The following is a 144,179-nucleotide window of genomic DNA, read 5'->3' as shown; positions in this document are numbered from 1 at the left end:
ACGAGATTTATTAAGTGAAAAAACAATGAAAAACTCATGGAAGCCTTTTTATGAATAGTCTCATTTTAGTGGTTGTAGAGGTTTTTGAAACCACGAAAAAACTCACGTTCTCTAAAACCACGAATGACATGGAATTTATGAAAAGATCCGAATATAAAAAATACAAATGAAAAAAACTCTTAACAATACTCTAAAAAATATGAATACCTTGAAAACATTTAAAAGTTTTTGGACAATTACTAGTAAAAAAGCATCAGAAAACCTCTAAAAGTCCAAATTGACTAAAAATGGTGTAATAGGATCAGTGCAGCTCCCTTTGACTTCTATAGAACCTCAACAACTTTTATCTGGCAAATTTTTTAAAGTTTTAAAGAAATATAGAAAAACCACACATTTTTAGAGATTTGTGGTAAAGAAAAAAATCTGAAAGTTAGTAAATAGGCTCCTAATACAAAACTTTATCATGTGAAAGCAGTCGAGGTCTTATAAAAGTTGATGGGAGCTGCACTGATCCTAATGGACCTTCCTTTAGACTTTAGATTTTTTTTGCTAGTAATTGTATGAAAAACTCAAATTTTTAGAGATAGTCTGATTTTTTAACGAACCATTCAACTTTTTTTTCATTCATACTTTTTATATTTGGATCTTTTAATGAATTACATGGCATTCGTGATTTTGAAAACAAATTGTTTATTTGTGTTTTCAAAAGCCTCTAAAACCACTAAAATAAGAATGTTGATAAATGGGCCTCTTAGTTTTAGATGCTATAGTAGCATGGAGCATGTGAATAGCAAAAACCCATGTTTGTAAAGACATGCTAATGAGCACCATAGAAATAACATTTTTAGTGCCACTTTTTCCCCTGCCATATGTCATGTAAAAACTTGTGTAGTTATAAAGCTGGGAAGTAATTGTGACACCATGAATTTAATACTAGTAACAGAAATAGTTCAAGTGCATAAGAAACTTATGACTTTAATGTACTACAAGCATAATTTTTATGTATAAAAAAAACAAGCCATAGTGTGTGTGTATCACATTTTAGCATTTTTTGGTGTAAAATTAGAATTTGTATAATATGCCAAGACTTGTCTTAACTGATTCCAGCTTCATAACCATTGTACATTCTTGCAGAACCTACTGAAAAGTTAAAGTGTTAATTGTAATTCTGACACTTGATTTGAACATGGAATAACTTGTTTTTCTTCTGTTTTATTAAAATGTGGCTAGCAGTGATCTTAAGCTCCATCAGACAGAGATAGACCTACAGACATATATGCACGGAAAAGGTTTGAACAGAAGAAACAAGAAACCATTATTTAGTAAATGTATCCTAGATTCTCTTTGCCGTGCTGCAGAGCTGTTATCAGTGTAAGCAAGTCTATTTCCAAGCCATGATAGGTTTGGGCTCCCTGGGAAGATTTTGATCTCATGGTGCCAGACAGTTATAAATGATCTGTCCTGCCCCTGACAGCTTGCTGGCTAAGTAACTGATGGGCCAGTGCTCCAAAGAGCTGAGCCCATGTATTTAGCAAATGGCAAAACAGAAAAAGTGAATGTATACATGTGGACAGAAGGAAAACAAATATCTTTTTTCTTTCTTTCATTAACTTTGATGGATACATCCTGCTGAATGGCAGCTACATTCAAAGAAATTCTTCTGGGACAGATGAAGTTCAGCAGTCTATGTTTAGCCATAAATTATCGTAAGCCTACTTTGAATGAACACACTAATCATTCCAACAAACACAGCCATTTACCAACCATGTTTCTCCCAAAGCACATAACGGACAGCGACAGGTCAACAGCAGTTAAAATAATAGGCAGTATATTCCCTGGGTTAGTTCTTGGGCCTGAATGGGATGGCCAGTTCCTAAACAGTTGGTTTTCCAAGAATCCATAAAAAAGGACCCAATCACAAAATCTTGAGCAGCTCTGTGTGTGTAGCTCTGTTGTATATATCAGTACACAAAATGACATGTACTTTCCAACTAATGGCAGTCAAATGAGTCCTACATGGGTGTGACAAAAGGCTGACTCCTATATGACATTGTCTATATTTAAAATAGGCTCTACAGGGCTTTACAAAGTAGATAAAAAAAATAATAAATCATGCACCCTGCAGCTACACCTTCTGTATTGTAATAAAATTAGATGCACGGTGATGTGTTTATTCAGAAAGTAAGCACAGCAGGGATCATCCCAATTTGCTACACTGAATAAATTCCAAAGTCTACTCTGTTGTGCCAGTGTATATGTCAGGTGCTGCAGTATTCCACCAGTTACAGGGGATCTGAAGATCATATTGTGCTGAGCCAGGGTTACCATCAACTTGTCCTAGTTTAGGTCTGAGTCTTAAATGGTTTAAGTTCAAGTCATGACTGGCAAGCTTGTTTATGGATATTAGAATGGTGAGTTAAACTTCAGATGATCAAACTGCAATGACAGAGAGAAGGACAGAAGCACTGGTATAGTAAATGAGCTGTGGAGGGAAATATATACAGTAGTAGTAACAACCTTCCCAGTAATGGTACTTCTACTATGATGCTTTCAAGGCCTAGCCCCTCAGAAGTCATGTCCCAATATCTTGCACCGATCAGACTTAATGTCAAAAGAGGCTTTCAGCAAGTTTGGCTATATGGCTCTGATTTATTAGGCTTTATCTGTGCTATTAAACCATCAGTGCTGGATGCATAGTTGGCCACAGGGACATAAAGAAGTCATTTACATGTCTCCACCCATGATTCCTTGAGTGAAAGCTAAAACCTCTCATTTTTGGTTTTAAGGTGCGCCATGTGTGTTGCATGAGGCATGTGATTACCATCTGAAGGCTTTACAATGCATGTCTTGCAAGGAGGTTTTTTATCCCTTTTAGCGATTCTCACTTTAACCAGAATTGTTTCTCTGTTTCCCAGTGTAGGGACCCATATGGGTTAAAACGCCCCTATGCCTTTAAATCCATACCCTTCCTCCTTTCTCCCTAGTTACTAGGCAAAACCTATGTATCTAGTTAGTTATTTACATAAACAGTGTTATTGTAAATGGCCACTTCCTACCACACTTCAATATAGTGTGTGAAAAGGGGTGGATCTTCCTCTTTGGCTGCTGGTGTCCTTACCTACTGGTTGTGCTCATTGAGCCTGGGTACACCAAGGCCCAGTAAAGCCACCGCCATAAAGGGACCTGTACCTTTAGTGATCAAGTTGGGGACCAGGGAATCCCATGAACGAGGTTTAGCTAGAATGGGATAGTTCTGTTATAGACTCTCTAGGATAGTAAGATAGAGAGCTTAACTAGCACGAGCAGCTGTGTGCTCCATCGAGGATCTGTAGCAGGGAGTAGCTTCCCAAAGCTTCTTGATTGCCTTAAGTGAAGGGACCACAATGGATAGGGTGTCAGGCTTAGACTCCTTCTCCCTGAGCACTCCGCTGGGTGGGATCCGGACCACTTTGAGGTATATCTGCCTGAAGGAATTGATGTACTGCTTGACTACAATGCCTTATGGGAGTAACATCCTTCATGCTGTATCATCCACCTGTTCTATCATATGTGATGTACATCTGCTAATACCTCCACCTATGTAAGTAAACCTGGGGTCATTGTTCTTGTAACAATAAACTACCACTCTTTTGTTTCCCCATAAGAACCTTCTGGCGTCCAATCACTCCTATTTTTGCTATACTGTAGCCTGAGAGTTGTAGTTCTACTACACCTTTATGGGAATCTTCCACTTAGTGAAGGCCCTGATCCTGATGTGTGAGTCGCAATGTAACCAATGCTCATATCACTAGCTGGACATTTAACTACTTGTGGTCTGGATAGCCCAGATTAGTGTTACACCAGCCTTTCCAGAAACCAAATGGGGCAACATAAATCAAAGACCAACCCAGGTAGGAATAAGTCTCTGCGCTATTGTCACGTATGGTTTTCCAAACCCAGAACAGACGCCAAGGTTTAGGTCACGGCTCCCACTTTTGCCTATAACAGCCTCCTTTCACTTTGGGAGGAGCCCTCCGCTACTCGGATGCTGCACAAGTCTTAAAGGAGGGGAACCAGGCCAAGAATTCCGAGTAGGCAGGGGAACCATTATATGCAACAGGAGGAACAGGGTTAGGAAAAATCGTAGTCGTAGAACAGGAGGGATAAAAACCAATCAGATGGTATAGTATAGATTTAGGAACCAGTAGTTAAGGACACAGGCCAGGGTCAACCAATCAGTAAACACAATACAAAATCAGGATCCTGAGGAATAGTCAAATACAGGCAAAGGTCAGTTCAGGCAGCAATACAGGGGTGGTCAAGAACAGGCATAGGTCAAGGAACAGAGAAAAAGACTAGAAGGGCATAAAGGAACTATGTACAATAAACTGACTCTGGGCAACAGGAAGTAGGCGTGGTGCCTTAAATTATATATATATATATATATATATATATATATATATATATATATATATATATATATATATATATATATATATATATATATATATATATATATATATAGCTATATAGGGTGGAACGCCATAAGCTCTTTTAATGGCAATTGGGAACATAACTGGTTTTAGACCATTTAAATTTTAAAGATTAGTTTGGGTCCCCTAAGGCTTTAAGAAACACTAGTCTACTGTATTACAAAGCTGCATCCTTACTCATCACTAGAGGTCAGACATAAGCTTTACAGTGGATCCTGCTCTAGTCACACAGAAAAATTATTGCCTGCTAAATTGATCTGACTTGTAATAGTGCTATTTCACACATCGACCAAAAACATGCTACAAATATCAAGGATCAATATGAGTGTGGGTGCCATGGTCCTGGGAACACTGACCTTATCCTTTACCACTGAAGAGCCCTATTAGTTTTAGAACAGTAAACTATTTCCACACAAGAACAAACATACCACTACATGGCTCTAAAAAAAACATAGTACTAGCACCATTGATTTTAAGTTTGCGGTTTCCTCTGTGATCTATGCCATGCTGCGTGTTCACTAGCAACCTGCGTCACAGCAAGATCAAAGAGTGTCGGCAATCAAAGGGTTAGAACAGGGGTCCCCAACCTTTTTCACCCGTGAGCAACATTCAGATGTAAAAAGTGTTGGGGAGCAACACAAGCATGAAAAATATTCCTGGGTGCTGCCAAATAAGGGCTGTGATTGGCTATTGGTAGCCCCTATGTGGACTGGCAGCCTACATGAGGTTCTGGTTGGCAGTACATCTGGTTTTCATGCAACCAAAACTTGCTTCCAAGCCAGGAATTAAAAAAACAAGCACCTGCTTTGAGGCCACTGAGAGCAACATCCAAGGGGTTGGGGAGCAACATGTTGCTCGCGAGCTACTGGTTGGGGATCACTGGGTTAGAACATGTTGGACAAGCGCCCATTTAAACATTAAAGGTCATGTTGCTGTATATCAAGCTTTTGAAAATGAAAATAAAGCATGGCCTTTTGTCATATGAAGAAATGTCAAACTTTATGTTTTATGCTTACGGTGTCACTGAATACGAGTTTATTTTCCCAAAAGCAACTCTGTAAGTCAACTGAAGTCCTGTCTTCACTATGCGTTCTGTTACTGTCTGGTTTTGTCACAATGCTGTGTTTATGGGGTGTCTGCTTTTTGGGGTTTGGGGGTTTTGGGGTGTACTGAATATTTAGCCCGTACAAGTCACATGAGTATGAATTTAGTGTATAGGTATGAGTTCAGTGTGCTTTACATGCATAACATTTATCATGTAAAGTATAGATATCAATTGTGCAGCATTTTAGTGAACACATGAATTAATCTTACTCTGTTAGAGAGTTGCGATTGCAATGGTCTGTGTAATACATTTTGATTTTCCTTTTTTACATTTTGTTGTCTAATGCTATTTTTCATTCTTCCTCTAGTTCTATTATTTATGCTGCACACATGAAGAATAAATCAGAGCAGAAGGGGTTTTTTTTATTAAGAATTCCATTCTCAGAGGCACTACTGTATATCCAGTATGGATCAATGTAGCCAGAAGGGAAGGGAAGAAATGTAATTACTTTAGATCCCACTTGAATGTAAAATACAAATAATGTGTCTAAAAGAGGCCAAGGGTCATTTAAATGCCAATGTAATTCTGAACGCAGCTACTCAGAGTTTGAAAATGAGAACATTTTGAATGAAAAGACAAATAAATAGCACAATATTGTGAAACAAACCTTTCAATGATTATAGATTGCGGATATTTTTCGCATACAAATTGTTTAAATACTGCTCAGTGTGTAGGTGAGTGAGCTAGAAAATCATCTGATTGCCTTATGCCTCAACCTGGAAGCAGACTTTTCTGCTCACTGTTCTGAATTCTAGAATTCTGCTATTCAGAAAGCATCAAAATAAGGAAAGACCATCTCTTTTATAATAACTACTTTTTAAGTTAACTTTTGGTATGTTATAGCAGCTTTGTTTTTTAATTTTTTGGTATGTTATAGCAGCTCTCTTTAATTTCTTTTAATTTGTATTCGTAATTTTCATTTTTTTATGAATTGCTTTCTTTATCTGACTCTTTCCAGCTTTCAAAAGGGGGTCACTGACCTCAGCAGCCAAAATCTATTGCTCTGTGAGGCTACAATTTTATTGTTATTGCTACTTTTTACTACTTATCTTTCTAATCAGATCCTCTCCTATTTTCCAGTCTTTCCTTCAGGCCACTGCATGTTTTCTAGGGTAATTTCCACCCTAGCAACCAAATACCTGCAGAACAAAAAGTTAATTCAAAAACCACAGAAAAATTTTAAATTAAAGACCAACTACAAATGGTCTCAGAATATCACTAACTACATCATACTGAAAGTTCATTTTAAGGTGAACAACCCCTTTAAAGGTGATGAACATCTAAGTGCAAATACACAAAGAGAAAACCCTTGCATAGAAACTAAAACCTTTATTTAAAACACTGCAGAAAAGAGGAGTGCCACAGTTAAATCACAAGGTGTGCATTCCTACTGCCAGGGATTCTGGGGATGCAATATGAAAAAGACAGTGGAACTTCACATCATATAAATCAGGATATATTTGTGCAAAAGTTACACAGACAGGTAGTATTTTTAAACAAGTCCTATACATAAAAGGCAAATACACAGAGGTATATTTATCAAAGAGTGAAGTTAATAGTGAAGTTCCGCCACTAGAGTGAAATTCCGCCACTCTCCATTCATTTCTATGGGATTTTTATAGGCGTATTTATCAAAGGGTGAACTTTCACTTTCACCCATTGATAAATCTGCCTTTCAAAATTCCATAGAAATGAATTGAGAGCTGCGGAACTTCACTCTTTGATAAATTTACCCCATAGAAGGTAAGGGGCTAGTCAGACCTTTCCTATAGTGCTCAGAGAATGGCAATCAGTAAACATGTACCATCGAGTCTGTCAGTGTAACGTTCACAACGGGGAACCGCTGTAACCGAGGATAGCCACTCCAAGGGGAGTGGATATGGTGGGAGCCCAGGGGTGTAGCCATAGGTGATTGTAGGCAAAGACATGATGATGATGAAAGTAATAGTAGGTTTATTGGCAGTCGGAACACAGAAACACAAAAGGCAGGAACAGGCAAAAAGGCTAATCGAGGTATCCAGATGGTGAGGGAAAATTGGGGAACACAGGAACAAAGGTACTCACTCAGGAAACAAGGTTTTCAGGAACTAGGCATACAAGGTTTTCAAGGTTCAGGTTCAGATTGGCAGGTCAGGAACAAACAGAATACATTCAATGACTCAGCCCTGAGCAAAGCTCAGGGCGGGGTTTATAAAGGGAAGGTGATTAGGAATGGGAAACACATGAGGGTAAACGAGGTGGGTGGAAAACAGACTGTGAATAGGCAGATAACAGAAACAATAGACACAAGAGTTCAGGACCAGTCCCGAGAGCCCCCAGTGGCTCATGAGGTAAGTGCTGCAAATTGCTAGAACAGCACCACCAGAGTTCAAGTCCTGTGCTGATCCTGACATTACCCCCTCCCTTGAGGATCGACCTTTGGGCAATCCCAGGATCAAATGGTCCCTCATCCTTTTTAGTCCAAACACGGGAAATGGACAGAAGCCTCGCCAGAAACGAGAACAGGAGCTTCTTGAGGATCGACCTCTGGGCGATCCCAAGATCAAATGGTCCCCCAACCTTTTTAGTCCAAACACTGGGGAAATGGACAGAAGTCTCGCTAGAAACAGAAGCGTGAACAGGAGCTTCACCAGGATGGGAAAACAAAACAAAGAAGTCGCTGGGGTCAGGAGCCAGATCAGGAACATTGGCAGAATTAGGAGCCAAGATATCACAGCCAGAGTCGGAAGCCAGGACATAAAGACAGACAAGACCAATACAGGCACCCATTACAGGTGGCGGACCAGGAGCTTGGACACCCATCACGGGTGGCGGACCAGGAGTACAGGCACCCACCACGGGTGGCGGACCAGGAGCACGGGCACCCATCATGGGTGGCGGACCAGGAGCATGGGCACCCATCACGGGTGGCGGACCAGGAGCACCGGACCAAGAGCACGGGCACCCATCACAGGTGGCGGACCAGGAGCACGGGCACCCATCACAGGTGGCGGACCAGGAGCACAGGCACCCGTTAGAAACAGGAAGAGGCAAGCCAGGACAACAATACCACCACTTACAGCAATAGACCTGATAGAGACAGGATTAACCACCCTACCAGGTCCAGTAGCAGGGAAAGTGGAACTATCCAGGGCAGGCAGGTCCTCAGGCCCGGAGGCCAGGGCAGGCAGGTCCTCAGGCCCGGAGGCCAGGGCAGGCAGGTCCTCAGGCCCGGAGGCCAGGGCAGGCAGGTCCTCAGGCCCGGAGGCCAGGGCAGGCAGGTCCTCAGGCCCGGAGGCCAGGGCAGGCAGGTCCTCAGGCCCGGAGGCCAGGGCAGGCGGGTCCTCAGGCCCGGAGGCCAGGGCAGGCAGGTCCTCAGGCCCGGAGGCCAGGGCAGGCAGGTCCTCAGGCCCGGAGGCCAGGGCAGGCAGGTCCTCAGGCCAGGGCAGGCAGGTCCTCAGGCCCGGAGGCCAGGGCAAACAGGTCCTCAGGCCCGGAGGCCAGGGCAAACAGGTCCTCAGGCCCGGAGGCCAGGGCAAACAGGTCCTCAGGCCCGGAGGCCAGGGCAAACAGGTCCTCAGGCCCGGAGGCCAGGGCAAACAGTACAGAAACTGGCTCAGGAAGAAGCAGTCGTCTGGGAGCTGGCACGGGAACGGAGTCTGGCTGAGCTGCAGGCACGGAGACTGGAACCGGCTGGGCTGCAGGCACGGAGACTGGAACCGGCTGGGCTGCAGGCACGGAGACTGGAACCGGCTGGGCTGCAGGCACGGAGACTGGAACCGGCTGGGCTGCAGGCACGGAGACTGGAACCGGCTGGGCTGCAGGCACGGAGACTGGAACCGGCTGCCTTGGCATGGTAACGGGCACAGGCAGCTTTCGGGGAGCCGGCACAGGCAGCTTTCGGGGAGCCGGCACAGGAGCAAGGACTGGCTGGGAAGCCGGCACAGGAGCAAGGACTGGCTGGGAAGCCGGCACAGGAGCAAGGACTGGCTGGGAAGCCGGCACAGGAGCAAGGACTGGCTGGGAAGCCGGCACAGGAGCAAGGACTGGCTGGGAAGCCGGCACAGGAGCAAGGACTGGCTGGGAAGCCGGCACAGGAGCAAGGACTGGCTGGGAAGCCGGCACAGGAGCAAGGACTGGCTGGGAAGCCGGCACAGGAGCAAAGACTGGCTGGGAAGCCGGCACCGGAGCAAAGACTGGCTGGGAAGCCGGCACCAAAGCCGGAGACTGGAGAGCCGGCACCAAAGCTGGAGACTGGAGAGCCGGCACCAAAGCTGGAGACTGGAGAGCCGGCACCAAAGCTGGAGACTGGAGAGCACAGGAGCAGGTGACTGAAGAGCCGGCACAGGAGCAGGTGACTGAAGAGCCGGCACAGGAGCAGGTGACTGAAGAGCCGGCACAGGAGCAGGTGACTGAAGAGGATGCTGGGAAACCGTAGAAAAACTAATAAACTGGGGTTCAGGTCTGAGAGGAAAAGAGGGTGACCTGGGTTTGGCAGCTGCCACAGAAGCAGAAGGTTGTGGAGGAGACAAGGGCATAAAAACTGGAAGTGGCCGATCTGACACAGGCCAGATAGCAGTTTGTAATTCATCCTCATCCGAGTCTAGATCCTCCCAGTCCTCATCGAAGACTGAATCCTCCCAGTCATCATCAGAGACAAAATCCTGCCAGACATCATCAGTGAAATGGATGGCGTCTTCTGCCTTATCCTCTCCATCCCAAGGGAGTTGCAGTTTAACAACGGAGTCAGAAGGCATGGAGGGCTTTCCCAAAGGCTTCCTGCAGTTAGGCTGAGTCATTCTGTAACGTTCACAACGGGGAACCGCTGTAACCGAGGATAGCCACTCCAAGGGGAGTGGATATGGTGGGAGCCCAGGGGTGTAGCCATAGGTGATTGTAGGCAAAGACATGATGATGATGAAAGTAATAGTAGGTTTATTGGCAGTCGGAACACAGAAACACAAAAGGCAGGAACAGGCAAAAAGGCTAATCGAGGTATCCAGATGGTGAGGGAAAAATGGGGAACACAGGAACAAAGGTACTCACTCAGGAAACAAGGTAACAAGGTTTTCAGGAACTAGGCATACAAGGTTTTCAAGGTTCAGATTCAGATTCAGATTCAGATTCAGATTCAGATTCAGATTCAGATTGGCAGGTCAGGAAGAAACAGAATACATTCAATGACTCAGCCCTGAGCAAAGCTCAGGGCGGGGTTTATAAAGAGAAGGTGATTAGGAATGGGAAACACATGAGGGTAAATGAGGTGGGTGGAAAACAGACTGTGAATAGGCAGATAACAGAAACAATAGACACAAGAGTTCAGGACCAGTCCCGAGAGCCCCCAGTGGCTCATGAGGTAAGTGCTGCAAATTGCCAGAACAGCACCACCAGAGTTCAAGTCCCGGGCTGATCCTGACAGTCAGTCCTAATGCATAGTCCAAATTTAATATACTGTCAGGAACTAAACCTTGGATTGTGTGATGAACATTATCCTCCTGAACCACTGTGGCTCTCAAAGTTAGAATTGGTCTGTCTTCCAGATGTACTCTCGTTATTTCTCCCTGCTACTCTCTTCACTCCACCAACCTTGTTTACAACATGTGCTAATGATCAAGTAATTAAAGACCAATAGAATGCTGTCCTGTGCTATTCACAGTTGCTTGATCATCAAAGTTCCCAAGCCTGATTTGCCTGTGGTTTCTGTGACTCTGGTTCCTGTGCCCTTCTGGCTGTGTTCCCTACCTTGTTCCTGTAAGAATCTGTTGCCCAATTCCTATTTGTTGTGGATTCCCCTGGTTCTGACCTCAGCTTGCCTTGCTTGTCTGCTGCCTGCCATTGACCTTGGCCTGCCTTATGGACCTTGCCTGCCTTCTGCCAGCCCTGACCATTCTACTTGTTCCCAGACCTTGCTTTTAGCCTCACCAAAGGCCTATATTTGGACTCAAATTGTACTTCAATCTGTTTTGCTTGCTTTCTTTATTTCCATTAAGTAAATATTTTTGTTCTACTTACCATGGCTTCCTCTCATTGTCCAGCCATTAATGGGTGTTTTGTGGGTTCCTCCTCACATAGACTCCTACCTGCTGGTAACTCATCGGTGGTCAGACCTGACATATACTGTGTCACTCCCTTAATGATACATTTAACATATGCATGCTTACAGTAAAGTAAATGTGTTTATTGAGCTACAAAGTATCTTAACTTGGTATTGAGTATCTTAAACTGCGGTCACTCACTTACTGGACCTAGGTTTTCTATGAATTTGAGCATCAGAATGCCATTAAATTGGTGCCTTTAATAAAGCATAACATAGTTAAAATAAAGCAGCTTCAATATTGTACCAGGCACTGTGGTATCAAAATACACCTTATCATCTTTTGTCTGTATTTTTGTAATTTTTTTTATATAAGTATATCATTAAGACAGGTCACAATGGATGATCCATTGAATTCAGGCATGCAAAGAACTGGTAAATGAAAATTCACACATGCCATTCTGAGAAGCTTTTCCATTCTGCGTGTTCTAAATTTCCCTCTAAAGATGGCATCAACTTTTACCATTCCTTTTTGGTATTAACATCTCTCCACAAATCAGTAATACCCTTTAATCTATATGGATGCTGCTGAAACTTTAGAGTTTACCTGCATTAAATGCAAATTAGCTAAAGAATTCTTCAGTGAATGATGGTAGATACTCACATAGCATAAGAGACTGCTTCAATTTGTTTTTTTGTACAGGTCATTAAGCAAATGTGTCCTCTCTGTATATTATAATATGTAGGAGTTTTTTTGACTGTGATACTAATAGGCCAGCGAGGACTGAAGAAAAACAACCACTGAATTGACTAATCAATTAATGCAAAAATCCAACAGTAGCTGAGTTGTCCAAATGACTCCCTTTATACTCCATCCAAGTATAACAATACAAATGAGGGAAACTCAGCAGCAAAAAACAGAATGAAAACATGCTGAGTAAGTGCAGTTAGCAGGCTTGTGGTATAAATGCAAACTTCAGTTAATCTTCTGGGTTCTAAGTCTCCCAGAATTTAAGAAACATTTATAATGTTTGAGTTGCCCCTCCATAATCATATTATATCCTTTAAAAAGAAAAAATATATATATACTGTATATCTCTATATATATATATGTGTCAGGACCGCTCTGCGGGCTCTTCCTTCGGAGCCTCCACTGGCACATCCAAGATGGCGGCGCCCATTGAAGCCATGTGGGTAGGTGACGTAACGCGCTTGGCTTGAAATTCAAAGTTAAAACCCTTCCGGGTCATGGGTTCAATGCCCGAGTATAGCGTTTGTTTTGAACATTCCTGGGTGTGCTATAATTCCCGTTAAACTGATCTCTGGACTTTGACCCTGCCTGATTAACTACTTTGCTGTTTATCTGCCTGCCTTTTGACCTCTTGCCTGGACTTGGATACAATTTTGCCTGAACCCTTTTCGTACTTCGATTTTGGACTTAAATCCTATAGCTTCCTCCTTGGTCCTGACTACTCCCTGTGGGGAGCCGATAGGCCCCCTGACAATATGCAAACTGGGGTACAGTTATAAAATAATGAAAAAATATATGTTTAAGTGCTAGGGCATACAAAATTGAGATGAGGTTCCAATCCACATTTCTGAAGAGCTTACAATCTGTTAGGAAGAGGAGACAGACAGAGACGGGAAGGAACAATTGAACAGGTCCAAGGTTTATTGCTGCAGAGAAAGACTATCGAAGTGTATTCTCAAAGCTCCTTTAAAATCACTTTGTAGAGGAATTAAATGTGTTAGAGTGCTGCAAGGTGATAGAGCATTCTAACAGAGAAGAATTCTGTAATAATAATGACTGCTTGTTTAAAAACTTGTCAAAGTCAGCCTTTTAGAAATTTGCTACATTGCTCCACACAGGGGTGCCTTGTTATCGTTTGTGATTATTATTGCAATTGTTAAAGAATAGAATATCACCCAAAATTGTAATAGATCAAGGAGAACCTGAGCTATGTTTATAATGTAATTCGGTCCTTTCAGCATTGATTATGAAATAATTATTGGGGTTATTTATAAACACTGGGCAAATTTGCACTTGGCCAGTAACCTTAAGCAACCAATCAGATCTTAACTTTAATTCATCTACTTGCAGCTGGCCGAAAAGAGCTGATTGGTTCCTATGGCTTACTGCCCTGGTGCAAGTTTGCCCAGTTTTTATAATTGAACCCCATTTTATGTCTTATTGAAGTGTACTCACATATGTTTCATGTAGTTGAATTACATATATAATGTTTCCTATGTTTTTACTAAAACTGAAAGTGGGGACAGTGACACTTGGCTTATCATTATCAACATTATAACTGCACTTTGTACATTGGTTTGGCAAAGTCATCAATGAGTGGACTTCTTCCTGATTTGTCCACCTGCACTTTGGAAAAAAAACTTGCATTTTTTCGAGATTTATTATACCCCATGTCACGAACGGTACCCTAAATCCAGAACCCAAGCTAAGCTCCCTGGTCTCGGCTCTCACTTCTGCCTATAACCGCGGCCTTTCACCTCGGGTCTTATTTGAGAGAGGAGCAAAGCTAACGGTTCTGGACGAGCAAAGGGGCACGATCGTCTCACCAGGATACTGGAAGGAAGAACACCACTTGGAAACAGGCAGACCGGGCCAGCACAAGCAGAGAATAGTCAGACAGGCCGGAATCAGGATTGGAGAGTGTAGAATAGTCAGCGGACAGGCAAATGGTCAGGATTGGAGAGGTCAGAATTATCACAGGCAAGCAAGGGTCAGGATAGGCGAGATCAGAGTAGTCAGAGGCAGGCAAGGGTCAATATACGTAATAATATATAATATATGATGACGTCATCACGCCGACACATACACCCGGAAGCGCGCGGCCCCGTGCACCATAAGGAAACCGGCACTAGGAGAAGACAGCAGCATGCAGCAGGCGTCCCCATCGGAGACGCAGCAAGGTACCCCGCCGCCCACTAGACCGCCAGGGTGAGTCCTTATACCCCAATGCTGCAAAAAGTCTGAATCCAGAAACCCGGCATCTCAAACCTGTCGAGGTCATGTATAAGTTAATGGCAGATGTCCCTATCCCTGTCCCAATCTGAAAAATTCCGGTTGTCAATAACCTCAAAAAAACTAACGATTTGGGAGTCAAATCTTTAAAAAATCCAATGATTCAAGTTTTCCCTCAATTTTATTGTTTTTTCTCGACCTGACTTTTTCTAATTATTTTATTGATAAATAAGATAAAATCTGGATGGGGGTTTGGTCGAGCTTTGTTTAATAAAAATATGAGATAAATTTGAGTTTTACGAAATAACCCTCTTAATGTTTAACTACCAGAAAATAGTCAGGTTTTTGCCGAAACTTTCAAGTCCCCTTTGGTTTTGTTGTTCCATACAGACAGCTTCTGATTGAAGTGCTCCAGGAAGTGTAGCTTTGAATTCCAGTTGACCTTTATCTGGAAGATGGACTAGTTCAGACAGTCTTATCAAGGGCACTGTTTATGTATGACAACTGCTGTAAAATATCAGTGTTAAAGGAAAGTGTATAGCTTAATTTTATTTACCTATAAAAACCACCAAAAAATGTACAAGAAATCGTTTCACACCAAGGTATCACATTTTATTTTGTCAAGCAATCTAAAAATCACAAAGCAGTGTCATTTGTAGCATTTACAATGCCAACAATGTGGTTGCTAGGGTCCGTTTGACCTTTTTGTAACCTTACAGAGCATTTGTTTTTTGGATGGTCCCCTAATTGCTGGAAAGAGTCAGAAGGAAAATAATTAAAAAACTATATAAAATAAATAATGAAGACCAATTGAAAAGATGCTTGGAATTAGACATTCAATAACATACTAAAAGTTAACTTAAAGGTAAACCACCCCTAAGTAGCTTGTTTGTCTATGCAAAACTATAGAGTTCCTTAATTTCCATGCCACAATTTAAGGAGGATTATATAACGCTCAAGCTATCAGTGCTTGCCAGCATATTTGAAGTGCGGTGACAGCTGTCTACCACCACTCCATCCACAATGGCAGCAGCTATGTAAGTAAGTTTCCAGCAGATCCATTCAGAGCCCACAGCTCATGATTTACTGGGAAATCACCTGTCATTTCTAACTGCTAGCGATTTCCCAGACCAGAATACACAATGAAGCTGCACAATATGTTCCAATTCATCAGGTAAAATAGTTATAGCATTGTATAGCCTCTATAATTGAGCTAAAATTAGTGCATACTGTACCCCCTTTATGCTCCCTGTTATCCTTTGCCAATTCAGATTGTGACCCAGCTTCTCTTCACTTAGTTCACCTTGGAAAATACTTTCATCCTGCGTGTTATTCCTATTTTGTATTCTCTTGAATCTGCCTGTCATATGTGAATTGTTCTATAAATCCAAGGGCACCTCTTGCATTCACAGCAATGACCAGGGTGATTGATAGAACAAGACATGCAAAATTCACTTTTCTCAGCATGAAACCTGACATTCAATTTTATCCCAGTGCAGGTGTTGCTAGAATGACTATTGCGAGGGTAATTCTGCTACAGTGATGAAAAAAAGTTTAAGCCCTCTACACATTTTGCCATTGGTAGCTCTATCTGATCACAAAATGATCTAAAGGATTTATCATTTGGCTAGTTTCCATGCCATCCGCAGGCTTTATCGTATACATCGAAGGGTCTACAAGAACATTACGGTTTTAACTGGTATAATGATATAATTTCAAGCTAAAATTTTCACTGTTCTTTTATGTACTCCACACAATACTGGTATTAGCTGTACATTCACTTTCCCTGCTGGTAGGTTCTTTCAGAGCTGACATAACTATGCTTTTTCCTAGTTGCAGTAATTGCTGCTTTCTGTCATTTCCAATTAAATAATACCTTTCGTGTAACTGATCTTCATTTAACAGAAACACACTTCCTTCTATGCCAATCACCCTTACATCTCATGGAACTATACAAGTACCCTAACAAACTGCTGCTGATATATGTGTTATATTACAAAAAAAAAGCAGCCATGCACTGTATGGTTCCCCCATGTCTGTGAATATTACTTGCACGCCAATTAAAAATATTCCCTGCAGTAATGAGAGTAAAATGGCTGCAGACATTATTTGCTTGGGTAAAAAAAGGAACTTTCATAGTGAGCACAGATACTAGGAATAATTTAAAAAAAAAAAAAAACATGACAGGCTCTGACAGCTTTAGAAAGCATAATAAATAGGCCCCTAAATTCCCTCTTGATGTTATCCTTCGCATCTACCTGCCCTTTCCCATAGGCTTTGGGTGATCGTGAATGCTTTCATTTACCTCTGGTCCCTCTTACCTCTAATTTAAAATATGACAAACCCCTTTGCATGACTGCTAGCCAATATTGCACAGAGCTTGCCGTATTGATAAGGTTATAGGTACACACACAGTATTTTCTATATGGATTTAGGTAGCACGTAGCACTTTGAAAGAAACACAGTTTCCAATAGCACATTGAGATTTATGTGAAATATAACACATGCACCCCTGCCTCCAAACACAGTACATGTTGCTATGGCAACAGAGTACTGCTAGTTATTTAATGCGAACGGTATTTATATGAATTCTGTTGCCTCCACTTCTTTATATGATCTGCACTTGATTATGGAGTATCTCTTTTTGTTTTACTTTTCATTTTGCACATAGAAAACCGACACACGTTTTGGTGCCTTTTTGTACATATTAGATGGGGTAAAGGATTCTCAGTGTTTACTTGTCGATACACTGGTTGTTGAGAAACGTGATAGTGATTGAAACGTTGAATTTATTCATTTAAGTCAATAAATATGTTTATTTGTTGTTCAAGATCCTCAGGGTAAGGTCACACTGGGCGTTTCGGAGAGATTTAGTGTCCTGGCGGCTAATCGCCTCGTCTTTGCGGCGACCAATCTCCCAGAACGCCTTCTCTCACTCTGGCTAAAATATAAAATCGACGGCGCTAAGAACACGCAGCGTTTCGTTTTCCGAAGTTGCCCGAAGTTGCCTCACAAGGAAACTTCAGGCGACTTCGGAAAACGAATTGGCACGTGTGCTTAGCGCCGGCGATTTTTCATTTTAGCCAGCGCAAGAGTGAGGTAAGGCGTTCAGGGAGATTGGTTGCCGCAAAGACGAGGCGATTAGTCCAGATCTTACCCTCAGAGTGGAGAACCTTTTTTCTTACATCATAGACAGATGCCACATTTAGAAGACTAATTTATAATATTATATAGAATGAGTGTGTCAGGTTAAATGATCAGTTGTAAAAGCTTGCTGTAACTGCTTTTGACATAACAACTAACTACATGAGCTTTGTGTGCTACGGGCCAGAAAGAGAAAGATGTCAGAAAAGAAAATTGCTTCTTGGAAATCACATTGCAGCTGCAACTTCTGTGATGGCACCCCCCTCCCTTAACTCTGTCTGAAGAGCGGCAGTAGAGAAATGAAGGAAAACTGGACCTTCACACAGTTTCCTTATTCAACACTTACCTTATCTAGCTTATTCCTGATGGTGATCCCTATTTCTTTTCTGTCCTGTGATTTCCACTTTTTCCCAAATCTACTGCTGTTTGATAAATATTTTCAGAAGGTGTCTGTGACAGGCAAGATTCTAAGGAGTCAAGGAGATAAAGGGGGGAATATAATTAAAGTCACAAAGAGAAAAACAATTCGCACCAATAAGAATAAAAATTCACCATCTCGCAATGTAATATTGTTCCTTGAAACTATTATTTTATTGTTAATTGTAATTGCGCATTGCAAATTTTAATTGTGCACTCTTAAGAAGAGCTTGAAGGGGTCGTAATCTTTTGGAGCAAACATAACGACTTTTTCAGTAAAAAGTTTTATTACATTTACTGCGCATTTGCGCAAACTATAAAACTCGCAAACGGTCTTTCACTGGCAGAAGTGGTCCCTATATAGTTTCCGGGTTCGCAAAAGCTATATTAAATTCTCACAAAGCAGAGGCAATATTTTTAGCAATGTGAATAGTTTTTTCGTTAGCGACTTTTATTACATTCCCCCGATTTAGTATCATATAGAAACCACCCTGTGGCTTGCAGTTTCGCAGTGTAGTGGCAAATATATTTTAGCACATGAAAACATACATATTCAAGCAGTGAACTATAGGTTCCCTAGTGAATCATCTTGAGCACTTGGAATCTGGCAGTTTCTCCTATGCTTTGTCTTGATTAGCACTTGTCTAACCCCAATAAGTGCAAATGTAAAGGTGGCCATAGACACAAAGATCTGCTCGTTTGGAGACATTGCCAAACGAGCGGATCTTTCCCCGATATGCCATTAATGAGCATGGCTATATCGGGGGTAATCTGAACGTACAGCCGTATGGCCGAACGATATGATTACAATGTGCAATGGGTCCGGCGGGATCGGTCGGGTCAAGATCAAACCTTTCCGATCTACCAAACGACTGATCTCCGCCAGACGAAAGATGTCGGCACTCTCCACACACAATCTGAAAATCTTACAAATCCTCGATTCGTATGATAGGATCTGTGGGTCTATGGCCAGCTTTAGATATATACAGTATATGGTTGTAAGATCAGTCAATCTGAATATAGAACAATAAGTTATTAACAGTATGGCAAATGTGATTATTCTAAGGAAAGAGCGGTAAACAGACTGGATTAGTATTAGTGTATTAGTATCGAATGAAAATAACTGTGCAGAAAACTGTCCAAATTAAAGGTATATGTATGAGATCCATTATCTGAAAACCCAAACTACGGAAAGGCCGTCTCCAATAGACTTCTTTTTATCCAATTTTTTTTTAATAATTTCCTTTTTCTCTGTAACATTAAAACATATACTGTACTTGATTCAAATGAAGATATAATTAATCCTTATTGGAACAAAATCAGCCTATTGGGTTTATTTCATGTTTTTATGATTTTCTAATAGACTTAAATGGGTTGTTATTTAACTTTTTATTCAACAGCTCTCCAGTTTGCAATTTCAGCAATCTGGTTGCTAGGATTACACTAGCAACCATGCATTGATTTTAATAAGAGACAGGAATATGAATAAGAGAGGCCAGAAAGAGGAGTAATACAGAAATAACAATACATTTCTAGCCTTGCAGAGCATTTGTTTTTAGATGGGGCCAGTGACCTCCATTTCAAAGTTGAAAAGAGTCAGAAGAAGAAGGCAAATCATTTAAAAATTATAAAAAATAAATAATAATGTCCAATTGAGAAGTTGCTTAGAATTAGCCATTCTATAACATACTTAAAGTTAACTTAAAAGTGAACCACCCCTTTAAGGTATAAGGATCAAAATTATGGAAAGATCCCTTATTCAGAAACCCCAAGTTCCAAGCATTCTGGATAAGATCCCATACCTGTATCTCTGATTTTGTAAACAAGTAAATATATATTTAGGAATCCCTTTAAGGTATAAGGTATAAGGATCCAAATTATGGAAAGATCCCTTATCCAGAAAACCCCAAGTTCCAAGCATTCTGGATAAGATACCATACCTGTATCTCTGCTTTTGAAAACAAGTAAATATATATTTAGGAAGCACAAAATCTTGCCAGATTAGGTTTTTAAATACACATGAACTATTGATCAGCACACATTTCCAATTGCAGACTTTAATTGCTGTTGGATAAGGGTTCCAACCCCTGAGTATGATTTATAATAAAGTTATGCCTCCATGCACTGTCTACAGGCAGATTAATAAAGTTATGCCTCCATGCAATGTCTAAAGGCAGATTTTACAGCAATGTTTTGCAATCCACTTTCAGCAAGTGTTTGATAAAAGTCCAAAAACTGACACATTATAGAAAAGATATTTCATTCATTTCAACATTTTGTGACATTTAAAGGAAGGAATCTACATTTGGTTGCTTTTATATGCAAATGAGAAAAAATGGGTCAGATGGTTTTCCCAAAGCACATTAAGAAGCAATGAATTGTTAAGCCATCATGATGAGCTTCCTAATAGGTTAGTGCCTTTTCAAGAGTTTTATTGCCCTTTCAAAGGGTATTTTATAGGCAGATAATAGAAAAATCAAGAAAACCCAAATTAACGATGATATGAGATGAAATGAAACTTCTAAATATAAAGAGTAATCACTCTCATGTATCATTTCCAAAGAAGAGCAAGTGTTTTACTGCTTTTTCATCTGCCATATAATCAGGGGAGATTTAAAATGAAATAAAAGACAAACAGATTTGCCCTTTGCCCTTAAATGTCCCCAAAAACTGTACCTTGACATAACTGTACGTGTGAAGGGTTCTCCAGGCTCATTACTATTTCCCTCTCCTCTGTATATATCATACCGTCACGGAGTAGAAATTTGTGACAAAATCATTCTTTTACTTTCATTTTTATTAGAGACAGCTGCATTGCTACATCTCTGAGTCTGTTAGTACACATGCGGCACCTGAAACATTAATAATGTAGGTCCTGGAAACAATTGATAAACAAAGGAAAACCTTTGTATAGCAACTGGAGGGAAGTTACAATGATAAAATGTGTTCTGTAGTCATCAGAACAACACCATCACTGTCCATTCCTGTCTAAGTGGCAACATATTGTCTTTTACTGCTAGTGATAGTGTTGATGCAAATAGTCAAAGAACTTCAAATACATTATCATATTTCTTATAAGCACACTAAAACAGTTGGCACGGTATGAGGCCAGGGGTCAACCTGTCAAATTTGAAAAGGTCTGGGGTCCCTGGTTAGAAACCTGCTTCAGTAGTTACAATGTGTGTGTGTGTGTGTGTGTTAAATGGTGTTGTTCAAGTACATACCAGTATCAACTATAATTTCTTCCTGTTTGTAGAAAACAGACTGCATGTCTTTGGATATCAGTGAAAAATATATAGCAGCTAACACGGTTATCAGTGCCTCTATGTGGGATGTTCTGCAATTAGTGTTTGCCATTGCAGCTGCTGACCATTGTTTGCTACAGCCAAGTTTATTACTTACAAGGGCTCCAAGGTCATTCTCCATTATGAATTTGCCTAGTGCAGTCCCATTAAGGGTATTGGTAGCTTTCATATTTTTACATCCCAGGTGCATGACCTTACATTTATCAACATTGAATCTCATCTGCCACTTAGATCCTATAGCTAGTTTCCTATCCATGTACTGACAAACCATAGTTTAGACAACAGTCATTTATGTGGTACTGTATGAAACACTTGGGCAAAATCCAAATAGATCACATCTACCCTACTGTTTCCAACCCCGCTCTCTAATTTCATACTAACCTCATCATAAAATTCAATCAGATTTGTCTGACATTCCTGATCCTTCATAAAACTATGCTGATTACTGCCCATAATATCATTTTGTTTGTGATCCCTTAACAAGTCTTAAAATAACTTTCCCACCCCAGATGACATACTTACAGGCCTATAATTGCCAGGCTGAAAATCACTTTTTAAATATTGGAATTACATCAGTTTTCCTCCAATGCATAGGTACTATACCAGAAGAAATTAAGTCTGAAAAAATGACACCTAGCTATGACTGAACTAAGCTCTAAGTACCCAAAGATTTATTCCCTCTGGTCTTCTTGTACTGACATCATGGCACAGAGGAATATGGCAAATAAGATGCCGTATCACCTCTAGTAACATGTTTTTCTAAAGATGTTTATGTAATATCCTACAAAGAACTTTTATATTCAGTAGTGAGGACAACAAGCAGCCCAACAAATATATGTCTTCATGTCCTAATAAATTTTTCTACTTTTTACATTTGCTTCTTTATTTTTGGAGATCCTCACATCCTTTTGGATACAGTGTTTTTGCCCAACAAATATATACTCGAATAGATACTCAGAGCTTATGTCACTGTGTGCAGACTGAAAGCTTAGGGAATTGCTTTATTTGTTTTGCATTTGTAAATGTTTCACTTGAAAACATTCTTGAGCCATCATCCATCATTTTAAAACATTGCATGAGCCCTGGCTAGAAAAAAATTCCCCTAAACATTTTGATTTAAGTGTTAAACCTGTGTAAACTCTGCACGCTTGTCAAACTTTGCAACACTCCAGTAAAACCAAAGTATGATGGATTCAGTTTCTCTTTGTGCCATGCATTGAATCTTTTTATAATTAGCTGTGGAGCAAAAAATGTGCCAGTGGAAGGCATCTAGTGTCACAAGCAGCCATTTATCTCTCTAGACATGAGACTTTACTGCTTGCAAAACACAAATAATTTTAGTCTGGGCCAGGTGGTTTGAATAAAAAATATAAAGCAGCAGTTTGGTCAGTATTTTAATAGCTTTCTTGATTTTAGTTGTGTGGTAATTAAACAGATAGATTTTACAAAGCTCAAATCTAAAAAAAAAAAAAAAAGGATTTTCAATTTATAAATCTATATATTCTATACACATACATTGGATGATTTCATACCAACACACATTGTCAAAATTGCCAATGTTCTTATGTTTTCTTTTTAAATAAAGCCAGCTGTCGGTGTCACTTAATACACAAGTGATAACATCAAGAGTAGTAAAAGGATAAATACAACTTTGTCCTTCTACAAATATAATATTACATAAGAGACACAGAAATTATCCCAAAGTGCAACTAGAGACACGGGTTACCACATTGTGCATCAGTATATTGCATTTTCAAACCTGCCTAATCAACAAAACAACCAATACCAAAAGTACATACAGATATATATATCTGTCTGGATTATTGCTGCTCTATAAAGAATGGAAAATTGCACAATGATTTCATTGGTACATGCATGGCCAGCTTTAGTGTCTTCATAGGGTCAGTTTAGAACTGAAAATGATCTTTATTCTTTGTGCTCACATATTTTGCAGATACAATTTTTGCTAATTGCTATAACATTTTTCTATACAATAAAATATGGAGCAAATTATGTATTGTACTAAACCAGACAACATCCACGGCAAACTTTCTTGTGCTAGGAGTGATAGTAATCTCAGCTTTAAGGGTTATTAAATGTGGCTGTGGTTTAAAAGAGGTTGTATTGTAAGATCCCCATCCAAACAGCAAAAGTAAGGCTTAAGTAGGCAAACAAGGTGCAACAATTTAGTATGTTGGTCCCCAAGTCTCAGTGTGGTGGGTAGAAGTGAGTTAAGAGTCTTCAGCTCAGCAACGCGACAGACTAGAGTGGGCTAGTGCACTAAATTATATCAGTTCTTTCATACTGTGCAAAGGACAAAGTACTAAGCTGATTTTGTTGTAGCATAAACACAAACAAAAAGATTAATGAAAGTGTTAAGCAATGCCCTTAATTCCCCTAAAAAATGAGGCTCCCTTTTTAATAAAAAATAATGATAAGCTGTAAAAGTGTGAAGTATACTCTACAGTGGCTCTACACTTCTCATAAAGCAGATGTTCTGTCATGCTTAATGTATGAGACTCTAGGGGGCCGATTCATCAAGAGTCGAATATCGAGGGTTAATTAACCCTCGATATTCGACTGGGAACTAAAATCGTTCGACTTCGAATATCGAAGTCGAACGATTTTGCGCAAATCCTGCGATCGATCGATTCGAAGGATTTTAATCCAACGATCGAAGGAAAATCCTTTGATCAAAAAATCACAGGCAAGCCTATGGGGACCTTCCCCATAGGCTAACATTGACTTCGGTAGGTTTTATCTACCGAAGTAGGTGGTCGAAGTATTTTTTAAAGAGACAGTACTTCGATTATCGAATGGTCGAATAGTCGAACGATTTTTACTTCGAATCGTTCGAATTCGATCGAATTCGATCGAATTTAACCAATTCGATGGTCGAAGTACCCAAAAATACTTCGAAATTCGAAGTTTTTTTAATTCGAATCCTTCACTCGAGCTTCATGAATCGGCCCCTAGCTGTCTTTAGAAAAGATGGCTAGATATTTTCTCTGAGATTAAAAAAATCAGTAACATTATCAAGGCTTGTTATATTTTTCTTCAGAAGCATACACATTTTTATGGAAACCCTGCACATAGATTCCATGTGCACACTAGAGTGTGAAGGCCTTGTTCAGACTCATCACGATTTTGTGAGTTTTTTTGAGTTAATTAAATCATACTACCAGTTGGCTACCTTCAAAACAAATTTAAACAAGTCATTTACAGACACACTAGAGGTAGATTTGGTTCAATGACATAAGCCCTGTGAGCCCTAGAAGTCACCTCAAAGTTCCATGACCGTGGCCTTTGGCCTCGTGTTTTTAAGCGACATGGAACTCCTCGTTAACTTATAATATACTTATATTTTACTAGAGGGGTACTTTATTCACTATTTTAACCATACCAAAAGTAAAATCACAGCTCATTTGACTGATAAAATGCTAATCAGCCAAGCATTTAGTAGCACCAAGTATTTCTCACATACTGAAAATGACTAGCTTTCACTAGTACTAGTTACCTTTGTAATCTTAATGGTATTATCTGGACCATGCCATGTTATAGAAAACATGTACCTCAAGGGTGGTGCCCTGAATTACAATAAATAAATACATACAATAATACATTTAGCATAAAGTCAGATGTTGGTATTTTCCACTTAATAGCAGCAAGGTCAAGTATAAGATACTGCCCAACAAACCCATAATGATTGGAGCTTAGTCAGTGTAAAGGCCGCCATAGACGCAAAGATTTTTCTTCGATGAACAACCAATTTTAGTGCAATCCAACCAATCCGTCAAATTATCGTGAGGTTAGTGGGAGTCGAATGATCGTGCATCTAACGATTTTTCGGCAAGGTTAGAAAATTTTCATTAGTCACAGTGAAATCTATCTATTGTCCAATTGTTTTCAGAGCCAAGCAGGCAGCTACCCTCAGTTTTCCTGGCTTCAACAAGACAACATCGCTTGAAATGGTCTTTTTAGTTGATGGACTAATCGTACATTTAAACGATTGTTTCAAGATAAGCTTGGTCTAACGATAACGAAAAGATCTTTTAAAATCCTTACATCTATGGCCAGCTTAAGTTAGCTTTGTTAAAAAGGGTGGAACACTTATACTGTAGCAGAGCAGCAATTTTTTTTAGTTAGCAAGGTAAAAGCATTAAAATAGTCCACTAGTGTGTGTAAGAAAAAAGAGTAAAATACAGCTGTCTTAGATAAATGGCTTCACATCCTTTCTAGAAGCCAATGATGTGAATCATTATGTTCCACATCTTTTCTTTACATTTCATAAATTGCATCTAAAACTTCCAAATATTGCCAATATTGACCTCATCAGTGGAATGCCACTTCATGCAAGAAAGTGACCTATTCATTCACATTCTATTACAAGAAACCAGACAGTTGAATTTTTGTATTTTTTTCTATTATTCGCTGACAGTTCTGGTTTTATTTTGTTAGCGCCTGGTACCTACACAAGGGAATTTCACCTAATTAGAGCCACCATTAAATCATTGGCATCATGATTTTAAAACTTATGCGTAAACTTCCAGTTGCCACAATTTCTTTTAAAGATAGAAAAAAGAAAATGTGACAAATCTGCTTGTTGTGCTACAGAGGCACATTGAAATAATTACTTTTTAATATGAATATTCGATTATAACAGAAGCCCCAAACTGTACTTTAGGGAAATTTCTTGGAATGGAGCCAGGGGGTAGCTTTGAAGGAACAGAATGTGTTTACTTAGTGGCTTAATGAGAACCAAAAACCAAAGGTAAGAACTACAAAGGATATTCCACAAACAGCAAGCCTCACATTACTTATATGTACACTAATGATGGTTTGTTATATAACAAAACACAAACTCATTATTCCATCTGGACACAACTCATGCATATTCATGCACTGCTTCTTTATGAATATTAAACGATGCTTTCTTAATCAAATACAATTTCGCCTCTATAGAATGTATCATCCAAAAGTTTGTACAGTGCTCACTTAGGCTGCTGGATCTCATACTCATCTTTAACAAGTCACTGTGGGATCACACCTAAATTATGATTTTCTTGATTTTTTGTCTGTAGGATTGAGTTTTCCATTCAAAGCTCAGTTGGATATTCAAGTTTGCATATGTTTTGCATGTGTTTTATGAAAATATATTTTGTTAAATGGTTTTAAAGTTTACAGACCCTCCATGATATGATAATATACAATAGCTTTCATGGTAATCCTAAATGCAACAACTAAACAAAACCTGCGTTCCTTTGCTTGAATAAGGCTGGGAGCTGCCAGAGTGAATGAATGAAAACCCACTCAATAAAATGGGCGACCCATCCTATCAAGCCCTAGAAAATAAATACAAAATCACAACGTATTATATAGCAGATATGGTGCTAATAATAATATTCTACAATCTATAAATTGAAAACCAAAGTAGTTGTGGTAATAATGAACAGTAACTGTTCTCACACCTTACTATCCATAGCATTTCACATACTCTAAGCAGTCACATGGGTAGAAATTTCATAAAAAGTCAAAATAAAATGGTCAAAAACGTTCTCTAAAATACAACTGTTTTTTGATTTTTTGCGGTAGTTTTGATGTTGAATTTCATCTGCCCCAAAAACAATGCTTTGCTTAATGGAATGTATATGATTTTTTGCCATCATATTTCCTGAGCTATTGTTGTATAGTATCAATTTTAATCATGACTTTCCTTTAGTGAGCCTATTTGACACCAAAGAGAAAATGTGTTACTAGGTAATTTAACATTCAAGTACCTGGGGAATACACAAATGGTTATGCGGAATATTTAAGGGCACTTGTCATGTATAATTTTCAGACAATAGTGTGTGTATATATATATATATATATATATATATATATATATATATATATATATATATATATATAGATATATATATATATATACTGTATATGGTGATATGGGATCAACAATTGAAAAAAACACATCAATTCTGTATATATGTCAGATAGAAATCAATTACCTTTGAAAGGCATATAGAAGTCAACATGAAGGGCAAGGTGAACAGTGCTTAAAATGTAATATACATACACAAGTGTTAACGAGGCAGACAGAACAGTGATTTTGACTCCATTAGCCAATATTTTCTAATCAGGGTAGCCATGTTATTGATTTGAATATAAAACAAGATATGCTGCTGCTATGTAAATCTGATGCTGAATACAGTGCTTGAAGGAGAATTAAGGAATTAAAACAGCATATTATAGATGTTAATTGACATTCTTTACTGATACTGCAGCATGAAAATTACACTGGAATCCTCTAAGCTGCTGTGCTTACTATTGCTTGCAAGTGTGTCAGTATATGGGCTGTGTTCAAACCTTAACCCATGGAATACAAATTGGAAACAACATAGTGGCATACTAATATCTTGCCTTTAGTCAGTATGAAATGGTGGTAGTGGTAACTCTTGTATGCTCAGATTTGTATGTGCAGCTGATATTCGTTTTCTCTGCATACTTCTTTTTTTCATATAATCTGCAATATGATAGGAAAAAATAATGTATTGTCGACTATAGCACTGAATATATGTTAGTGTAAAATATTTTATCATAATATTTAATGACACTGCTAGAAAGACTGTATGGAGATGATTTATCAAAATCCCCCTTGTAGGGATAATTCACTGCACATCACTAGGCTTTGCCGTATAAGTGTTGAACTCTACGGGGGATTTTGCCACGATCCGACGTGCTGTGCAAAAACGCAGGTGTCAAGTCGGATGTGATGGAAATAAGGTAAGAGATGGAAATGTTGGATGAAGTCGCAGTGTTCATCCAATGCGACACGACTGACAGATGCAGACGCAACGTGCAGCGTCTGCATCAGACAGTCGTGTCGGACAAACAATGCGACACCATCCGACGTTCCTGTTGCTTACCTTATTCCCGTTGCATCCGACTTGACTCCTGCGTTTTTGCACAGCATGTCGGATCGTGTCGAAATCACCAGTGGAGTTCAACCCTAAAAAACTGTTTTTTTTTGAGTGACTTCCACCAGAAGCAATGTAAAATAACGGCAGCGAATCTGGCGCTCGCATGGCGTAACATATTTGTTTTACACAGCATAATAAAGATGCCCATAGGAGTGCAGGAGATCAATGTGAATATCTTTAAAGTGGTATGAAATTTATAATTAACGCTAATTAGAATTTTTTTTTCATAATAAACAGTTTGCTTTACATTTGACCTCTCATTATCTGTGAGGAAACTGTTGCTTCAGTTGTAAGTAAAAGCATGCAAATGTAACTCCAGACATGCTGCTGTTGAGGGACAATCTTGCGCTTCTCTCAGCTGGGTGCCAGGCCTCCATCAGAAACTTTGGGGCCCCCCAGGAACACAAAAATTCCGTAGTCACGCCCCTTCTGTATGATAAACAAATATTTTAGAAATGTATCAGTGTTACTATATGCTGTATTCAATACTCAACAAATCTGGTTGAGTATAAAACAAGCTGGATGTTTCAGTTCTCTTCAAGTGGAACAATAGATGTCACTTTTTAGCATCTTGTGTTAAATCCCCTGTGCCTTGTAAAAAAATGCTTTGAATTGAAGACTAATCTTGGATCAGGAGAAGGAAGGGCTGGGCAGTTACAATGTTCCCTTAGTTTAATAGCCTGAAAAAGAGAAGAAATTGTAAGTAGTCAGTAAGTGTATCATATCAAACTACAGAATGCAAGCAATTTGATAAAAAAGTGTTAACGAGTTGCTTGGCACCCCACTGTCAGGAACATCTACTCCCTTCACTAAGCACATATAACTTTAATTCAGATCACAAATTACATGACCAACCACATGTCAGAGTCACAAACAAAAGGCCCTGCATCCAGAGCCAACAGAAACAGAAAGCCATCATAATACTAAAAATTCTATAATACTTGGTGGACTTACACAATGCAGTCCATGCAGTGCAAGTATGTAAAACGTATTTTTTTCTATGAAGTGCAGATTTATCTGTTATCTGTAATCTGTTCCTTTTAAAATTATATAGTGAAGTTCCAAAGTAATACAGTATTTTGGTTCAATAGAAGTGTTGGTGTTGAGATGGGTAAGAAAAGACGTGCTTTTAAGGCTTTCAAGTTAGCTGGGACAGCAAAATCATTTATAAGGTACAAGGAGGCCAATAAATCATGCAAATAAGCTATAAGGCAAGCTAAAATTGATATAGAAAAGGATATTGCAGCAAGCAGTAAAAATAATCCAAAATTATTTTTTAAATATGTTAATAGTAAAAAAATAAAGCAGGAAGGGGTGGGACCTTTAGTTTCAGAGGGGGGTCAGCTGGTTGATGAAAACAAAATAAAAGCGCAGATTCTAGTAATACAACTAATGATGCATGGTATACACATGAGGAAATTCAAAAGAGACTAGAACATGTTAAAATAAACAATGGTCCGGGGCCAGATGGTATTCATCCCAGGGTACTTAGCGAGCTTAGCTCTGTGATTGCCAAAACTCTTTACTCAATTTTTCAGGATTCATTGAGATCTGGCATAGTGCCGAGAGACTGGCGAATTGCTAAAGTGGTGCCTTTATTCAAAAAAGGATCCCGTTCTCAGCCTCAAAATTATAAGCCAGTCTGACGCCAGTAGTTGGAATGCTTTTTGAAGGGTTATTAAAGTATAAGATACTGGACTTTATAGCAAATCCTAATACTATGAGTGTATGCCAGCATGGTTTTATGCGTAATAGATCTTGCCAGACTAACTTAATTTCTTTTTATGAGAAGGTAAGCAGGGACCTCGATTCTGGGATGGCAGTGGATGTGATTTACTTAGACTTTGCTAAAGCATTTTATACAGTGTCACACAAAAGGTTACTGGTTAAATTAAGGAATGTTGGCCTGGAACATAGTATTTGTACCTGGATAGAGAACTGGCTAAAAGATAGACTACAAAGATTGGTGGTAAATGGAACATTTTCTAATTGGTGTTGTACTAGGTCCCTTGCTTTTCAACTTGTTTATTAATGGAGGTGGGCATTGAAAGTGCAGAACTATAGGTTCCATGCAGGATGCTGCCACTTTGCAGAGTGATTTGTCTAAGTTGGAGAACTGGGCAGCAAACTGGAAAATGAGGTTCAATGTTGATAAATGCAAGGTTATGCACTTTGACAAAAATAATATAAATGCAAGTTATACACTAAATGGCAGTGTGTTGGGAGTTTCCTTAAATGAGAAGGATCTAGGGTTTTTTGCAAATAATTTGTCTGGGCAGTGTCATTCTGTGGCTACTAAAGCCACAGCAAGTTCTGTCTTGCATAAAAAAGGGCATTAACTCAAGGGAAGAAAACATAATTATGCCTCTTTATAGGTCCCTGGTGAGGCCTCATCTGGAGTATGCAGTGCAGTTTTGGACTGCAGTCCTTAAGAGGGATATAAATGAGCTGGAGAAAGTGCAGAGACGTGCAACTAAACTGGTTAGATTATGAGGGTAGACTGTCAAGGTTGGGGTTGTTTTCTCAGGAAAAAAGGCGCTTGCGAGGGGACATGATTACACTTTACAAGTACATTAGAGGACATTATAGACAAATAGCAGGGGACCATTTTACCCATAAAGAGGATCACCGTACCAGAGGCCACCCTTCAGACTAGAAGAAAAGAACTTTCATTTGAAGCAACGTAGGGGGTTCTTTACAGTCAGGACAGTGAGGTTGTGGAATGCACTGCGGGTGATGTTCTGATGGCTGATTCAGTTAATGCCTTTAAGAATGGCTTGGATGATTTTTTGGACAGACAGAATATTTTTTTCAACCCGATTTAACTATGTAACTAACTATGTAAGTATGTGTATTCTACAAACATCTTTTTGGTTGCTATGGGTCACTGCAGATGGGCAAATTGTGCCTTTTTTATATACAGGGGTTCACCGGGAGTGCCCTCCTAGTGCGAGTGTTGTAGTGCTGGCTGGGTGCAATTTTTTTTTTAAAAAAAAATTGTTAACCCCAACCGGAGTGCGGGCTCTATTAGCCTGCACCTTTTTTATAGGGAAAATATTTTTGCCCAACAAGTGCCCTTTAGCTATAACCTATTAGCACATCTTTTATTACAACACTATTTCGGCATAAATGTCTGCACTCATTAAAATGTGATTTTTATACTAAGAAATCGCCATACAGTACAAGGAGAAAAAAAGCATGTAAGCTTGGTATGCTGGTTGGGACAGAAGCTAGTGCATTTGCCCAAAAAAGTTATGCAAGGTTTCCCATAGTTTTGTCTTTTAGATTTAGTAATCCAATTTTACAACTTGTGCGTTCCTGTGGATGTGCTTTCAGGTCTATTTACATTCACAGCAGAAACTCTATTAACATCCAAGCACAGTAGTTAAAATAGAGCCAAAGGCTGTAGTTTGTATCTGTCACTTGCATTCTTGGCTGTGAGTTTACCAGTCACTGCAAGTAGAAAGCCAAGTTGCAGGTTAGTACTGCAATGTACAGTACGCATAGAAGCCATTTAACATAATGAGCAAGACTCCTGTTTACTAAGAAAAAGGACCATATGTCTAAAAGAGCATAGCCATTACAATAAAAGAAAACTAGAAGGCCAAATAAATGCAATGTCAATGCAATATAAAATATAATGTGCAGTCCTCTTTAAAGGAATACTTTACCCCCAAAATAAACACTTAAGCAACAGATAATATGATATAAACTGGCATATGATATAAAAGTGGCATATTAAGAATCTTACCAAACTGGAATATACATATCCGTAAATATTGCCCTTTTACATCTCTTACTTTGGGCCACCATTTTGTGATGGTCTGTGTGCTGCCTCAGAGATAATCTGACCAGAAATAATGCAGATCTAACTGTAACAAAAAGAAGTATGAAAGCAGAAGACAGAACTTTGTCCATTAATTGGCTAACCTAACATGTTTTTGTGTGCACTGTGAATCGTAGGATCCCAGGTGGCGGCCCATAGTTCTTAAAATGGTAATTTTCTATTATGGATTACCCAATGGCACATACTATTAAAAAAAAGTATATTATGAAAATGGTTTCTTTAGATGAAGCAGGATTTTACATATGAACTGTTTTATGCAATATCTTTTTATTGAGACCTAAGTTGCTTGGGATATAATTTTCTATTAAACGTTAAACCTGAAAAATAAGTGCTGAAAATGTTGGAAACAGTTCCCTAAGGCTGTTAAAAGTATTGTACAGTGCAAAAGTATTGGACCAATTTCCTAGATGTTTAATATATATACCCATTTATAGTACACCACTGTGGAATATGTTTGCATTTTATAAATACTAAAATGAATTTTACATGATACCAACCTATTCAAAAAAAAATCTTTTAAGCAAAATAAAAATCAGATAAAGGTATGGGATCTGTTATCCAGAAACCCATTATCCAGAAACCTCCAACTAATTCAAAATTTTAAAACGTATTTCCCCTTTCTCTGTACTAATAAAACATTACATTCTATTTTAACCAAATATATAATGAATCCTTATTGGAAACAAAACAATCCAAATTGGATTTATTTAATCTACAATGTCCCCATAGGCTAACATTCAATTCGGTAGCTTTTATTTGGCGAAGTATTGAGTCGAAGGATTTTTTAAAGAGACAGTACTTCGATTATCGAAAATGGTCGAACCATTTTTACTTCGAATCGTTCGAATCATTAGGTTCAATCGAATTTGACCAATTCGTTGGTCGAAGTACCCAAAAAATTACTTCGAAATTCGAATATTTTTGGATTCAAACTATTCACTCGAGCCTATTTCTGCCCCTTAATATTCTGAAACAGATTAATTTACAGTATATCCTAGTATTTTGGACCATTCATTCTTTCACTGTAAAGCACAATGAAAATGAAAGCTACAGAAAGCTGTAGACCAGTGCTGTCTAGCTGAGCAGTGGAGTTTCAACAAACACCTAAGATTTTATTGGTGGGCTGGTTTAGTTTGACCTGACAAACAACCTTGTGAGTTGTGTGCCTAACATTTAGCAGAGATATTTTTTGTAGCTATTAGTACAGTGATGGGACATAGGAGTGCATAATGGGATTCAAAGATGGCAGAGGTATAACAATATATGGGGTGGGTTGGGCTCAAGGAAGAAGGATTTTTATATCTATATAAGAAAAGATATACTGTATATACATTAGTTCTTGGTTTGTGCTAGCTTTACTTTATGAGGAATAAAAACTTTGGTAAAATCAGTGCTTAAATGAAATACTGTCTGGATGTGAGCTCAGGTCTGGTTATGCAGACTGCTAGATGCTTCTCTAATGTAATTTACAATTTAACAGCGTAAAAAGTATGTCTGCTATTATAGAATTACTATGACAGTACCATCAACCATTAGAAATGTTAGTAATATATGACAGACTATTTCTGCCACTCTGATATCAATGCCTTAAAATGTTTTGGTACTGTATAACTTTTTATTGCAAATGTGCATGAGCATATCAGGAACATTTATCACATTGTGACAGCATTTAATATTAACGTCCTTTCGTTAACATTAGGGGAATTAGTCAATAGGGACATTTTTAGTATTATATTTAAAGATAAATACTTTAAATTAGCAGTTGGCGTGTCTTTAATAAGATTCATACTAATTACCAAATTAATGTCATATTAAATTTGTCATCTGGAAATAGAAATATATATATTTCGCTTTAGCTTACTTCCAGATGACAAATGTATTATAACATCAACACAATTATTTTAACTAAAGGGTTGCATTGTGATAGATGTTCCTGTTTTGCTTATGCAAATCATTAATATTATATTAGAAGGTAATTTTGTTCTGCTGACCAGTTGCTTGGAGAGAGTCATTGCCCTAATGTCTGATAACTGTGAAACAAGGAAAGAGCTAGAAAAATGTGACGTGTTTTGTAGTCAGATAATTTTAATATGTTCATAAGTGTATTTAAAAATCTATCTTTGTTATTTCACAGAGAAAGCTGTCATTTCATTCAATGAATCTTTTGGACAACTTTTTCTGTAAATGCAGCAACAATAAAAAAACATATACAGGTATGGGAGATCTTACCTGGAAACTGATACACAGACAACTCCAAATTACAAGAAGACAATTTCCCATAGAATTATTCAGAGATGAGTCACCAGCACTCCCTGGCCCCTCTTCTAATTAATAACCAGTGCACAGTGTGGGGGAATGGTACCCCCATCTAACCATGATGTTTGGCGCCATAAAACATGTCTGATAAGGGGCATGTTCCCGACCTGTTGTGCCAGTTCTTTCCTTATGCATCTCCCATAGAGCCCATTTTAAGAAAAAACTTTATTCTCTGTAATAACAACAGTACCATGTACTTAGCTGCACCAATCCATATTGGTAGCAACAGTCCTATTTATTTAATTTAATGTTCATTTTGGTTACATAATGTGACCTTCCTTCTCCCTAGGAAAGCAAACATTATGTGAAAGAACGTTCCATTTTTTTTGATGGAATAAAATTTTTGCTTGTTGTTTGAACATGTAAAGTCATATGAAAAAGTTTGGGAACCCCTTTTAATTCTTTGGCATTTTATTTATCATTGGCTGAGCTTTCAAAGTAGCCACTTCCTTTAATATGTAACATATGGAAACAGTAGTATTTCAGCAGTGACATAACGTTTATTGGATTAATAGAAAATATGCAATATGAATCTTAATTAGGTGCATAACAGGTGCATAAATTTGGGCACCCCAACAGAGATATTACATCAATACTTAGTTGAGCCTCCTTTTGCAAATGTAACAGCCTCTAGACACCTCCTATAGCCTTTGATGAGTGTCTGGATTCTGGATGGCTGTATTTTTGGCCATTCGTCCATACAAATCTCTCCAGTTCAGTTAAATTCAATGGCTGCTGATCACGCTCAGCCTGCTTCAAATCATCCCATAGATTTTCGATGATATTCAAGGTCGGGGGACTGTGATGGCCATTCCAGAATATTGTACTTCTCCCTCTGCTTAAATGCCTTTGTAGATTTCCATGTGTGTTTATTGTCATTGTCTTCTTGGAATATCCAACCCCTGCATAACTTCAACTTTGTGACTAATGCTTGAACATTATCCTGAAGAATTTGTTAATACTGGGTTGAATTCATCCGACTCTTGACTTTAACAAGGGCCCCAGTCCCTGAACTAGTCACACAGCCCCACAGCATGATGGAACCTCCACCAAATTTGACAGTAGGTAGCAGGTGTTTTTCTTGGAATGCGGTGTTCTTCCACCATCCAAATTGCTTTTTGTTATGACCCAACAACTCAATTTTTGTCTCAGTTCAAAGCACTTTGTTCCAAAATGACTGTGACTTGTCTAAATGAGTTTTTGCATACAACAAGCGACTCTGTTTGTAGCATGAGTGCAGTAAGGGCTTCTTTATAATCACCCTGCCATAAAGATGTTCTTTGTGCAAATTGCGCTGAATTGTAGAACAATGTACACCATCTGCAACAAGATGTTCTTGCAGGTCTTTGGAGGTGATCTTTGGGTTATCTGTAACCATTCTCACAATCCTCTGCATATGCTGCTCCTGTATTTTTCTTGGCCAGCCAGACCTGGTTTTTACAGCAACTGTGCCGGTGGCCTTCCATTTCCTGATTACATTCCTTACAGTTGAAACTGACAGTTTAAACCTATGAGATAGCTTTTTGTAGCCTTCCCCTAACCCATGATACCGAACAATCTTTGTTTTCAGATCTTTTGAGAGTTGCTTTGAGGATCCCATGTTGTCACTCTTCAGAGGAGAGTCAAACAGAAGCACAACTTGCAATTGGCCACAGCAGTTACAGCATTCAAATAAGCAAAATTACAAGGGTACCCACATTTTTGCACAGCCAGTTTTTCACATTTGATTTAATTTCATACAACTGAATACTGCTTAACTAAAAATCTTTGTTCAGAAAATACCCCAGTACTCAGATGTTCCTGGGAAATGAAAGACATACCACTGTTATCTTTTATATATATATATATATATATATATATATATATCTATATCTATATCTATCTATCTATCTATCTATCTATCTATATATATATATAGTGAACAAGGATTGCGGCACTCACAGGGTTTTATTGAAAAAACAGAAAAATGTTTTATTATTAAGCCTCAACGTTTCGATCCCCCACAAGGATTGCGGCATCCTTGTTCACTGCTTATTTCCCATGCTGGCACCCAGGTATTAATTTTGTCTATGGAGTGCACCATTCCTTTGGTTATATATATATATATATATATATATATATATATATATATATATATATATATATATATATAGTCAACTTGTGGCAGCGCTCTCCAATCCGGAATCTTTCAATCAAATCTGGGTGCAGGATCCAAAGTGTTGCATATAATCTTAATGAAAAGATCCGCACTCCATTATGTGCAAAAAAAGGCCCCAATGGGGGCTGAAATGTCGAATTTATGTACGCAATAAAAGAACTTTGAATTTTGCACATAATGGAGTGCGGATCTTTTCATTAAGATTATATATATATATATATATATATATATATATATATATATATATATATATATATATATATATATATATATATATATATAGTGAATGTTGTCTTGACCAGTTATATATCTAACAAGAAACATTTTCTGAGTTTTCTAGCAGAGGATGCATAATTCAAATGTTATTTTCATGATAATATAATTTGGCAAGAGCAGGCACTGTTTCATTGGTGTCTGTTTATAATTAATATGTAACCTTGAACTAAGCCGAGGACAAAAGAACTGCGCCCTGAAGGGCCAAGGTCACTATTTCAGCTAAACAGTCTCATCATGATAGGCACATATATTTAGTGCCAGTGCAAATGTCAGAAATGCAATTTAAAAAAAAAATATATATATATATATATATATATATATATATATATATATATATATATAATAAAAAATAAACAATTTAAAATAATAATATAAAATAATACAATTAGTAAAAATTAGTTTGCTTTTTTATTTGAACTACTTCCCAGATGGCATCAAAAACATGTGCTGACTGAGGTTGTTGATTTGCAATAGGTGAACTCCTAAAGGCTGCACATCCCTCAGCCTAAGTTAAATTACATCACAATATATTGATTCAGTATACAGATTCATCATAATACAGGCTCCACTTCAGTCCTATAAGGCAGTTTAAATGTAATGACTTATCTCCTCAGAAATATTTTTTGAACTTGTAAGAATATATCATTTTCTATAATATATGGTTTTCTTCTGTAAACTAACTTATAGCCTTGTATACTAAATATGCTTATTTATAGTGCAGTGCTTTTATAAGGTGGCATTGCAATGCCATGGGTTTTTGATCTATACAAGTTAATAGAAACAATTCTTCATTCAACTATACATATTTGGTATTGTTGTGCTCAGAAAACAGGGTTTCCAAATCAGTTGTACAGTATTTTCGTGCATATAATATGTGATGTAATTCTGAATTGTTTGTTTAAATGTCAATGGAAAAAGGCTTAAAGGAGAAGGAAAGCTACCAAAGCAGTTTATTGCCAATAAATTGGCCACAATAGTGCAGGCTATAACACAATATTTATTCTGTAGAATGCTTTACTATACCTGAGTTAAAACAGCTCTAGAAGCTCTCTTTGTTTGTTTAGGATAGCAGCTGCCATATTAGCTTGTTGTGACATCACTTTCTGCTTACTCATAGCTCTAGGCTCAGATTACAGCAGGGAGGAGGGAAAAGGGAGGGGGAGAGAGGAGCAAACTGAGCATGCTCATGCCATGCCCTGGAGGTTTAAGCTGAAAACAGGAAGTCTGATACAGAAGCCCATGTATACACAATAGAATAAATAAAGCTTACTTAATTTTAGCCTTTCCTTCTCCTTTGAAGCTTTCTTGACGATAGATTTCGAAATAATTATGCCATACGTGTAAATGGTTAAAAAAAATTAAGCACTCTTTAATAAATTATGAGAATATATGCCATTCATTAAAGGTACTTGCGCTTGTGAATTTTGTTGCCAACATGCCCACTAGTCTATTCGGATGAACTGGATGCAACTGCACCAAGTGGAACTCCCCCTGGCAGATGCAATTACACTAGAATTATGGGAAAATACAGAATTGTGGGTATAATAGCAACTTATGCCTAAAATTGTACTTTGCACACTGAACTTGTGCTTGCAAATAAGCCTTTACCATAACAATTTTAAAGAGAAAAAGAGGATAAATGCTGTTAATATGGATAAAGTATCAACAGATACAAAGTCTGGTATGTTCTCAGATGAGACATTGCTTCTTGCATCCTCAGTAAAAGGCTGCAACAGTTTTTGATCTTTTCTGCTTGAAACTATTTTGGGAAGCTTCCTGTTGCTAAGACACCAAACCAAGTGAAGTTAAAAAAAAAAATACCAAGGCAACCAAAGCTTCAAAACATTTTACTGCACAAAAATGTAAGTTAGAGCATTAGCATTCAGAGAGTTTGCTATGTTCTTTTCATGCTGGGATAATTTCTTCTTTTCTAAACGATGTCCCGTTCTATATATTCTAAAATCACTCATCTTGGTGACTACAAAGAAAAAGACTAATAAGGATAAAGATCTATGACTATTTGTATTTTCAGTTATCTTCTTTTTTAGGACCTCTCTCTCATTCTTCTAGCAGTCTGTTTTCAAATTACTGCCTAGTTGCTCCTTGGTTTAGAGGCGTAATACATCTTAAAGGAGAAGGAAAGGTAAAAAGTAAGTAAGCTTTATCAGAAAGATCTATATAAATATACCAGTAGATCATCAAAGTATGCTGCTCTGTGTCCCCTGTCAAAAGAAAGACAGCATTTCTTTACTTCTATTGTGTACTCATGGGCTTCTGCATCAGACTTCCTGTTTTCAGCTTAAACCTCCAGGGCACGGCCTTTAGCATGTTCAGTTTGCTCCTCTCTCCCTCCCTCCTACCCTCACTGCTGTAATCTGAGCCCAGAGCTGTCAAGGATTAGGTAGGGGGCGCTGTAGAGTCAGAAGGGAAAGGGCGAGTCCTTGAGGCAGGGGCTGTATGTGCCAAGGGGAAACTTGAAGGGAAGCAGGAACAGGTAGATGAGGGCGAAGAGTCAGACTGGAACAGGACGGATAGGACGATGATCAGGACTGGACAAGACAGGAAGAAGAGGGCGACGACTCAACAGGAAAGGACTGGACGTGGCAGGAGTGGAACGGCTTGGATGGGTGCGGGCGTAGATCAAACTGGGGGATAGAGTGCAGAGGGAGACAGGAGCGGATAGCAAGACAGGACTGGAGCAAGATAGCAAGAGAGGGAGACTGGAGCAAGATAGCAAGAGAGGACTGGAGCAAGAGAGGGCTGGAGCAAGATAGCAAGAGTGGGAGACTGGAGCAGGATAGCAAGAGAGGGAGACTGGAGCAGGATAGCAAGAGAGGGAGACTGGAGCAGGATAGCAAGAGAGGGAGACTGGAGCAGGATAGCAAGAGAGGGAGACTGGAGCAGGATAGCTAGAGAGCTGGAAGCTGGATAGCAAGAGAGGAGTACAAGGTAGGGTTGGAACAAGGTCGAGGCTAGAAAGGTACAAGATAGGAAAGGTAAGCAGGACAAGACAAGGCAGACTAACAAGGGAGAAGGGGCAAGAGCTAGAAACCTAGTTAGGGGCGATGCCGCAGTACTAGAAAACCATGCAATGCTCTGGCAAGGAGTGGTCTGAGAGCTGCCCTTAAATAGGGAAGAGGCAGCCCTGATTGGTTGATTAAGATAGGCAGCAGCTGAGCTGGAGAGGCCAATCAGGCGGCAGCTGGGCTGGGACTGCAGAGGCCAGGTTACACACAGTGAGTAACCCTACAGGCTGCTCACCTGGCCAAATGGTTAGGGTATCGAGCCAGAAACCCAAAGGTCCCCGGCTCGACTCCCAGCAATACCTGACAGTATCCCCCCCCCTCACAAGGCGACTCCCAGGCGCCACAGTGACCAACATTTTCGTGCACCTGGGGAACTGGCAATGCTATGGGCAGAACTAACCACATGTGTGCCCAACTAGAAGGTAATGCTATTGTATTAGCCACCCTGGAACTTGGCAGAGCCACCCTGGCGGGTGCCCTGATGCTCGGCAGAGCCACCCTGGCGGGTGCTCTGGGGCTCGGTAGAGCCACCCTGGCGGGTGCTCTGGGACCTGGAAGAGCCACCCTCACGGGTGCTCTGATACTTGGTAGAACCACCCTCACGGGTGCTCTGATACTAGGTAGAGCCACCCTGGCGGGTGCTCTGGGACCTGGAGGAGCCACCCTCACGGGTGCTCTGATACTTGGTAGAGCCACCCTGGCGGGTGCTCTGGGACTCGGAAGAGCCACCCTGGCGGGTGCTCTGATACTCGGTAGAGCCACCCTGGCGGGTGCTCTGATACTCGGTTGAGCCACCCTGGCGGGTGCTCTGGGACTCAGAAGAGCCACCCTGGCGGGTGCTCTGGGACTCAGAAGAGCCACCCTGGCGGGTGCTCTGGGACTCAGAAGAGCCACCCTGGCGGGTGCTCTGGGACTCAGAAGAGCCACCCTGGCGGGTGCCCAGGTGTTTGGCAGAGCCACCCATGCGGGTGCCCTGGGACTTGGCAACAGTATAGGCAACTCCACCCTCGCGGGTGCCCTCCACATGAGTGCCTGGGTTTTGAATGTTATTTTAAGGGTTGGTACAGTCACTGTGTTAAGACACTGCAGAAGCCCCACCTCTGAGGGCACAGGACAAGGCAGAAGCCCCCCATCTCGGGGCACAGGATCAGGCAGAAGCCCCACTTCTGGGAGCACAGGATCAGGCAGAAGCCCCACTTCTGGGAGCACAGGATCAGGCAGAAGCCCCACTTCTGGGAGCACAGGATCAGGCAGAAGCCCCACTTCTGGGAGCACAGGATCAGGCAGAAGCCCCACTTCTGGGAGCACAGGATCAGGCAGAAGCCCCACTTCTGGGGGCACAGGATCAGGCAGAAGCCCCACTTCTGGGGGCACAAGATCAGGCAGAAGCCCCACTTCTGGGGGCACAAGATCAGGCAGAAGCCCCACTTCTGGGGGCACAAGATCAGGCAGAAGCCCCACTTCTGGGGGCACAGGATCAGGCAGAAGCCCCACTTCTGGGGGCACAGGATCAGGCAGAAGCCCCACTTCTGGGGGCACAGGACAAGGCATGGGTACAGGAGGCAGCTGCTGTTGAGCCGGCACAAGTGCAGGAGGCAGCCAGTGGGGAGCCAGTCGCCGGGGAAGCCTAGCTGAAGCCATGGGCAGCGGAGGCTGCTGGGGAACCGGCTCTGGAGCTGAAGGCAATGGCGGTTGCAGGGAAGGCCCCACTGGAACTGTAGGCAGCCGATGCTGCTGGGTAGACCCCTTTGGAGCTGTGGCCAGCCGATGCTGCTGGGTAGACCCCTTTGGAGCTGTGGCCAGCCGATGCTGCTGGGTAGGCCCCTCTGGAGCTGTGGCCAGCCGATGCTGCTGGGTAGGCCCCTCTGGAGCTGTGGCCAGCCGATGCTGCTGGGTAGGCCCCTCTGGAGCTGTGGCCAGCCGATGCTGCTGGGTAGGCCCCTCTGGAGCTGTGGCCAGCCGATGCTGCTGGGTAGGCCCCTCTGGAGCTGTGGCCAGCCGATGCTGCTGGGTAGGCCCCTCTGGAGCTGTGGGCAGCCGATGCTGCTGGGTAGGCCCCTCTGGAGCTGTGGCCAGCCGATGCTGCTGGGTAGGCCCCTCTGGAGCTGTGGCCAGCCGAGGCTGCAGGGGAAGCAGTTGCTGAGGGGTGGCAGGCCCGGGAACCGAAGCAGACTGCAGAGGGATAGCCGGCCCTGGAACTGGAGCAGACTGCGGAGGGATAGCCGGCCCTGGAACTGGAGCAGACTGCGGAGGGATAGCCGGCCCCGGAACTGGAGCAGACTGCGGAGGGATAGCCGGCCCCGGAACTGGAGCAGACTGCGGAGGGATAGCCGGCCCTGGAACTGGAGCAGACTGCGGAGGGATAGCTGGCCCTGGAACTGAGGCAAATTTATCTAGGAATGCCAACAGAAACTGAGCAGTATCGTAGATTATAGGGGATTTACTGCACAGTAAGTTCTCGGCCCAGTAACGAGCTTCACCTTCTAGCAGGAAGAAAATGATTTCCGAAACTTGCTTGACTGGAGGAGCACTTAGAAAGTGTTTTTTCTCTGAAAGGAGCAGGACTTCCTCTAGAAAGATAGGAATTTTACTTGGGGAGCCATCACAGTATCTGCGGGTCAAAATAGAATATTCAGTCTTTTTGGGAATCCGGTCAGAAGGCACAGGAACAGCCCTTGCAGACTATTTTGGCCAGAGCATTCTGTCAAGGATAAGGTAGGGGGCGCTGTAGAGTCAGAAGGGAAAGGGCGAGTCCTTGAGGCAGGGGCTGTATGTGCCAAGGGGAAACTTGAAGGGAAGCAGGAACAGGTAGATGAGGGCGAAGAGTCAGACTGGAACAGGACGATGATCAGGACTGGACAAGACAGGAAGAAGAGGGCGACGACTCAACAGGAAAGGACTGGACGTGGCAGGAGTGGAACGGCTTGGATGGGACAGGACGGTGCGGGCGTAGATCAAACTGGGGGATAGAGTGCAGAGGGAGACAGGAGCGGATAGCAAGACAGGACTGGAGCAAGATAGCAAGAGAGGACTGGAGCAAGAGAGGGAGACTGGAGCAAGAGAGGGCTGGAGCAAGAGAGGGAGACTGGAGCAGGATAGCAAGAGAGGGAGACTGGAGCAGGATAGCAAGAGAGGGAGACTGGAGCAGGATAGCAAGAGAGGGAGACTGGAGCAGGATAGCAAGAGAGGGAGACTGGAGCAGGATAGCAAGAGAGGGAGACTGGAGCAGGATAGCAAGAGAGGGAGACTGGAGCAGGATAGCAAGAGAGGGAGACTGGAGCAGGATAGCAAGAGAGGGAGACTGGAGCAGGATAGCAAGAGAGGGAGACTGGAGCAGGATAGCAAGAGAGGGAGACTGGAGCAGGATAGCAAGAAGGGACTGGAAGCAGGATAGCTAGAGAGCTGGAAGCTGGATAGCAAGAGAGGAGTACAAGGTAGGGTTGGAACAAGGTTGAGGCTAGAAAGGTACAAGATAGGAAAGGTAAGCAGGACAAGACAAGGCAGACTAACAAGGGGCAAGAGCTAGAAACCTAGTTAGGGGCGATGCCGCAGTACTAGAAAACCATGCAGTGCTCTGGCAAGGAGTGGTCTGAGAGCTGCCCTTAAATAGGGAAGAGGCAGCCCTGATTGGTTGATTAAGATAGGCAGCAGCTGAGCTGGGGCTGGAGAGGCCAATCAGGCGGCAGCTGGGCTGGGACTGCAGAGGCCAGGTTACACACAGTGAGTAACCCTACAGGCTGCTCACCTGGCCAAATGGTTAGGGTATCGAGCCAGAAACCCAAAGGTCCCCGGCTCGACTCCCAGCAATACCTGACAAGAGCTATGAGTGAGCAGGTAGAGACTCAGGCAGGAAGTGATGTCACACCAAGCCAATATGGCAGATGCTATCCTAAACAGAGACAGTGTCTAGAGATGTTTACTCAGGTACGGTAAAGCATTCTGCAGAATAAATATAGGGTTATAGCTTGCACTATTGTGGCTTATCTATTGGCAATAAACTGCTTCTGTAGCTTTCCTTCTCCTTTAAATGACAATTTAATGTTGCATTGTGCACTTCCCAGAGAGCATTTTGCAAGCTGCATTCCAGAGGGTGACTGCACAACATGCGCTACTCCCTGGGTGTAGAAGAGGGTGTGCAGTACTGGAGAAACCCAGGCTGCCCTGACAAAATATGAACCATAATGGCTATATTTACATTATTTTTTTGTCCATTCTTCTGCCTCTGAAAGCAAAAAATATGAAAATATGGCACACGAGGGGTGTGTTGTGTCTTGGTAACTTTTGTCAAGGAAATGAAAGCACTATGCCAATAAGGGGTTATTTATAAAACTCCGAATACAAAAAACACGAAAAATTCTGATTTTTTTTGACTACAAAAAAAAAAATCTATTTTTTTCTGAAAATCTGCCATCTTCAAGTTGTCGGTTCCTGTAGAAGTCAATGGCAAAGGTCCCATATCAATATCATGGTCAACGCAGAGTTTCAGCCAAAAATCCGATTTTTCTCTCATTTTGGTGCCAAAAAATCCAATGGTAAAATCGGATTTTTCGTATTTTTTTGCCAGAACCGATTTTAGCGACTTTTTTCTGTGATAAATAATGTCCAGTCTGCAATTCTGAGTTGGTCTGACTTTAATACAAATAATGAGATAAATTAGGATTTGATAAATAACCCCCTTAATGTCTCAATAGCCGCTGTTGCTGTTATGGCAATAGGCATGAAAATGTTTATTTAAGGTGTAAGACAATAATCACCTGCCATGTACAATAACTAAGGCCACTGCAATAAAAACTTTTCTCAAGTCATTTCTGCTGGTTTGTCTTGCAGACATCTCCCTGGGAAAAGCCTTGAGATGCAGTTCAACAATATGGCCCGTATAGTGTCCACTACAAACTTATGCCATTATGCAGAGAAAAACAAAAACACATCATACAAATGCTGTCCTTCTGTTTATAATTAAGATTCATACAGCCGCAGGCAGCCTGCTGCAATGTTTCTTTTTTAAACCTCAAGAAAAGAGATGATCCAATTAACCTGAAGCTTTTCATCTAACACTGAGCAATGAAAGTTTATTCATTTTTTTTAACTCAGAAAAGTAAAAATTGTACGACGGTCTGCAACCATAGAGATTAACAGAGTCTGCTTATGTTATTTATGTACTCAGACCATTCACAAGTATATGGACTTAATAAGATCAATGGAAGCAAATCCAAATGTACAGCCAATTATATCTGTATTCACAGACATCACTCGGTTCACCCACAAGGAAATCTACTCTACAAAATGCTTTTCTTAAGTATCTCATTATTACAGGCAGTTTGCAGTGTAAGCTAGAAACCCATGGAGGTGGCCTGGAAGGACAAATGTATTGTAATAATTTCTCCTCTGAAATGTCCGTATGTTTAATGTATAAACTGATTTCACTGTAGAAAGTTTAACCAAAGCTTGTGCTCAAAATACTTATGTCAAATCCTATTACAAGGATTTGAAATGTACATTCAACTATTCATTTCTTTTTGTGTCCTTTAGGAAATAATGAATGCAGTGGCAGCGAAATTGCAGTTTTTGAGTACAAGAAATAAAAATCTTTATCTTGTTTGTGCTTACCGTAGTTAAATCAACAAAACAGTTGAATTGTGAAACGATGCCCAAAAAGGAGCATCAGCGGATCATTTATTCCTTTATGATATGGCACATGAAGACTGATGTACAAAAATAAAATAAATAATAGTAGACACTTGAATCTAACAAAGTATTTTATTTCAAATCCTATTGTCCAAGGCATTAGGTAATTTTAATAAACTAAATGTCTTGGGGTGCAAATATATCTTGTTGCAAAGTGCAAATTAGTGTACTCATTAAAATGATGGTGTTTATCAACAGTCAGATGTTGTTAAAGTATAAGTGTCCAGTATACATAGGAATGTCAAAATGTGAAGGGCATCTTTTTTTTTTAATGTTTACTGTGCAGAATGACTGTTGCTCCACCTTTATCGGAAGGTTTAACTACAATATTCTTTCATTTAACTGTTTAAGGACTCTTGGTCCCACATATTTGTTACTTTTCTTCTTTTGAATTGTTAGTAAATACATTGTTTTGATCCAGTTGAATCAAATTCGGAGAGGTACCATACTCTGAAATAAAATGTTACTTTCACATCCCTAGTACTGAGGCATTATTGGGCATATAAAATATGTAGTGTTTGTTTGGTTACTCAAATTAGAATAGAGCAAAAATACGATTTATTGTTAGGCAAAAAGATGGCAGAAAAGGTCATTTGACTTTTATGGTTCAGAAGATGTTTTTTAAGAGCAAAGACATTCAGAATAGTCACATTTAAATGGTGGCTATCTGATTAAATGTGGTGCTGATGAGTACTATACTAGTATTCTCTGTGCTTTGATGGAAATAAGCTTGCCAATGTTTAAACTGACTCTATCTACATCTAATTGCAAAAGCCTTATTCCAAACAAATACATTTTGCCTGCAAGTGGAGAATGAACTGATCACTGTCCCTTATTAGAAGCTAGCAATCCTGCCCTCTGATACAATAGCAAAGTTAGCATGGTGTCTTGGCTTTCTCTAAAGCAGTAGTGCTTGGTTTGGATGGCAGAATGCCTTTTGGAACCACTGTTATCCAGAAGGACTGCAGGAATCACAGAATATACAACAACTTTATGTAGGCAGCAACTGTGTTAATTTCTGGCAAAGGTAGTAACAATGCAATGCAAAAGGAACATTTTATGATGAAATAGGTAAATGAGAACTTGTGACAAATGGCCAATATCAACAGAAAGAATATTAAAGCGATCAGCTGTTAATATAGAACAGTATATAATAATACAAGAATTCATCACTAGCATTAAATAAAAAAACCTGCTCTCTTGGATAGCTGATGACTAAGAGTACACAATGACATATTTTAGTGCATGGGTTATGTTTCTGTTAATACTACTCTGAACCACATTTTGAGCAGTCACATTTGCAGCATGAATTATTACATACACAGTTTTTTGCTCTGTCCCCAAGTGATCTTTTACCTTGCTTATTTTTTTCCTTTAAGCCCAAACAGGGATCCCTAAAAATCACCTGCAAATCCAGGTATGGGACCTGTAATCCAGAATGCTCGGGACCTGTGGTTTTCCAAATAACAAATCTTTCCGTAATCGGGATCTTCATAACTTAAGTGCTTTCAATAAGGATTAAGTATATCTTAGTTTGGATCAAGTACAAGCTACTGTTTTCTTATTACAATGTAAAATGGAAACCATTTTTAAAAATGTGGATTATTTAGATAAAATGGAGTCTATGGGAGGCTGCCTTTCTGACTAGACTACAAATGCTCTGTGGGTTTTAGATTTGGCCACTATCCAATGGAAATGCCGAAATCTTAAAATATAATTTTCTTTTTTTTTTAATTAGCTTTGATAAATTAGAATACATTATACAATTTAGAATATAGAATATATACCCCACAGCATAAACATAATTCCCTTACACGAAGTCAAGGAGACAAGTGGAGAATACAATAGCTGAGGAAAAAAGCCTTTTCTTTCTTTTAGTGTCCTGCCTCCTAGTGGAGAAAAAATATACAGTTCCTGTGCCCTCTCGGATTGAAGTGAGAGACATATTTAATAAACAAGAGCTTTATAAAGATAAATATATCCCTAGATTTTTTTTATTAAACTTTGAACCAGAGGCAATGACATATGAAAATATGTTTCACTTGAGGGACATAACTGTTCAGTTAGTTTACTTTTGAATCTGACCTACATGCTAAGGATCAAAAGAAAATGAACTGTACAGCTGTCAAACCAACCAGTAAACCTCTAAAATTATGCAATGTTTAGACCTGTTAAAAACATTGTCATATGGAAGATGTCAGATGGACACCAAATAATAACCAGGCTACATTATGACATCTCTGTATATTACCTGTACATTACACTCACTTTAGGTATAAGCCAATCCAAGTGATCTGCAAGATTTTAATGGGACGGGTGTGTCGAAAGCCATTCTGGTATCCGAGCTTGCCCTCTTAAACTCTCTAAGATTCCCATTTGTTTCCAGAAAATTTAACTTGCTCTGACATCTACACAGGCCTACAAGTAAACAAATACAAGTAACGAAATATTTCTGCATATTGTTGCACACAAGAACTATTGTTGATGGCACAGTGATAGAGAAACATTTCACACACCGGGGTAAAGGCTTTTTATTGATCATTTTATTGATTCATTCTCGGGGTGAGGATAAAAGTACTTTGTGAAACATCTAAAGCTGCACCTGACAGTTACTCTAGATGATGTAGGGTGTTCACATCAACATGAAAAATGTTAACAGTTTTGGTAAAGTGCAGTAGGCTTTAACATGTCTTCATCATAGACACATAGACAAATAGGATTCCATTAATAACAAAGAGAACAGGAGAACATTTACACTACCATCCTTCATTTTTTATACTTAATACTCAAGAACAAACATAGTGAACAGTGTCATTTTGTTCCCTGTATCCCTTTCTGTCAAATACCAATTATTACATACTGTAGGCCGTCTCCCATACACTCCATTTTATCCAAATTTTTTAGAAAAAATTCCTTTTTCTCTGTAGTAATCAATCAGTAATTTGTATATAATCCAGCCTATTGAGTGTATTTAACATTTACATGATTTTCTAGTAGACTTAAGGTATGAAGATCCAAATTATGGAAAGATCCATTATATGGAAAGCCCCAGGTCCCAAGCATTCTGGATAACAGGTTCCATACCTGTAGTATTATTATTAGTACTGGCATTATTATTGGTAGCATGGGGTTAATTACAAGTGTTTTTTTTTTAAATTTTTTTAAATAAATGGGGTATGAAATTAAAAAAAATGTATATAGGTGCACGTAGGAAACAGCTGCATACAGTTAGGTCCATAAATATTTGGACAGAGACAATTTTTTTCTAATTTTTTTTCCGTACATTACCACAATTAATTTTAAATGAAAAAACTCAGATGCAGTTGAACTGCAGACTTTTAGCTTTAATTCAGTGGGTTGAACAAAAAGATTGCATAAAAATGTGAGGAACTAAGGCCTTTTTTTAACACAATCACTTCATTCCAGGGGTTCAAATGTAATTGGACAAATTAAAAAAACTGAAAATAAAATGTTCATTTTTAATACTTGGTTGAAAACAATTTGCTAGCAATGACAGCCTGAAGTCTTGAACTCATGGACATCACCAGAATCTGGGTTTCCTCCTTTTTAATGCTCTGCCAGGACTTTACTGCAGAGGCTTTCAGTTGCTGTTTGTTTGTGGGCCTTTCTGTCTGAATTTAGTCTTCAACAAGTGAAATGCATGCTCAATTGGGTTCAGATCAGGTGACTGACTTGCCCATTCAAGAATATTCCACTTCTTTGCTTTAATAAACTCCTGGGTTGCTTTGGCTGTATGTTTTGGGTCATTGTCCATCTGTATTATGTAACGCCTCCCAATTAATTTGACTGCATTTAGCTGGATTTGAGCAGACAGTATGTCTCTGAACACCTCAGAATTCATTCGGCTGCTTCTGTCCTGTGTCACATCATGGATAAACACTAGTGTCCCAGTGCCACTGGCAGCCATGCACGCCCAAGCCATCACACTGCCTCCGCCATGTTTTATAGTGATGTGGTATGCTTTGGATCATGAGATGTTCCACACCTTCTCCATACTTTTTTTTCCCATCATTCTGATAGAGGTTGATCTTGGTTTCATCTGAACAAATAATGTTTTTCCAGGACTGTGCTGGCTTTTTTAGCAAAGTCCAATCTAGCCTTTCTATTCTTGATGCTTATGAGTGGCTTGCACCTTGCACCGCACCCTCTGTATTTACTTTCATGTAGTCTTCTCTTCATGGTATACTTGGATATAGATAAGCCTACCTCCTGGAGAGTGTTGTTCACTTGTTTGGCTGTTGTGAAGGGGTTTCTCTTCACCATGGGAATGATTCTGCGGTCATCCACCACTGTTGTCTATCATGGACGTCCAGGTCTATTTGCGTTGCTGAGTTCACCAGTGCTTTCTTTCTTTCTCACAATGTACCAAACTGTTAATTTTGCCACTCCTAATACTGTAGCAATTTCTCGGATGGTTTTTTCTGTTTTTGCAGCTTAAGGATGGCTTGTTTCACCTGCATGGAGAGCTCCTTTGACCGCATGTTGTTTGTACAAAGCAAAATCTTCCACTTACAAGCACCCCCCTCAAATCAACTCCAGGGCTTTTATCTGCTTCATTGATAATGATATAATGAGGAATTGCCCCAACCTGCCCATGAAATAGCCTTTGAGTCAATTGTCCAATTACTTTTGAGCCCCTGAAATGAAGTGATTGTGATTGTGAAGGCTTTAGTTCTTCACATTTTTATGCAATCTTTTTGTTCAACCCACTGAATTAAAGAAAGTTAGCAGTTCAACTGCATCTGAGTTGTTTCATTTAAAATTCATTGTGGTTATGCACAGAACCAAAATTAGAAAAAAAAATTCTCTGTCCAAATATTTATGGATCTAACTGTATATCTGGGTGCTGTGAGAAGCAAAATCACATAGCAAAACAAAAGTCCAGCACTCGCATATCATTGAAAAATAAAAAATTAGGTTTATTCAACATTTCGGCTTGTCCATTGAGCCTTCGTCAAGATTATGTGTGTGTGTATTGCAAAGAAAGCTCTGAATTGCAAGAAGACTATCTCCCATAGGGGCACCAAAAACGCGCTAGCATTTCCTTTCAACACACTTCGCCAGGTGAAGTTTCGCCAGGGCGCCACTAGTTCACTAAAATCCGAAGTTGCGCTCAGGGAGGTGAAAGATAGCGAAGTTGCGCTAGCGTTACATCGCCAAGCAAAGTGAAGTTACGTTAGCGATGCCTAATTTGCATACAGCACCAAGTTAAAGTACAATGGACATATATGTAGCAGCAAATACATTACACTACACGAGGCTGGAAAAGCTACATAAAATAAAATAGAGTTGTTATTTTGCCCTATACATGTGCCCACTGTATAGTTTAGGTGTCATATGTTAGGAAATGTAGGGGGGAAGGAGGGTATCCCCAAAAAAATTTACAATCTTTTTGGCCTTTCACCCTTAAAAAAGTAAAAGCCGCCAGCTTTTTTTGGGACTTAGATATAATTTCAACTTTTTTTGAAGCAAGTCCTATCTACTCTATTGCACTTCGCCTGGTCTGAGGTGACGAAGGCAAGTCTGGCGCAAGAGGTAACGTTCAGTTAAATCTGCAAGTTAGTGAATTAGTGTAGTTACGTCCCTTTGCCATAGTGCAACTTCGTCTGGCATAAGGGTGCGAAGTAGTGCTAGAGTTGGCAAAATGATGTCACGCTTGTGAATTTTCGCTAGTGTTAGGCACTTCGCCCTTTGTCCCATAGAGTTCATTATAAGCAAAGAATTCAAATATTTTAATATTGTTTCCTTGGACCAGCCAGCAATGTCATAGCTTATATAAGAAATGGCTGCCATTTTTTTAAGAATCCCTTAGTCATATTTAAAATAGCAACAAAATAAAATCCATTAGGTTTTAATAAATACATGTGAAAGACTGCTGCAGAAAAAAAACAGTGTCTGTGGTTGTCAAAAGGAAATTTCTTAGTTTCACCATAGAGAGGACTGGAAACAAATATTGTATGCAAACGACCCAACGTTATGGTATTTTCATAGTCCATGTAAAAACGTCCATTAAAACATGATACTGACATTCTGGGTATATTTTAATAATCACATTTCATTTATGTCTTGTATTTCCAGACTTAAATGATACCGTAATGAGCAGATTACACAATGTAAAGCTATAGTGTATATGATTAAAGTATTATTGTCAAAAATGTTTGCAGCATTTTAAAAAGGACGTAAACCAAAAATTTAATTTTACCTAAAAAAAAAGAGATTAATTTGAACTACCTTTTCAATATACATTCATTACAAATGTTCAGTGTTTTTTAAGTTATTTGTAAATCGATTTGCAGTGAAAAGTAGTATTTGCCTGCTGGTTCAGAGGCAAGATTCCAATTCCCACAATGCCCTGCACACTCTTTAACAGGTGTTTTCTTTTAATTTGGTTTCTGCTGCATTCTTTCAATCAGCAGTGCAGAAAATAGACAGAGAGGACAGACAGACTGCATTCAATAGTCAATTAAACGTACAAATAACTTTAAAACTTATTGAAAATGCATAATGAATGCATGCTGTAAAGTGGTTACATTAGGAAAATGTTTTTTCTGGCCATTTTAACACCTTTAAAAAAGATGAAAGAAAACATTACAAGAGAAGCAATCAAAAAATAGTTTTTTCAGAACTTCTGCTCAAAGTGAGCCATTTACAGAGCACTAAAAAAATGAATGCAATCAGAGCTGAGTGGTGAGATGATAAGCAGCATAGAGCTGTAATACACAGCGGCAAAGGCTATCTGCTCATCTTGCAAAAGCACTGCAACCCGTAAAGGATGGCAAAGTGCACGCAATTTGGAATGATGACTCTTTTGAGAGGTACAGTTCACCCTCCAAATCTGAATAAGTTTGCTCTAGCAATCAGTGCTGTTTGTCTTTGATGCCATGCATATACTTAACGGAGAGCTATTCAATATTTTCCATGCAGACTTTTATACCTCCACCAATAACTTTGCTGTAGGTTATTATCATTGTTATTTATATTATGCAGCACTTTGCATTAAGACTATAACTAATGATGAAATAAGAGTTTGACCGCTGCAGAGTGGTCTGTAAGTCACAATGTCATTCACAGCCTGCAGTCTCTGAAAGTGACACATTCCAATTTTAACAGGAATATATCACTATTACTCTATAAACCCAGATAATGCCATCATTTACTGGTGTGGGAGCCCCTTCACATAATTCTGAGCCTTCTGTACAATGGATTTCTGGATAAGGGATCCTATACTCGTACATTGTTCTTATATATTATGGAATAATCAGTGGCAAATTAACAGAGGAAGCCGACTGCAGCAGAGGGCCAGCCGCAGATAGGCCCTGGAGTAGAGGTGGCCTGAAAAAGGTGTTATGCGCTGCATTTATTGTGTTTTTAGGTAAAATAACTAGCAACTGTCACTACTTTGAAGAGTTGCTTTGCACGGGTGGAGGGGCAGTCACTCTTACTACCCGTAATCAGCACTCAAAGCACTAAACATCTCTCACTGGCAACCGGGGCCCGCAGCATCAAAGTAATTGAAATTGTGTGATGTTCATCACACAGGTCCACCTACATGTGCATTTTATTTAATACATTTAAAATGTGTGGGTCCGCTCTGCTAACCCTTTGCAAAATAAAAATGCTGTCATCCTTTGCTTTACTGTCTGCTGGCCTATGACTTGTGCCCCACTTAAAATCTGTTCAGCAGTCAGCAGGTCTGCAATACTAGTTCCTGTCAGCTAAATAGTTCCATTGCAGCACATTTGGGCATTGGAATTGCATAAGTCTTTTGGGTGAGACTGGAAAGAGTAGGCAGCACATCTTCAAAATGCGTACCAACCTGTCTAGCCTAGGTCACGTAAGTGTCATATTTCTTATTAATATCTTATTAATGTAATTATTAACCTTTTAAATGCCACAGATCGTAGAATCTACGTTCTGTGGCAAAGGTACTTGAAATGCCACAGAACGTAGATTCTACGTTCTGCAGCACTTCCTGGTTCTCGAGCGGAGGAGCGGCTGTTAGAGCCGCTCGCTCCGTTCCTCCTCGATCCCCTGCCCCTAGGCAACGAGCAGAGCAGAGCAGGGGATCGAGTGGCCCCACAGCACAGAGACAGGAACCACGTCGCAGATCTCTTCCAGGGGCTCTTCCTGATCGTCTGCAACAGTCTCCAGCGACTTTTTCAGGTTAGTACAACAATTACACACACAAACACACCAACACACACTTATTACAGTAATACACACTTAGATTCACACTTACACATACATTTTTGGGGATTGGGGGGGTCACTTACACTCACTGCACTTACACACACGTGCACACGCACACACAACATGTAATTTACCATTTGTACACACGCACACGCACATACAGGGCATTGTGGCTTTTTTTTTTTTTTTTTTTTCTTATCGCATCGTCTCTTTTTTTGGCTGAAAAAAATGTTTTATTGCCATTACGAATAGCGTATTCGCTAACCGTACTGTGCAATACCTTTTGTATGTTATTTCGGTGATTATATTGCAATTTGGGGGATTTTGGTGCATTTTTAGCCATTTTATTGAATTTTTAGCCATTTTATTGCATTTTCAGCTCTGCATATATTGTGTTCACTTGTTTCTAGCCGTATAACCTGTTTGGCCCAGCTAAAATATTCAAACTGTGATTCTGACGGCCGATAACACTAGTCTGGAAAAAAACCATTGATTTTTGTGGTTTTATTGGATTTTTTTGCATTTCACTCTTTACTGCCTTATTTTGTTTTGCCTTGTAAATTTTATCTACTATATATCCATTTGGGGGTCTCTGTGTGCCACATAGTTTGGTATATCTATGCATATTGGGCATCAAAGTGTTCAGTAGACACCTGGCGTTCAAATTTAGGATGTTTTATGCTGATACGTTACGAAATGTGGGGCATATAATGGGGTAAAATTCAAGCTTTCTGACAATTTTCAGAAATTTGATAAAAACCGTTATGTTCAGCATTGCTTTGCAGTTTGGCAGTTTGCAGTAGAAACACTTATTTACCCATATTGGATTCGTCAGAATGTGTACTTTCTGAAAATATATGGTTTTCTGGGGTCTCTGTACTGTTAGGGGGGTCTAATGTCGCATAATACACACACCAGGTGCTTATATTGCAGCAGCCAGCGCGTCAGCTGTGAAAATGTATATACACTATTGTCATTTGGTGGTCTCTGTGCGCCACATAGTTTGGTATATCTATGCATATTGGGCATCAAAGTGTTCAGTAGACCCCTGGCGTTCATATTTAGGATGTTTTATGCTGATACGTTACGAAATGTGGGGCATATAATGGGGTAAAATTCAAGCTTTCTGACAATTTTCAGAAATTTGATAAAAACCGTTATGTTCAGCATTGCTTTGCAGTTTGGCAGTTTGCAGTAGAAACACATATTTACCCATATTGGATTCGTCAGAATGTGTACTTTCTGAAAATATATGGTTTTCTGGGGTCTCTGTACTGTTAGGGGAATCTAATGTCGCATATTACACACACCAGGTGCTTATATTGCAGCAGCCAGCGCGCGTCAGCCGTGAAAATGTATATACACTATTGTCATTTGGGGGTCTCTGTGCGCCACATAGTTTGGTATATCTATGCATATGGGGCATCAAAGTGTTTAGTAGACCCCTGGCGTTCATATTTAGGATGTTTTATGCTGATAAGTTACGAAATGTGGGGCATATAATGGGGTAAAATGCAGTCAATGTGTTGATTTTTCATTAGCTGAAGTTACCCACAGGACAATTTGTATGTGCTAACTTCATTTTGGGGCCTCTAAATGCCATATACTTTGGTAAACTTATGAACAATGGCCACCAAACTGTTCGGAGGAACCCTGGCAATCATATTTAGGGTGCTTTTTCTTGGTGCATAACGATACATGGGTGATATGGTGCTGAGAAGTTGAAGCTTTGAGGCAATTTTCAGATATTTCACCAAAACCGACAATTGTGGGAAAGCCTTGCGACTCAGTAGTTTGGAGCAGAAAGGCATGGGTACCCATTTTAGATTCGGTAGAATGTGTACTTTCCAAAAATATATGGGTTTTGGGGGGTAAACATATATTTCTGTGTTTTTACCCCACAAAAATGCAGTCAATGTGTTGATCTTTCATTAGCTGAAGTTACCCACGGGACTGTTTGTATGCGCTAACTTCATTTTGGGGCCTCTAAATGCCAGATACTTTGGTAAACTTATGAACAATGACCACCAAAATGTTCAGAGGAACCCTGGCAATCATATTTAGGGTGCTTTTTCTTAGTACGTAATGATACATGGGCGATATGGTGCTGGGAAGTTGAAGGTTTGAGGCAATTTTCAGATATTTCACCAAAACCGACAATTTTGGGAAAGCCTTGCGACTCAGTAGTTTGGAGCAGAAAGGCATGGGTACCCATTTTAGATTCAGTAGAATGTGTACTTTCCAAAAATATATGGGTTTGGGGGGTAAACATATATTTCTGTGTTTTTACCCCACAAAAAATGCAGTCAATGTGTTGATTTCTCAGTAGCTGAAGTAAAGTCCTGAACAATTTGGATGTGCTAACTTCATATTGGTGTCTCTAAATGCCAGATACTTTGGTAAACCTATGCATAATGGGTATCAAACTGTTCAGTGGACCCCTGGCAATCATATTTCAGGTGCTTTTTCTTGGTACCTAATATAGTTTGGGATATGCGGAGCAGCAAAATAAAACTTTTGAAATGATTTTTCAGAATTTTGAATTTTTTTTTTGAAAAACCGCTATGTTCAGACAAGCTTTTATGTTTGGTAGTTGGGAGTAGAGAGACACAGTTACCCATTTTGTAATCGGCAGAATGTGTACTTTTCAAAAATGTATGGTTTTCTGGGGTAAACCTACGGTTTCAGGATTTTTTGCCTTGGAATCTAAAGCATGCCGTTTTCTGCCTTAGTGCTTTCAAAATTCGGTAATATACTGCCGGGAGTTTTTGCTGTACAGAAATCCTAAATCTCCCTAAAACTATACATATCTGGTATTGGCACGTTCGAGAGACATAAGGCTTTCCAAATCAGTTGGATTTTCATCCCTAAAATGAAATATTTTTCTGGTATAAATTGATATACGATGAAAAATGGTAATTTTTCATTTTTTTTTGGTATTTAGCACTATAAATTTTTTTGCACAGGTGGAAATACATGAAAACTCAGACAGATTTAGAAAGCTCAGTTTCTACCGAAAAAAACAATGTATAGTTTTCCTAGGTAAACTATAGGTTTCCCCTCAGAAAATGCCCCTAAAGTGAGAGAGCACAAAATGTTTCAAAAACGGCTGGCATTTCGCGTAACCAAAATGCGAAATTCTGCTGGCACTTAAAGGGTTAAAATGTGTGCATATTGTTTAATTACTTAATTTTATTATGCAGCTCAGCATAAAGAGTGAAGAAGAGTGCTCACAATCCGCATAGATTATTCAGCCTGTTGGAATGTTTTACATTGCTGTTGTTATTTTATGGCACTGTTTATTTCTGCAAAGACACAGTGGGAATGAGAACAAGTCAATACTGCCTAAAATACTTCCCAAGCCTGTTGCCAACAACTTTAATGCCATTTACTAGCCAATTTCAGTGTGAAGTGGTTCTAATGTGTGTTTTGGGGCAGAAGTCCACCCCATGTGTAGTACCATCATGCACGTGCCAGGATTTACTAGAACGGATGGGGCAGGATTGTCATGTAATCATGCAGTAGAGAAAGTGCCAAATGTAACATCAGCCTAGGCAGTAGTCCTGTCCTGCTAATTGGCTGAGATTCTAGCTTGCTTCATAGCAGCATTCTGTCAAAGTGGCACCGATTCTGATACCCAGTATAAGCAGCAGTACTGTTCTGCTTTATGGCTGGGATTTCTTTCTATAAAGCAAGGCCTTGTGGAGGGTATCATCATCCAAGAAGATTATTGAAAGCCCAGGCATTAGTGTTTTTTAAACTGGAGGATTGTGGGACAGATTTTGCATAGCAATTATATTGAATTGTTTAAAGGCTTACACAACTGTCATATAACATTAGGATGGAACTCGCATATATCACATGAGTTGCACATAGAGAACCCCCAAAAACATTTTGTGACATCTAGTTAAGACACTTGACTGAAACTAGTCGGCACAAGAGTAGCCAAACAAATGATTCCCCCAGTAAGCATATACATAGCCTAGAACTGTATGTATTCCACTATATTAGTCATGGCATAGAAACAGCTAATAATCAGCAAATAAAATGTCACAGTATAACAATCATCTTATCCCTAAACCTAAGTATACATCCTTCATAGTACATTTAAAAAGTACAGTACTATACACTGATTTGCTAAGGATATCCCTGAATTGTGTTGTAGTGAATAAGCCATAGTGCAAACTGCATTTGTACCACCAGATGGCAATATTTCTAAAAGAATATAATAACCTAAAGTGAACTAAGATTCCTTGCAAAGAAATGTTTTTCTCTATATAAAATAACAATATGACTAAAATTACTGTGGCAACAACATAGCACTTATTTCATACCTTAATGCATATAGCCTTTCTAGCCTCAGAGCATGACATGTCTAAAGATAATCACTCTCAGGGTGTTAATAAGCATTGAGAAGCATAACAACAACAATGTAATTAAAAAAAGAAACAGAATAAACTTTAAGTTAGAGGAAAAATTGCAATTTGCCTTACAAATCATGGTATCAAACAAAATGGCAGCAACTAACAAAACCCTGACCTCCTTAGGTCTACTGCAAAATATGCATATAAGCTATATGTGTCAAAACAAAATACTTTTTTTGTGGAGATTAGTGATATAATCTAGTTTTTAAAGTAATGTGTAACATTTGCATATATTTGTGCTTAGGTCATGTTTAAATTAACTTTTCATATAATGCAGACTGATATTCTGAGACAATTTGCAATTGGTCTTTATTTTTTTTATATATTTCTTAATTATTTAGATTTTTGTGCCGAGGTCCTTCGGTGTGGAATTTACCCCATCAACCAGGTAAAAAGTTGAATATGAATAGCAGAGGGCCTGAACAGAAAGATAAGTAATACAAATAAATAATAAATATCACACCCACACAGAAATAGTTTTTTTGACTGTCAATGTCAGTGACCTAATTTGAAAGCTGGCAAGAGGTAGAAAATTAAAGCAAATTAAAAAAAATAAATAACTGACATTATATGGAAAGTAAATTTATAGGTGAATTACTCCTTTAAGCACAAATATATAAAAAAAAATTAAGGCCAATTGAAAAGTTGCTAAGATCCTATTCTATAACACATTAAAAATTAACTTAAAGGTAAACTACCCCTTTAAAGGGATGCTGTGTTCTGTAATTGAAACAACAAAAATTCAGCCCTTATTTGCCATCCCCAGGATTGGGTACTAGGATTATAGTGCTGCAATATTTAAAAACAACTAAATTCAGTGTCAGCATTTTTTTTGCATTTTTCAGTAACAAAGAGCAGTGTATGTAGTAAGACTTTCCCCGAAAAAGCTAGTTTGTGGAAAAAAAAAAAATTCAAAACATAGCTTTCACACAGAAAGAAAATATATGAAACTGAAATACAATATAATTAACAAGTAATACTGATCATATTGTATGATAGTGGCATTTGTAAAGCAACAATGTATTCGACAGTGCAATACAACAGAAGGACATCTTCGAAGACAGAAACTACAATGTACAAATGCTGAAAGGCAAATGTTTTCAATTGCAATCAGTTCTCATGTAAAGGTGGCCATACACAGGGAGATCATCATCATCATTTCATCATTTATTTATATAGCGCTGTCAAGATACGCAGTGCTTGGGAGATCCGCTTGTTTAGCGATGTTGCCAAACGAGCGGATCTCTCCGTAATATGCCCACATTGAGGTGGGCGATATAGGGCTGATCAGATTGTGGTCCAATGAACAGATGCGCCCGCGATCCGATTTTTTTACCCTGCCCGATTGCATCTGGCCGACTTTCTGGCAGATATTGATATTGATCGGGGACGTCCGTCGGACGGCCCCACACACGGGCCAATAAACTGCAGACTCTGTCTGTTAGCAGCTTTTCTCGGCCCGTATATAGGGGCCTTAAGTGTCCATTTAAAGTAGTTATATGACATTTCACCTACCCAGCTGCCTCCCTAAATCCTCTCAAAAATTGTTAAAACATCAAACTACTTTAAATAAACACAAAAAGTGCTGTGAGTGCTGGCATTGTTCTACAGTACAAAGGTTTGTGCCTAACAGGGTTGCACCCAGGCTAAAATTCATCAAAACACAAGTGTTGTTATGTTTATATACCCAGAGTCATAAAATATATAAGGATGTTAGAACTTAGAGGGGAGTTTTGAGATCAGTTTACACCACAAGCTTAAGAGAAAGTGCGACAATGTGGTATACAATTATATTATGGACCTAAAAAGGCCATGTTTCAGGGTTGCATTGGCTGGTGGGACAACAGAAAAAAAAATCCTGGGGCCCTGGCCCTCACTTGCTTTGCTGTCCCAGGCTCATTGCTTTTCAAGGGATCTTCGAGGCAAGCAGTTTGCCGGTGGCCCGAAGTTTGCAGTCCCAGGAGGTGGCAGCAAGAGGAGGTACAAGGTGAGGAGGAAAGGGAGTTTATGGGGGGGACACGGCTGAAATGGTGGGCCCTTGAGATGACAGGCCAGCAGGGTGGGACACAATACTATCCAGCCTGCCTGTCACTGCAACATAAAAAACGACCGGCCTTTTCTGTTCTGATTACCAGCTGGTCATTTGTGAGGCAAGGGATAACAAACTCAAGTGCTGCCAAATAAAAAAGCACTACAGATATGTGGGATGTGTTCATGTACAGTATATATATGTGTAAAGATCTACAGCTGTAGAAATCTCCGTGCAGCACAGTATGTTACCTTTGCAGCCAACTGGAGTCCTACTTTATCGGCTTCAGCCTCCAGAGATCTGCTGAAAGGTCTATTGAAAATGAACTGAAAAAGAGGAGTTGCACGTCAAAATTGCACGTCTTAAGATTGCAGAAAAACGTGTTTCATTTCTGAGATCTGCTCAGAAACTAAAGTAAACGTTCCCATGCTGAACAACTTCTCATCACGTCTCTAAACACAATGTTGAAATTTAACCTGCTCAATATATAAGAACACTAAATAGTAGTGTCACTGCCACGGTTAAAAGTTATAAATCACAAGCTTGCTACCCTGCTGATTTATGGCAAATTGTGTTGGATGTCCGTATTTTCATGCACCTTTATTGTAGTAATAATTGTCTTAAGGTACTCCTAATGAAAATAATTATATAGAAAAAAATATTTATAAAAGATACAGTCCTGCTGTAGATATTGCAAGCCCAGACAATAAAAAGAATAGGACAGAAATGTAATCGTTATTTAGACTTGACATTTTCTTTGTGACCCACCAGAACTAACAGTGGCCATAGAATATTTCTGTGATTATTGACATTTTTCTTTAGTGTGCAGTCAATAGTGGTTTTACAAAGGGCATAAGTGCTCATAAAAACGTTTGTTACATAGTTGCTATGCAACACAACATAGATCTGGATGTGCCAGCCTTTTGGTTTCTATCCTCGCTTAAAGGAATGCCAAGGTTATAATAAAACACATTTGGATAGCAATAATTGCCAATTATTTCCTTTGGGTTCCCAAATGTCACCTCCAGCATGAAATAGTGCTTCAGGCTAACAGTTTTACTGCCAAAGTGACTTTTAAAGTTCCTTGAGAACATCACATCTTGGCATTGGCAAGCTACAGTGTAGGAATGGTTCCTCTTTAACATAGGTATTGATAAGCTCTTGCTGCAGGTTTGATATTCTGCTAAATCTGAAAACAGCATCATATATATATTTTTTTTTCGGTCATGTTGTTAAATGGTTCCCCTTCCTGGATTTTACACTGCTATTTGGTTGTTACGACCCCACAGGCTTTAGCATCCAGGGAGCTTTGAGGACCTCTGAATTGCCCTCTGTGCCAATACCCTAACATGACCCTATCTGAAGTAACTAGCTCCAGTTATGAGCTCACATTCAGGTTCATTTCCTTTGGGTGGCAGGAGAAGGGGAACAACTATAACACCACCACTGGTATAAACAAGTAGCTTTAAACAATTCAGTGCAACCAAGCTATTGTTTGGCTTCCAGCATCCCCTTATGGGGTGTTTACATTAAGGCATGATGTTTTTTACGTGACCATTGTTCAAAAGACTGCCTTCCACATTTATGGGTGTCACTGGTGACTTTCTGTAGTGCCTTTTTAGAGACTTTCATGCAGTACTTGATTGCCAAACACACCAATTTGCCCTAACATAAATAAATATATACTAGTCTCGGTGCCTTACTCGGTATATGGTATGACATCTATGTCTATTAAGCAATGGGTTCGATGAAAATTATTTAATAATTCTGAAATTGACTGAAGTGTTTTGTGATGCATCAAATCAGTCTCTGACTAACCGTGAGCAACTGAGTCACTAAATTCAAGCAGTATGTTTAGCATATCCAATTTTATTACACAAATCCTTTATGAGACATGGAGTAATATAAAGGCTTATACCTATCAAGTCACCTGTAGCAACCAACCAGCAGGTAGTATTTATTGGTCTTCTGTTTGAAAGCAAACATCTGATTGGTTGCTTTGGGCTAGAACTGGGAAATAGTGGCAAACTTAACACATAGCTCTTACATCTTTTAGAGTTGACTGGATCCAAACACTGCAAGACTGTCCAGAGGGCAGATAGCTCAAATCATTGAGAGAGAAAGGAGGAGCAGAAAATACAAAAAATGCGTCAAACGATGCATCTCGGCCTGCAACAAAAACAAGCAATAATATTTAAATTACAAATCTCTTGTTATATTCATTCTACCAGTCATTAAGCTATATGCTATCATGCATTTTTCAACAGACTCCCCATTCTCTAACATCAATTGACAAACCATTGGAAAGTATAAAAATGTTAATGTAATGCATGCTAATACAACTTAATATTTGGAATATTTTTCAGTATGTCTTTGCATGAGGATATGGAGTAAGGGGTAAAACCTGTACAGACTAAAGAGCTAATCAGAACTACTGGAAGGAAAATCTAGTTGAAAAATGATCTAGCCATTCAACCAGCTAGCAAGATCAGGTATGCTTTGCAACAGCAAAAAAAAACAAAAAACACACAAGACATATACGGATCAAAGCAGGACAAACAGGTTGGAAACCCCATGTAAGGGTCTGTCATACCTCTGGCCAGACTGCTGTTGAGCGGTGTCTCTGAAGATGCCCCCTGTAGCTCCCCATCTTTTTTTCTACTGATTCATAGCACTTATAATACTGCATATATAGAACAGAAAAGTTACAGCACAAGGCTGATTAATTCAGATTTACATTACATGGCAGCTGAGAAATCAGTGAATGCTGAAACAAAATGTTATAATTAGCATCATCCTGTAGCTTCTGTGACATATGAACCTCATTTTCAGCATGATTTGCAACAACCCTTTAGATTATCTTCTCAACAGCTGCCCAGACCACACAGAACATGTGTGTGCCACTACCACTGCAAGAAGTAGAACTGTATAATTACTGATATAGAGATTCTGAACCTTTAGGCAGGTGCAGTAATTTCAGTTTATGAAATGCTGCATTTCTAGCCATGTTTGTTTTTAGGGTGTAGTTGTTTAAAAACACAATTCTAATCAGTGTTCAGGGACAAGAGAGGGAGGGGAGTGAGAAGACAATTATTCAAATAGACTCCAACACAAAGCAGGAGGAAAAATGGGGGGAAAATCAAACTAATGTCAAAACAGAATGGTTTATATTTGGGAAAATATTTTTGTTACCTTGCAGCAATTAAACGATGACAACAATGAAAACACATTAAAGGAAAACTATACCCCCCAAACAATGTAGGTCTCTATTAAAAGATACTGAGTAAAACAGCTCATGTGTAAAACCCTGCTTCATGTAATGAACCATTATCATAATAATATACTTTTTTAGAAGTATGTGCCATTGGGTAATCATAAATAGAAATTACGTCCCCTGAGATCGTAAGATCCACTGTGCACACATACAAACCACATGTAAGGTCACATGAGCCAATAAACAGACAGAGTTCTGCCTTTTGCTTCCTCACTTCTTCCTGTTACAGTTAGTGTTGTAGTATTTCTGGTCAGGTGATCTCTGAGGCAGCACAGATAGAGTCACGAAATGGTGACTCAAGGCAAGAGATGTAAAAGGGCAATATTTATGAAAATATATATTCCAGTTTGGTAAGATTCTTTAAAATGTCATTCAATTTGATATAAACTATCTGTTGCTTAAGTATTCATTTTGGGGGTATAGTTTTCCTTTAATACCCCTTTAATATGTTTCAAGTTATTGACAAAGAATAGCCAATCTTCACCATTGTATAAAAACAGACATTCTATGAAACAAAGAACTATACTAACACATATTCCAGCATTTGGGCAATGACAGACATATTGGTTTGCTTTCCTCAGGAGAAAAGAGATAATACATTGCAATCTAAGAGAATGGGGATTGCTTTCGAATCTAAAAAAAATGTTACATGCATTGATCTGTCTTAATCCTGGTAAAGTGAGAAAGAAGGCATTTTCTCATAATTAACCGCTAAATATAGCTGAATATTATCATGAATATAGAGCCACATTTTTTTTTATCTCCAAATACTAATCATCTCTGATACATATAATAGTTGTGGGCATTGGGTTGTGGGCATTGTTGTTTAACATTGCGCATAAAAACTGGTTTCTTATCTTCTAAATTCTACCAGTGTTAAGCACCTATTGTATAACTGCTGTTCATTGTTTGCAGATATGCAGGCGTATTTCCAGCTATACAGTTGTATACCTTTAAACAAAGCAATGATAGAGAAGTAGCATAAATTTAGCAAAATACATCATATGCTAGAACTTTTCATTATAATGAATTTATAATAAAATAATTCAAGCACAACAGACAAGCAATATAATATATTGGCTGGAAGACTCTTGAAATCTGTTGGCCAAGATAGAGCAAGCATGGACACAATCCAAAGAGTTTTATCATTTACTTCTAACCTTTCCCTGACAACTGGGGAATAAATTATTGCTATAAAGCCAATTATGTTTTTATTGCTCATACCCCTGCCTGCGTTAGTAGGCTACAACTACATTTTCCATCCACATGTAGTAACTGTATACTTGACACCCCGGGCCGGTGCTCCTATCAAGAGAAAATTGCACTGGCCCAGGGTTCTTCCAGCAAGCACCATGGAGCGTTCCTCTTCCGGCTTCTTCTTTCTTCAAATTTTCTGGGGCAGACGCATACGCAGTAGAATGAAATAGCCAACTTTTTAGTTCAGCTTTGCACTCTACTGTGCATGCACAGCCGCGAGAAGTAAGAAGAAGCCGGAAGAGGATCACTTTGTGTGCTCGATGAAAGAACCCCAGGCCGGTGCAGTTTTCTCCTGATAGGAGCACCAGCCCGGGGCTTTCAGGTAAGAATAAACAATCACTTGGGGGTGCCTAACATTTGGCACCCCCAAGTGGAAAAAGACTTTACTTCTCCTTTAAAGGGGTTGGTCACCTTTAAATTAACTTTTATTAATATATAGTGACTGATATGCCAAAAATTTGCAAATAAATAGCAAAACTAACAGTAATAGCCTTACAGAGCCTTGTTTTTTTAGAGGGGGTCAGTGTCCCCCATATAAAAGCTGGAAAGAGTCAGAGGAATAAGGCAAATAACTCAAAAACTTTTAAAAAGAAAAAAATGAAGGTCAATTGAAAAGATGCTATGAATTTGCCTTTCTAGAACATACTAAAAGTTAACCATTAAACCGAAAAATAGTTCATAGCCAGTTTATTAGGCTGTGTCAAGTATTTATTTTGGGGGGAGGGTTCCACCTTGAAATGCTGAATACTTGTCATATCCGTGGCTAATAAACTGTCTATTGGCAATTTTGCAATATAATTGTGTGCACCTTTCTATCTTTCTGACTTTTGTTACATTGTCCAGGGGATGTTTTTTTTCACCACAAAATATTACATAACATACATATTTTCTAATTTGCAGTGCAAAGGTAGAAAGACATTTTCTGTATGGAAAATGCCCACGTCAGTCTAAAATATCTAAATACTAACTACTAACATAACTACTAACATAGGTTCCCCCCTATTTTTGCCCTCTGACATTGTTGCTCAAAGTGAAGAAACCCATCAATTTTCTTTGTTTTAAATCAGGCGATTCAGTTGTCAAATTTTACTGTTGCTCCATCAATATTAGAAACTGAAAGCTATTACAAGGTCCAAATACAATATTCTACATTATAGCCACTGTATAGAATAAACATTCTTTTCCAGATCCACCAATGCTGAGCCAGTAAACCTCCATGACACATCATCAACCTCCTGTCTTGTCACAATTTCCGCTGCAACAAATACAGCCCAGTGTGAACCTTTCAGAAGCAACTTTCAGCTGCAATGGCATGAGGGTGCCAGGTTGAGTCTTCAAAATCATCAGTTATATTATGTACTTACAAACAGTTTTTAGCCTGCCAGAAAGGAGAATACAGTCAAATTTATGGATGAAACTGAATTTGTATCTACTGTATACTTACTGTATGGTCCAGTATTGCATGTGCCAATTCATGTCCCAAGATAAAAGAAAGTTGGTGAACATTTGCCACAGCTTCCAGCATGCCTGTGAAAACAAACATTTGGCCATTCTGTAAGGAAGAACAGATCAGTTAGAACCCATAAATAGCTAAATAAAAAATACAAAAAATAGATACATTACCATCAAATATTAGTTTTAATTTGCACTTGTGACAACTAAAACAGTGTTATCTACTAATTCAGCAATGCCACCTTCTTATTAAATGTTATACCTGGATATCTGGTTATCCAGAAAGCTCTGAATTACGGGAACTGAATGGCTGCCCCTGGCTACACAGAAGTGTATTTATATAAACTATAGCAGTGTTTTTGAAGCCAACACACACATTTTACCAATTCAGTGCAACAGCACTTTATATTTCAATTACAATTGTGTTACTGTTTAGGGTGTCCTTTTAGCTTTTGTGATATACTGCATTTTTGAACTCTCTAGTGAGACAGTTAAGCAGCATAATACTACATACATAAAAATACAAATAAGAGAGAAACAGAGTGAATCACATCCAACAAAACTGCACCATCACACAATGCACCAAGGCAAGCAAGATTATGATTTCAGTCAGACCAAAATGACATTTCTCTTTATTTTGAAATCCTCAAGCTGAAATTCTCATTGTTTTTAAGGGTCAAACAAACACTAAGGGCTAGATTTAAAGAAATAAAAACACAAAAGAATTAAATGTTGTAGTTACGTAGCTAAAGCTGCCTTTTGTCACCTTGTTGAGGCTACAACACAAGCAGTACAAAGCAAAACAACTCTCCCTGAATTAGCTAGTGCTCCTGCTATTTGAACATTTAAGATAGTATCAGTATGCCTTTCTTATTCCAATAGCTGCAACTGACCATTTTTAACTGAAGTGCTTTGTAACATTCTTTTAACACACACAGACAAACTAATTATGTGATTATTTTGCAGCTTTAGAGGAAATACGCACTCCTGAAATATAGTAAGGCAGAACTGCCAGGGATTTGCGTGTCAAACTGTGTATGCGCCTCGCTTACATTTATCTAACATTTTTCTCCAGGCAAGAAAATGATACAAAACGATGGTTTTCTTTTGAAGCATCTTTGTAGTTGTGCTCCTGCAGCTTCAACAAATTTCTTGCATTTGACAGATAAAAGTATCAAAATTAAACATGATGAATAAAAAATCAATTCTGGTGAGAGTGGCTGTGATGGAAGATGTATTATGCTATAGACCTGAATCAAATGGGTCAGATTTGAAGTTACTAAAGTAATGAAATAGCATTTCCCTCACCGGTAACACGAAAGCATTAATGTCAGATTTCTGCACGACATGCACGACCCACTCAATCTTAGACACTCCTGGTAAGTCACCATTGCAAGAGATAAGATGGTCGACAATCATCTGGACAAGCTGATAACGAAGATCTTCCTTTGGAAGCATTATATCCTTAAACTCTTCAATAAGCTGGAAAAGTAAGAGAAAAGATAACAGCAATCTGAACAGTTCAGCATATTTTGCACAATATTTGCAGCTCTATTTTAGTTCAATATATTTATGTGCTCCAGTACATTTGAAATACTTCTGTGTTAGCTGCCTTTCAAGTAAAAGACCCTGAATGGCAATTTCAGGTAATCTTCAGAGAGTTAATTCATCTCTGAGCAGAAATGAGAATGAAGGAGAAGAGATTTGCAGAGTCTGGAAAAAGCATATATTCTGTCATGCAAACATAAAAAGAAATAATTGGTTTTACTGTTAGGTTTGGTGTATAGTCAGCAACACTCCACAAGCTCATTCCAATATCTGAGATAACGGTATTGAAAGCGTCTCAGCGCATACAATACAATGTGGCTTCAACAGCTTTCTGCTTCATAATCAGACGACATTTTGAACTATCAATTAGACACAACAGAGGCTCAGATTTGTACTTTAATATAGGTTCTACCTCCATTTTCTGTATTTTATGAATACCTGTTGACTGCATAATGTTTTGTTATTGATGTTATCTCATAAAATGAATTGTGTCAAAACTTGCAGATCTTATTAGGAAAAATGGCAGCAGCAGACTGAAAAAATTGATGTAGTGTAAGGTTTAATTATCCCCAAAACATACAGAAAAAAAGCAATGTTTCGGGCCACCGGGCCCTTTCTCAGGCTTCAGCTTGCAGAACTGTCACAGATCACTTTCAAATACACAAAAGTAGATCACTGCAAAGTACAGTATTTCACACAGAGATAATTCAGGTAGACCAAAAATCCTGCTCCCTGACACTTACTGAATTTTAAGGTTAATGTCACACGAGGCTGCACCTTGACTTCTCCAGCCTGCGTTTCCTCTGCAGATGGGGAGAAGACAATGAGCTCCACTAAACTCCGCCATGCCTGTCAGTGCAGAGACACAGCAGAGTGCAGTGCATCCTTTTTTTTCTCATCCATAGAAGAACCAGACAAAGAGAAGCCAAGAACAGCCTCATGTGACATTAGCCTAAAAGCATATATCCAGGATGTCTGTAGCCAGTTTTAGTATTTTCATTTTAAAGGAAAAGTTCAGTATAAAAATTAAAACTGGGTAAATAGGCTGTGCAAAATAAAAAATGTTTCTAATATAATTAGTTAGCCAAAAATGTAATCTGTAAAGGCTGGAGTGACCAGATGTCTAAAATAATAGAACAGAACACAACTTCCTGCTTTCGAGCTCTCTAACTCTGTTAGTCAGTGACATCAAGGGGGTCACATGCGACATTTCAGTAAATTTGCAAGTGATCCTTAGCATGAAGCTGAGATTCAAAAGCAAACAGTTTTAACCCATATGCCCCCCCCCCTCAAGTCACTAACTGGTTACTGCCTGGTAACCAATCAGTGGAAGTGTGGAGAGCTGCAAAGCAAGAAGTAGTGTTCTGGCTGTTATGTTAGACATCCAGTCTTTATCCATTACATTTTCTGGCTAACTAACTATATTAGAAACATTTTGCACAGCCTATCTATTTACCTAATTTTTATTTTTATACTGAACAATTCCTTTAAATGTCTATTAAGAGTGGCAGAGATATGTTCTAGAAAAATTAAGACTCTCTTATAAGGGTAGTATGTTAGAGAATGGCCAGTTCTTATCAACTATTTAGTTATTCCTTTTTATAGTATTTTAATTATTTGCCTACCTCAGTATAGTATCTGAATGATTTGCCTCCCTCTTTTGACTCTTTCTAGTTTTCAAATGGTGATCATGAACCCCAACAGCCAAAAATGTATTGCTCTGTGGGGCTACAATTGTATTGTTACTTTTTATTACTTATCTTTCTATCTACATTCTCTCCTATTTATATTCCAGTCTCTTAGTAAATCCACTGGTTACTAGGATAATTTGGACCCTAGTAATCAGCTAGAGTATATAACTCATACATGATCATACATCATACAAAAGGTAATTTAAAAGTGAACAACCTCTTTAAATGTTCTGGGACCTCTCACCCAGACCCAAAAAGTTGTATAATAAAAGTCCTCGAATTAAACAAGAAACCCAATTTTTTTAATTAAAACATGCATACCTGTTATAAAATCATGTTTAAATGGTTCACAAACGACTGTATAATCTATTTAAGAATATGGGTTCCTTTTGTTACTATGTTTGTGTGTTAGGCTTAACATAATGGGGCAGATTAGTGTGAGATTAGAGATTACCACAGAAAAATTCACCCACTTTCTATTCATTCCTATGGGGTTTTTAGTGTATTTAAGCGTATTTATCAAATGAGGACCTCTAACTTTGACGCATTAATACATCCACTTCAAAAAATCCCATAGGATTAAATAGAAAGTAGGTGAATTTGTCTTTGGTAAACTCTAATCTCCCATTTTGATAAATCTGTCCCACTATTTGTTCTACCAAAATATCTCCCTAAACAAATTAAACCATACTTTGCCCTAGTGGCCAAGTACCAAAGACCCACAATAAAAATGGTGTAATTTCAAAATCAAAAATGCTTGCATAAACCCCATTCAATTTCACAAAGGGCATTTTAGCTGAACCGTATTTCGAAATGAATATATGTAATCCTCACATTCAACTGTAAACTCTAAAAAAACTGTCCGAATTTGATCAGATATGCACATAATATTATTGGCAAGCAGCAGCACTGAGGTATATACAGCAAATATCTATCTCTAAATTATGTATAGCAGGGAACATGCAAAAACAAGGCTTTACATTTAGTAAATGAAAAAATAAAATTCTCATTTGGTCCAAACAATTTCCACGATAATAAACGATTAGCTTAAAGTAGCTTAAACGTTAAGAGGCTGCATTGCTCAATAGCAGTCCAGACAGTAATAGGTAAAATTCCATAACAAATGGCAAGCATTTCTAGTCAATAAAACATAATCTAGTTCCAAATTATACATATGATATATATAAAAAAAATATATAAAAGCCATATGGCTTTACTCACATTTTCATACTCCATGTTTGTGAGCAATTCATAATGTTCATTCTTAAAAAACAATAAACGCTGCGTCCAGTGATGGGGTTCTTCTCCAAGTGAGTAAAATAAAAAAGAATGAAAATGATCCCCACAGTGCCAACACTGAGCAACAGCCTCCATTTATTCTTTTTGACCTTTACTTTAAACAGCTCCTGTTTATTAGCAGGAAGAGCTCTCCGCCACTTTCTTACACTTCTGAAGTGTAGTTAAACAGTCATATTATAAGAGATAACCACATCATGGAAAAATATTGAAAAAACATTATAGCAAAACCACAAATATTTTATAGTACTGAGAAGAAATACTGTACTTTAGCAAAGTATCAGGGAGACTGTATTATTACCTGTTGACTATTGGTTAGGACTCGATTAAGACAGTACTTGCATACTAGCCAATTCCAAAACCTAACCAAAACGCACAATAGTTAGCAGGACAAATGGCAGGGCCGTTCCTGCCATGAGGTAAGGTGAGCACCTTGCCTCAGGCGGCAGTGAATGGCCAGTTACAACGGGGGCAAAAAGCCGCCTCCTGTAACCTTAAGAGCCGAATTTCTAGTTTTTAAACTGGAAATTCGGCTCTGCTAGTGCAGAAAGCGCAGTATGCGCTCGCTGCGCTAGCGATGCAGCTCCCTTTGACCCGCTCCAACACTAAACTTTTAAGAGCGGATTGGGAGAGGGGGGCGGCATCGGGGTTGCTGCCTCAGGTGGCAACAGCCGGCGAATAGCCCCTGACAAAGGGTTGCATCACAGCATTATATATCAAGAATGGGTAATATGAAAAAAAAAATCTATAATTTAATTAGAAAGGTGGTAAAAACAAATTTTTCGGGTTTGATGCCCAAAATGCTCTTTTGTGGAGTTGCTCGAAACCCCTGATTTTTTGCCAAAACTCGGCACATACCATCATACCTTCAAATTTGAAATGGTAACTTTGCCATTGACTTCTACAGGACCCCGACAGCTTGGAGATGGAATATTTTCGGATTTGGATTTTTAGCTGCCTCGGGGTATAATAAATCATGAAAAATTTGAGGCTTTTTTTTCCACTAAAAATTCAGATTTTTATAGTAAATAAAACTACTATTTTTTTTACTCTACTTCTAGAGTTTTTGACATTCGGACTTTAATAAATAACCCCCTTGATCTTGTTGTGTCAGGCAACATGCAGCATGAAAATAACACAATGATCAGTTCACTGGATGTCCGTATAAGGGTACCACAGATAATGGTGGGTCCGGGTGCACAAACTTCAGACATTCAACAGAGGGAGTTTGTGTAGGAGTACATCATTGCAGACTGGCACCAAACTGGACCAAGTAGTTGAAACAAGGAGCCATAGTTTAAAATAATGTTTAATAATGTTTTTATTTCACATTACGAATATAACAGAAAAAAAAGACTTACACTTTACGTGTCACCAAAGGACTCTTTAAACTATAATCTATGACTCCTGGTTTTAACTACTTGTTCCGGTTGGGTGCCAGTCTGCAATGATGTACTCTTGTGAAACATGCAGCATGGAACAGATCAAAGAAAAACACAGTAATGTACAACCTACAGCATACGCAGTTAACACTGAGAGCCCTGCACTCTGCATTCGGTGGCAGATAAACAAAAAGAAATCAAAATATGTCAGTAACTGGGGAAAATATCCTTAAGCAGTCACCATATAAAAACGTTTTAATGGGCTGTCACTGTGTATAACAGAATCCAAAATCACAATTTCTGTCTGTCTTTGTATTAAAAGCCTTGGTTATACATTACAGTAATTAAAAAACATACAAAATTCACCTGCCAAGGATGATTGCAAAGAGTTTCTGTGCAGGTTTTAGAAGTATCCATAAATGTGGTGGTATGAGGACATTCAAGTGCTTTGAGGTATGTATTGACCTAGTAAACATGGTACGCATTTGGTTTGGTACAAGAATAGTCCCTCCATGTGTGGGCAGTGACGACAGTACATTTTGACATGGCAAAAAATCAGCTGGTATTCTGCAAATGTCATATCTTAATGAAATGCTCTTTCCACTGTGAGTGCTTTCTGGTATATATAGTCTGTTATAAAAAATGCAACAGAAATGATCCATTTTTCTCCTATGCCATAAAGTTTCATTCTTAAAACTCTGGGCAGAGTTATGGAATATTCTCTTGAAAACTTGTATTCTTGATAAAAATAGGCTTTTTAAAGCAAGGCTCTTCTTGCTGGAGAGCCAAAGGCAACAGAAGATTTCAATTTTTCCTTTGCTGGTATTTTCACCTACATTAGCGAAATTTTTTTTAAAAAGTGCAAAATTTGGGGCGTGGCTTGCCTGACTCTGTGGATAGCAGCTTGATTCAGAGCTCTGACATAGCACCCCTTTAACAAAAAAAACCAAAATGGCGCCGATAGCAGTGCAGCAGGGAGATGAGAGAGACATGCAGCAGCCAGACACATCTGGTATTGATAGTGAAGAAGAGGAACAAGCGGATTTACATACTTACCTATGCAAACTCCCTTCTAAATCAGACATAAAAGAAATGCTGCGAGAAGTCACCTCCTCCATAATAAATGAGCTACAAGACATAAAAAGGGATATGCTCTCCTTAGCAACAAGAACGGATTACATAGAAACAAACCACAGCAAACTTATACAGAACCAGAAGGCATTAAACACGAAAATTAACAAATTAAAGAAACAGTGCATGGATGAGATGCAAAGACACATGGATGACCTAGAAAATAAAGGTCGCCGAAACAACATAAGGGTCAGAGGCGTGCCAGAAATAGTAAAAGCTGAAGAAATACATACTGCGCTTTTACAAATATTCAACAGCATACTCAACAAAGACCCTAGCACAGAAATTGCTATAGACAGAGAACAAAGAGTCCCAAAGCCAAAAGGAGCCCCTTTAGGGTAAGGACACACTGGACGATTTGTCGCCAATGTTTTAAAAAAGTAAATCGCGGCAACAAGACGATCGTCTTTTTTGAACAGACGATTCACAGCGACTATTGGCACAGAGCGATTTGTATCCCATTACTCTGTGCGGTACGTGCTCCAACCAAACTGGAAACGGTTTGTGCTTCCCGCTGTAACCTGGCGTCTTTACGTGCTTGCGTTCTTGCGTCACTGCGTTCGCATTGTAATTTGAATACAATTGCTGCTACTTATCTGTATGTGTGTGTGTGTCTAGGAGATTTCAGTGCTTTTCTAAGTACATGCTATTTCTGATAAATCGCTCGGAAAAGGGTCTCAGTGCGTTTTGGAGCTACAGGCGATTCACAAACGCGCTGTGGGCACAGGAGCTGGCGTCTTTCATTTGGTTTTGTTCAGAGACAAAACGAGCGATATGTCGCCGCGATTTGCTTTTTAAAAACGTTGGCGACAAATCGTCCAGTGTGTCCCTACCCTTAAATGCTCCAAGGGACATACTGTGCTGCATTCACGATTTTAAGAAATCCTCACAAAGGCAAAGGATGTGAACAACCTAACCTATGAGGACAATAACATTCACCTTTTCCAGGACATTAAATGTTTAACTCTGATTAAAAGGAAACAACTAAAGCCACTTACAAACAGTCTGAGAGAAAAAGGGATTATGTACAAATGGGGATATCCATTCTGCCTTATAGCAAGATGTGATGCAATCCAACATACACTACGTTCAATGAGACAAAGAACTTTCTCCAGAAGCTTCACATGGAAGACATTCCTCTACCAGGATGGAATGAAGAAAAGGTGGATGACTAGGAGATGGACTTTACATTACAAGGAGAATGGTCTAAGACAGCAACACCAGGTCGACCCCCACACACCCCGAGATTCAGAGGAACATGTGAGCATAGTCTGTCTGCAAGAAATATAAATGACTGATGGTTTCCTTACTCATAATGAAAATTTATTGAATAATTGCTTTTAACAGTTACATGTTGAGAGGTGTTTTATTGAAGTATCTATAACAATGTTAAAGTTGGTTAATGAAAGTTCTGTTTCAGACAGTCCCCATATTATAAAGTTACTAAGCTGCATTTATAGGATGTTAATTTAAAACTACACCCAACCAGGTCTATGATGTAGAAATACTATAATAAGACCACCCTTCGCTGCAGGCAAACACCAACCCTCCCAAATACTATTTGTGCCAATTCTCTCCCGATAACCTCAAGACTACAGCTCTGAGGAGTTATTGGTTTGGCCTTTCTCTTGTTAAACTATAAAATGCCTCTTTACTTCACTTTTCCTTTACTTTTTCCTAATTTGCTTATTAAGAAACCAGAGAGTCTATGGTCCCACAAACGAGGAACTCCAACTATATGTAATAGAACTACCAGGGTAATTTAACAAAAGAGCAATATTTTACAGCACTATAAATGGTGCTGGATAAATGTATAATTTACTCATTGAATGTTAATGGTTTAAACGAGCCAAGAAAAGGGAGCAGATTCTTGGCGAATGCAAAAAAAGGAGCTACAATTGTTCTCCTTCAAGAGACACATTTTAAGGAAAATAAAATCCCTAGTATACCGACCTCAATATATAAATATATATATATAATAGTAACAACAAAGATAAGAAAATTTTAGGGGTTATGATCTTCATTTATAAAACTTTACCTTTTACATATATAGATTCTATCAAAGATTCGGAGGATAGACATATAGCGATTAAAGGCAAACTGGGAAATTCACTGATTACAATAGCCAATATTTATGCCCCCAATAAAGGGCAACGAACCTTCATTCTCATTTTCTAAAACAATTAGAAGCATTCGCCAGGGGTATTGTCCTAGTAGGAGGTGATATAAACATAGTGTTGAACCCTTTAGTGGATGCATCTATGGGGAAAACAAGCTTATAATATAAACATTTAAAAAGGGTAAAACATGCTTTGGCACACCTGAATCTAATGGACACGTGGACATGCTATCACCCCAATACAAAAGATTATACACATTATGCAAAACAGTTCAATTGTTATAATAGGATTGATTATTTATTTATGAATCAGAATTGGTTACACTTGGTTACGAAAACAGATATTGGCCTGACAACTTTATCTGATCATGCACCAGAAATATGTATCCCCCACTCCACTAAACATTATATAATTGGAAACTCAATGACATTTTAGTTCATAATGAAGCGAATAGGTCACAAATTGAACAATCGATATGACAGATTATTACAGAAAACAATTTACCAGGAACGGATCCGGGGATTCTATGGGAGACACATAAATGTGTTGTTAGGGGCCTTCTCATCTCCATGAGTTCAACCAAAAAAAAGAGAGGAAAAGGTTAAAAATCTTACTATTGAAATACAAAAATTAGAGAATACCAACAAGGAATCATTAGCAGTCCTTACCTGGGATGAACTAGAAGGGAAGAGATTACAACTTAACGCTCTCTTGGATCAACATTCTTACAAGTGGTACCTGAAATACAAACAAAAACATAGGAGATAAATGCAGCAAACAGTTTGCCAATAAATTAAGAACTACAACCCTTTACACATATACAAGCCATCAAGGATAAGAGATAAACAAAAGGAACACCAAGAGCCCCAATAGTGTAATATGTATTGTTAAGGGATAATGAAATAAGAGTAGATAACATATACTCACAAACCAGGGTTACCAATAGGCAACCACTGTAAAGGCAGTTGGGGAGATTGTCCTGACCCCACTCAGGATTAAGAAGTCGCTCTCTGTAGATAGAAAAAGGGTATCAACCCTCCACCCAGGGTGGACTTAGTATTGTATAAAAATAACAGAGGCGACAAAAAGAATAAAAGGATATAAACGAGTTTAAAAACCAAAACTTTGTAATCAGAGGAGGCAGTAGTGGACTTCAAAATTTATTAACGAACTCCAATCAGTACAACGCGTTTCACGGGCTCAGACCCGCTTCTTCAGGCAATAAACATAGGAGTTACAGCATCTGGCAGTAGTATACACACTTGGCAGTAGTATGCACACTTAGCGCCTCTGTCAGAACTCACCGATAATAAGGATATAATTTACAAGATATTCATGGCTTTTGTGTATTATATAAGGATAATGTGGCTCCACTTCTTGAATCAATCCCATTATTACTGGGTAAATGGAAAAAATTAGGTCTGTCATGGATGGGAAGGATTCAATCAATAAAAATGATAGCAATACCAAAGATCCTGTTCTTTCTACAAAATATTCCAATATTTATTCCAGAATTATTTTTTACAAAGATAAAAGCAATAATATCTAATTTTATGTGGGGTGAAAAAACATCAAGAATAAGTTATCAAATGTTGACACTTAACAAATTGAAAGGAGGATTATCAGTACCTGATGTGCATCTTTACTATACTGCAATTCATCTGGCTAGAATCCTGCAATGGAAAATGAAAAACACAGACAAAATTTGATTAGAAGTAGAACAGGCAGAAACGTCTATCCCTCTACTAAATATAATTTGGGCTAAAGAATGTAACATCCCAGTTAATTTGAAACAACACCCTATAATAGGACCGACCTTGAAAGTATGGCACAGGGCAGCTAAGATCCATAAGCAGTCATGTTATCCACATGGTTTACAAACATTCAATTAAAATTTGGACTTCCCACCTAGTTTAGACAAACAAGCTTTTTGTCATTGGGGAATTCATAATAACAGGCCAACTTTGGTATCTGACTTTATAAAGAACAATAGAGTAATACATGGTGCTACAATCAGTTACATCATTTTATAAATAGAAGTAATTTTGTATTTGAGAGCGCTCCATTTACATGGTGGGAGAAACTCATCACTTCCACATCATTAATTAAAAAACCCATGTCTGTAGTTTACAGGTATCTAAATGCAAATAGTGCACCTATGAGTATCAGCTACAGAGAGGCTTGGGAAAAAGAGCTACAGATATCCCTCACTGATGAGAACTGGACTGCAATATATAAGTCAATACACAAGTCAACAATTGCATCTAAAACACAAGAAATTAACTACAAGTTACTATCTAGGTGGTACTATACACCAGAGAGACTACATAAGATTTACCCAAATTCAGATAACCAATGTTGGAGGTGTCAGAGTGGGGAAGGTAATTATACCCATATTTGGTATACATGTAAATCTTTCGAAAAATACTGGAAGGAGATTCAGGGAAATATAGCATCTGATTTTTTGCCCAAACTTATTATGCATTATGATGTAAGGAGTAATAAGGTGATTAAAAATAAATTGCTATTACATATGATCCAAGCAGCGAAAGCCTTAATCCCTAAAAGTTGGAAAAAAGTAGATCCACAGACATTCCGTGAATGGGTTAAGTTCATGGATGAAACGAGGAAAATGGAGGAACTAACGGCGATTAGCCATAACAAAAGTGCTAAATATTGGGACATATGGAACCCATAGTTAAAATATATGCATTCAATCGAGTAAAATAAAAGTTAAATAAGAGGTAAAAAATGTTTGTTCTTCAAGTGTGTTGAAGATAGTGAAATAACAGTGTATAATTGAAGAAGAGTAAGTTGGGACCGTAGTACTCTCTTTTCTCTCTTTCACCAGCTCAATACAAAGAATACGGAGAAGATATCAGGAATGTGAATTTTTTTTATGTGAATTGTACAAGTTATGACTGTTCATACAAATGTATGCTGTAAATGCTGGTATTACCCTTTTTTTCCCCTAGTTTATACCCGTGCCCTAACCAGCCACCCCTTTTTTCCTTTCTGTATCCCTCCTTTTTTCTTATAAAAAATGACAAATAAAGATTTCAAAAAAAAAAAAGTGCAAAATGTATTTCTTGTAACAAAGCATTTTAAGCCTCTAGCACACTGAGCACTTTGACTGATACAGTGTAGTTAGGGAAAACATCATCAAATGCATAAAAATGCAGTATGCAATATTGCAAAGCTAATATTCTGCAAATTGGCAATAAATAAGGTAAACAAATCAACGCTGTCTTATTTATAATCTACTTTGACCTATAACAAAAAATAAATACGACATCCAAACTTTCACCAAGTCACTCTGTCTAAAGGCAATGGCTAATTAAAGGACAGCAAATAAGTCTTTAATCGTACTATTACTTATACCGAATAAGAATCTTAAGAGTTGAACCTCCTATAGGCCCATCTCTGATCAACAGTGATGCTAAAACACTTGCCAAAGACAGAGTGGATGTACATTTTGTCGACCATGCATGGCCTTCCATTCCAATCTACACTGTTCTCTACTAGCATGTTTTAAATCTCATTTTTTTAAATCCACTTTTTTAGGGGTACTAGGCAGGAGTGTCCCCTGTTGCCTGTTCTATTTGAGATTGATATGGCACCTATTGCCTGTTTATCAGGGATTCTCCAGACATCATGCCACAGGCTTTAGATACCTTACATAAGGTTTAGAAATGTTGCTCTATACAACAACACCCTTCCCTATCTGGCTAATAACAACTCAGATTTGGCATTAGCACTGATTAAAATGTATAACCATACTCTTAATTAACTAGGTCATAAAATGAACTAGGTAAAGTGAACACTTTTCTCTATAGATCTAAATCAAACGTGCTCCCCGGGGAACTATAACAGGAGAACTCATTCTGATATTTGAGAATCACCATTTATTTGACCTCAATAACTTTACTGAACTCAACATATACACTGGAAAACAAAATGAAAATATAGGTGAAACCCTCCCACGCAGTCTGCTGTATGTCAGTTATGCCACTGATCACTGGTTGAGTGCATTAATTTGTTTGAAACTATATTGTCGAAATGTATTTATATTTTTTCCGACCGACTTCCTAAAATTCCTGTAAATTTACTTAAAACACAATTTTATTGGGGATTATCTCAACCTATAGTGCTTTCAATTTAAATGGTACATACATGGAACACTGCTCCACTATGACATAATCCTAAAACTGCACATCTGCATTCACTACCAGACCAACATATATGGATAAAACAAAAAATCGATAAAGCCCAACTACCTAACTTCACTTTTGCATTCCCACAAAACCTATCTTACCCCCTCTTATTTAAGATATATATATATATATATATATATATATATATATATATATATATATCCCCAGACTATCCAGACAAATGACCAAGATTAAATCATACTCATTTCATGCATATGGCATAGTCCTGCCATAAAATCCAAAAATTGGGGGGGTTCTACCTCTAATCACCAATATAACAGACACACCAATACAGTTGAACAATGTATTGATGTCAGTCACCTCCCAGATAAATAGTGACCCTTTCCTATAAAAATCAATAGAAACCTTTAGGAATTACTCAGAGTGTAAAGGTGGCCATAGACACACAGATCCTTTTCGGATCGTGTGTGGCGTGTGCCGACATCTTTCGTCCGGCGGAGATCGGCCGTTTGGTCGATCGGTCAGGTTTGATTTTGACCCGACCGATCCCGCCGGAACCCAGGGCACATCGTAATCGGATCGTTCGGCCATACGTTTGTTAATGGCATATCGGGGAAAGAAACGCTCGGATCTTTGCATCTATGGCCACCTTAAGCTTCAAGTTTTGTCTGTTTAAAAATTCCCCTATGCTCCCCCAGCCCAGTGGTACCTGCAGTTCAGTAATGGGAAAAACAGCAGCAGACAGCACACTGTTTTCTTCAGTCGTGCTGTGCTATAAGCAGCAGCAATGCTTCAATAGGCCCATTACAAATGACAACACTGCTGGTCCATATGAAAGGATCATGCTACCTCCATCACAGTGTGACTGACAGAATTAAACAGGACCCTAAACTGTGTCAGAGTGTCGCCTGATATAAGTAATGCTGAGCAAGGGCTTAGGTAGAAAAAAAGTTGGTATTTAAAATTTCTCAGCAATATTGACGTTTCTATAGATTTTAAAGAAACGTGTCAGCATTCACTTTAGATAAATGATGCCCATAAGCAATGACTTCCCTGTTTTTGACAAACCTTACTAGATGGACACCATATTTGCCAAGACCTGGAGCAGCACAATTGAGTCAAGCACCTGGGTTGCCAAATCTGGAAAATGATGCTTTCATTCAGTGGGGTAGATTTATCAAAGAGTGAAGTTAGTCCACAGAGTGAAATACCACCTCTCTCCATTCATTTCTATGGGATGTTTAAAGGCATATATATCAAAGGATCAAAAGTTCGCCATTTGATAAATACGCCTTTAAAAACCCCATAGAAACTAATGAAGAGAGGTGGTATTTCACTCTGCGAAATGTGGAGATCTCTAACTTCACTCTTTGATAAATCTACCCCAGTGTCTCCCACGGGAATCTGTTTTCTGAGGTTTGTTTAGGGCAAAAGTGCAGCCATCCCTTGCACTACAGGTATGAGATCCGTTATACAGAAAGCTCCAAATTACGGAAAGGCAGTCTCCCGTAGACTCCATGTTATGCAAATTTTTATTTTTAAAAATGATTTACTTTTTCTCTGTATTAATAAAACAGTACCTTGTTTGTGATCCAAACTAAAGGTGGCCATACACGGGCTGATAAAAGCTGCCGACAGACGGAGTAGGCAGCTTATTGGCCCGTGTATGGGGCCCTCCGACAGGCTGTCCCGAACGATATCTGTCCGAAAATCGGCCAGATGTCGATCGGATGGGACTAAAAATCCCCTCAGATTGCTGCCGCATCTGTTTGGTCCTGTGATCTGACCGCCCATTACCCATCGTTAGGATCCGATCGTTGAACGGATCAGCCCGATATTGCCTACCTCAAGGTGGACATATTGGGGAGAGATCGGCTCGTTTGCCGACATCGCCAAACGAGCGGATCTCTCCGAGTATGGCCACCTTAAGATATAATGAATACTTACGGGAAGCAAAACAAGCCTATTGGGATTATTTCATGTTTACATGGTTTTCTAGTAGACTTATGGTATGGAGATCCAAATAACAAGATCCGTCATCCAGAAAAACCCAGGTCCCAAGCATTCTGGATAACAGGTCCCATGCGTGTACTTCCTTCAGTCTCCATGGTTACAAATGAAGCTGTGCAGCACTAAGAACAAACTTAGAAGTAATAGTCCAGAGTAATTTACTGTGCCTGCCTGCAGGGGAACTTCTGAAACTGATGAACGTTATAAAAGGGCTGGGTCGCCGACCCCGAGGCAGATACCCACGCAGCTTTTGCCCGTTTGAGATATTGGAAGGTGTAGTTTAGAGACAACTTAAAATGGGATACCCCAGTTAAAGAAGTGGTTTCTTCTGCTGTGCTTTTTGGCCCAGAACTGCACAGCCATATGCTATACTTATCCCAACTATACAAGTTGGAAAATGTCAAGCCAGAGTCAAAGCATACAGACAGTCATGGCCGCGCACACCAAACACACACTTACACCTACAATCCCGTGTGTTACGTAGTGCGGGCCGCGTTCCGGCCACTGTCAGTACTAGCATAGCACCCACTAACCAAAGACCTGTAATTGTAGTCACTGTAACCCGGAGAATGAACGTGCGCGCACGTCTGTCGGAGGACGTACGCGCGCATTACAGGGCCAGCGCGCGCCCGAAATTAAAATGGAGGCGCGCGTCTCCAACATGACGCTAGGGACGATGACGTTGCGGAGGGCGGAGACTCCTGCTCCGGTAGTGGAGGACTTCTCCAAATCGCAGCTATGATAGGGAACCGGAGGAGATGCGCGGTATATGAATTTACATATAAGGTAGTGATTTGTTTGGATTTAACCTATTGTATGCTGCACTATAGGCGACTTTAGTGAAATGGGCAGGGTTAGATAGTTACAGGTTTACCTCTCTTTCACAGGCCTGGAGAACAAGGATGGACTATACTTCCTAAGGGTCAGCCCCGAACTCCGCCCCAAGCATCATGGCCGAGGAAGCAGCCGATGTTGATATTGATATAGAGGGAGATATAAATGAATCCAGCAAGAGGTGAGGCGACGTTGAAAGATGTAATGCGAGCTACACGCTTGATGTCACATGCGCAGTAATCGGACATATTCACTTTATCATTTAAACAGATTAATGGAAATATTTAATGTCTGGCAACACACAGTTGATGACAACCCTATACAATGCCTTTTATTTCTTCTTAGTCGTCTTCTTGTAGGGAAGTGTTGCCCTATGTGAATGTTATCCGTCAGGAATCTGTAGTACAAGCTCTTTATAATACACAAGAGCCATGAATATCTTGTAAATAATATCCTTATAAACAGTGAGTTCTGATGTCATCAGTTATAAACGGTGAGTTCTAATGTCGTTTCTGTCACATGACTCACTGAAACTTGTGTATTATAATAAATAAAGTACCCCCAGTTGCAAAATATGAGGATATTAGAAGTTACCTCGGAGTTCCATGACCTGTATAAAAACACTCGGCCTTCGGCCTCGTGTTTTTATATGGTCATGAAACTCCTCAACTTATAATATCCTTATATTTTACAAGAGGGGGTACTTTATTCACTATATAACAGGGGACAGACTTATTTTACGTCACAAACTTGTTGCCATGCCTCCTGGATTTTCTACGTTTAAGGCTAGTCCACACGGGGAGATAGCGACGCGTTTGCGGTCGCGGCGACAAAGCGCCGCGACAGTCGCCGCGACCGGCGCAGGCGACAGTTTTGTATGGGCGCCTATGTAAAAACGCCTGTGCTAACCACACGAGGCGATGCGCTTTTCAACAGTCGCCTGAAAATGCCTCGCCAGGCTTTTTCAGGCGACTGTTGAAAAGCGCATCGCCTCGTGTGGTTAGCACAGGCGTTTTTACATAGGCGCCCATACAAAACTGTCGCCTGCGCCGGTCGCGGCGACTGTCGCGGCGCTTTGTCGCCGCGACCGCAAACGCGTCGCTATCTCCCCGTGTGGAATAGCCCTTAAAGCCAATTCAAATGGCAACTAGGGTTGCCACCTTTTCTGAAAAAAAAAAATACGGCCTTCCTGATTTATATATTTATCTTTTTTCCCCCGATTAATAACATTGGGATCAACCATCATTTTTACCGGCCAGGTGGCAACCCTAATGGCAACCCACAGTTAGGGTTGCCATCTGGCCGGTAAAAATGATGGTTGATCCCAATGTTATTAATAGGGAAAAAAGATAAATATATAGGAAGGCCGGTAATGTTTTCCAGAAAAAGTGGCAACTCTACTCACAGTGGCCAAACTGTGTCCAATGTGAGCACCAAAGTTAAACTGGTGAAGGGGGATTATTAAAAATTCCTCCATGACATATTTTTATAATTGTTTCCATTGGGCTGTCTGGTCAGCTTGCATAAAAGTGAGGTGCCATGGAACGAATATGACTTCCATTAGCCATGTCGACTATTTATTAGTTGTACACGAGGCACTAATTCCACATTGTGCGTTGTTAAACAAGAACTCACACACTTTCACTCTGAATATAGCAGTCACAATTAAGGAAACATTGTATGTGATGCTTAAAAGGCACATACTGTAGGTTGCCCAAGTGCAGTAACCCAAATGTTTGCTTTTGAAAGGTGACACTACATGTCGGTATATTTATCAAAGAGTGAAGTTGGAGGTCGCCATAGTCCTCAAGAGTGAAATTTCGCCAATCTCCAATCATTTATATAGGATTTTAAAAGAGTATTTATCAATGGGTGAAAGTTCATCCTTTGGTAAAACACATTTCAAAATCCCATAGAAATGAATAGAGAGTGGGGGAATTTCACTCTAGAAGACTGTGGTGATCTCTACCTTCACTGATAAATATACCCCCATGTAGTGTCACCTTTTTAAAGGCAAACATTTTAATTGGTTGATTTGGGTTACTGCACTTGGGCAACCTATGTGCCTTTTATGCATCACATACAATGTTTCCTTTATTGTGACAGCTATATTCAGAGTGAAAAGTGCGAGTTCTTGTTTAACAATGCACAATGTGAAATAAGTGCCTCATGCACAACTAAAAAAGGACTGTGGCGAAACTGTGTGGCTAACTTCACTTTTTAATAAATATACCCTATAGTGATTGGTTGTTGTAGGTGACTAGACCAGTAGCAATCTTTTCACCATTCAATATGTAACCCTGTAAGTCTTGGAGGGCACCTATTGGTGGCCATATTGTTTCCCCAGAGGATGAGACTTGTTATCCAGAATGCTTGGGGCCTGGCATTTTCTGGTTTTCTATAATTTGGATCTCTGTACTATTAAGTCCACTAAAAAAATCATTAAAACATGAATTAAACAAAATTGGATTGTTTTGCTTGCCATAAGTTTTAATTATATATTCTTTAGGATCAAATACAAGGTAAAGTTTTATTATTACATAGAAAAAGGAAAACATTTTTACAAATGTGAATTATTTTTTAAAATGGATTCTGTGGGACATGGTCTTCCTGTAATGTGGAGCTGTCTGGATAACTGTTTTCCAGGTAACGGATCCAATACCCATACTTTATTTAGAAATTGCCCTCTGCCAGCGCTAGGCAGCCCACACTGAAAGGACGCTCCAGATCCTGCCTTGCTCATTATTTGCATGTGTGTGACATGTTTGCTTGTATCCCAGAATGGTGGCCTCACTGGAGGCCACCCCTCAAGACTAGAGGGAAAAACTTTCATTTGAAGCAGTGTAGGTGGTTCTTCATAGTAAGGGCAGTGAGGTTGTGGAATGCCCTGCCGGGTGATGTTGTGATGGCTGATTCAGTTAATGTCTTTAAGAATGACTTGGATGATGTCTTGGACAGACATAATATCAAAGGCTATTGTGATTTTAAATTCTATAGTTGGTATATATATATATAAATATATATGGGTATTTATATAATTTATGTGAGGGTATAGAGGGGTCAGTTTCAGTGAGTGTATGTATGGATGCTGGGTTTCATTTGGAGGAGTTGAACTTGATAGACTTTGTCTTTTTTAACCCGATTTAACTATGTAACTATGTACTGACAGGTCCCTTCCAGTGTAGGCAGCATAATGCTGGCATGGCCATTAGTTCTGGAAAATAGCATTGGTGTAATAGCACATACTTATTTTGTGAGACCATGTGGCTCCCTCATGGCCCACTACATAATTTAAACCAGCCAATCAGACACATGTTATGTACAGGTTCCTGGAAAGTGTGTCCACACTGTCTCTGTTGAAACATAATACTATTTAATATAATTCACTTAAAGTTAGGTTTTTTAAGGTAATAAGGCCACAATTTGCAAAACTTAATTATCAAGAACACCTCATGTTTCTTGAGAAAAAAATAATTCAATCTCCACCCACTTGGGTTTAGTGATTTATTCACAAAAAAAATCAGTTACAGAGTATAAATGATCACCCTCCTTATAGTGAACAGTCTCTCCTATGTAGAGACCACATGGGCTTCGGTGAACATTAAAAAAATGCTGTTAGATGTAATGGCCACAAATCCCATGAACCATCACTAGATTAGTTAAAGTAAAATCCCTGTTTCACATATGTATTATAGGCAAGAATCGTCATACATGTACTGTAATTCCTGAGTTTTGTTCTTTAGTAGTTATGCAGTACAAAAGATCTACTACACTTAGGGATAGGTTGTTCAAGGCCAAAATAACATGTCTTAGAGCTGAATGGTGGACATTTTCTGTATACCTAAAAATGGCATATTTCCCTGCAATATGTGTGTGTACAGTGAAAATATATGAAACGGGGTTCCTATCGACTTCAGGTTTCCACCTGTCGTTCCTCTATGACATGCATATGATTTTCTAAATACTTTCACTATTTCTATTAACAATATTTATGTATTGCTTTTAAACCTGTATTCCATATATCAGTTTAAATTCTATATTACAGTATTTATGACAGCCTTAATACTGGATTTGCTCCCGAGCACTACATTGAATCTGCGTGGCAAAATGAAGAAGGCCTTGCTGTGAGTAGCTTTTTCATAAGTTATTTTTATAGCTTCCCCAACTTATTGATCCATGTGTCCAAAGTGATATTAATGCTATTAGAAAAGAGTACCTTGTACATTCCCAGGGCCTATGTTGACCAGCTGGAAATTTAGGCCATGGCAAGTGTAATATTTGGGTGAAAGATAGCATGCAGGTTACTGGAACTTTCTTTAAGTACTTCTGCCTGCCTTTAATTATTGCTTGGGTACCTGTTTTCAGTTTGTTATTATTGTTTTTATTTTTGTGATATATAATTTCATAGTAGTTTGTTTGATTTCTAAGCCATGGGCATTGGACAGTTCAATCAGCGAAGAAAACAGAGAAGCAATTAAGAAAATGTTGCTTGAGGAAGAGTATCCTTTATATATTAATATATAATACATGTTTGTGTCTTGTTTACAATAGGCTCAGTGCCTGTGAAAATATAAACATGGAAAATGGGGGTAATGGCAATTATAGTAAGGAAACAAAAGAAGGAGCAATGCCTTAGTTTGGTCTTAATTACTAGTTTGCTTTTCTGATGACAACTTGCTGGTCTATCACCTCTTCGCCTCTCTTCTTCCTAGTATACTGTAAGTGCTTAGGAGTAGGAACATTCCAACTCTCATTATTTAATTCATATTTAATGTACCCGATTTGTATTTATGTATTTAAAGCACTGTGTACATTTGTGGCAATGTATAAATTCATTCAATACAATGAATTAAACTCCTTATTAGTTACTCAGATATTATCTATCTAACAAGCCACTAGCAGTAAAGTTTTGGTCAGATTCACAAGAAGGAGAGAAGCAATGTATCAAAAGGTAAGAAATATTATTTTGATATACATTATTTTGTTTGAATAAAATAAAAGAGCTTAACTGAACAATTCTTACAAATAATAAAAAAGATTGGGTTTAAATCATCATCTTCTCAAAGGAAAAGTAAATTGCAGACTGTGGCATTCCCTTTGAAACACATTAACTAAGCTTTACTAAAGGTTCTCAGAGAGTTGGCTTGGCTAAATCAGGTATGTACAGAATCCATGACTTGTTTTGGGTTTCAGGCAAATCCCAGCAATACCTGGTCAAACTGAATTAGGACCCTTAAGGTCATGAGACTTTAAGGAACTGGATGACCAAAGGCTACACTTTTTGTATTATGCATTTTATTTTTCTTAAATTTTAATATGCAAACCATATTTAGGTTGTTACTCGTTCGAAAACAAAAAAATTCGATTTGACCGATTCCTACCCAAAGCAATGAACTGGTAAGAGAGAAGAGTAGCTAGGTGACTGCCATTGCTGCCATTGATCCTAATGGCACTTTAGAAAGTTTACTGTTTAATTAATATATTTGTAACTTTGTTACAAGCAAATCGAGACCAGTGTTCAACTGACAATGTTATGATCACAACCCACCAAAAGTAACGAAAGGTCTTTGACCTGGTGCAGTAAACCATAGGAACCAATGATATGTTTGCCTTTAAATGTTTTCGTATAAATGCTACCTGCTTATTGGTTGTTATAGGTGACTAGACCTTTAGTAACTTTGCACCTGTTACAAAACCCCTGTAAGTCTTAAAGCCTGTAATCTAAGTGTCGACTTATAGCATGGGAACAGCAATGGTCTTGACTCATAGTTTAGCTAAGGTTTCTCTAGGGAATCTAGTCTTAGAAGCACATTTATCAAGGGTCAAATTTCGAATTCATGTGAGTTTTTTTTAAACTCGCTAAAATTTGAATGAATTTGAAATTTGACTTGGGGAAATTTATTAATAAAATCGAATTTTCTGAACTCACATGAATTTAAATGACCTGAAAACTGGAATCGAATTAGATAAAACTAGATTTCTAATTCGGTCAAACTAGATTAAAAAATTTTCTTGGAAAAAAACTTGAATGTCAGAAAGGCTGCAAACATCTCCAAATTGATCCCTGGAACTCTCCCATTGACTTAAACAGTAATTAGGCAGGTTTTAGGTGGCAAATAGTCAAATTCTTAAAGGGCCAGAGTATGTTCAGATTTTTTTTTAAAAAAACTCAAATCGAGTTTGGGTAATTCCCTAGTTGAAATTAGGGATGCACCAAATCCAGGATTCGGTTCGGGATTCAGCCAGGATTCTGCCTTTTTCAGCAGGATTCTGGCATATGCAAATTAGGGGTGGGGAGGGAGATCGCGTTACTTTTTGTCACAAAACAAGGAAGTAAAATATGGTTTTACCCTTCCCACCCCTAATTTGCATATGCAAATTAAGATTCGGTTCGGTATTCATCTGAATCTTTAGCGAAGGATTCGGGGGTTTGGCCGAATTTTCAATCCAAACTTAATAAATCTGCCTCCTTAGTAGTAGGTCATTCAACTATATGTAGTGGAAACAGAGGTGTTTGGATTTAATAAACGATCTTGTATAATTCTCTTTGCTCCTTTCTTTCTTTACAGTTTTAAAAGTGAATTATGTGCTTTTTAAAGATTGATTTTTATTTATTTTTTAAAATTTCCAGTAGTCCCCAAAAGAAAATCCCTAAAGTAACGTAAGTAATTTTGTGCAGAACTTTGTCACTATATATTTAATGTATCTATTACATAAACATTGTGCATTCTTCAGCTTCAGATGAGCTGTTTTGAGGCAATGAATCATCTCCATTTTATATTGATTCTGTTTGGGGAGGGATGTTTTATAGGCTTTGTGCATATCTAGAGGAGTATCAGTGATACAACAATAATGAATAATGTAATGTAAGGCTACCATATCATATCGTATTAGGGTTTCCAAGTTCCAACCTACCATAAAATAAATGGAGTTTGAAGTTAAAGGTTGGCACAATTATTATTGAACTTTTCTAAAAGCTTATATAGGGAATTTAATTTAAAATATATATGTTTATTTAACTTTTCTCCTCTTAAGGGTACGATCCCCTGCTAAGGCTAGCAGTAGCCCAGTGAAATGGACTAAAGAAGAAAAAAATCTCTTTGAGCAGGGACTGGTAAGAACTCATTTTGCAAGCCAGTCAATGTAAAACAGCACATCTGTTTTATTGTTTCATGATTTCATTGATATAACATGCTTATGTAGCATAAAGCCAATGCTGAAAACATTAGGTCGTGGTAGGATTGAAGCTTGATAAATGAGTTGGTAAGGAATGCTGCCTGCTGCCTTATGCAAAGTTGGAGCTCTTAGTGAATAAGTGGGAGGGAATGCATGGCATGTAGGCATATGGATATAGTGAAAAAAATCAATATATTCAAAAAACAAATACTGTTCTGCAATTTTCTTATGCATTGGACTGGCTTAGGCATAACAGTTCCAGCAACAAAACCAGCCAAAAAATACTCTTATGACTTGTTTTTAAGCAGACATCTAGGGGCAGATGTATTCAAATGTGAGATTAGAGGTCACCACGCAAAAACTCACCCACTTTTAACATTTAATCCTATGTGATTTTTAGAATTGTATTTATTAAAGAGTGGAAGCTAGAGTTCATTATTTAATAAGTATGATTCTAAAAATAGAAATAGAAAGCTTGTGAGTTTTTCTGTGGTGAACGCTAATCTCACATTTTGATAAATGTGCCTGCTAATAATGACTGCAGTTCATCAATTGATATGTTGAAATACTTACTTATACTTATGTTTCTAATATATACATTGTAGTGTGATAGTTTGTTTATACACTTGCCACTAATTCATTATCTATTATTCTTTATGCACAACCATCAAATGACTAATCGGAATTTCTGTCTTAAAGGCTACATTTGGCAGGAGATGGACAAGTATTGCAAGGCTGATTGGGAGTCGAAGTGTATTACAAGTAAAAAACTATGCAAGGCACTATTTTAAAAATAAGGTTTGTTTGTAATTATAATTTCTCTTTAGGAATGCTATTAGATAACTCAAACTCAAGAATTCTGTAGGTTTGCAAAAACAATGTATGTGCACCACAGGGAGAAGTCATTAGAAGTGAAATAAAATGATGTATCTCTATAATATTTCATGTTTGCTTTCTTTTAAAAAAACAAAAACAGAAGTTTGAAAGGACTGACAAGACCCAATAGGTCACTGAGTTCATTGTCTATATCCATTAGATACTATTTAACTTAATTTCAGTATTTTATTATTGTATGTCTTTAAAAATATTTGTCCTGTTTTTGACTGATGTTTGATGCTTCATTTATTTTTTTACACAGTGCAAGCTAGAGGGTTTTGTCAAAGAGGAGGCAAAGATTGGAAGTCTTCAGATACCTAATCTCCAGGACTATGAAAATGAACCTGACATAACAGATGAACCCACAACATTCCGAGGACGAGCCGACCCAAACCTAAATGCTATCAAGATTGAAAAGCTGTCTGATGATGAAGAGATAGACATAACAGATGAGGTGGATGAACTGCTCAGTAATAAGACAAATCTTGATACTATCATAATTGCTAAAACAGATAAAGTTAAAGAGACTAAAGTAGAAACAGAGGTACAACAAAAAAGTCATAGCACAACAGAACATTCCCAGACTGATATTCCCAAACTTGTGCTGCAACAAACAGAAACTGAATGCTTGGATTCTGTAAATCCATTAACTTGTATAACCTCCCCAAAATGGACATTGTCGCCTCAGCAATGCGAAGAGGATGATTATGATCAACCAGATGTACAAGATTGTTTACAAGAGAAATGCCTCTCTCCTCATGCAGAAGATCTAACTGTATTGTGTGAGAATGAAAATGATTCTCAGGATGAAGATGATGAGATAAAGCCACCAGACCAAGAGCTAGAAATAGACAGAAATTTCATTCTAGATGAAGAAAAACAAGCAATCCCAGAGTTTTTTGAAGGTAGACAAGCAAAAACTCCAGATCGTTATTTGAGGATCCGTAATTACATTTTGGATCAATGGTAGGGCTATGCATAATATTTGACCATGTTATCTCTACTCAAAATGTTTTAGTACTTTACATTCATGTTCGTGAAGATTCTCATTCATCCAGGTCATGGTATATCTATAGAAATAAGTCAAATCAACTGGAATTGCTGTGTTTTTTCCTTGAAGACATTTCTTCATGGATTATGATAAACAGATTATGCTGATTGGAGCAACATTCCAGAGGATATATATTCTCAAAGGTAGTTATTCTGAATTGAGAAAGCCAGTTGGATGACTGGTGAAATGTCTTCAAGGAAAAAACACATCAAGTCCAGTATTTCTATAGATATACTTTACATTCATTATTTTGAATTTCATGTATATCTAGAAATTAACTGTAACACAATTTTTTAAAGGGTTGGCTGCAGTAAAAGTTGCTACGTTTAAAATTAAGTTTGCTAATAATCTTTATCTAAAATTGTCATGAGATATTTGACAGACTATCTTTCTTGGGCAAAGATGTCTTTGTACATTGATACAAATGGAAAACCGCACCTGGTTAAGGTGAGAGGTTGAAAGGAGCCAAAAAGCCCTTTACTAGCAATTACATGCAAAGTGAAGCCTTCTTGTCTCATGCCATACACACAGCACTGCCTAGATCCCAAAAATTAGTTTTAATTCTCCCATAAGGCATCATTGGCGGAGACATGCAAATCACTCTTTTATCACCCTTTGGCCAACTATGCATCCAGAACTGCTGGTTTATAGCACAGATACAGCTTAATGGTTCAGAGCCATATATCCAAACTTGCAGACAGCCTGTTTCAATCTTGTTAGAATTCATCAGTGCAAGATATTGGAACATGGCTTCTGAGGGGGTAGGACTTTACATTGATACAAGTTTGACAACTCTCAGTCAATTCTTTCCAGCAAACCAAAGGTCTGTCTGGATACAGGAAAATAAACTGTATTGTCACAGACTGAACAGCGTTGATGATGCCAACAGTAGTATACTTATGCAACTAAAGAGTTACTGTTTGCAGTATTATATGCTAAAGATAAAGCTTTTGCAAGCAGGGAAGTAATAGTACCCATATCTTTCATATCTATCAACCTTTTCGGTACAACCTGTCTGTTTCACGAAAGTGTTTGTATCACTGTAGTACTTTAATATGATCTGAATAGAGCTTCAAGCTCATTGGTGTGCATGCTTAGAGTACTGAATTGCATGTTGTTTTTGGCTTCTGTTTAGGGAAAACTGTAAACCCAAATATTTGAATAAAACCTCAGTTCGCCCGGGTTTAAAGAACTGCGGTGACGTGAACTGCATTGGACGCATACACACTTACTTGGAATTAATTGGTGCAATTAACTTTGGATGTGGTGAGTTATCCCTTCTGTTGATAACATGTTAATAGTTGGTTTAGTTAACCCCGTAAAACATTTATTTAATTTTGAATATTTTCAGAGCAAGCTATCTATAATAGACCTCGACCAGTAGATAAAACAAAGTGCAAGGAAGGAAAAGACACTTTGGAAGCATACAAATTAGCACACCGTCTGCAGTCTATGGTAAGGAATATAGTCATATCGTGAAGCTATCTGGATAAAGGGTTTCCAGACAATAAATCCCACAACTGCATCATATTACAAAAAGTCCCACTAGGTGGCAGTCCCTCAGTTTAGGAACTTTTGCTTTAGCTAAAAATTCTTCTATTATTCTAGTACTTTTAATTATTAGCTGGTCTGTTATTCAGATTCATAGAATCATATAATAGCAGGTTTTTTTATTCAAATAATGTGGCAGTTATTTTCACAATACTTATGCCAAAATATATATATTTTTTTTAATATTTAGTTCCAGCATAGTCATATAAAAAATAATTTAGCTTTTCTGTGCTTTGAAATAAAAATCACAGAGAACAAAATTTCAGTGGATGGTTTGTATTCAGTAAAATTTAAAGAAACTGTTCATATGGAACAAGAAACTAATTTTTATTGTAGCCACCTTAGAAAATGTTGGATGCTCTACCCTTAACAGAGTTAAAGACATGCTCAGCAAATATGTGCTTTGCTATATAAAACCTTTTTTATGCGCTGGCCATAATTTTATTTTTTTCATACTGTGACAAGTAATGTACTCTTCACAGTGAACCACATCAAAATGTCAGGTGTAAATAGGGGCTGCTGTATAAGTTTTATATTCATTTCATTTGGAATAAGCAGTATGGTTTTATATAATAATATGTACTGTTATAGATGTATATTTTATTAATCTTTTTAAAATATTCTGTTTTGGTAGAGGGTTGTTTAGGATAGGGATGCACCAAATCCACTATTTGGGATTCGGCCGAATCCCCAAATCCTTCATGAAAGATTCGGCTGAATCTGAATCCTAATTTGCATATGCAAATTAGGGGTGGGGAAGGAAAAGTAGAAACATTTTTACGTTCTTGTTTTGTGATGAGAAGTCACTTGATTTCCCTCCTCGCCCCTAATGTGCATATGCAAATTAGGATTTGGTTTGGCCAGGCACAAGGATTTGGCCAAATTCAAATCCTGCTAAAAAGGCCCGAATCCTGGATTCGGTGCATCCCTAGTTTAGGATAAACTAAACTAAATTCTTCCCTAGTTTCTCTATACTCAAGCTGTTATATGCCACGTTTACTTCTGTTCCTTTATCTTTCTCTAGAGATCTTGGGGAATGGAGAAAATAATGCAGGTTTCATGTAATTTCACACAAAATCGATGAAGATTAAAGAATGTTTTACAGTTTTCCTTGAGAACAAATACATATCTCTTTGCTGACAGCAGAGCAAAAGTCTTGGGTCTAGTAATTGCATTTTGCAAGCTTGGGCTGCATTCTGCTGCAGGATGACAGTGAAAACACTGTTTTTTGACCCTTAAAAACTATTTAGGAACGAGGATTAACACCTAAAATCCCTGTTTGCTTTGCAAAGTGATTAAAAAACACATCACCGTACCTGGCCTATTTGCTTGTTTAATTTTGAATTGGGTTTCTTCTATGTCTAAGCGCACCAGAAAGAGGCGTGTCAGAGATCCCTGGGGAAACTGGTGTGATGCAAAAGATCTCGAGGGACAGACGTATGAGGTGAGGTTTATCAGTCTCTTCATCATTCAGTGTAGCAACTTGATATCATAAATGCAGCAGTTTGTCAGTAATTATCATTTGTTTATTCTTTCATTATATTATTAACTTGAAGATGGGATGAATTTTGTTTTTCCATAATTACTAATCATAATCAATGTTAAAGGGGACCCGTGACTCTCAAAAATGATTCCAAATGCTATTTTATCAAGTTAGTCAAGCAAGATGAACTTTAATTATACTATATAAATTATTTGAATATTGTGTTTCCTGCAGTCTGGGAACTCATAATTATTGCAAGGAGACATGAGCCATTTTGTGTTATCAAGGCAAGCATTGTATCATCTCAAAATTTTGTTTGTGCACCAGAATGGCGATGTTTTTTTTTTGTTTTTTTTGTATAAATAGTAAACATGTATAAACAGTAAATGTGCAATGTAAATGAACTGTAACTAAAATCTGGATCAATATTCTGTTTGTATATGAGTGAATAGTAAAACTGTATAATAAGAATTATGATTGCACTGGTTAGTGAATCATTTTTGGTGTTGTGTAGCAGCGCCATTGAGCTAGCGAATGTCTAAAAGTTTCTGTGTATTTGTTACATATACCCTTTTAAATTCCTTCATGTAGTCGTCATCTGTATAACTATAACCCCTTTTTAATTACTTTTCCACATCTCAGTGGATGCAAGATTATTAAATATATTTATTTTGCAATGTTTGTCTTTTCACCTCTTCATTGTTAGGCAGCTATTTCTATGGGTCTTTATTTAACTAGGTAAATAAGGGTAAAGACAAGCGTGCTGTCCCATTATTATCAACTGAATAAAAACATATTTTTGTCTAATAGCATCTCTCAGCAGAAGAACTAGCTAGAAGACATGAGGATAAAATCAAATCTTATAAATATTCCAAAGGAACAAGACAAGTCAGGAGGTATGTACATTATCAGTTAGGTATAAATTGGTTAATGTAATGTTACCAATAAACCTAGTTTGAACAACAGCACGTGTCAGGAGAATCCTCCACTTGTGTATTCAGGTTGAATCAGTAAAAATGGCCAATCGCTGAATTCATATGAAATAGCAGAAAACCTTGGGGGTAAAAATTGTACTAGTATTTGATGTGATAGAATCCTGCCAATTCCCAGTTGTGATAAGCATTGTTTCTTACAGGGCTGGGACTAAGGGTAGGCAGAGGAGGGTGCTGCCTTGAGCTAGAAGTGCAGTTTTGTGGGACTGCCACACCTGTTTTCGTCCACAGTTTCTGTTTCATTGTATAGCAAAATATTCCTTTTTGTGTTCCTTACTGTAGCAACATGCTATATTTATTGAAATGGGAATAACCCCTGTTGAGATAGTGGTAGTGCCTGAATACCTAGTTCTGGCACTGGATTCTCAGCTCAGTTAAAGGGATTCTGTCATGGTTTTTATAATGTTTTGATTTCTAAATTACACTGCAAATAATTCAGTCTACAATATAAAATTTAATTCCTGAACCAGCAAGTGTATTTTTTCTTAGTTGTAATATTGGTGTGTAGGCAGCCATCTTAGGTAATTTTGCCTGGTCATGTGCTTTCAGAAAGAGCTAGGACTTTAAGATGGAACTGCTTTCTGGCAGGCTGTTGTTTTTCCTACTCAATGTAACTGAATGTCGCAGTGGGACCTGGATTTTACTATCGAGTGCTGTTCTTAGATCTCCCAGGCAGTTGTTATCTTATGTTAGGGAGCTGTTATCTTCCCATTGTTCTGTTGTTAGGCTGCTGGGGGGAAAGGGAGGGGGTGATATCACTCCACCTTATAGTACAGCAGTAAAGAGTGACTGACGTTTATCAGAGCACAAGTCACATGACTTGGGGCAGCTGCAAAACTGACAATATGTCTAGCCCCATGTCAGATTTAAAAATTAAATGTAAAAAAATCTGTTTGCTCTTTTGAGAAATGGATTTCAGTGCAGAATTCTGCTGGAGCAGCACTAATTAAATGTTGTGCTTTGCAAAAGAACATTGTTTCCAATGACAGTATCCCTTTAATGTTACAGTTGTGTGCTAATGTTTATTTGTTTTTAATAATATTCTTTTTTTATTAGCTCATTTGATCCCTTCCAGTTGATCCCTTGCTCTGCATTCAGTGAAGAAAAAAAGGTAGAAACGAATATTTGTCACAGATATAGATTTATGTAAAAATGATACTCAAAAACAACTTCTTTGTTGCCCAAAAAATATGTCTTTCATTTAAAAAAGGATTTCTTTTAATTGTATATATTCTTTTGTTTAGGCACCATTTCAAGTAAAAGTATCATGTGAAGCTATGCTAGTATTAGACCTGGTAAGGTATCTGACCTTTTGTAATACAGAAAGGATATCTACTATATCTATAAATGTTTACCGATTTATTTTCTTGTGTCTTGTATTAAAAGCATGCACATGTCTCCATGGCTGAAGTGATTGGCTTATTAGGTGGAAGATATACAGAGTCTGAAAGTGTCGTAGAAGTAAGTTTCTCTTTTTGAACAAGCATAATCTGTATTGGTTGCAAAATAGTCCCGTTGGCTACTTGTTCATGTATATGCTTTCATTCATTTTGACATACTGTATCTTAGATCTAAAATGTGATATGCTCAGCTTTGCTGAAATCTGTTTAGGTATACTTCTTGATAAAACAGAAGTGTATGTATGGAATGCACCAACATGGAGCTACAGAAATTTCAGCTCAGGGAGATTCTCAGTGAAAAACTTGGTTATCTAATTAGATGTGGAGGCTGAATTCCAGTGCTGGATTTGTTCTGTCGGAGGCATGCCAGGGGTTTATGATCACCTGTAGTGTTTTTCAGAATTTCTGCAGCATTTAAAAAACAGGAAATAGCAATGTCATTTTCTTAGTACGGAATACCAGGTCACTGACAATGACAAAATGTTCAATAACTTTTTAATACAGATCTGTGCAGTAGAGCCATGCAACAGCCTCAGCACTGGACTGCAATGTGAGATGGACCCTGTCTCACAGACACAAGCATCAGAGGCACTGGCATCCAGAGGCTACAGTGTAATTGGATGGTACCATTCACATCCTGCTTTTGATCCAAATCCCTCTATTCGAGATATTGACACTCAGGCAAAATACCAGGTATGGCGAAATACGATTTTTAAAATCTATTGTGTCACTAAGGTGGGTCAGGATTACTATGCAGCAGTTCACTTTACTACATGTATTACTATATCGGTAGTGATTACATTGAGTGGTGCACATGCACACACTATATTGAATGAAACAATGCACAATCAGGTGGTTCTCCAGCTGTTCTTCCTCAGCTATGGCAAGCATTATGATACCCACCACAGTGACTATTTTTTATTGGTGAAAAACAATAAATTGAGGTTAACATTTGCCATTTCTCATGCACCCATTTGTGTTCTTTACTTGCGCCCCCCAGGGTCATAATTGACCCGTTAATGTAAATTGAATATAGGAACAGATACATCGATGCAGATACTATGCTGCTACATTGTTTTATTCAACACTACATGTTTAGAGCTGTGGGCTCTTTTTCAAGTGTTACAAGGGCCCACAGCTCGAAACATGTGTTAAATAAAACAATGTAGCAGCATAGTATCTGCATCGATGTATCTGTTCCTATATTCTATTTATATAGTAACTAAACTTTATTGAGGACATAAAGTCAGGAACAGGATACAAACGTGCCACAAGCTGGCTCAGCATATCACGCAATTTTGAATAATTAACCCGTTTGTCTTCCTAAAACACATTTTAGAAGGTTCTAGCTATCACAGTTGTTGTCTTAAATATGCTGGCCACATGTTGCTATATGGTCAGCCAGTTTGAACATTTATCAAGAGTCAAATTTCGAATTCATGTGAGTTTTAAAAACTCCCTTAAATTCGACTTGGAGAAATTTATTAATATAATCGAATTTTAAAAATTTATGAGACCTGAAAACTCAATTAGAATTCAATCAAACTCTATTCGAGTTTTTTCTCAGGAAAAAAAATGTCAGGAAGGCTACAAACATCACCAAATTGATCCCTGAAACCTCTCCCATGGACTTATACTGTAATTCGGCAAGTTTTAGGTGGCGAATAGTCGTATTTGAATTCTTAAAGGGCCAGAGTATGATAAATCTCGGAAATCGAATTCAAATTTTTTAAAAAAAAACCTCGAATCGAGTTTGGATAATTCCCTAGTCGAATTTGTCAGTTTTGACCATAAAAAAATAATCAAAAATTAGAATTTTCAATTCGAACCTTAATATTAATAAATCTGCCCCTTATTGAGCAACTTGGTTGATCATTACCATCTTAAATAATTGGTTTGAGCTATCAAACTGTGATTGGTGTGTGAGGTATTTGACACGTTTTGTTGCTTATTGATTAAAAGCCACAGCAAGTTGCTTTGTTTGTTATTGCCTGGCCTGCTTCAATGCATGCAGATTTAAATACAACAATAAATACTTTTGTATTCCTCATTCATATGCCGATGTTTATGTTTAATTGTGTTGCAGAATTATTTTTCTCGTGGTGGAGCAAAATTCTTGGGAATGATAATAAGTCCTTATAATCGAAGAAATCCTCATCCTCAGTCCCAGGTGGCCTGTCTGATTATTAGTGATGAGCTGAGCAACGATGGGTCTTACAGTAAGTATTACTATATAAGCGCTGGAAATAATCCAACCAATGCATGCAGTAATATTCAAACCCCAGCTACAATATGCATTTTTATCAAATTTTACAGGACTGTGTTTTTTTTTTTTAGCTTGTTTAATTGTTACATTATGTTTGTTTTTGTTTTACTTTTGTGGTGGTGTTTTTACTTTTAAGTGCTATGGGCATAGACTTGAGGGCCCTTTTCTTAGTTCATGTTAAAGGGACAAGTATAAATATGCCCAGTGCTTTTGGGGAAAAAGTTCAAAGTGCAAAATGTTGGATCTGCTTGTCCAGGAGAATCTCAAGCTGTAAAAAGGACAGGTTAAATGAAAATAATCAGAACATGGTATAAATACTTAAGTCATGCAAATATACATTTGACCACATGGTGTATGTTTTTCCAACTCCCAAAATTCTACTTCAAGTTTTGGTGATTGGTTTTTGAAAGTTCATTTGTTCATTGACGGTCCATGATTATACCTATACTAAGGCACATTTTTATCCTACAGTAGTCTAGTGTATAGACTTAAAGTGATCTGACACTAAAAAACAATTTTTTAAAATATGAATGTACATTAAAAGTTACCTATAGGTCATGCCGATTGTTTTTTGCTGCGAGGTCTGTTTTTGTAAGTAATTGTTAAAGTTCCTAAACCTGACTGTTATGCCAACCTGACTGTCCCATCTCAGTCTGTCCGTTAAAGTTTCTAATGCTAACGGACTCCTGCTGCACAAATATGGCAGCTCTTTCATAGCGGAACACAGAGAGTCAGACAGGTAATGGAAAAGCATCAGGCCAATACTTTATAGCAAAATTATAAGTAGCATGCAAAGCCAATATTACGATAGATGCAAAAACAGTTTAATTTTAGGTGTCAGTATTTCTAAATATAACTAAACCTAAAGACTGTACATTTACAAGGCTCATATTAGATTCTTAGGGATGGGGCCACACTGGATTGGTTTATTGTATTGTTAATAAGCAAACCTGTTGCAAGTTGAATGCTCCTTTCAGTAGGAAGCTACTGGAAGTCGCCAGCCTTTCTTCTCTCCCTCCTTCAGCTACAGCTTTGGAATACACTCCCTGCAAGGCATGATAAAGCATGTTTTCGTTCTTACTTTGTAGCATAGGATTTTTCCCATGGGAATCTTTGACACCAATCCAGTAATCTATGTATTTATTTGCCAAGTATGATGTTGTTAATCAAAACGGAGAAAGGCATGGCCTGGGGCAGGTAAAAATTAGGTAGGATTCTTCTTGATGTGATGCTTACCTGTTGTGAATTTGTCATCATGATTCTATGGTTAATTGCTTGTTTACATGCAATGCATTTCTCTATTAAAAAATGTCACTTTCTCCATGCCCATCCATTTTTTCATTGAATCTATATCCGTGGCGGCAAAACGATCCTTTTGGATTTAAGTTACATTTAAATGATTTTTAGCAAATGAATGGTATTGTGATGCAAATTCTGGAAACATCCCTTATCTGGAAAACACAGGTCCCAAGCATTCTGTGGAATAGATCCTATACCTCTTATTATGGGGATGAATGCAGCATAACTTTGATATATATTGTCTGTCTTGTAGGAATACCTTACAAGTTTGAAATTGAATACATGCAAGGAGAGCCACAGTGGGAGCTGGTGTTTGCGAAGACAAGATGGATAATAGAGAAGTACCGATCATCTCACAGGTATTAGAAGAAGACACGTGAAATTTTACAGATTAATATTATTATATGCAAATATATTTTACTGAACCTTTTACATAATCAAAAATATAGTTTTAAGTGTCAAACATCTGGGTTTCACATTAAAAATTGTACAGGTACAATAATACAGCTGGCTTTCATTTTTAGCTGTATATTGCAGTTAACCAGTACAATTATTATGTAAGTGATGTGAGTGAGCTCTTGATATTTTCATGTTTTAAGCATCTGTTGGTAAGAGCACATTTTGATTTTGCTAGAAACTAGGAAACTGAAATCTTTTCAGCCAAGGTTTATATAAAACATAGTGCACTGCAGACCCTAGGGAATTACTCTTCTTGGTTAAGAACTGCTAAGCAACAAGTTTCAGATCCATGGGTGATAGAAATCAGAACTTCAGAGCAGTTATAGGTAACCTTTGTCCTCATTAGGGAGCTATAATTTTAGAAGCCCACCAAAAGTAGGGTTGCCACCTTTTATGGAAAAAAACACAGGTCTTCATATATATTTATCTTTTATCCCTATTAATAACATTGGGATCAACCATCATTTCTCTTGCCTAATTGGGGGACACAGGCACCGTGGGGATGAAGATCCTGCAGCTGGAGATGGACACTATGTTGCAAAATAAGACTCCTCCTCCTGCTCTGGGCTTCATCCCCTGCCTCCTCCTACAAACCTCAGTTTCTTTTAGTGTCCTCAGAAGGAGACGACACGCTTTTTCACTTCTTGTGGCTGGAGCACTGATCAGGGCCCCAGGCCTAAGGTCACGCCACACACACAGGGGCCACTGATTCACTCAAGCGCCTCTCCAGCTGCACACTATCCGCCCTTTAGCCTTCCCGCTCTTCGGAGGTCTGCAGGCTGGCTCCTCACCCCCCTACGCTGCTTTCCCGCTCTACGGAGGTCTGCATCAGCGGTATACATCCACCCGGGTGTATAACAGTATAATAGCTCACATATCTGTATATATATATATATTCACTACTGTGTATATATATATATATTTATATGTGTGTCTCTTATTCCTAGGGGAAGTAATCCACAGGGCACAACTCAGCTGGCAACCTTATATTGGTGAGTACCTTATTTTTATTTTACTCCCCTTCACCCTCTCTGCGCCCCTTTTTTGTAGCGCTCTTCACTGGCTCTCTGCCGTTTTTTCTGTTGGAACGCATGCGTTTCACCTTCCCCTCCCGCCCTTCTCTCTTTTTCCTCTCTGAGTTCGGGATGCGCGCCCTTTTGCCGGTGGAACGCATTTGCGTTCCATCGCATCTTTCCACTCACTTCCGCTTCCGCCCAGCTCCCTTTCCGCCAGGCGCGCCCTGCCACTCGCCGACGCTGCTGTCTACTACGGATCCTCCCTGCAGACCTGGCAGCGGAGGGCACCATTCAACCCGTCCCGCCGCACTCCATGGGAAGAGGCTACTATTCCAACCTCTTCATGGTTCCCAAAAAAGACGGATCACTCAGACCTGTCCTAGACCTGAAGGATCTCAACCCGTTCGTCAAACGGTGCCACTTCAAAATGGAATCAATACCATCAGTTCTTGCCTCTATGGAAGAAAACGAGTTCATGACTGTCATAGACATCAAGGACGCATACCTTCACATACCTATTCACCCAGCTCATCACAGCTTCCTCCGATTCTTCGTGAACGGCAATCATTGGCAGTTCGTGGCTCTGCCATTCGGCCTATCATCCGCTCCACGCACCTTCACAAAGGTCATGGCGGCAGCATTGGAGGAACTCCGACTAAAGGGCATCACTGTCATCCCCTATTTGGACGACCTCCTCGTCAAGGGGCAGTCAGCAGCCTTGGCTCATCAGCACACTTCTCAAGTTCTCCAGACCCTGACATCTCTGGGCTGGACGATCAACTTCAACAAATCGAACCTTCACCCGACTCAATCCATACAGTACCTCGGCCTGATACTGGACTCCAGGCAAGGGAGAGCTTTTCTACCGCAGGACAAGGCCCGGACCCTCCAAACCTGGATCCGATCTCTCATGGGTCCCAACAGGGTTCCCCTCCGGTCAGCCATGCAGACTTTGGGCACGATGGTTGCATCCTTCCCGGCCATCCCGTATGCACAATCCCACACCAGACTCCTTCAACACACCATCCTTCTGCACCAACGCAGGGATCGAGTCAACCTCGATCGCAAGATATCCATTCCAAGTCGGGTTCTCCTCTCCCTACATTGGTGGCTCCAACCCCGTCGGACGACGGAGGGAAAACTCTTCCCCCCACATCACTGGAAGATTCTCACCACAGATGCCAGTCTCAGAGGGTGGGGAGGAGTCACAGGCCCAACCACAGTACAGGGTCTCTGGACTACAGAGGAACAGAGGCTACCTATCAACCTCCTAGAGCTCAGGGCGATACGCTACTCCCTGGAACACATGGCGATGGTACTCCGGGGGCACCCTGTGCGAATCCAGTCCGACAACGTGACGGCCGTTGCTTACATAAATCATCAAGGCGGCACCAGAAGCCTCGCGGCCCTCAGGGAGGCCCAAGCGATACTAGCATGGGCAGAGAGCAACGTTCCCGCCATCTCCGCGGTTCACATACCCGGTGTGGACAATTGGCTAGCGGACTACCTGAGCAGGGAAACCATCGATCACGGGGAATGGAGCCTTCACCGCGACGTGTTCCAACTCATCGTGGCAAGGTGGGGCCTGCCCGACATAGACCTCATGGCATCCAGGTCCAACAGGCAAGTCCCGGCCTTTGTCTCCAGGAGCCTCGACCCCCTGGCTCACGCGGTGGACGCCTTAGTGATTCCGTGGCGCTTCTCCAAGGCCTACATCTTCCCGCCGCTGGCTCTTCTACCAAAGGTGATCAAAAAGGTGAAAAGAGAAGGAACTCAGACCATCCTGGTGGCTCCCTTCTGGCCACGCAGGGCCTGGTTTGCCGATCTCGTCGCCATGGCAGCGACCCCTTCCATCTCCCTCAACGGGCAGACCTTCTCACTCAGGGTCCAGTTGTCCACCCGAATTCTCATCTCTGGGCTTTAACGGCGTGGCTCTTGAGGCCTTGATTCTACGAGATTCGGGAGCACCTCCAGATGCGATTCCCACCATGCTGAGGGCTCGCAAGCCTGCATGTACAACTTATAAACTAGTAACAATGATTAACATCCCCAGACATCACATTAGCCTTCCCCTGTAACCAGATTCTAACTGAGGGTCGAATTAGTCACATGTCCTTTTCTATAGAGAGCCTGAAACCACCAATGCATTGCCTTGCATAATTACCTGTTTTCAGTAAGTCAAGATATGTAACCCTGTAGGATGTTTTATTTTTCTAAATATACAGCCAGTACCAAATGCAGTGCATTGATAAATTGTACTAAGTAACCAGATAGCAGTGAGCAATGATGTAATGGGTAAGAGTATCATCCAGGAAGTGAGCGAAAACAAAACAAGGTAATGAATAATCTGAATAATTAGTGCACAGAGTTAGTTTTTTATGAGAATATTTATGGTAGCTCTATGCACCCAAAGGCAATAGAAATCTGGTTTGTGATTCTGCCAATTTCCAGATTTTCCTTAGTGTTCAGCTGTATCAATTCCAGACTCTAAACCTATGAAACATTAAAGAAATTAAATGTTTCAGATGATGCAATATTTTTTGTGAATCATGGATTTACGGTTTCAGTTTTGAGTTGCAATTTAATTCAGTTTTTTGTGCTGGTCTCATGTACACTAAAATTCACGTTTGTCAGTATTAAGAAATTAACCTTTTACCCTTTGTGCTGCCTGAGATGAAGGATTTCCGAATACTAACCGTTTCTCTCTTTCTGAGCAGTAGTGTTTCAATGGATAAAAGATTTCGTCATGATAGTGAGCTGACTTGTTTACAGAAGGTAAGCAATGCCGAATTCAAAGACATGTATAATTTAGTCTTTATTTCCACATTTGTAGTCAAAGCCATGTCCCTAAACTGAGGTGCTTTCTATTAACTCATGCAACAAAACTACGATAATCTTTTACTGCCACTAGCAAAACTTTCTCCCTCATTTCACTTTGCTTTTCCCTGCACATTTAGACATCTGCTTAAAGGGATTGTTCACCTCTGAGTTAACTTTTAGTATGATGTAGGGAGTGATATTCTGAGACAATTTGCAATTGGTATTCGTTTTTTATTATTTGTGGTTTTTGAGTTATTTAGCAGTTCTCCAGTTTGCAATATTTAGCAGTCTTGTTGCTAGGGTCCACATTTCCATAGTAACCATGCATTGATTTTGAATGAGACTGGGATATGAATAGGAGAGGCCTGAATAGAAAAGGAGCAATAAACAGTAGCAATAACAATACATTTGTAGCCTTACAGAACATTTGTTTTTAGATGGGGTCAGTGACCCCCTTTTGAAACCTGCAAAGAGTCAGAAGCAAAAGGCAAATAATTAAAAGACTATAAAAAATAAAAAACGAAGACCAATTGAAAAGTTTCTTCGATTTGTTCATTCTATAACATACTAGAAGTTATTCTATCGGTGTACGACTCCTTTAACTGTGTAGTAGCATGTCTTGAGATTTCTATTAGGAAATGTATTAAAACCCAAACAATTAACTGATGTAAACATACTTACAGGAGAACTAAAGCTAACAAAGCAGTTTATTGCCAATAGATTAAACACAAAAGTACAAGATAGAAATCTATATTTATTCTGCAGAATGCTTTACCATATCTGAGTAAACAGCTCTAGAAGCTCTCTGTTTGTTTAGGATATATTGCCATATTAGCTTGGTGTGACATCACTTCCTGCCTGAGTCTCTCCCTGCTCACTCATAGTTCTGAGGTCCGATTAAAGTGGGGAGGCAAAAGGGAGAGAGGAGCAAACTGAGCATGCTCATGGCTGTGCCCTGGAGGTTTAAGCTGAAAACAGGAAGTCTGATACAGAAGCCCATGTGTACACAATAGAAGGAAAGAAATGTGGTGTTTCTTTTGACAGAGGACATTACTTTGAGGGTTTACTGGTTTCTGATAAAGCTTACTTACTTTGAACCCTTCCTTCTCCTTAAAAATGTGCTTATAAGCACTTTATCTTCCACTTTTTTTGTGGTTTCTGAGATATTAACAGTTTTACACTGCTTTTGGCACAGATCTCATTCAGAGTTAGTGTCGGCAACATGAATTGGCAGCATAGTTAGTAAACACTAGGGTCTCTAACATTTTGACTTTGAATGATGACTATTGTGCCAGAAGTCTGGCATTAGCAGTCTAAAACTGCTATCTCATAAATTGCTTAAATACATCATATTTTTGCACTACATGAATCTTCAGCCTGTTATGCCTATTGCACATATTTTACTGTTAGGGTGGTGTTTACTGCTAAACTTAGGTGGTATTTTAAAAGAAATCTCTTTATAGATAATTCATTAGTAATACAAACAATGTGTTCTATACATATATAAATTGTACATGAAAAACATGTCAACATTGCCTGAAAATGAGAATTACCCCAGTGTTTTGGTGTAATTTTGATGTACAATTTATTGTATAGAGCACGTTGTTTGTATTATTTAATTATCTATAAAGAGATTTCTTTTAAAATATTACCTGAGTTTGTATATAATTTATTTTGTGTGCAAGCCCCTAACAGTAAAATAGTGTGTTTCTAACGACCCTATGGGGTGTTTTTGAGGCTCATTGCACCTTGTGTAGTCTAGTAACAAATTAGAGTGCCCTCCATTCATCTTTGTTTGTGTATGCCTATTGCACGTAGTCTAACAATATGGTTTTGCCTTTGCAACAGCTTTTGATGTGTATGAAGAAGACTTTAGGGAACACGGCCTGTCCTCTTATAACAGAAGAATTTCTACATCGTATAGAGGAATACTTTCGAACTAGTTACAAAAAAGAAAGCAATTATCAGATTGAAGACAACGATCCCTGTAAACAACATTCTGATACCACATTTACAATGGACAGTTTCCAAGATTACGAACCAAATGGACGACCGTCTCTTTAGAGTTCCTTTGACTTCAGAAACCCTAATATATTGGTTTGTGAAAAACACAGAAATGTGCTTTTAGAAAATAAAATGCAGATTAACATCAATAGTAAATCTGTCCCCGCATTCTGTGATTCTTTTGCCACTCTGTCAATTTTGAACTTGTGCTATTAAAAAGCAGGTTTTAGCATATTCTTGTCTGGACATTTTGTTTCTTTTTCTTATTGTGGGATAATTTGTAAGTTAAAATACAAATTGGATGTTTTTGCTTTATGGATAACATGTTGGTCTGGAAAAGCTATGGAAGATGTTTGTTTTATTAATTGGCTAAACAAATTGACATTTATACATGTAATGCTCTGCTACTTGGAAGGGCTAATGCTGCCCTCTTGCTTGCACAGTGGAATGGAGCAACAACTTTCTCTGCATATAGAGTGAGCCTCTATTACTGAGCTGTTTTGAAGGAAATAAATATCATCAACAAGGTTTTAAGGGATATGACTGCTTGTAAACTGAGTGGTAGGAAAGCTTCATATATAACTAAGAAAGATTGCATTCTTCAGACACTGTACGCAAAAATCATTTATCAAGCTCACTTCTTAAAAGACCATTAATAAAAGGTTTTTATTAAGGTGTATTAAGTTTGCATCTGTTCATCCAACGCCTACACAAAATTAATTATCTACTTGTAAATGTATGAGTCTATGGAACAGATTTATTAAAGTGTCAAATAAGCGCTCACCAAAGAAAAAAAAATGTACTTTCTATTCATTCCTATGGAAATTTTTCCTGTTTTCATAGTGTAATGTAACCATTCTCTCACTTTGTTCCACAGTTAAGTAATGAACTCTAAGGGGCCGATTCACTAACTTCGAGTGAAGGATTCGAAGTTAAAAAACTTCGAATTTCGAAGTTTTTTTTGTGCTACCTCGACCATCGACTACGACTTCGAATCGAAGGATTTGAAGTAAAAATCGTTCGACTATTCGACAATTCGATAGTCGAAGTACTGTCTCTTTAAAAAAAACTTCGACCCCCTAGTTCGCCATCTAAAACCTACCGAAGTCCCCATAGGCTTGGCTAACTTTTTTTGATCGAAGGATATTCCTTCGATCGTTGGATTAAAATCCTTCGAATCGTTCGTTTCGAAGGATTTTATCGTTCGATCGAAGGAATAATCCTTCGATCGTATTATCTGCCCTAAATCCTTCGAAGTCTAAGTATTTTAGTTCCTAGTCGAATATCGAGGGTTAATTAACCCTCGATATTTGACCCTTAGTGAATCGGCCCCTAAGACTTGAAGTCTGTTTGCTTTCCAACAGACCCAATATGGAAAGCTAAAAAAGTTATCTTAAGGGGGTGGGGGACTGGTCAAGTGTTGATAGACAATCATGGTTTCTTTTAGTATATGGAATTAGGTATGTCTATGTAAAAAAATACACATACTGTGAAACCTCGATTTTAAGTACCCTGATTTTAAATTTTCCTGCATTTTACATTTTTTATTTGTGGCCCCACTAATTTATAATGCATTTCAATGGGTGCATTTCGCTGATTTTAAGTAATGATTTACCGGATTTTACATCAAAAGTTTGTCCTGATGTTCCCAAAAACTGCTTTTTTTTCCCTCTATGAATGCTATAATTTGTGAAAGAGGTTTAAAATACTAACCAGATTAGGGTTGCCACCTTTCCCTGTGGCTCCAGCCGGACAGGGGGTGGTCCCGTGACGTCAGTGGGCGTTCCCGTGACGTCAGTGGGCGGTCCCGTGACGTCATGGGCGGAGCTATGACGTCGCGATCGCCGATTGGCCGAAAACCGGGCAGGAAGCATTGAACCGGGCAGCCCTTCAAAATACCGGGCTGTCCGGTTCAAAACCGGACAGGTGGCAACCCTAAACCAGATGTATATTTTGTCATGGTTCTGCCTGTAAATGGTCAATTCCAATTAGTTTGGCCCTTATATAGTCCTGCACCAATCACTCATTGCTTTAGGTTGTGTATGTGACTGACAGAGAGGCCTTGCACATGCCCCCATAATGTAACATTAACACTGCAATGTTTAAACCATGTTATTAACACAGTAAATTTTGTATCTCAAAGTAAAATAGACTCCTGTGCTTATATCCTTTGTTACTTTTAACACATTTCCCCAATTTCACATTTTCCCAGATTTTAAATAATTTTTTCCTGGTCCCCTGAAAAACTTACACGGGGTGGGGTTCTACTGTATTTTTTTTTAGAGGGGGGGAGTTCTAAAGATACAAACCTTTTCCTTTAATAGAGACTTCCTCTATACAACTGGGATACAGGATTCACATGGGCTCAACTTGAAAACTTGCAATTAAATTTTCTCTCTTTTGGATGTGCGAATAATGTACAATATATTGTTTGTATCTGCTGGTCACCCCCAGAGTGTATGTTAGTCTGAGCACTGAAAAAAATAGCAGCTAATCAGCACTACAGAGTGGGTTAGACCAACAATATCTTTCTTCTGTGCAGATAGTGTAGGTGAATATTGTGTCTCTTAATTATCTGGGACTTAATAGCTTTCTAGTTAGTCTAAAAGGGTAAGTGAACATGGTTCTACCACTCAGTTACATATAATGCACATTGTTGCTAGGGGTTTAATGTTTTTAAATGCATTGTAATATTTTTCTACACAGTAAGCAGTATAGGACCAACATAAAATGAGGGAACTTGACATGGTTCACAAGCTCATATATATTTTGGCTAAAACTTGGTAAAATGTATTTAAAGGTTTACACAAGTGGAACTTGAGAGCTGGCAATCATTTCTGTGCTCTTAACACATACAATTTATCAGCTTTAAGATGTAACTTGGTTTCATCAGCTATCATCTTCAGAAGAGGAGTAGCAGTCCAACCCCAGAATCCCATTCATGTTGCCTCCACTAACAGGTCCTTGTGCATGCTTCTCATGAATAGTTGCTGTACTGCTGTTTCCTTTCAGTACTGCATCATTTGACAAGAGAATGTCTTTTATTTGGTTTGTGCCACAAGTAGAGAGACTATAAGTTGATCTGAGCCAGAGATGCTTTGGCAGGGATTTTTTACTATCAAAAATTAAAGGTTTATCCTGCACATCAAGACTGATATTTGGACTGTCTGGTTTTGCTGCTTCATTGTCTGTTTTTTCAGGGATCAAGATTTCTTCTTCAGAGTCTGGATAAGATTCCTGCTCCGTGTCATTGAGAATGGGTGTGGAGAGTAACTTGGCACCACCTTTAGAATGATGAATGCAACAATCTAGTTAGTAACATTAAAAAAAAGAACCGATGCTTTCATTTGAAGCCTGCCAATAATCTTAAATCTAATGGTTACCTTTCCCAATTTCTATATGATGAATCCCTTTTCAGGGCATCTATAATTATGAACAACTGTTCCCATTTGCTGTTGGCATCCCCATCAAACTGGGACTAGGCAGAGGGAGGTGAGTTTACCCTACACTCACCTGTGTTCATAGGACCCAATTTATTCGAGGAAAAGGTCACTCATAGCTAATATGCATATATATTACTTTAAGCACATTCAATTCTGAAATCAATTATTTACAGAAGCCACTCCAGTCATTTAATTTCTATGCAAAATATAAAATACATAATATATATATATATATAAATATATATATAAATATATATATATATATATATATATATATATATATATATATATATATATATATATATATATATATATATATATATATATATATATATATATATATATATATATATATATAATTACATTTGCCTGTACATTTGTATTAACTGGTTTCAAACAGATGGCCTGTAAATACTACAAGGTAAAGAGCAGTAGCTCAGCTATTCATTTGTTGCTTATTTTTATTTGTAATATACAGTACCTGCTGAAACTATATACAGTATATGGGGCACAATGTTAAAAAAAAAAAAGTCAAACCTATAAAAATCCATTTTTTGGTCAATATTATGGCAGAAACAGGGCCAACAAAGCTGCACTGAGAAGTAAATGTAATACTATGTCTACAAAACACGCCGGCACAAACAAGGTTCATTTGTAAATGCCTTTACTGTTCCTTAAAGCAATAATTCAGCACTCTAGTTTAATGTTTATACCTGATTCTACCCAAGATGGCACTTTCTCTTCCTCAGTCCTCTTTCTTTTATAACCTCGCAGTTTCCACGGGTGATCTTTACAGGAAGGGTCCAACTTGCGCAATTTCCAGAGATAACTTTGATACTCTTTCCTCAGTGTTTCAATCCTCTCCTGGAATTCTATGATTTTTCTGTCTGAATAGTGTGTAAGCTGGGATTGCTGTAAGAGAATTGAAATATTAAAAAAATGCACTATCCTATTTATGAACAAATATTTTAGGGTATACTGAAAAAAAGGAAGCTGTATCTAGCTACCGATTTGGTTTAATAATGTTTTTTATAAAAGCCACTTGGGGACAAAAAGGTGGTGGTTCATGTTTAAAACAGATAAAGTTTTTAAAAATATTTTGCCTAATAAAAACATGATCAGGGCTGGGAGTGTCATTACTTTTCCCCCAGAGGGTAATCACAGAATTGAATGATAGATAGGTGGAGCCCAAGCCTTGCCCGAGTGCCTTCCCATGTCTCATTTTTACCAACCTGCCAGTACCTGTTTTTAAAGATTTTTCTGAGTTTATATTTTCACTAACTATAAGAGTGCTGATAAACGTTGCTGGGGTAGAGTAATTTCAATATTGTGGTGGTTAGGAGCACAGGCAAAGACAGAGCAGCAAGATTAGACAGCAACACTGAGAGGAGGATCATCCCACAGATGCCTTTTATACTAATCTGTCCGCCCCTTCCTGAACTGCTGGAAGCGCACACAATGGGGCACATTTACTAAAGAGCGTATTGTGCTTTTTTTTTTTGACAAATTTTCACTAAAAAGACCATTCACAGCGACATCACCTATTTACTAAAAGATGATCAACACATTTCACCAGGTTCGTTCTATCATCAACGAATCATCGCTGACGAAAGTATGCCAACGTCCTTTTGCAGAGACGTAATTGCGCCTTTGAATTAACTTTTAGTATGATGCGAGTGATATTTTGAGACAATTTGCAATTGGTTTTTTATTATATTTTTGAGTTATATAGCAGCTCTTCAGTTTACAATTTCAGCAATCTGGTTGATAGGGCCCAAATTTCCATAGCAACCATGCATTGATTTGAATAAGTGATTGGAATAGGAGAGGGCCTGAATAGAAAGATGAGTAATAAAAAGCAGCAATAACAATAAACGTGTAGCCTTACAGAGCATTTGTTTTCAGAAGAAAATAATGAAAGAAATAATGAAGATCAATTGAAAAGTTGCTTAGAATTTGCCATTCTATAACATACTAAAAGTTAAAGGTTTACCACCCCGATAATGAAAACAACTATAGCCACAATAAATTACAGCAGAGCATATATATATCTTTTTATCTTACCTCTAAATAGTATTCTATCTCATTTTTAATGCTAGGAATCCATTTCTTCACATCTGACGCATTATGTAAGGCAGACTGAAAAAAAAAGATTTTCATTTTAGGTAGAAGAAGAACTAATTCCCTAAAGACAACTTAGATCACATAAAACCTACTCTGTCAAGGGCAGTAGTTATTTCTTTTAATCTACAACAACTCCCCCCAACTGGCATCCCATGGGCCAGATATGGCTGTCCAGAAATGTTTTTATGGACCAGAGAGTGTTTAAGAGTTCCAATGACCTCGTCATTTTGTTCTAATCTGGCCCCTTCTATATGTGCTACAGTGCATAACTGTCTTAGGAACAGGACCAATATTGCAAAAGAAAACTGCAATAGGCTTGACTAAGGACTAAAAAAAGTTCAAAACTTTTCTTTTAATGACAGAAGCCAAAAAAGTTACCTTTATTTAATCAGAAGAATCTGAGAGTCATTTCGGATAATTATTTTACAATATGCCCTTCATTAAAGGGATACTGTCATGGGAAAACATGTTTTTTCCGAAACGCATCAGTGCTACTCCAGCAGATTTCTGCACTGAAATCCAATTCCCAAAAGAACAGATTTTTTTATATTTAATTTTGAAATCTGACTTGGGGCTAGACATATTGTCAGTTTCCCAGCTGCCCCCATCATGTGACTTGTGCCTCCACTTTAGGATGAAACTACTTTCTGGCAGGCAACTGTTATTTTTTGTACTTAAAGGAACAGTAATGCCAAAAACTGAAAGTGTTTTAAAGTAATGAAAATATCATGTAGTGTTGCCCTGCACTGGTAAAACTGATGTGTTTGCTTCAGAAACATTACTATAGTTAATATAAACAAGCTGCTTGGTGGAAATTGAAAAATGGCTATATGGCACAGGATAAATAATGGATAGCATTATGTTCTACAGAGCTTATCTGCTGTATAACTTGAGCCTTTTCTCCTTTGAATAGCTATCCCCATGGCTACACAGCAGCTTATTTATATAAACAATAGTAGTGTTTCTGAAGCAAACACAGCAGTTTTACTAATGCAGGGCAACACTGCATTATATTTTTATTACTTTAAAACAATTTCATTTTTTGATGTTACTGGTCCTTTAATGTAACTGAATGTGTCTCAGTGGGACTTGGCTTTTACTATTAAGTGCTGTTCTTAGATCTACCAGGGAGCGGTTATCTTGTGTTACGGAGCTGTTATCTGGTTACCTTCCCATTGTTCTTTTGTTTGGCTGCTGGGGGGGGGGAGGGGGTGATATCACTTCAACTTGCAGTACAGCAGCAAAGAGTGATTGAAGTTTATCAGAGCACAAGTCACATGACTGGGGGCAGCTGGGAAATTGACAATATGTCTAGCCCCATTTCAGATTTCAAAATTGAATATAAAAAAATAGTTTGCTCTTTTGAAAAATGGATTTCAGTGCAGAATTCTGCTGGAACAGCACTATTAACTCATGTGTTTTGGAAAAAAAAAAAACATGTTTTCCCATGACAGTATCCCTTTAACCCTTGTGATGCATGGTACGCTGCCACTGCTGTGGTCACATATGGATATAACAGACATTAAAACACATTAAAATATTTTGGCTCAAACGTGTTTTGATTAGAAAATACTTTCAACTTACCAACCTAGGCCTGTTGCTGGTAATGTCCTTTATGTGTCCCTCTGTCAAGAAATAGTCCATGGTTAGGAGGAGGAATAGTATTATTATTATTAATGCTTTTAAGCCCGATAATGAATTCATCTCGATCTCTTGTTTATTGAATTAATCTAAAGGTAAATAAATTACTATAAAAAAAAATAAAAAACAAAACGTAGAATGACTGGGTAATTTGGTAGGCAACCCCCACAGATTCTAGGTTCATTTTTCCATGCACTACCATTTTGTTCCAGACATCCCCTGCACCTATTGAACCTATTGAAGCTACAAGATAGATGAGCAGTACATAAATCAGTGCAGTATTGGGCATGTGATCTACAGGGCAGTGCAAGGGATGCCTGGGACACCCAATCACCTATTAGGTCTTAGCACACTGGGATAACTAATATATGGTGTCCTATTTGTTCAAAGCAGTATTTACATTAGGAGAGAGACCTCACACACTTATAAAGGTGAATTATACCAAACGAACTATATGCAAGTCCAGTCCCTGTGCATATGCTTACGGTTAACCAACAAATAACCCGCTAGTACCTTCCTTAGCCTTCTGAAGCCAGAGCCGATTCAGCGTCCCGTGTTGCTTCTCCTCATTCCTAGCCATGTTTTCTTCCGCTTCCGAGTTGCCCACGTCACGAAGCCACAGTGGGCGGAGGCATTATTGTTGCCTAGACAACAGTTTCCACCAATCAGGAGGTTTTCACCAATCAGCGCCTGAGCACGGGGTATCGTGGACTATTTCTCGTACTTTTATAATAACTCTATAGACACGTTGTTGCAGTTGGGGGAAATGATTATGCAACTGTGGTTTGGTATAATGAGTTTACGAAATAACTTTAAGACTTTGTTGAAATGCCAAAGAAAGTCACTTTCCCCCGCCCTTTATACTGCTTTAGGAGAGCGATTTCCCCTGAGGATGTCCTAAAATGCTTTCCGTAATACTGAAAATGTGGAGTAGTGAAACATTAGTAAGATGCTGTAAAGTGCAAGCTTGAGGTGATGTTTACATTTCTGATTAAAAAATGCTTTTTCATGAAAAAAATGCTAACATTCTGAATTTGTCAGGATTTGTATATTCTAAACGGATATGATTATCTGGGGGTTAGATAGAATTGTCTGCCTTGTAATTTCAATACTGATTTTGAAGTGAAGTCATCTACAGGATGGCCTGGATTTGTGGAGAGGCCACCAAGGCCCGGGCCTGTGGTGGCAGAATTCTATGAGGCGGCAAACTGCCTAACCACACCCACATTTGTTCAGAAACACTGGGGATGCCCAGGAGATAAAATTGTTTTTTTTTAAGTTTCCCAAGCGCCAATCCCCCATTGCTGCAGTCCAAACAATGAAGATTTGCACCAATAAAAGGGAGGGGACAGGGGCAACGAATGTCAGCAGGCCTAGGGGTGCCCACTATGTAAATATAACCCTGGAAGTGTCAGCCTTTATGCAGACATACACTGCAGATTTTGGCACATTTTATTTTTAATATTTTTTAATTATTTACATTTTTCTTCTGACTCATGCCCGCTTCCAAATGGGGCGTAGCTGAACCCCCTTTTAAAAACAAATGCTTTGTAAGGCTACAAGGATTCGTATTGTGCCTGGCAGAACCAAATCCTAATTTGCATATGTAAATTAGGGGAGGGGAGGGAAATTATGTGACTTTTTGTCACAAAATAATTATTTGCACTCTTTCCTTTCCTGACCTTAATTTGCATATGCAAATTAGGATTCGGTTCGTTATTCGGCCGAATCTTTCACCAAGGATTTGGGGATTCGGCCGAATCCCCAAATAGTGGATTCGGTGCATCCCTACTCAAGATTAGCACACTCAAGAGAAAAGGGGCTTTTCAAATTAGTTGTTTCTTAGTGCATATAATATATTTCTGATATGTTTCTCTATACTATGATACCAAAGAGAGACAGCTAAAACAGTTGGCACTTAATGTAAATTAGAAGTGGAAAGTCAAGTACTGAAAGGGTTAATGATTTCTTAAAGGAGAACTAAACACCCCAATGTGATAAGTCCCCATTGGCTCCCTCCGCTGGCCCCCCTCCCTGCCTCCCCCCTGCACAGTCTTACCCCTGAATTCTTTCCATTCTAGAAATAGTGACCGTAAATGCAGAGTGAGCGCAGAGGAGCTCACGGGCGCCATCTTTTTCTCTTCGGTAATCTTCATGAAGTGAGCAGCGTATTGGCGCACGCACGTTGGAGCAATATTCCGGTTAGCGACAACTGTGCATGCTCCAAAAGAGACGGAAATTGCCGAAGGGAAGAAAGAAGACACAAAGATTACCGAAGAGAAAAGATGGCGCCCGTGAGCTCCGTTGCACTCACTCTGCATGTGAAGTTGCTATTTCTAGAGGGGTAGAATTTAGGGGTAAGACTGAGCAGGGGGAGGCAGGGAGGGGGGCAAATGGGGACTTATCACAATGGGGGTTTAGTTCTCCTTTAAAGGGGTTTTAATGCGTTATAGAATGACCTGTTCTGAGCAACTTATCAAAATTGTCTCAGAATATCACTCTCTACATCATACTAAAAGTTAACTCAAATGTGACCCCTTCAATCTTGTTATTATTGTCCTTTAGTTATATTTTACCTGTGTCAAGCTGTGTCAAGTTACAGATTGCTACTATTAATGCAAATGGAAGATTAAGGTATAAAGCTATTAAATGAAAGCATGCCCTTGAACTTAATAAAATACAGATTCAATGGCAATGTTTATATGTCTGAAAACAAAGAAAAAACTACAGAGAATGAGCCTGTACTGCGTCCTTCATATTGCTTGTATCTGTTGATATGTGATATTATGCAAGGCTGTTCAACAAGAATACATTTCAAAGACATTATGTCCTTTTAGCAACACAGATAAAGAGAGAAACCTTCAACAAAGTTCAATCAACAGGGTTTGTGGTAAACATACTTTTTGCCTATTATTTTAATTATAGAATATCCATGATTTATTATGTTTTTTGTTTGACCCAGGACAAAGACTGAACTGTAAACCTCTTTCGTTTTTAACTTTCTCTGGTTCTTCCGAGCAACTCTAGGAGAAAAAAATTAGACCTCCATATAAGGACACTGGGAAAGGGAGGGTTTTCTTGCTACAGAGCTTATTATGTCTGTTTAAAAAAAAAACAAAAAAAAACTAACACTTAACAGATTGGAAGAGGGGTGGTAGTAAAAGAAAAACAAACAATCCATTAGTGATTTATAATAAAAACAATGAACAGACAGAATACATTTTCAACAAAAGTTCTCTATATTGTGCTCAGTCGTGTATACTACAACTGAATAAAGCAGGTAATGGTTACTGTATATAAAGGTAACTGCAGTCAGTCTCTGTGAAATAGAAACTACATTGTGATCTTGACACTGGAACATCATTTAACTTTTAGAACAAGTACGGGATATATTATCTGAAAGACCATTATACAAAAGGCTCCAACATAGAAGAATGCAATTTTCTATTCAGTCTTTAAACAATTCTTATTTTTTTAATGATTTAGTTTTTCCCTGTAGTAATAAAACAGTACAGATATGGGACCTGTTATACAGAATGCTCTGGACCTGGGGTTTTCTGGATAATGGGTCTTTCCATAATTTGGATTTTGATACCTTAAGTCTACAAAAAAATCATTTAAACATTAAATAAACCCAACAGGCTGGTTTTCTATCCAATAAGGATTAATTATATCCTAATTGGGATCAAGTACAAGGCACTTTTATTATTACAGAGAAAAAGGAAATCATTTAAAAAAAATGTGATTATTTGGATAAAATAAAATAAAATGTAGTCTATGGCAGACGCCCTTTCCGTAATTCAGAGCTTTCTGGATAACAGCTTTCCAGATAAAGGATGCCATATCTGTCCCATAAACTTAAGTAAATTGCATAAATCAATTTTGGGGGAAAACAATCCAATTTTTGTAATGTTTTACATGTTTTTAAGTAGCCTTAAAATTATGGCATGTCACTTTAGGACAATGACACACTAGGGGATTAGTCACCCGCTACTTTGCTACTGCGGGTGATTAATCTCCTGCAAATGCATTCCCACCACAAATAATGTAAAACGCTGGAGGGAAAACATTTGCGGCACCTAGTGAGGAAACTTCTGACGACTTTGGAAAAATTAAGATACTAATCTCCTCCTGTGCCATTGCCCTTAATAAAAGACCCCCTATCTGGTAAACCTCAGGTCCCAAGCTTTCAAACTTATTAACATGGCTGAAAAAGATACATGGTACATTGCAGAAGCAGGGCTTATATTAATTAAAGGCCATAAAGGGCCTTTTTGCTGTACCCCGCTAGCCCAGAATCACAGGGGCTCCTTAGGGAGACATGCATGTTTATAATTCAGAAAATAAACCTGTGTTCTATAATTTATTATTGTATACAACAAAGTTGAATTTAATTTAAGAGCTTTCCAGTGACAGCTGAAGGTTGTCTGTGTGTGTTAAAAAGAGACCCTACAATATGAAGGATTTTGAACGTGCAATCGTTATGTACTAGTGAGGCTAATTGTTTTTCATTTCCTAACCCCTTAAAGGCACACAGGGCATTTTTTAACTTTATTATCATTTTGAGCTCAGGAGGCAGGGACAAAATGCATGAAATCATGCCCCGTTCATTTTTATCGCAATTGCCTGCATGCATGGGTGCACTACTGTACGGTCAAGGGGACAGTTGCACTTGTAGGCATTTGCCATAGAAGTGAATGGGGTGACTCTGAGCATTTTGTTCCCCTCTCCCATGCTGTTAAGTCACCATGCATGGGAAATACAAATCTCAAAATCGCCTAGGATTGCCCTTAAAGGAATTGTTCAGTGTAAAAATAAAAATTGGGTAAATAGATAGGCCGTGCAAAATATAAAATGTTTCTAATATAGTTAGATAGGCAAAAATGTAATGGATAAAGGCTGGAGTGACTGGGTATGTAACTTAATAGCCAGAACACTACTTCCTGCTTTTCAGGTCTCTTGGTTTACACTGACTGTTTACCCTGGTTACCAGGCAGTAACCAATCAGAGACTTGAGGGGTGGCCACATGGGTCATATCTGTTGCTTTTGAATCTGAGCTGAATGCTGAGGATCGATTACAAACTCACTGAACAGAAATTTACCATGTGGCCCCCCTTCAAGTCGCTGACTAGCTCAGAGTTATAGAGCTGAAAAGCAGGAAGTCACTCCAGCCTTTATACATTACATTTTTGGCTAACTAACTATATTAGAAACATTTTTTATTTTGCACAGCCTATCCATTTACCCAGTTTTTATTTTCACACTGAACTGTTCATTTTAAGGGACTCATTAACCAAAAACTGGCTAACGTAATAAAAAGAGCAATGTTTATATATGGTCTAGTAACATTCAGCAGTCAGTCATATGAATGATTTTAAACAGGTGATCAGATTCCTGGTGGTTGGTTGTTATAATAAGTGCTCCAAATTTTACCTGTTTATTACACTTCGCTATTACACACATATATATGTACTCCGCATTTAGGGTTGCCACCTTTTCTGGAAAAAAATACCAGCCTTCCTATATATTTATCTTTTTTCCCTATTAATAACATTGGGATCAACTATAGTTTTTACCGGCCAGGCCGGTAAGATACCGGCCAGGTGGCAACCCTATCCGCATTATACCTGCACTTAACCATAGAAAGCACAAATAAGAATTGTAAGCCTAATGTTGCAACTTGCAACAATGAAAACACACATAAATTATGATTTTTGTGTGAAACAATACATTTTTCTTTTATAAAATATTTAAATTATGTTTTCTTTCAAGTAACAATTATATCACCAGCCTTTAGTAGTAACTTTTCCAAACAAGGCTTTTAAATGTGTTTAATAAGCAGCGGGGGAACTAGGAAATTGTTGTCCACTTTGTTCCCTTGTCATACTTGTAGTGATTACTTTTTCTACAACAATGACAAGAAAAAGAAGACTGCAGCTACACACACTGATACGCTGATATCATGGTGACCAAACCTTTTTTCTACATAATTAAAGGAAAACTATACGCCCAAAATGAATATTTAAGCGACAGATAGTTTATATCAAATTAAGTGGCATATTAATGAATCTTACGAAACTGGTATTTATATTTTTAAGTAAATATTGCCCTGTGAAAACAAAAGACAGAACTCTGTCTGTTAATTGGCTCATGTGACCTAACATGTATGGTTTGTTTGGATTGTTTGTGTGCACCATGATCCCAGGGGATGGCCCTTATTTCTTAAAATTGTCATTTTCTATTTAGGATTACCCAATGGCACATACTACTAAAAAAGTATATTATTATGAATATGGTTTATTTACATGAAGCAGGGTTTTACATATGAGCTGTTTTATGTAATATATTTTTATAGAGACCTAAATTGTTTTGGTGTTATAGTTTTCCTTTAAAGGCAAATGTAATATCATTTACAGTTTTGCCACCAATGAGTGCATGGTTTGTTCAATCTTAAAAACAATACCTTTCTGCCTACACGAATAAAGATTTTGGAATGTACACAATATTTTTTTCTACTTAGTAATGAACATTTTCTTTTTCAGAAACGTAGCAATATGCTGGTGAGCATCAGTGGCACTAGACTCAGCAACTTGGAGGGGAGTCTTTTTAAGGCTATTGGTGGCTTGTAAGTTGGCTTTCCCACCTTGTACCCAGCCAACCAAGGTTTGGACTGAGCTCAGATGTCCTCCTTTGCAAGCACAGTGGAGTGGTGTATCTCTGTTGTTGTCCAGGGCATTTATGACCGCTCCGTTTTGCAAAAGCAAATTGATCAAATCACTGTGCCCATGTTCTGCTGCCAAATGTAAAGGAGTTTTCCTCCATACATTTTTATCATCCACATTTTTATTTTTCCCTGCTTTCAGAAGGGCTTTAGCAATATCTGTGCTGCCTGTGGCTGCAGCATAGTGCATAGGAGTGCAACCATCCATGTCCTTAACTGCAAATCTGGCCTGACTTTTTAACATGACATCCACAATTTCAGTCTGTCCAGCTGCTGCAGCAATGTGTAATGGTGTCTTTTTGTCTTTTTCAGTAGCATTAGGGTCAGCTTTGTTATTGAGAAGCAACTGTACCAGATCATATCCGCCTCCCCCAGCCGCAAGATGTAAAGGTGTCCTTGATTGCTTATCTTTAGCACTGACATTAGCTTTGTGATGTAAAAGGCTCTGTGCAACATGAAGGTTTCCCCTCTGGCTCGCAATATGCAAAGGAGTGACTAATTCCTTGGTGGCAGCATTCACATTGGCACCAGCAGCAATTAGAATATCAGCCAGCTCTTGCTTGTTATGAAAAGCAGCTAGATGAAGTGGGGTTTGGTCTCCAGGGCCAGCAATATTAATATTCATTCCCCTCCTTATGAGCAACTTCGTAACTGATGCATCACCACCTTGAACTGCCAGATGCAAGGCAGTGCTCATATTTGGCGTTCTAACATCAAGCTGTGCACCTTTTTCAATAAGTGCCTGGGCAGCTTCTGATTTTCCTAATTCTGCTGCTAGAAGCAAAGGTGTGTACTGTATGTCATTTGTGGCATTAACATTGGTACCTTTATCAATCAAAGCATTGATAATTCCAAAAAGATTCAATGTGACAGCTTTAAACATAGCTGAAACCATAGTATCTGGAGACAATCCTTTGGAGTATTCCAGTAATAAACCAAAGATACGCTCATTGTTTGTGGCAAATGCTGCATCAATAATACTGGAATCAATGCCAGCGCCAGATTCCAGCAAGATCTTTACTGTCTTCAAATGCCCACCAGAAACCGCATAATGCAAAGCTGTCTGTTTTTTTTCATCCACTGCATCAACTGGTGCTCTGTTTTTTAGAAGAAGTTGTGTCAACTTGCTATTACCTTGAGTAGCAGCCATGTGAATAAAATTGTGCCTATTTTTGTACTGCCTCCCTTCCTCCTGCAGAAGGATCTTTAGTACATTCTGATGGTTGTTTTCTGCAGCCAAGTGCAGAGGTGTCAGGGAGGCATCATCTAAGGAGTAAATGAAAGCTCCAGCTCGCAGTAGCACCTTCACAGCCTCTCCATGTCCATTTTCTGAAGCTCTGTGTAGTGGTGTTCTGTGTTTCATATCTTTAGAGTCTATTTTGGCACCTTTATTAATCAAGTATTCAATAACAGCAACATGACCACTAGCTGCCGCCATATGCAGAAGAGTTTCACCAGATGGATTTACTGCATTAATATCAGTATCTCTCAAAATATTCTGCAGAAGGGAGAGATCTCCTTTTGCAACAGCATCAAAAGCAGTCATAGAGGATGAATCAGTTTTTTTAACCTCTTTGGATATTTGTTGCGGAACAACTTTCTTTTCTTTTTCTGAGTAACTGAGCCTTTCCTCTACAGCCTTCACTTTCCTTGGTAGACTCTCTCTTTGCTGAGTTTTGTGAGGTCTAACCTTTCCAATGGTTTTAGGGACATCTTTATCCCTTTCAAGCAAATAGCCCACTAGCTGCCTCCTTCCTTCTCCAACAGAATCACTCACAGTGCTTACATAATTTTTCACGCTGTTGTACAAGCTAGGTTCTATTTGTTTCAGGCAAGGAAAGAAAAAAAGACGACAAGCTCTCTCACCTTTTGACAACAGAATGTCTAGCAGCCTGGAAGTCTTTTCTGTCTTTGTTCTGTAATAAGACAAAGCCATTTTTTTGTCTGAAGACATGATGCCATTATCTATGAGACACTTTATGAGGATGTCTGGATCCTGGATCCCTTCAATGAGCTCTTGTTTTTTCATCTTTAGTACTTCAACAGCATATGGATTCGTAAACAGGCTGGTGGAACTGATTGGTGGAAGCTGTGTTACTGGAGTACTCATTTTCTAAATTAAAAAAGTTCTTTGAGCATGAAGTTTTACTTGAAGGTTTCTTCTGTTTTTGTTGCCCTCTTAACAACAGTCAAGCTTGAGATCCATATATCCAAGAGCCAGTAAAACATTTGTTCTGGTTTTCTTCTCTTCATATCTTCTTACTGTAGTATGGCAATGTTTCTACACAATGAATCAACCTATTCAGTGGAATTGTTTGGGAGGGAGCTCTTTGTTTGCACCTGGTAGGAAGTTATGCAGTTTATCTGGATTAACAAACAAAATCAACTACCTAACTACTGTTGCTATGAATACAATAGCTGAAGTGATTTACTCCATAGCCTTCACACAACAAACACATTTGTAAAGTTTGCACTTGCTACTTAACATAAGTTCCTTTATTGAAAAATATAATTAAACCAAGAGGTTAAACATTGAAGGGTTTATTATGAAATTATATATAAAGCAAACAGCAAATTACATATATATATATATATATATATATATATATATATATATATATATATATATATATATATAATTCACAATCTCATACCTTTCTTTTCTAAACATTCTTAAGGTACTTGGGTTTGTGGTCTTGTAGGAATTTTAGCTCTTCCGAAGAGATAGTATAAGGTAATCATTGTCACCGCAGCTCGGGATACTTTGACATCTTTGCCATTGTGGTGTCCCTCATTAAAAAAAAAAATTGAGATAGTTTCCTTTGGGACAGCTTCACATTCTTTTATTTTCCTTTTCTAACTTATATCATTGAATTCAAGCAAGAATTCATCTCATAGCACTAATTTATTTATTTCTATCATTAACTAATTATCACGTTTTACAATTAATTAATCACAAGCTAATGGCACTTTTTATGAGAGACATTGTTGAAAAGATCAATTCCCACTTTTTATAAGCACGTTGCACTTTCTTTTTAAATAAGAAGCGATTATAATTTTGAAGAGTTACTGGATTGAACTAAGTTTACATTGGTTAATAGAATTAATTGAGTCATCAATACAAGTAAATTGATTGTTTATTGGGGTTAAAAAAATGTATCATTTATAAGCACTGAAGCACTTTCTTTAAAAAGTTTCATGAATGAATTAACAACACAATACAAGTGATTAGATATTTATTGGTTCATAAATTATATTGATTAGGAACAATTAATGAACTTTGGAGAATTGATTTTAAGGTGATTAGTGTGGTCTACCTACTGAATTGGTAATTGGAGTTTTTATAACCAATCTTACTTAAGTGGAAAATATATAGGGTACTTTTTTCTTCTCTTTCTAAAAATTCCATACTGACATAGACCCCTGTATAATACCTATTGTTTAAGTTATATTACAGTTTTCCCCCTTTTTTCTAAATTCCGATATCACTAAACCGTGATTATTTTAAAGGATATTCGTAGTTCTTGTGCATTATTATATTGTATCATTTACTGTGTTAATCCAGCCATCTTTGTTTTTCTGTATGAACACAAAAAGATACAGCAGGACATGATAGTGTATGGGTCAAGTGATTACTTGGGGGACTGAATAAATGTCTCCTCTTGTTAAAGGAGAAGGAAAGGTGTTTCTACTTGGGGGTGCCAAAAGTTAGGCACCCTCCAAGTGAATCTATTTACTTACCTGACACCCCGTGCCGGTTCTCCTACCAGCAGAAAACTGCACAGGCCCGGGTTTATTCCAGTGAGCACCACGGAGCAATCCTCTTCCTGTTTCTTCTTTTTTCAAATTTCCTGGGGCAGTTGTATGCGCAGTAGAATGAAATAGCCGGCTTTTTTTGTTAACGTTTAGCTTTTTGCTCTAATGCACATGCACAGCCAAGAGAAGAATAAAGAAGCTGGAAGATAATCGATCCATGGTGCTCACTGAAATAACCCCGGGCCTGTGCAGTTTTCTGCTGATAGGAGAACCGACCCTTGCCTGTCATTGACCACTCTACTGGATCCTGACTCTGTACCGTGTTACCGATTGGTTTTGACCCAGCCTGTTCCACGACTACGCTCTCTGTTCCCCGTTCTTCCTGTATACATTACAGTTCCCTTGCCCGTGCAGAACATTCCCCTTGGTCCTCTCACTTTTAGATCTGGCAGTGGAGGGCTACTCCCGAAGAGAAAGGTAGTTGTTAGAGGCAGAAGAGTGAATCGAGCCTAGGACCTTGGGGTTTGTTATGGGTTTTGGGATACCATACGTTACACATACTTTCTACTTATTGTTTTAATTCATTTAATTTAGTTATGATTGATTGCTATGGGTTACTGCCCAGGTGCAAATTTGCCCAGAGTTTATAAATGAGCCCCATGGAGTTGAAAAGAGCAGCTAAAATGGACTTTGCACACATACGCAATATGTCACGGTTTGGTGGGCCCTGCAGACAGGGATATGGTTTTGTTTGCTGATGAGGGCAGTTCTTCCAGTCAAGGCAAATGGTGGAGTGAAAAGTGTTGCCGATTGCTGCAGGGCAATACTGGGAGGATTTCAGCTTGGCTATGATGATAGCAAGGGGTGGGCCTTAGCATGGAGTCAAAGTGATAGGTTCACATTGCTGCTGGACTATTAATTGATACAGATTTGGGATCTCTTTTCCGGAAAACCGTTATCCAGAAAGCTCCAAATTACGGGAAGTTCATCTCCCATTTTATCCAAATAATCCAAATCTTTAAAAATTATATCCTTTTTCTCTGTAATAATAAAGCAATACTTGGTCCCAACTAAGATATAATTAATCCTTATTGGTGGCACAACCAGCCTATTGGATTTATTTAATGATTAAATGATTTTCTAGTAGACTTTAAGTATGGAGATCCAAATTACAGAAAGATTCCATTATCTGGAAAACCCCAGGTCCCAAGCATTTTGAATAACAGGTCCCATACCTATACAAGCATATAAACAAACAAAACAAACAGGTTTTCCTATTACATATAGATAATACTGTATGATAAAAATTAGCCTATCATTGTTTATAGACATGGTTTCCAAAAGTAAGTCCCAGATTGTAACTAAAAATTAACTGTTAGTTTGCATAGCCCATATGAAAATATTCTTCATCCCTAAATGCGGTAAACCTTAGACCAGGGGCCCACTCTCAGTACTATTTTTCTTCCTCTCTTCACTCAATCTCTGTTCTTCTAGTCTCTATTCTTTAAATACTATAAACTATTATTCCATCTATTTAGCTTCATAGAAATAGGAAATGGCCATGAAATAGGCCAAATGTTTAACAGCATGAGGGCCCACTGATACCTTGGCCCACCGGGAGTTTTCCTGGTATCCCGGTGGGCCAGTCCGACACTGGTGGCCCGCAACAACCAGATAGCATTTTAAATTTTAAGCTGAGGCAGAGGCAAAAGAGGAAGGCAATAGTTAAGTTGAAGATTAACTACCTACTGTTTTTATGACAGGAAGGGAGCGTCATTTTCCATTTTGTCCCAATACCAACCAGTCCGATGTTTTATTTTCCAACACAACAGTGTAACTCATTTGATGACTACTGGCAGTTAAGTGAGTGGGCCATATGCCATAGGATTGGCCTAATGGAAACAACCTGAGCAAGCAGTGAAAGTCTTCTTAGAAGGTATTCACATGATTCATGCTGCACAAATTGCATTACCTACATTACCTAAATACAAACCAGTTCATATTCCTATGGCCAACTATGCATCCAGTTGGTTTAATAGTACAGAAACAGCTTGTACATGGCTCCTGAGTGAAAGAACTTTTGGGGTTATGTAATAAAAGGCACTAAGTTTGCCCGGGACTGTTACCTATAGTAACCAATCAGCAGTTACAATTTACTAGACACCTATTTAAATGCAAGCACCTTATTGGTTGCCATGGGTTATTTAGGGGGCAGATTTACTAAAGGGCGACCACTTCGCGCCCATCGACACACTTCACCAGGTGCAAATGCACTCAGACTACGCTAATGATGGCTAGTTTTCGCTATCGTTACTTCAGCAATGCGTGCACTTGATAGTGAAGATCCGCTAGCGTTAATTTTTGCCTAGTGAAACTTCGCTAGGGATCTTGTGCTCAGGTCAATTTGCATAGGGCGGGCAATTTAAAGTTGTATGGGCGGCTTTATGTTAAATGTTGGTGCATGTACTTACAAATTACACTTTTTAAAGCATGTCCAGGGAACCTTAATAATAGAGAACGAGTTATTCTAATGCCCCACACATGTGCCCAGGACCCGACTGGGATTCAAAATAGGCATTCCTAGTACACAGAGGCCCAAACAGTCCCCACCAGCCCACATAATAGTCACTTTCTATGGCATCTTACAGCAGAACCTCTGGCATTTGCCAGAACCCACAGATTGCCAGTCCATACCTGCATGTGCCCACTGTAAAATTAATGTTCCATATGTTTGCAAATGTATGGGGAAAACCGGTAAGCCACAAAAAGTTTGTTAGGTCTTTTGCAGGCAATCAGGCTGAAAAAAGGAAAAGTCGCCAGCATTTTTTGGACTTTGCATTTTCGGCTTACAGAATATAATGTAAGGGACAATAGATTGAGGAAGATCTAGCTACTTTAATGCACTTCACCTGGTCTGAGGTAACGAAGGCAACTCTGGCGAAGAAAAATCCGTACTTTGCGGAGTAACGACTATTCTCCAGAGAGAAAAGTTGGCTGGCGATAGAGTGCGAATGACTGCTAGCGCCAGTCTCTTTCACTAGCAAAATTGGACCTGTGACCATTTCTAAATCGGTGATGTCCCTGCGTGCGGTAACGCTAGTGAATTGTCGCTAGCGTTAGCCACTTTGCTCTTTAGTAAACCTGCCCCTTAGTGTCTTATATTACATATGGAGGACTGTAAGAAACCATATGGGAAAGTCAGATAAATTATGGTGAGGAGGGCTATAAGAAGCCAAAACCCCTTAGATAGCCTCTGTTTCCTTTAGCTAGAAAAGTATTTGCCACTTTTTCTTTAAAAGGCACTTTATGCAGCACAATAGTTACGTATATTTGTATTAGGGCTAAACTCCACCGAAGATTTTGTTGGTCACATACAGTATTATCTGATCTTACCATGCAACAGCAAGAGATTTGTAGGATGCTACGAAATCTGATTCCTCACAGCTGTAATGTAATGTTGGCTCAGATAAAATTGGATGGAGTCTTTTTTTCAAGCATTTCCATTCGATAGGCAATGTCTTTCTAAGAGAAGAAAAAAGTCTTTCCAACACCATCAGTTTTTATCTTTTCGGATGCAGTGCGGTGTTGCACATCAGATTTTTGTATCAGTCCCATTATATTTTAGCCCCCTGCGACTACATCCAACTTATAGGATGTGTTTTGTCGATCCAACACCATCCTACAAAATCTCCTGTATAGTTTAGCTCTTATATATTAATTTAGTGTGCAATTCCATACCCTCAAAATAAAGGAGACCAAGTATAGTTTTTTTTTCAAATAAACACCACAAGGTGTCACTGTTTCTTCATGCAAGATGAAAGTTTGGCACAGTGCTACTCTATAAAATTTTCTCTAACCTGATCAGTAAATGTTCTGAGTGAAGCAGCAAATTAACTTCCCTCTGTTGGTATGATGTCTGGGTACAGAGACAGATTATTTTCCCTTGTTCCTTAAGGCTGAAAGCAACAGGAAAAACTGTGAAATTAGATTGTGGTTTGTACTGGAAGAACTGAAACTAGCTTTCTGTTTTTTACTTTCCATCCCACCTTAGTTTTACACATGCAGTGCATTTTACCACATACAGTAATAATACACACTACTAATGGCATTGTTCACCTTTAGGGTAACTTTTAGCCTGAGACTTTGTGCAACTGATTTTTAACTTTTTATTTGTGTTTTTTGAGTCATTTCACTTTTTTATTCAGCAGCTCTCCAGTTTGTAATTTCAGCAATCTGTAATCTGTAATTTTACAGAACATTTGTTTTTAGATGGGGTCAGTGACCCCCATTTGAAAGTTGGAAAGAGTCAGAAGAAGAAGGCAAATCATTTTAAACTATAAATTGACCATTCTATAACATACTTTGTCAAAGTAACTGGACTGGTTAGTATATAAGTAGAAATTGCAGGTATGCAACCCATTGACCATTCAAAACACAAATTCCCAACTGGTTCATATGTGCAAATTCAGGTCACAAATCAACCTCAGCCCTGGTGATTCTTAAAGGAGAAGGAAACCCAGTCGGCACAAAAAACCCTCCCCCCTCCCCTGTGTTGCCCGCCCTCCCCCCTGGCCTACCTGTCCCGCTGGGCAAATGCCCCTAACTTGTTACTTACCCTTCTGCGCAGGTCCAGTCCACGGAGTTCACAGGCACCATCTTCTTCCAAACGATCTTCTTCCTGCTTTGACCGGCGTTTTGGCACATGCGCAGTAGGAGCATTTCGCCGGTACAGATCTACTGCGCATGCGCCAAAAGTCACAAAGTTTTCCAACTTCGTGACTTTTGGCGCATGCGCAGTAGATCGTCCCGGCGAAATGCTCCTACTGCACATGCGCCAGTCAAAGCAGGAAGAAGATCGCTTGGAAGAAGATGGCCTTGGTGAACTCCGTAGACTGGACCTGATCAGAAGGGTAAGTAACAAGTTAGGGGCATTTGCCCAGCGGGACAGGTAGGCCAGGGGGGAGGAGGGAGGGTGGGCAACACACGGGAGGGGGGAGTGTTTTTGCGCTGACTAGGTTTCCTTTTAACGAGGAGGAATGTCAAAAAATGTGTGCAGTATCACTGTGCATGCCCACACTCTACTGAATGCCCGATGCACATGCACACAAGCTGCCTCTGGTGTCACCAAATGCTTACTGTGTATGGGCACATTGAATTTGATGGAGAAATTGGAAAACCTGTGGGAATGACTTATGGTGACAGAAGCCCAGGCGAAGGTGGTCCAAACCAATTAACTTCAGTGCTCAATGAATTGTACCCAAGACAGATGCACTATTCCACAAACAGTAGTTTGGGCCCTGGGTCTAGGGCTAGCTATTATATTAACTGGGGGCTACCAAACACATTGGAACCCTTAGTCAATATCACTTGACTGGTCCTTTAATCTCTGTTGGAACCAGAATATTAAGCTTGGAAGAGGTAAGATAAAAACATTTGGGGAATATTTATCAAGGTTAAGAGGCATTTCAGATTTCTCCAATAAGTACTCAAAAAGCTATGCAAGTGTATCAGTCTGAGATATGCTCTTATGATAAACATTGGGGCACATTGTATGATCTTTTCAAGCCATCCCATTGTTCCCAGTTCCTCTGAGACCCAGGTCACTTTATTTCCTAACAGGTAATCTTCTCTTCTGCGGACACTGAAGTGCCCAACAATACCTGCCCCTTCACGCCCCTTTCACGTTGAAAATGCCGCATGTAAAACAGATTACATTACATTATGGTGATTCCAGGTATCTTCAAACAGCATCTATAAACACTGTGCAATAAGTCCACTTTTCAGTGGCATTAGTGCTTTCAAAATGGCTACCTCTGAGGATGCACAAGAACAGACCCCATGTACTTTTATTCTGAAAATCAAACTAAGTGCTCCTGAATCTGCTCTCTGAACCATATAACCGCAATCTGGTTGGTCCTTACAGGTCATAACAATAGCAAAAGCTGATAATCCAAGCCACAAGAAATATTTCTTTCTTGGGGCAAAGGCACAGGATAAGATTCGGGGAGATTTAGTCACCCAGCGACAAAAATCGCCTCTTTTTCAGGCGACTAATCTCCACGAAAAAGGCTTACCACCCAATAGAATCTAAATCGTCGGCGGGATGGCACTCGGAGCGCTTCGTTTTACGAAGTTGCCCAAAGTTTCCTCGTGAGGCAACTTCGGCGACTTTGGAAAATGAAGAGTTGCAAGTGACATCACCAGGGAATTTACATTCTAGCCGGTGGGAAGGCAGTTTGGAGAGATTAGTCACCCGAAGAGTAAGTGATTTGTCACTCGGTGACTAATCTCCCGAAATAGCAGCGTTTCTCTGCCCTTAGACCCCCAACCTTGCAGAATACAGTGGTATCTTTCCTCCTTATTTCTATAAGATCTGGTACTGATGAAACAGAACACTTTCACTGTGTTAACTGACTGGCCTAGGAATGCCTGCTCTGCAAATCCGGCCCTGACAGCAGCTTGTTTATATGAACTATTGTAGAGTTTCTGAAGCAAATTGTACCAGTGCAGCATGACAGTACATTATATTCTCATTACATCAAAACACTTTTAATTTTCGGTGCTACTGTTCCTTTCAACTGTTTTATTAAGTACCTCATGTAGAGACCAATACAGAGCCTAATTTGTGTATTCCAGAAAAACCTGCAACAATAAATCATTTGGAAAACAAAACTGACTCCCACAATTGTCTACTCTTTAGGATCATATGCATATAAATGTTCTTATATGGCTGAATCTCAAGATGAAACCTGCATCTCTGTTCTCATGTTTATATACGTGCTGCAAAAGTGTAGGGTCTATCTGCTACTTTATGAAGTTCATGTATAGAAGACTTGATGCTGTAAAAGGAATAAGCGCCATTGAGTACCATGCTACATATTGATCCAATTTATTTAGCTTCATCCAAATTCTAATTAATTTGAACCCATTTAAGGGTAAGGCCACACGATTAGATTCTGTTTTTGTTGCCTGGCGACTAATCGCCTCGTCTTTTGATCGACTATCTCCCCAAACTGCCTCAGCGTTTTTTCCTATCTGAGCCTCTGGGAAAACAAAATAGCAATCTGGCAGCTGTACCTTTGTGCTTCCTGAGTGACTTTAATACGGACATAAATCAAGCTTAATTATAAAATCATAGTAATTTAGTGCAGCACAACTTTTGCAGGGACTTGTTTCTAGATAATGAAATATTACATCAGAAAAATGTTTTAAGCTCATCTTTAAGTGCATAGTACCTCTATCCAAGTTTAGTTCTTTTTTTATTATGTAAAATGTTCTCTATCTCTTTGGCTGTCTTAATGGAAAAAACATAAAAGAAGTGCTGTGTATGTTTAATTTATGGGTACCAATGTATACTTGAGCCCATTTTATAGATATCTCCAGCATCAATATTCCATTTCAGTCGCACATCAAAAGAAGGCATGAACAATAAATAGTCATTCTTATTCTGGAATTCAAGGAGCTAAAACATCGCCTATACAATAGTTGCTTTAAGAAAAGCTGCCTTCATATTTAGAAGGCAGATTCTTGACCCATTTGCTCCGGCAGTAAAAAGTCCACATTCCAGACATTCCAGAAAGACAGAAGCTATTTTCATTTTAATTAGAAGGTGAGTTTAAATGAAAGAATTAAAGGAAGTACAATGGTCACTGGATGCTGATGGAGTGGTATTCAGTACATTGTTTATCTCAAATGGTCAGCAGCCAATCCCAGAGATATAAGTGCGCCCTTGGCTGATGTCATTTAAAAATAATAGTCGTTTTGACTGCAATAGAAACCACTTTGAGACTAGCACCAAAATCAAATGCAAATATGCTCCAGTTTACAAAACCTTGCATAAAGGCATAATCTAATGATAGTATTTAATCTTATATAGCACAATTTACTATACAAAATTGCAATTGAAGCTAGTATTTGCTGTGACTCTGTGTTAGATAAAGGACCTCACATAGGGGCAAATTCACTAACCGGCGAAAAACCAGCTATGGCTTTGCGCACATCGCAACACTTCGGTAACGGTCAGTAAAATCAAAACTTAGTGAATTTGCGTAGTAACGCTCTTTCGCCAGACCGAAAATTCGCCTGGCGTTAGAGTGCGAAGTTGTGCCAGAGTCTGCGCCAGACTCTGGCGCAACTTTGCACTCCAACGGCAGGTGATTTTCGGTCTGGCGAAAGAACGTTACTACTCAAAATCACTAAGGGGCAAATTTACTAAGCAGCGAAAATTCGTTAGCGACGCCTTCGCCAGGGCGCCGCTAATTCACTAAAATCCGAAGTTGCACTCAGGGAGGTGAATGGTATCGAATTTGCGCTATCGTTAATTCGTCAAGCAAAGCGAAGTTAGGCTAGCGATGCCAAGTTAAAGTACAATGGACGTATATGTAGCAGCAAATACATTACACTACACAAGCCTGGGAAAGCTTCATAAAATAAAATAGAGTTGTTATTTTGACCTATACATGTGCCCACTGTATAGTTTAGGTGCCATATGTTAGGAAATGCAGGGGGGAAGGAGGGTACCCCCAAAAAAATTTACAATCTTTTTCAGCCTGTCACCCTTAAAAAAGGAAAAGACGCCAGCGTTTTTTGGGACTTAGAAGAAATGTCAACTTTTTTTGAAGCAATCCCTATCTACTCTATTGCACTTCGCCTGGTCTGAGGTGGCGAAGGCAAGTATGATGCAAGAGGTAACGGTCAGTGAAATGTGCAAGTTAGTGAATTAGCGTAGTTACGTCGTCCCTTCGCCATAGCGCAACTGTGCCTGGCATAAGGGTACGAAGTAGCGCAAGATTAGGTCAACTTTTACGCCAGTGCCCGTTAGTAAATCAGCGAAATAACGAAATGACTTCACGCTGGCGAATTTTCGCTAGCATTAGTCACTTCGTCCTTTAGTAAATTTCCCCCTAAGTTTTTGATTTCACTGACCGTTACTTCTATCGCCAGACTTGCTTTCACCACCTCAGACCAGGCGAAGTGCAATAGAGTAGATAGGAGTTCCTCAAAAAAAAGTTTAAAATGTTTCTACTTTTTTTGGGGTACCCTCCTTCCCCCCTACATTTGCTAACATATGGCACCTAAACTATACTGTGGGCACATGTGTAGGGCATTATAACAACTTTATATAATTTTATTAAGGTTCCCTGGCCTTGTGTAGTGTAATGTATTTGCTGCAGCATATACGGCCATTGTACTTTAACTTAACGCTGTATGCTAATTAGCCAACGCTAGCGTAACTTCGAACTGCTGAGCATAATTTCGCTGGCGTAATTTCATCAGCGTTCGGTACCCTGTGCGCAACTTCGGATCTTTGTGAATTAGCGTTGTCCAGACAAATTTACGCCTGGCGAAGTGTCGCAATGTACGCGAAGCCAGCGCTAGCGATTTTTCTGCGGTTAGTGAATTTGGGGGATGCATTGTGCCAGGTACTTTTTCAAGATATGAGTAGTAATGCGTTGTACTGTATCCCCTTATTGCAAGGGTAATAGATAGCAGGCTTCATTAATAAAGGTCAGGATTCTTTGCAGGAAATTTTTATCTGCTGGAATTTGCAATATTACATAATTTGAAGGGAATCCATTATAATTTTAATATTTTCTTTTCTTTCAGTAGGTCAAACAACCTGTACGTGAATGTGCTTTTTTACTTTGCCTTGACTTTTGTTTATATTTTTTTAGTTTTCACTTTCTTTCTAACCATTGTTTGGAAAGCACACAGGGAATATCCTTTGTTTATAGTGTGTGGGAGTCTGAAAGAACAATGATTACAGAGGATGCAAGTGCACTAGTCACACAGTTTAGAGCATGCAGGGAAATGTCAAGTTTAGCTGAAACGGAAAGTTGACATCTCAACCCCTTCGCTTTTATGGTAGTTCGGTTTATGTGCAAAACACAATAGCGTCAGTGAACCATGTCCATTTGTCGGTCACAATGTACAGTAGCACTCTTCCGGGAAGCAGTTACAGATATCCAGATGCTACCTGCCCCTGGAGCACAGGTTAAAGGACACATAGAAATACTGTGTGATCTGGGGTTTGAATCTAACTCCCATCCATGAAAAAGCCTTGACAAAATCGTGTGACAATTCATATTGTACAAATTGCGACCCGGATCGCACATTTTTTTCAACTTTTTCGGATTACCATTACCATTGCCATTGACTTCTACCTGACATTGACAGATTTTTCAGTAATTTTCAGGTTTTTAGGAGCTTTGAGGTATAACAAATCTCTAGTTTTCCCCTTTAATAACTCAGCCAGAAAAAAAACAAGGTTTAATAAATAGGCCCCTTAATGTTTGAACCTTACTGAAATGTTTCTATTAGTATTATATATTTTTCATTATATAGGTATGGGACCTGTTAAACAGAATGCTAAGGATCTGGGTTTTTCCAGCTAAGGGCTCCATAAAATAATTGAATCCACTATACCTGTGTCACTTTCTTCTTTCCTACTATATCTTCACTATTGAGGTAAAGATATAATGATGACAATTTCCCATGATTTTTTTTCACTGTTACTTTGTGTCCATGATTTACCTATCTGAGATTATTCATGGTACCTGTTTGAAAACCAGTGGTGTAGTTACAGGAATTACAACTGCAACCAGGCAATGGTCCCTCTACCCAAAATAAATAGATCATTCAACACAAAAGAAAAAGAGAGAAAACTGTACTACAATCTGTCTCACACTGTGGTATGCTGGAGAGATGGGTGCAGAGCCGCCATCAGGGGGGACAGCTTCCCCGGGCCCGGCAGAATTCAAGTTTAAAGGAGGGCCGGCTGGGCTGTACTTTCTTGATTTGCCAGGCCCCCCTTAAAGGAGAAATCAACTTGTGGGGAAAAAACCCTAGTGAGGGAGGTCTACCTGGGGTAGGGGGTAAGGGGTTTTTTTTCCCCACAGGTTGATTTCTCCTTTAAGAGCATGGACATTGCCGAAGATCCGAAGCTAAAGACCTGAAAATGCGAATGGACTCGAAGACCTGAAGTCTCGAACGGAGCTGAAGACCCAAAGTGGGGGTGGGTCCTGGCCACTAATGTTTTTTTTTAACTCTTAGTAGGTGGGGGACTGACCACCAATGAAGTTTTTTTATTTTTTAACTTTTATGGGGGGCCATGGCCACCAATTTTTTTTTTTAACTTGTAGGGGGGACCCTGGCCACCAATGGGTTTTGTCAGGTATTGCTGGGATTCGAGCCGGGGACCTTTGGGTTTCTGGCTCAATGCCTTGACCATTTGGCCAGGTGAGCAGCCTGTAGGGTTGCTCACTATGTGTAACCTGGCCTCTGCAGTCCCAGCCCAGCTGCCGCCTGATTGGCCTCTCCAGCCCCAGCTCAGCTGCAGCCTGTTTGGCATCTACAGCCCCAACCCAGCTGCTGCCTTTCTTAATCAGCCAATCAGGGCTGACTCTTCCCTATTTAAGGGCAGCACTCAGACCACTCCTTGCCAGAGCATTGTATGGTGTTCCTAGTACTGCGGCAGCGCCCCTAACTAGGTAGTTCTAGCTCTTGCCCCTTTTCCCTTGTTATTCCGCCTTGCCTTGCCTTGTCTTGTCCGCCTGTCCTTGTCTTGCTTTACCTTATCTTGTACCTTCCCAGCCTTGACCTTGATCCGACCCTACCTTGTACCCCTCCTCTTGCTATCTTGCTCCAGTCCTCCTCTTGCTATCTTGCTCCAGTCCTCCTCTTGCTCCAGTCCTCCTCTTGCTATCTTGCTCCAGTCCTCCTCTTGCTATCTTGCTCCAGTCCTCCTCTTGCTATATCCTGCTCCAGTCCTCCTCTTGCTATATCCTGCTCCAGTCCTCCTCTTGCTATATCCTGCTCCAGTCCTCCTCTTGCTATATCCTGCTCCAGTCCTCCTCTTGCTATATCCTGCTCCAGTCCTCCTCTTGCTATATCCTGCTCCAGTCCTCCTCTTGCTATATCCTGCTCCAGTCCCTCTCTTGCTATATCCTGCTCCAGTCCCTCTCTTGCTATATCCTGCTCCAGTCCCTCTCTTGCTATATCCTGCTCCAGTCCCTCTCTTGCTCTGCTCTCTTTCTATCCTGCTCCAGTCCTCTCTTGCTCTGCTCTCTTTCTATTCTGCTCCAGTCTCCCTCTGCACTCTGCTCTCTTTCTATTCTGCTCCAGTCTCCCTCTGCACTCTATCCCAGGTTTGATCTTATCTACGCCCGCACCGTCCTGTCCCATCCAAGCTGTTCCGGTTCCATTCCTGCCCCGTCCAGTCTGTTCCTGTTGAGTCGTCGCCCTCTTCTTCCTGCCTAGTCCACTCCTGATCTTCGCCCTCTCCGTCCTGTTCTGCACCTGATCCAGACTGACTCTTCGCCCTCATCAACCTGTTCCTGCTTTCCCTTCAAGTGTTCCCTAGGCACATACAGCTCCTGCCTCAAGGACTCGCCCTTTCCCTTCAGTCTCTACAGCGCCCCCTACCTAATCCTTGACAGAATGCTCTGGCCAAAAGAGTCTGCAAGGGCTGTTCCTGTGCCTTCTGACCGGATTCCCAAAAAGACTGAATATTCTATTTTGACCCGCAGATACTGGATGGCTCCCCAAGTAAAATTCCTATCTTTCTAGAGGAAGTCCTGCTCCTTTCTGAGAAAAAACACTTTCTAAGTGCTCCTCCAGTCGAGCAAGTTTCGGAAATCATTTTCTTCCTGCTAGAAGGTGAAGCTCGTTCCTGGGCCGAGAAGTTACTGTGCAGTAAATCCCCTATAATCTACGATACTGCTCAGTTTCTGTTGGCATTCCTGGATAAATTTGCCTCAGTTCCAGGGCCGGCTATCCCTCCGCTGTCTGCTCCAGTTCCTGGGCCAGCCATCCCTCCGCAGTCTGCTCCAGTTCCTGGGCCGGCCATCCCTCCGCAGTCTGCTCCAGTTCCCGGGCCGGCTATCCCTCCGCAGTCTGCTCCAGTTCCCGGGCCGGCTATCCCTCCGCAGTCTGCTCCAGTTCCCGGGCCGGCTATCCCTCCGCAGTCTGCTCCAGTTCCCGGGCCGGCTATCCCTCCGCAGTCTGCTCCAGTTCCCGGGCCGGCTATCCCTCCGCAGTCTGCTCCAGTTCCCGGGCCGGCTATCCCTCCGCAGTCTGCTCCAGTTCCCGGGCCGGCTATCCCTCCGCAGTCTGCTCCAGTTCCCGGGCCGGCTATCCCTCCGCAGTCTGCTCCAGTTCCCGGCCGGCTATCCTCCGCAGTCTGCTCCAGTTCCCGGGCCGGCTATCCCTCCGCAGTCTGCTCCAGTTCCCGGGCCGGCTATCCCTCCGCAGTCTGCTCCAGTTCCCGGGCCGGCTATCCCTCCGCAGTCTGCTCCAGTTCCCGGGCCGGCTATCCCTCCGCAGTCTGCTCCAGTTCCCGGGCCGGCTATCCCTCCGCAGTCTGCTTCAGTGCCTGGGCCTGCTACCCCTCAGCAACTGCTTCCCCTGCAGCCTAAGCTGCCTACGGCTCCAGAGGGGCCTACCCAGCAGCATCGGCTGGCCACGGCTCCAGAGGGGCCTACCCAGCAGCATCGGCTGGCCACGGCTCCAGAGGGCCTACCCAGCAGCATCGGCTGGCCACGGCTCCAGAGGGGCCTACCCAGCAGCATCGGCTGGCCACGGCTCCAGAGGGGCCTACCCAGCAGCATCGGCTGGCCACGGCTCCAGAGGGGCCTACCCAGCAGCATCGGCTGGCCACGGCTCCAGAGGGGCCTACCCAGCAGCATCGGCTGGCCACGGCTCCAGAGGGGCCTACCCAGCAGCATCGGCTGGCCACGGCTCCAGAGGGGCCTACCCAGCAGCATCGGCTGGCCACGGCTCCAGAGGGGCCTACCCAGCAGCATCGGCTGGCCACGGCTCCAGAGGGGCCTACCCAGCAGCATCGGCTGGCCACGGCTCCAGAGGGGCCTACCCAGCAGCATCGGCTGGCCACGGCTCCAGAGGGGCCTACCCAGCAACCGCCATTGCCTTCAGCTCCAGAGCCAGTTCTCCAGCAGCCTCCGCTGCCCATGGCTTCAGCTAGGTTTCCCCGGCGACTGGCTCCCCACTGGCTGCCTCCTGCACTTGTGCTGGCTCCCCAGCTGCTGCCTCCTGTACCCATGCCTTGTCCTGTGCTCCCAGAAGTGGGGCTTCTGCCTGATCCTGTGCCCCCAGAAGTGAGGCTTCTGCCTGGTCCTGTGCCCCGAGGAGGGGGGCTTCTGCCTTGTCCTGTGCCCCCAGAAGTGGGGCTTCTGCCGTGTCCTGTGCCCCGAGGAGGGGGGCTTCTGCCTTGTCCCGTGCCCCGAGGAGGGGGGCTTCTGCCGTGTCTTAACACAGTGACTGTATCAACCCTTAAAATAACATTCAAAACCCAGGTACTCGTGTGGAGGGCACCCGCCAGGGTGGCTCTGCCTAGTATCAGAGCACCCGCCAGGGTGGCTCTTCCGAGTCCCAGAGCACCCACCAGGGTGGCTCTACCAAGTATCAGAGCACCCGTGAGGGTGGCTCTTCCAGGTCCCAGAGCACCCGCCAGGGTGGCTCTACCAAGTATCAGAGCACCCGCCAGGGTGGCTCTTCTGAGTCCCAGAGCACCCGCCAGGGTGGCTCTACCGAGTTTCAGAGCACCCGCCAGGGTGGCTCTTCCGAGTCCCAGGGCACCCGCCAGGGTGGCTCTTCCAAGTCCCAGGGCACCCGCCAGGGTGGCTCAACCGAGTCCCAGAGCACCCGCCAGGGTGGCTCTTCCGAGTCCCAGGGCACCCGCCAGGGTGGCTCTTCCGAGTCCCAGAGCACCCACCAGGGTGGCTCTTCCGAGTCCCAGGGCACCCGCCAGGGTGGCTCTGCCGAGTATCAGGGCACCCGCCAGGGTGGCTCTGCCAAGTTCCAGGGTGGCTAATACAATAGCATTACCTCCTAGTTGGGCACCCATGTGGTTAGTTCTGCCCATAGCATTGCCAGTTCCCCAGGTGCACGAAAATGTTGGTCACTGTGGCGCCTGGGAGTCGCCTTGTGAGGGGGGGGGATACTGTCAGGTATTGCTGGGATTCGAGCCGGGGACCTTTGGGTTTCTGGCTCGATGCCTTGACCATTTGGCCAGGTGAGCAGCCTGTAGGGTTGCTCACTATGTGTAACCTGGCCTCTGCAGGCCCAGCTGCCGCCTGATTGGCCTCTCCAGCCCCAGCTCAGCTGCAGCCTGTTTGGCATCTACAGCCCCAACCCAGCTGCTGCCTATCTTAATCAGCCAATCAGGGCTGACTCTTCCCTATTTAAGGGCAGCACTCAGACCACTCCTTGCCAGAGCATTGTATGGTGTTCCTAGTACTGCGGCAGCGCCCCTAACTAGGTAGTTCTAGCTCTTGCCCCTTTTCCCTTGTTATTCCGCCTTGCCTTGTCTTGTCCGCCTGTCCTTGTCTTGCTTTACCTTATCTTGTACCTTCCCAGCCTTGACCTTGATCCGATCCTACCTTGTACCCCTCCTCTTGCTATCTTGCTCCAGTCCTCCTCTTGCTATCTTGCTCCAGTCCTCCTCTTGCTATCTTGCTCCAGTCCTCCTCTTGCTATCTTGCTCCAGTCCTCCTCTTGCTATATCCTGCTCCAGTCCTCTCTTGCTCTGCTCTCTTTCTATTCTGCTCCAGTCTCCCTCTGCACTCTATCCCAGGTTTGATCTTATCTACGCCCGCACCGTCCTGTCCCATCCAAGCTGTTCCGGTTCCATTCCTGCCCCGTCCAGTCTGTTCCTGTTGAGTCGTCGCCCTCTTCTTCCTGCCTAGTCCACTCCTGATCTTCGCCCTCTCCGTCCTGTTCTACACCTGATCCAGACTGACTCTTCGCCCTCATCAACCTGTTCCTGCTTTCCCTTCAAGTGTTCCCTAGGCACATACAGCTCCTGCCTCAAGGACTCGCCCTTTCCCTTCAGTCTCTACAGCGCCCCCTACCTAATCCTTGACAGGTTTTTAGCATTTATATTTTAGCTCTCATGTGTGGCTTTTTACTGTGGTGTGGGGCCCTCGGTGATGGGCGGGGTCCAGGAAATTTTGACATATGGGGCGCCGTGATTTCTGATGATGGCCCTGGATGGGTGCATAGAAGTTGCTGAGAAAGAAGAGGGCAAAGCAGCAAGTAAATATACAGTTTAGGGATCTCTACATTATTAATAATAATAATAATAAAAGTAGCTTCTCTTTCCATTTGAAGGGATTTGTGGTGTGTCATAAATTAAGTTTGTAGTACACTGACATGAACTGTTTTTGCTAATGGAAAACACACACTAAACTAAAACTACTATGCCCAGCATATCACAACCAGAGTGCACATGGCTACACTGTGAATTCAGAAGCACATTAGTACAGCTAAAAACAGTTTGTGGTAACTGAAACCTTAAAGGAATCATTTTTTGGCATCTGGGTTTGGAACAAGAATAGCAATGGCCCTAATTAGCTGGTGGTTTGGAGAACTGGATGTGCCAGGAAGGAGAGTCGCTATACTAAGGAAGCAATTAGGAAATTAGAGTGAAACTGCTCTTAAAAGTACAGGCAGACTTTTAAATAGAAATGCATGTAACAGACACACAGTGCTGGAAATATAATGATATTCTGAACCATTTTTCATTTTAGATTTGTTTTTTTAGCACTCCTGTTAAAAATAATTTTTTTGAACGAATATCTAATTACATAAGCCTTGGTTCCTATAGAAATATGCTCTCTCAACCTCTTCAAGAAAAAACTAAGAGTCTTCCCTTTGGAGCCCTAGAACATCAGTTTAATCCTGGTACTTTTTAGACAATGCCTTAACCTTGTGCACGTTTTCCCCTCTGTGTGCCTGTATGTTAGCCACCCACCTACTTAGATTGTAAGCTCTATGGGGCAGGGACCTCCTACTGTGTCTCTAACTACAAAGCACTTAAGCTCAATGTCCTTATATAAGCTATGTGTACTATATTGTATATATCATATGACTTGTCCTCCCTGTGTGCACTTTTTATATATTGTACTTTATATCTATTATTTTATGCATTGTATGGTGCTGCGGCTCCCTAACATCGCTTTACAAATAAAGTTATACATGCATACATACAAATATATAAGAATAGATGACCAGGCATGCCCTTACCTAAGTCTACAAGCCAAGGCATCCTCTTGTTTTTGAGGTTGGGTGCAATGATTAAAAATATTTTTATTTCTGGAAAATATAGCTTAAGAAAAGATCATATAGTCACAATGGTCTTTGAAGAGTGCAGACATGATGAGTAAGAACCCTACTGGAATGGACTTACCTAATATATTAGCTGCATCGAAATAATGACTTCACACTTACCCATTTGATTTTTGCCAGTTACGCTAAATAATTTTGTAAGCAGCAATGCTAAATCACTACTAAAATGGCAGGGTTGTTCTGTAACCATATACCCCCTTTAAAGCAGATGCAAATTCACCTACAAATGGTTAGACATAATGTGAACCCTTTTCCACACAAGTTCCAGGGTGGAGAGGTGGTGGGGCCTTGGTGGATGTGTGCATGTAAAGACTCTTTCAGCTCTTCAAACTGCACTGCACAGCTTGAAACCCTCAACTACATGAAATGCTCCTCTAGTACCGGAATGTTAGTTGTAGACTATCCTGTGTAGACATTCCAGCAGGTTCTGTTCTCATGTACTGTCCTCTGACTAATTACCTTCTAACATTTTAACATTCTGTCTTCATCTCCACATATTGTTCCAAGTACATTCCACATTGTTTTATATATATATATATATATATTATATAATTAATACAACCAGTCCTAAATTTAATATGTACCTTTCCATAACTCTTTTCTTCTACTAGCATTGTTGTATAAATCTAATGTAAAAAAAAACATCATAAGGACTTTACACACTCCACCCTACAATAAAAATAATTGTATAATAAGAGGCTGGAATCGGTGACCTAGTTGGCACATAAAAAGATAGCCTTATACAGTGAATGTGATCTATGTTGTAATGAAAAGTAGGATGCAAGAAAATCAGTATGGAAGAGTTTTGGTCACTGTTTTGGGTTGTAAAAAAACAATCGCTCTGCACCAGATCTACCCCAACTTCACTTTTCTAAATGTCACCTACAAAATTTCAGTAGCTTCTTTATGAGGAGTGTATCTCCAAAATCAACTACTGCATATTGTGTAGCCATTATTTTTCCGTTTAAATTGACATGACAAATATAAAGGGGGTTATTTATTAAAGGTCGAGTTGTGTTTTTCCCAAAAAATTTTAGTTTTCAAGGGTAGTTTCAGTAAAAACGTATTTTTTCAGGTAAACAATTTTTAAAAAATATTTTTGAGACTTATTATGCTCCAAAGCTGCAAAAAGCATGAATCTGAAAATTCTCCAGCTAAAACCTGTCAAGGTCATTTAGAAGTCAATCGCAGAGGTCCCTTGAACCATTTGAAGATGTTCTAGCCTTCATTATTTTCGGATTTTTTTCGGTGGTTTGCACTCAAAAACTCTATCAATTCGAGATACCCGAGTTTATTTTACTGATAACTCGATCGAGTCTTTGAGTTGCATTCATTTGAGTTTTTTACATTCAAGCTTTTTTCATAAATAAGCAAACAATTGACTTGTGAGTTTATTTGAGGTAGAAAAACCTCACAACTCTACCTTTGATAAATAACCCCATTGTACTGATATGGCTATTATCATGCAAATGTAACAGTGTACTAGGAACATAACTAAACAGAGGTAAAATGTAGGCCCTGGCTACAGCTAGTGCAACCTCCTTGGGATGGAAGTTTGTTTAGTCTCTTAAATTCATTTAATATTTACAAAGTATTACACTCTATAACAGAATATTTGAATTCTTACCTGGTGATCCAGTGCATTTTTGCCCATAGAAGAACAAAAAGCTATTGCATTTATTCACTGGGGCCAACATACTGGCACCACCCAGCAATTTAACATTTACCTGTCCCTTAAGTCAGTGGTTCATAATATTCAGCTTTAGTTCGGCTTGACCCTTGATAAATTGCCCCCAAAATGTACATCATGAATACAGAAGGGGCAGATTTACGAAGCTCAAGTGAATTTTCGAAGTTAAAAAAGTTCGAATTTCGAAGATATTTTTGGGTACTACGACCATCGAATAGGCTATATTCAACCATTCGACTTTGATTTGAACGATTCGAAGTAAAAATCGTTTGAATATTCGACCATTCGATAATCGAAGTACTGTCTCTTTAAAAAAAACTTTGACTTCATACTTAAAGCTACGGAAGTGCAATGTTAGCCTATGGGGACCTTTCAGAGCACTTTTCTAAGTTTTGTTTGGTCGAATAAAAATCCTTCGATTGGTCGCTAAAAATTGTTGTAATCATTCGATTCGATCAATTTAATCGTTCGATCCAACGATTTCTATACGATCGTTCGAACACTAAATTCGGTGAAAAATCCTTCGATATTCGAAGTCGAAGGATTTCAATTCGAGGGTCGAATTTCGAAATTTTTTTGCTTTTTAAGTTCTTATCTGGCTTATGTACAGTATGTGTATGTATATGTGCTCAGAGTCAGTTTGTCCCACACCACCCATTGATATCAAAATAGCACACCTGTGCTGTTGTTTTTAGGCATCATACCTA

At 39.4% G+C, this 144,179-nt stretch overlaps 3 protein-coding genes and 1 pseudogene across 6 annotated transcripts; 1 reads left to right on the top strand and 3 right to left on the bottom strand.

Moving 5' to 3' along the window:
• Positions 1–28,979: 28,979 nt before the first annotated feature.
• Positions 28,980–72,901, bottom strand: LOC108713529 (annotated as a pseudogene).
• Positions 72,902–82,370: 9,469 nt separating this feature from the next.
• mysm1.L (Myb like, SWIRM and MPN domains 1 L homeolog) lies at positions 82,371–107,185 on the top strand. 4 transcript variants are annotated; one of them, XM_018256993.2, is made up of 22 exons: positions 82,371–82,510; positions 82,612–82,739; positions 86,604–86,682; positions 86,987–87,057; positions 87,432–87,509; positions 89,190–89,219; positions 89,594–89,672; positions 90,434–90,532; positions 90,873–91,576; positions 92,797–92,927; positions 93,013–93,116; positions 94,579–94,656; positions 95,506–95,591; positions 96,744–96,798; positions 96,932–96,982; positions 97,074–97,148; positions 97,592–97,780; positions 99,174–99,306; positions 100,906–101,011; positions 102,059–102,103; positions 104,845–104,902; positions 106,796–107,185. In XM_018256993.2, the coding sequence occupies exons 2-22, from the start codon at positions 82,675–82,677 to the stop codon at positions 107,009–107,011; spliced, it is 2,532 nt and encodes an 843-aa protein (XP_018112482.1). In that variant the 5' UTR covers positions 82,371–82,510; positions 82,612–82,674; the 3' UTR covers positions 107,012–107,185.
• Positions 107,186–109,385: 2,200 nt separating this feature from the next.
• On the bottom strand, positions 109,386–114,825 carry LOC100126638. Its single transcript, XM_018258280.2, has 5 exons — positions 114,673–114,825; positions 114,103–114,143; positions 112,459–112,533; positions 111,108–111,306; positions 109,386–110,235 (listed from the first exon to the last, which is right to left on the bottom strand). Exons 1-5 carry the CDS (start codon positions 114,737–114,739, stop codon positions 109,841–109,843), a joined length of 777 nt encoding a protein of 258 aa, XP_018113769.1. The 5' UTR covers positions 114,740–114,825; the 3' UTR covers positions 109,386–109,840.
• Positions 114,826–120,525: 5,700 nt separating this feature from the next.
• Positions 120,526–123,314, bottom strand: LOC108714243 (CARD- and ANK-domain containing inflammasome adapter protein). The gene has a single exon (XM_018258279.2). It carries the CDS (start codon positions 122,989–122,991, stop codon positions 120,673–120,675), a length of 2,319 nt encoding a protein of 772 aa, XP_018113768.1. The 5' UTR covers positions 122,992–123,314; the 3' UTR covers positions 120,526–120,672.
• Between the last annotated feature and the right edge of the window lie 20,865 nt (positions 123,315–144,179).

This window comes from Xenopus laevis, chromosome 4L (assembly GCF_017654675.1).
Source record: "Xenopus laevis strain J_2021 chromosome 4L, Xenopus_laevis_v10.1, whole genome shotgun sequence".
In the NCBI taxonomy this organism is placed as follows: domain Eukaryota; kingdom Metazoa; phylum Chordata; class Amphibia; order Anura; family Pipidae; genus Xenopus; species Xenopus laevis.
This window is presented reverse-complemented; position numbering and strand designations above follow the sequence as displayed.

Excerpts from the sequence above, each read along its gene's own strand:
- LOC108714243 (XM_018258279.2), bottom strand. The coding sequence starts at position 122,991 with ATGAGTACTCCAGTAACACAGCTTCCACCAATCAGTTCCACCAGCCTG.
- LOC100126638 (XM_018258280.2), bottom strand. The coding sequence starts at position 114,739 with ATGGCTAGGAATGAGGAGAAGCAACACGGGACGCTGAATCGGCTCTGG. Across the intron at positions 114,144-114,672 it reads GCTTCAGAAGGCTAAGGAAG|AGGGACACATAAAGGACATT; the intron begins GTACTAGCGGGT and ends ATTTCTTGACAG. Across the intron at positions 111,307-112,458 it reads AGATAGAATACTATTTAGAG|CAATCCCAGCTTACACACTA; the intron begins GTAAGATAAAAA and ends ATTCTCTTACAG.
- mysm1.L (XM_018256993.2), top strand. The coding sequence starts at position 82,675 with ATGGCCGAGGAAGCAGCCGATGTTGATATTGATATAGAGGGAGATATA. Across the intron at positions 90,533-90,872 it reads GGCACTATTTTAAAAATAAG|TGCAAGCTAGAGGGTTTTGT; the intron begins GTTTGTTTGTAA and ends TTTTTTACACAG. Across the intron at positions 92,928-93,012 it reads TGCAATTAACTTTGGATGTG|AGCAAGCTATCTATAATAGA; the intron begins GTGAGTTATCCC and ends GAATATTTTCAG.